This window comes from Triticum urartu, chromosome 7, assembly GCF_003073215.2.
Source record: "Triticum urartu cultivar G1812 chromosome 7, Tu2.1, whole genome shotgun sequence".
Lineage (NCBI taxonomy): Eukaryota > Viridiplantae > Streptophyta > Magnoliopsida > Poales > Poaceae > Triticum > Triticum urartu.
The window spans coordinates 545894604-546038782 of NC_053028.1; the positions used below are offsets into that span (position 1 = coordinate 545894604).

At 47.7% G+C, this 144179-nt stretch overlaps 1 protein-coding gene and 1 pseudogene across 1 annotated transcript; one reads left to right on the forward strand and one right to left on the reverse strand.

Annotated features, from left to right (window-relative positions):
• Positions 1 to 430: 430 nt before the first annotated feature.
• Positions 431 to 67491, forward strand: LOC125519045 (annotated as a pseudogene).
• Positions 67492 to 69391: 1900 nt separating this feature from the next.
• Positions 69392 to 76486, reverse strand: LOC125520203 (CBL-interacting protein kinase 24). Its single transcript, XM_048685043.1, has 14 exons — positions 76107 to 76486; positions 75672 to 75734; positions 75472 to 75543; positions 73521 to 73628; positions 73351 to 73425; positions 73219 to 73266; positions 72517 to 72642; positions 72299 to 72388; positions 71876 to 71998; positions 71655 to 71774; positions 70742 to 70858; positions 70585 to 70641; positions 70423 to 70497; positions 69392 to 69981 (listed from the first exon to the last, which is right to left on the reverse strand). Exons 1-14 carry the CDS (start codon positions 76275 to 76277, stop codon positions 69886 to 69888), a joined length of 1341 nt encoding a protein of 446 aa, XP_048541000.1. The 5' UTR covers positions 76278 to 76486; the 3' UTR covers positions 69392 to 69885.
• Between the last annotated feature and the right edge of the window lie 67693 nt (positions 76487 to 144179).

Sequence of the window (144179 nt, forward strand, 5' to 3'; positions counted from 1 at the left end):
GCTGAAGAGGTTATCAGACAACAATGATTGCATGCAACCAAATAGTGTGCTTATGTGTGAGTTCAGACAATGCGGGGCAACCAAACGTGTGCGCCTATCTATCCCCTAATATAATACTCCCTCTGTCTCATAATGTAGGACATTTTTTGACAATATTGTAGTGTCAAAAAACGTCTTACATTATGAGATGGAGGGAGTACATGAGAAGTAATTTTTTTGAGACAAATACATGAGAAGTAAATGTGGGCAACCGATTGCAGATGATGCCTCATGTGAGCCAGGCTTAGCTAGCCGGGCCGGCTGCCACGGCCCGCCAAACACGCCCTATTTCAGTGGTTGAAATGGGAGTGGGTGAAACAACACTGTTGTGACGAGGGCGCCTCGCCCATTCCAGGCGGCCTCCAACGACAACCTCCCCCACTTCAAGGGTATGCTGCCCACTCCCCCGTCCCGCATTCCGACCCTGACCCAGTTTGGTTGCTCGATTGCTAACATTTTGGAGGCCCAATCCACTGCAGCTCTGGTCATGATGCTGGATATGGGCAGGGGCCGTCCCAAGGAGGCGATTGAGGAGTTGAGGGTGGAAGATGATGTGAAGCTTGAAGCTAGGTTTCAGCGCGCTGCACATCGCGGCTAGTAGATGTAGTCTGCAGGTGTGCAAGTACCTCGTCGAGGAGCTGCTGATAGATGTGGATCTGGTCGACAAGGAAGGTCCATCTATCTTCCAAACCCTATTCTTTTGGTTTGGGACCCTGCACGCACATTCAATGTAGGTTTTGTCGAATTGTATGAAGTGTTATTTCACATGCTAGATTTGTTCTTCACAAGGGTTGCTTGATCTGTAGGTTAGGTGTCATGATATCTGATTGTTTTGTGCTTTCTCTGGGTTTGGCATAGAGGTGCATTATGATAATCCAGCTTTTAGAACCAGCTTTTGCCATGGCTCCAAGCTCAGCACAACACAGTCCAGCAACCATAAACAAAGCCTAAGATTATTTACGTCAGTATGAACCAATGTACCATAAGCACCAATATTTATCTTGCAAAATAAAATTATGATTTATCATATTCTGTTGTGCTAACTCATGATCATGCAGCATTATATGAAATAAGATGGTCTTTTCAAGGGAAGAAATTGTCGGCGTTCTGGGAAGGGGGGTCCCCATACTTGCCTGCCTGCGGCGTGGCTCAAGTGGGGGCCCAGCGCGGCCCATCTTCATCAGCTCAAGCTCAAGACCGTCGTGAGGGGCCAAGCCTCGCGGGGCGGACGACAGGAAACTTCCTTAGAGGCAGCCTCATCAGGCAGGCTCGCGAGGAGGCGGAGAGATCAAGGTAGGGGTACCTCACAAGGAACCTGTGACGCAAGCCATGACGATCGAGACCAGGTGGGCGCCAGGCGGGCGCCGGCCTGTGTAGTGTCCTTGTTTCCCCTTTGGTGCAAAGAGGGCAAGCACAGGCCAAGGCATCAGGCAAAGGTTGCCATTCCGGTGCAACGAGACCAAGACCAGCAGAGCGGCAGGACGGAGGTCACCGTGGAGCCCAAGACGGCGTCATCACCAGTACTTTTGGCAGCCGAAGACCACCTTTGGCCAGGATAACTTATACTACCTGTTCCCCTTCAAAATGGCCAATTGTTGGCGCCCTTCCCGCTCATTATTTGGGGAGAGGCCCAGGGCCTCTATAAATAGAGCTAGCCACCACAGAGTAGGGGGACAGCGGGAAATCTGGTAGAACCCTAGCAGAGAGAAAGTGAGGCAACTGAACCCACCCCAGCAGTTCATCGCCGCAGCTCAAGAACACCTCTCGCAAGGTTGTTCTTCCTTTGTACTGATCCTCATCATCCCCTAAGGCAATCCACCACACCACACACTGGAGTAGGGTATTACACCACAACGGTGGCCCGAACCAGTATAAACCTTGTGTCCCTTGTGTTGTTCGTTGTTTCCAGCTCAAATCACGCGAGGAGATTGGACGCAGATCGGTAGGGAAGATATCTCCGCGCGCACCCCACTGTTTGAACCTCAAGGGTCTGCCGGAACCCGAAATCCGACATTTGGCGCGCTAGGTAGGGGTGCGCCGGAATCCTTCTTCATCCGCATCGTGTTCCGTCGCTTCTCCGTTCAGATGTCAACCGACCCGGCAGCCAACACCGACCGCTGGGCAGCGTGGCCCGCCCACGCCGTAGCACCAGCCCAGGGCGACCTCAACCTTGCGCCTCAGGCAGCTCGCGCTCTGCAAGGCACTGCGGGGCACGGGCGACGCGGCCAGACGCCGCCTGCCCTCACACCACGGCAGGTGCGGGCCGCAGCAAGGGCCTCAGACCACGCCGCGGCCATGGCGCCGTACACCCGGCGGGAGCAAGCGAATTCCAAGGCCGCGCTCACGGTGGCCCGAGAGCTGCTACGGTGCCGACTGCTGGAGGGCAGCCGCGACGTGTTGTTGGAGCGAGTAGCTGAGCTCCTGGACGCCGCCGTTTCAGGAACACCTCCTTTCTGCGTCCAGCTGCCACCCCAGACCCAAGGCGGGCCGCATGGCGGTACCGTGCGCATGCACGTGACTTCTAGTGGACTCCAGGACCCGTCCGGCGCCAACACCTCCGCCGGCACCAGGCGACAAGTCACCCCAGCCCCCTCTCAGGCTGGCGAGGGGGTGCACGCCGCGGCCTTCGGTCTCGGCGGACCGCCGCGCCATCACCCTCAAGACGACGCTCCAAGCCAGGCTGCATGGCATGCGGGGCGCTACGGCGGGCACACGGGGCGGTGACCCCGGAAGTTTATGTGCCCCGCATGGTGAATCAGGGGTGCGCACTGGAGGAAGATCATGGCTCGTTCCTCGGGCCAAGCTAGGACGAGGAGACGCCAGAAGTTGAGCTCTTTCGGGAACCTCAAGAGGGCCTCGACAACCGCACCGGCGGCGGCAATTATCGGGTACCACTCATCCCTCAGGAGCAAGCTTATGCTAACCATGGGTCGCAGGAGATACAGGTCACCGCAGTAGGTGGTTGCCCCAATCCTGCAGCCTCATACCCCTCAGGAGGAGGGCGCAGGGGGCTACAGGAGAGGGGCCAAGATTCGGGTTCGTCACCGCGGCAGTTGGAGCAAGGCGTTCTCAGGAGGTAGGCCCCTGTCGGGGAGGTGCCCCAAGGCCTGCCCCCGGCAGGGGACCCATGGTCGTCGGGGGAACCGCTGGCGACCGCTCTGCCTCATTGGCGTTGTCCTGGTTTCCGGTCGCCGTCGATGGCGGCAGAGTGTGGCGCAAGGTGGGGCCCTCGTCTGGCGATATGAAGCAAGGACAATACCTGTGAAGAAGGCCTAGTGCCTGTGAAGCTCGCTGCCCCGTGACACTCTCACGTAATAATGAGTGGGGTTGTACATGCCCCGGAGTCTCCGGAGAGCCGCCCTCGGGCCTCAGGGGCTCCCGCCCACGCCCAGTGGCAGCACTTAGCTCCGCGCTGGTGAGAAAACGTCGAAGAGTAGACTAGGTGCCGGACGCGGCCTTTTGCTTTTGCCTTTTCTTGTTGACGAAGTTCTTCGATTTGGATTTAAGCTGGATTTGAGCTCGGTGCTTGCGTGTGTTTGGGGGAAGGGGTGTTTAGTCTCGTTCATGCAATCTCTCGCGTTCTAGTTTTGGCTTTGCATCCAAGGTTAACATCAGCTGCCCCCCCCCCTCGCGAGCCTCTCGCGAGCCGGGCCGGGCCAGCGGCTAATTTCACACACAACATTATGCTTACCAGAGTACTAATTGCAAACCTTTACATGAGGGGCTTCCCCTCCCAAAATGCTCTTACATCCTTCAGGGCCAAGCCCGAACTTTCTTCGTGCAGGCTAAACGGCAGTAACACGCAGTCAGTCGGACATATCACTCACCGCGTCTTGGGCATCCTCGGAGGCATCACTAGCATCGTCAGCATTGTCACCACCGCCGCCAGCATCTCCATCAGCGCCAGGCTCGTCCATAACGTCGCCTTTATTGGCGCCCACGACCACGCCATCGTCATCAGACGCAAAGGCTCTGACGAGGGCGTCCACGTTGTCCTCCACCCACCGTGCCAGGTCGCCCCGGACGGAAATGGGCACGGGTGCGATGGCAGCGTCGAAGTCGAAGTGGGGGTCCCTGTCCTACAGATGGCTGAAGACGCGGGAGAAGGCATGCCCGAGCAAGGCTCGGCTCCTCTCTTCAACAAGCCAACGGGACCTCTCGGACCAGTTCTCCAGAAGCATCACCACATCGGTGAAAAATTGGAGGTTTCCGGCGTAGTTGACCTCGTACGGCTCCCTAGTGGCAGCCTCGCAGACATAGCCCAAAGCTGTGTTGCCCCTCTCTCGGAGAGTTTGAAGCATGGGGGCATGCACATGCTCCAGAACCCGCCGCCGACAGAGCTCGTCTTCACTCCGCTGCGTGACGGCCTCGGCGTCATCGACCCTCTGCTGAAGAAGAAGCTGCTCGGCCCGGGAAGAGGACAGCTCCGCCTGCGCCGCGCTAAGGGCGGCTGCGGAGGAGTCCGCACTCCGCGTCACTTTGGTCAGTTTGGCCCTGAGGGCTGCGGTCCTGCCCTCGGCCTCGACCTTGATCAGCCCCAACCTCGTCTCGTATTCGCGCTCGAAGGCCGAGCGAGCTTCCGCCACGCGGCGATCGACTTCTTCCTGGGCTCGGGCTTCATGCTCGGCAACGTCATCCTCCGCCCGGGCCACCAGGCGCTCCCTCGTCTCCAACCGCTCAAGGCTAAGGTTGCGCTCGGTGGCCTCCAGCGTCAGCACCTCCTCGCTCTTCAGAAGTTCCGCCCGGTCAACAGAGGCCACCCCCATCGACTCAAGGGCCGCCTAGCGCAATTCCACTTGCTGCTCCAGGGAGTTGCTCCAGGCTTGGAGCTCTCGTGCGCGCTCCTCCGCATCCTTGCGCCGTCGGTCTGCCTCCCGAGCCTCCTGAACAGCCAGGGAGCAGACCTCCCGCGAAGCTGCCAGCGACGCTTCAGCCTTCGCGTTGTCAAGATCACGTTGATGACACGCGAGGGCGACGGCTACCTTTAGTTTGCGCCTCTCCTCAGCAAGGCGCAAACCTTCGGCCTCGAGGCGCACGTCCTCGTCAGCAAGATCTACCCTGATCCGGCTCACCGCATCCGCCGCCCCCTGGAGGAACTCTTCGCGAAGGGCGCGCCGCTCCCGAGCGCGCCTGAGCACGTCTTCTACATCACCCTCTTCCACCGGAGCATGCGGAGGTCCCCAGGGCGGCTGGCCTCCTCTCGACGCGGGGCTGGGGGCTGGCGCCCTAGCCATCGCCGAACTGACCTCTTTGGGAATCCGGCCCGGCGTCGGCCCGCCCACGGAGGAGGAGCCGAAGACGGACTTCAACCATTCACCATCAATGATCAGAGGAGGAACACGGGGCAAGCCAGATGTGCCCCAGGAGGATTCATGAAGAAAGGACAGCGGGCGCGCAGGCTCGAGGTGCCCTATGGAACGGACCACTCCACCAACTGGTCCGGTGGTAGGGATGCCGCTCGAGCTCGGCGAGCCCAGGGCCAGTGGAGAAGGCGAAGCTTGGGGTGGCTCCCGGGCTGGCTCGGCAGGTTTCACAGGGCAGGACCTGAAATGGCCACAATCAGTCGCAGGGATAGCAAAGCGAACAGGCAAGGGAAGAAGAAGACTTACTCGTCCATGGCAAAGTACTTCCTGCGCTTCAACAAGCGGCAAGGGCGATCGTTGCTACCCAAGGCCTCCTTCCCCTTGCGGAGGGCCTCGAAGTCTACGCGGAACCGACCCAAGCGCTCGGCGCACGGGTCGGCCCCTGGTGCGGAAGAAGCGTCGAGGTGATCAGCGCTGGAGGAGTCAGCCTGGGGGGCGCCGTCAGGCGTCGCCTCACGAGGAACGGCTGGGGGCTCGGGAGCCCCGGCCTCAGGAACCACAGGCCGCAATTCCGCACCTGCCGCCGCTCCAGGGCGGGCCTCGGGAGACGCCGCCTTCAAGACTTCTTGCGGCGTCGGCGCCTCGACATCGGACGCCTCAACTCTCGCCAGTTCTCGTCTCCCCGCCCTGTCGCCCAAGGAAGGACCGCTGTGGGCGGCAGGAGAAGCAACCACGGCGGCTGGGTTCTCGCGGGGCCCCATGAAGCCAGCATGGCGCAGTCCCCACTCGTCGAAGCTGGGAATCTGCCTCACAAAATCGGCCCTGCCGGAGCAAAGATACAAGAGGATGCCATTACTCCAAAGGCTGCCTGGGGAAGGATCGCCAGTCAAGACCTTGAGCATCATCTGCAGCACTTCAGGCGCCAAGTGCTCCTCCTAAAGCCGCATGCGGTCTCTATGCCCCGCGAAGTCCCACATCCGGCAAGAGTGGCGCTGGAGAGGAGCAATGCGACATTGGAGGAACTCCTTCACTACCTTGGGCGTTGTCACATTGAGCGCCCTCAAACTCTGGAGGCGACGCCAGACGAAGGCGAGCCGGGGGCTCGCGAGCACCTCGTGGTCCCAACCCGCGTGAGGAACAGCAGGCGAGGTCGGGTGCGAGAGCAGAGGGTTGGGCACTCCAACGTCCACGTATAGCCACCGCTCTCTGAACCCGGCCTCATGAGGAGGAAGGGCGAGGTCGATCTCTGAAGCGGCCGTCTCTGGCACGGCGAAGAAGCTCACGCACCCTGAGCACAGAGTGGGGTCGCTCATGCGCAAGGAAAAGAAGTGGCGCAGCAGGGCAACGGAAGGAGGTATGCCTATCATCGCCTCGCAAACAAAAGCAAAGATAGCCAGAAGGGTAATGGACTCCTGCCCGAGGTGCATCATATGGATCTGATAATGGGAGAGCACCGCATTGTAGAAGGCGGAAAAGGGGGGAACCAGACCCGCCCATAGAGCATCGGCGAAGAATCGGACCTCCGTGACGATCCTATCAAGGGAGAGCATGGGACGCGGGCCAGGCCGTGGTCCTGCCGCACTCATTGAAGATAGTTGCAAGGGCGGAGCGGACCTTGTCCAAAGCTTCTGGATTGAGTATGATCGACCGGGCGACGGCGGGGGTCGAGGCTGGAGGTGTGAGGGGCGAAGGCGCGGGCTTCTTTCCCCTTCCCTTCTTCGTCGGCGCCATGGCGGTGAAGGGGAGGAAGAACTTAGGCCGGATTGGCGGCGGAGGCTGGAGCTCAAAGAAGAAGGAAATATAGGAGGCGGGCGAGCAGCGGAAAGGAGGAACGACTGTGGGCAACTGCGGGTCCGCTTAGCCGGGCGCGCAACAAGGCGTCGTGGGGAAGCGCAGACGCCCATGTCCAATCAATCGCCATGCGGCGCACAAGGCCGCAGGCTTTTGGGGCCCACGGCGCTTCGCGCTCGCCCCTTCGCTTTCCTACCAGGCCAAGCCGGGCGCGCCATGGGCCCGGGGGCTACTGTCGGCGTTCTGAGAACGGGGGTCCCCATACTTGCCTGCCTGTGGCCTGCGGCGTGGCTCAAGTGGGGGCCCAGCGCGGCCCATCTTCATCAGCTCAAGCTCAAGACCCTCATGAGGGGCCAAGCCTCGCGGGGTGGACGACAGGAAGCTTCCTCAGAGGCAGCCTCATCAGGCAGGCTCGCGAGGAGGCGGAGAGATCAAGGCAGGGGTACCTCGCGAGGAACCCGTGACGCAAGCCATGACGATCGAGACCATGCGGGTACCAGGCGGGCGCCGGCCTGCGCAGCGTCCTTGTGTCCCCTTTGGTGCAAAGGGGGCAAGCACATGCCAAGGTATCAGGCAAAGGTTGCCATTCTGGTGCAACGAGACCAAGACCAGCAGAGCGGCAGGACGGAGGTCACCGTGGAGCCCAAGACGGCGTCATCACCAGTACTTTTGGTAGCCGAAGACCACCTTTGGTCAAGATAACTTGTACTACCTGTTCCCCTTTAAAATGGCCAATTGTTGGCGCCCTTCCCGCTCATTATTTGGGGAGAGGCCCAGGGCCTCTATAAATAGAGCTAGCCACCACAGAGTAGGGGGGCGGCGGGAAATCTAGTACAACCCTAGCAGAGAGAAAGAGAGGCGACTGAACCCACCCTAGCATTTCATCACCCCAGCTCAAGAACACCTCTCGCGAGGCTATTCTTCCTTTGTACTGATCCTCATCAGCCCCTGAGGCAATCCACCACACCACACACTGGAGTAGGGTATTACACCACAACGGTGGCCCGAACCAGTATAAACCTTGTGTCCCTTGTGTTGTTCGTTGTTTCCAGCTCAAATCACGCGAGGAGATTGGACGCAGATCGGTAGGGGAGAGATCTCCGCACGCACCCCAGTGTTCGAACCTCAAGGGTCTGCCGGAACCCGAAATCCGACAGAAATAAGTCGGGCATAATTATGATACCGAATGTGAATACCCTACATAAGCACTGTTCATATACATAATTAAATAGGCTACTCTTTGAGTGCAAATTAACCTTTATTTTAGGATAGTTTGGTTGTTTAGTTATTGCACATATGTGTGCACTCCAACTCTGAGGATGCATTTGATTCTTCTATTCAGGTAGTCTAATGTCTAATGTTTATGTGTCAGTTCCATTTAACCAATACTCTCTCGAGCATTATGAAAATCCTGCTTCGTATCATACCTAATTTGATGGGTCTACTATGTGTGTCTTGGGGATCCATATCTAAATTCTATACTCCCAGAGAAGACAGAGCGGTGTTAGGAAACTTCTGTGGTGGTATGCTTTTGGAGACAAGACATGCTTTGATACAAAAAAGATCTCATTTCTTGCTATGCCGAGAAGTGCTTTGATATAATTTCATTTTTGCGTGTTTGTCTGCTTTGTAGGTAGAACACCTCCGTTGTTTGCCAAATACCACAATGGGGGTACTGCCGAGTATCTTCTTGATCATGGTGCTAATCCAGACAAAGCAAATAACGACGGGGCTTTCCTGTTACATTATGCCGCTGAATTAGGTCCACCTCTATATCTCTGTTTTGCATCTCTAAGTTGCAAATTGTTTTGTGTTATCTTATTCAGAGCTATTTGCCTTTGTTTCATACAGTAATTTACCAATATTGTTCTTTGCTAATAAATTATCTTAAAACACGATGGTTAAGTTCTTCTAATGGGTCTCTCTGTTTGGAAGTACTGTTAGGATGATCTCCATCGTGTGGGCCCAACGGCCCACCGGGCCCTTAGATCCGCTCCCTGATCGGGGGCGCTCAACCCACTATGGTTGATGGGCCCCTGTCACCTGCACTATATAAAGAGGTGGGGGCCGGCGGCTCGGATAACGAGGTTCGTCGTGATGCCGTACAGCCCACCTACATCCCCTACCGATCTAGGGTTAGTGCAGTACTGACGGGAAGCACCGCCACCACCCCGCTACTCTCTGCCATCACCGGCACCATGCCCGGCACCGGGAGCTCCTCGAGCCACAAGGAAAAGGTAATACCTATCACCACTACCGGAATCCCATGCCCACTGGATCAATAGATTCTATCAATGGTATCAGCCCAGGTTGGCGTTTGGATTTTCGGTAGCAAAAAAAATTCCCCCCTCCCCAAAGAACCCTAGAACAGGGCAGAGTAAAGAAAACAAAAGTACATCGGAGAAGGCCTTGGGCCGCCGGCAAAGAGCGCCGCCGTCATGGTTGCGCCTGTTCCTCTTGATCCCGTCGCGCATCGACAAGCCGAGGCGACAGGGACGAAGAACCACCCCACACGGGGCAAAGAGCACCGCAGCCAAACCGCTCGACGGCGGCGCGCTCACCACAAAGGGAACGCGCAACCGGCGAGGGGGATGGCAACGGCGCCGCTGCAGGACAGCACCACAACTCTGCCGCAGGCGCAGCTGGGATCTAGGGGCGCGGCGAGCTCGTGTTCTCTCCCTCTAGCTCGGGCGGTTGTTGGAGGAAAGGCAGGGGAAAGAGTGGCGCGGCGCGGTCGCGTCTCGACGCCGTCGCCGGCGACCGGCGTGGCCGGACTCGCTGTTGCGCCATCTGTGGAGAGCACAGAGGAGGGCTCGACCTCGCGTCTCTGCCACTGGAAACGGAGAAAGAGGGAGGAAACGAGGTGAAAGGGAAGGAGAAGGAGGGGGGAGGGGAACAGCCACGCGCGCCGCGGCGGTTCATCGCCGTCGCCTGCGACCGCCGAGCCCCGACACCCCATGAGGGACAGAGGCGAGCGGCGCGTGCGGGAGGGGGGGAATGAGCGCTAGGGTTTTTTCCCCGATGCCTGGAGCCTTGTTTGGTTCGGCCGATCCGCGCGCCGGACCGTCGGATGAAATCCGACGGCCAGGCCACAAACCCTAACCCGGCTGGGCCTTTGGGCCGTAAGGGGGCGCCGCCTGGGCCCAAGCCACCAGCAGCCGCGCGCGTTGGACGAGGCCGTAGCCGCATGCTGAGCCGAGGCCGCAGCAACGCGCGCTGGGCTCTGCTGCAGCTATTTTCTCCTCTCTTTTTTTCAGAAAATAGAGAAGTTACTGTTGTTAACAAAAAATTTATACAGTTTTAGTTCTTTTTTCTATTCCGATTTGTCTAACGAAAAATCTGTTTAGAGAATAGAAAAGTAAAAGAAATGAATCTGAAAAGTAAAAAAATCATGAATTTTTATTTGTTCAAAGAAAAGTTTCTGTAAAGAATAAAAAGTTCATGAATTTTTTATTCATGTTTTTTCGTTACAAATAAAAATAAAAGTGCTCTTTTAAAAGTGAATAGAACTAAAGTAAAAAAAATTGTTGCTTCTCAAATGCATTTTTGAACCAACCGATTAAAATTGCTTAGAGAGTAAAAGAGTACAGGATTGTTTCTGAATTGAATATTGTAAAAATTTCGCTGCAAAGTAAAAGTTTTATCCTCCAATTAAATTGGAACCAACGGGAAAATTTAATTGGAAGAACTATTCTTAGCAATGTTTTTCCCCTGTGGGCGAAATAAGATGCAGATAGTTTTCACTATGACAAAAGAAAGATATTTGTTTTAAAGTTAACATATGGTACTGTTATTTTCTGACCAACGTTGATGATAACAGTACTATAATTCTATGAGCCTTATGTTCAAAGATTAAATCTCTGATAAATTTTGTATCAAAGTGATCAATTTTCAGAGAACAGATAAAGTTCAAAAAATGCTCTTGAGCTAGAGAAATGTATATTTCTTGTTTCCGCTGCAATAAAGTTGATGATGATGATTATTTCTTAGAAAAGTTGTTTAATAGACATACACATTGTTTATGAGCTATATGCATTATTTCCATTTCCGCCAACCGGTGATATGGAATTAATGTAGAAGGATGATGTTTTATTCTAATTCTGCCCAACGGTGATTTAGAATATAAAAGAAATTTTTTAAAAGTTTAATGTGCATATTTTTTAACCAGACCGACATGGGGTTATTTTTTATGCTCGTTATTGTTGATTATTGGCTAAGTTTTCTCAGATTAAAAGTTTTCCATGCTTTCATTCGTGAAAGTGAATGTCTTGGTACTTGTGACCCGAAAGATGACCAAGAAAGGTCATAACGTGAGAGAGTATGTTCTCTCTAAAGAATGGCTTCAAAAGAAAAGAGATAGATCATTGAGAGTCTTGGTTGATGAATGTCTTTCATGTACTCTCTATGAAGAAGGTTTTTCAGTCAACATGATTTGAAATGAAACAAGCAACATGCGTGTTTAATTTGACCAACGTCGGATCAAGCATGTGTGTCAAAGAGCATTTGGGTTTATTTCTGAATTTGATGATTGAATATGCAGTCAAAAGAGCCAATTCTGGCATTTATGTCCCTTACAGGGAATTACCCGCATAGCGGGAAAAGATGATTATGATAAAACCCGCATGGCTGGAAAAGTCTGGGAAAATACCTGTGTAACTGGGTAAAGTTGACATAGTAATATGTCAAAAATCCTGTATGGCGGGAGAAATGTAGGCAAAGGACTTATCATGTATGGCAGAAGAAAGATATGATGACTCATGTGTGTTTAATGTATCCCACTCTCAGAGAAAAGTATGAAGTAGCTATTATGCTTTCCTAGTATCGACCGTACACCTTATGTGTAACGGTCATTAAGCACTCAATAAATCCAAAAAGAATAAAAGTTACAGACGAACCTAAAGATAAGAATGATATGCAAGTGTGACTTGCAAAAGTACTAATGATAAAGAACTATTTTGAGTTTCCAAAATGGAATGAGGAATAAGGAAAAAGTACTCCCATACCAGTTAACAGATAACTTCATTACATATGAAGTAATCAGATAAATGAGGTAGATACTCAAAGTTTCCTCAATTCACAAGAGTTGTGAATGGTTTTTCGAAATTGTGGCAGAAAAGTTCTTACCACATTTCAAGGGGGAGAAAGAAATATGAGATATCCATTAATGAAGAATGTGATCGTCTGGGGGAGTACGACGATCATAATAATACCCCTAAAGAAAAGAAATAGCTGTATTCCTGAATCTTTTACAGTTCCAAAAACAGACTAAGGAATACTAAGACGGTGCTTAAAGTGCCATAAAGAAGAAAGTTTTACCAGAATAAACACAAACAATAAAGTTTAAAGATACGCCATTTTTAGTGAAGATGGAGTAATCTGGGGGAGCATGTTGTATGATCTATACAACACCTAATGTTAACTCTATAAAGGATGAATGAGTACACATGGATCTTGTGACACAGGTCCCTGTAAAACCTATTGCCTCTTGGAAATAAAAGACTAGAATTAACTTGCCTCTTGGCAATGACAGAGCAACAACAGCCCCATATGAAAGATGTGCCAGTACCTGAGACACAGATGGTCTCAAGGAATGAGAAAATCAGATACTTCTGATTACTATAAAGTCTATGTTAGTGAAATTCAAATCGAGGTTGATCCCACCTCATTTAAAGCGCTCAATCGAGCTTAGAGAAGTGTCTGTTTGTCTAAATGATAAGAGACTATGTGAGATGAAATAAAATTGGTGAATCCCGACAATGTTTGGGACTCATAAGTAATTTCCAATGGATCATAAACAGTAGGCTGTAAAAGGTCTACAAGGTTAATGTGACTCCAAAGGAAATATGTAAAGGTGTAAAGCGTGACTTGAATTGAAAATTTTTTTTGCAAAGAGAATGAACAAATTACAATGAGTGTTAGTGGCACATCATGTCCGACATCATGATCTGAGTTACATAGATGAATGTAAAGAACACAAGGGATACTTCTTCAAGAAGTTTTTTATGGACTAGAGCAAGTCTGTAGACAGTTGCATTTAAAGTTTAAAGAATCAGATGATATTTTGGGTTAAAGAAAATGGAAGGACAATTGTATTCATGGAAAGTTATAGAATGGGAAATTCATTTCCCAATCTTGTGCATGTGGATGACGTCCTACTTGCTAGTGGTGATGTCAATCTACTTCAGGAGGAGAAAAGAAGTTCTTGTCCTCAAAGTTCAAAATTGCATTTCTCGAAGCGTCTCTCGTTATAAATATCGAGATTCACCAAGAAAAGAATAAAATGGGGTATTAGGAATGTCGCATGGACATGCTAACACAGATCTCTAAAGTATGCATGCGAGAAAACCTACGCATGTTCTTATAGTTAAGGGTAATGGAACTGGAAACTATGGTGTTCCAAAAGTTGATGAGAAAAGATTGAAAACGGATATGGTACCATATGCTTCAGCTGTTGGAAGCTCAATATATTACCCTGACACAATTCATGGAACCGGGTTGTTTTGGCAATATCCAGTTCATATATAGATCACTGGAATGGAGTCAAAGATATCGGCCTCATGCTGAAAGAAATAAGTTCTCTCAAAAGATTGTGAGTACAAAGACAGGACTTGTGAAATGTATAGCGAAATCCACAATTGTCGCTAACTTTTATACTTGGAGGTTTTATGTGGAAAAGCTCCAAAGAATGAAACAATTATCATCAATGTGATGCAAAGATATTTTATAGCTTGATATGAGGCTGAGGGACAGGCAAAATGGTTAAGGAGACCTGTACCCGGAGTTACTAATGATTGACAACAGCGATAACCATTTTAAGTTGTTCGCTCATATGACAACGAGTCAAGTGTTGATGCCAAACACACTGACACAGAGTTATGCGTTGTAAAGGAGAAAGTCCGGAATTATGTAGAAATGCTTGAAGCATAAGAGCAACAGACAAGTGTTTGCAGATCTGCTTATTAAAGGCTTACCGCTCAGTGTGTTCGGAGAACACACGGTCGACATGGGTTTTATGGTATAGTCTAAGATTTCCGGACAATAAAGGGCCCAAGGTTAAAGAATTTGTTTCAAAACAGAGAGGTACGTTGTGCCTGTCTGATTCTATCGGCAATTGAGCTGTGACGATGAAACATGTTCTATGTATTGATCTGTTATGAAACGAGTAAAGTAAAAGTATAAGGTCAAAAGTAAAAGGTGAGATCAAGGGGGAGAATGTTAGGATGATCTCCACCGTGTGGGCCCAACGGCCCACCGGGCCCTTAGATCCGCGCCATGATCGGGGGCGCTCAACCTACTATGGTTGACGGGCCCCTGTCACCTGCACTACATAAAGAGGTGGGGGCCGGCGGCTCGGATAACGAGGTTCATCGCGATGCCGTACACCCCACCTACATCCCCTACCGATCTAGGGTTAGTGCAGTGCTGACGGGAAGCACCACCACCACCCCGCTACTCTCTGCCATCACCGGCACGATGCCCGGCACCGGGAGCTCCTCGAGCCACAAGGAAAAGGTAATACCTATCACCACTACCGGAATCCCATGCCCACTGGATCAACAGATTCTATCAAGTACATGTTGTTTTAGACTCATTAGGCTGTTTGAGAATGCGCGGCATATTAGGTTTCTAAGTAGAGGTTTGGTGGTATTTCCTGATATACTCTTAGCTGTACTAAATAATAATCTTGCACAGGCTTCTAGTCAAAGTCATCTATATATTTATGTTTAGCCATTAGCCGAAGTTCTACCGTGTGCATGCATGTATTGCATCAAATCAGGGCTCTTTGTGTAGCATAATTACTAATATTTTAAATACTTCAACATGGATATAGTGGCTTAGCTGTTGTGCATGTGCAATATCCTAAAATGTCACCTCATTGGGAAGTCAAATAACCTAATACATGTCACTATCATTCCAGTCTTACATGGTTGTGGAGTGGCAATAATCTGGTAGCTGACTTAATAACCTGGTTACCAAGTGGCTCTAACCTGGCAATTACTAACGAAAAGAAGTTATCGAAACATATGTACGTGAGATCTAGTTTCGACGGTATCATCACAGCAAAGCCAACAATGAGCAGAGAACGTCAATCAGACACACGATTTGGGAGATAGAAGTTCTTGAAAATTCAAAAAAAATGTGTCTTTCTGGTTTCATCTTTGCATGCATTGGTCTTTTGGTATTGTGCATGTGGCAGCGAGTAACCATGCTGTACATCATGGTCTTATCTTATTGAATATCCCCTTTGATGGGAATTAGGCCCCATCCCTAAATACTCTTATTAAAAGTTTGGGTTTTTATCATTTATGCCACCGGTTGTGTTTCGCTACTCAGTTTAACTATGAAAATTTTGGCTTTGATTCCTTCCAATCCGAACAAATCCTCATTGGGCTTTTTTGTAGCACCTGATCAAGGCAAACACAGGTACAGGATACATCAGAAAAAAAAAATTGTCACGAAAAAATACCTATCATCTTACTTGGTTTCTCATCTTACATTCTTACATAGAGATAAAAATACGTTGCATACTAACTAGATCCATAAAACCAGAATTGTTGTGTTTGTGAACCCATCTCCTGTTACTAAATTGGAGAGGTCCATGCTGCACTTTGGGAAGTAGGACGTAGCGAACTGTGAACCTGATGAATCATGAATCGAGTAGCCATGCTGTAGATCATGGTTTATCTTACTGAATACCCCCCTTGATGGGAATTAGGCCCCATCCCTTAATACTCTTATTAAAGGTTAACTTAACTATGAAAATTTTGGCTTTGATTCCTTCCAATTCAAACAAGTCCTCATTGGGCTTTTTTGTAGCACATGATCAAGGCAAACACAGGCCCAGGATACTTTTTTTTTCTTTCGAGAAAACGCAAAAGCTTTGCGTTTCTTTGCATTGAAAAGTGAGAAGTTCAGTTACAGACGTCTGTGGACGCGTGAGTTACAGCGTGATTAGTGTACATCCCATGTTTGTGGCAGTACAAGCCGGAGGCCGGGTGCCCCAGCAGCCGCCCAAGGGGAGGCCTCGTCCTTGATCCTATCGAGTAGCGTGTTCATGGATGGTGTTGCGTTGTCGAAGACGCAGCTGTTCCTGTGTTTCCAAACCATCCAAGGCACGAGCAGCGCAACGGACTACACCAGAAACGAAAGAAATTGTCACAAAAAAATACCTACCATCATACCTTATAAGCTCATGGATTCTTTTTAGAAGAGATTGCCGGAAAACCAAAAAGATCTGTAAAGACTAGAATATCACCAAAGAACTAGCCATGGACAGGGGTGCGTGGAAGCTAGCTATCCATGTGCCAGAACCATGAGTTGGTTGCGAGATCTTATGGGTTTCAGCTCTAGCCTACCCCAACTTGTTTGGGACTAAAGGCTTTGTTGTTGTTGTTGTTGTTGTTGTTGTTGTTGTTGTATTGCCAGAAAACACCTCTCCTGTTTGTAATAAGTTCCGTGTTTCTCCCAGGCATTTGTGAAATGATAGAGCTTTTGCTTGCAAAAGGAGCTTATGTTGACCCAGTATCTGCTCGTGGAACACCACTTCATGTTGCTGCTGCTGAAGGGCATTATGATGCTATGAAGATTTTATTGGACCACAATGCAGATGTAAGTTTAAGTACATACCATTTCTGCCTCAAGTTAACCTACATGTTTTGAACTTTAATTACTTGTGTTTTGCAATTTTTCCCTCGGCTGTCTTGTCATGTTCTGTTTAATTGATTGTGTATGGTTGCTTGATGCTGCTATGGTGTTTGTGCTGCATAGTTAACACCTTGAAATCCTCAGTACATCTTTCTTCTCTTCTGCATGCCCCTCGTTGTGTAGTAGTTGTAATGCTACATCTCATCATAGTGTCTTGGTAATAAGTATGCTTCATCCACTTCCCTTTCAAATTTATAGCACTATACTATCAAATGTACAGTGCATTTCGAATATAATTCTATTTTTGGAATGCGAGCACATAATACTGAACATCTTCTCATTTTTGGTCCCTCCAATGCCAATTTCCATGCATAAAACTACTTAATATGATTGCTTTCTTTGTACATATTGGCCACAATAGATTAGTCTCTAACTCTCTATCATGTATTGCCATTTGTTTTTGAGTGCTACCTGGAATTTTATGAAGTTTACTTGACCAATATGATAGTAAGCTACAAGGTTCCACAACATATTCACACCGTTGTTGACTTCTTGTGTATTTTGTTAATTCCATGGGAGCTGTTTAATTTCCACTGAAGAGGCTTGCTTCGGTTCACGCACCCAATTCTACCTGCATCTGCAAATTCTTCTGCGTGGCTATCCCTCACATAATCTTTCCCTGTCGGCTCATCCATCTTCCCATATAAGCTATGGGTGTGACCGTGTGAGGGTGATGTTGCCTCCCAAATCGTTCTCACTGCTGGCCTGATGCATCATCTTCTTCGTTTTCTAGTTGTGGTTCCATATTCAGGTTTTAGTACCTTCTCTTCTTGATGGCTGCATTGCTTTTGTTGGGGTTTGAGATCCTAATGACTGGCCGGTGATGATTAAAAGATCGAATCTTTCTTTAAACAAAACAGTCTGGATCTGTAAACTAGATTGGCTTATGCTCCATTAATACCGTGTGGCTGTGAAATTCACATCAGATTGATATGAGCGGAAAGGCAGTATACCATGCAATTCTGCTTGCAGATTCCATGTAAACAATCATAAATAAATGATATGCGGTGGTAATCATGGCATTATCTTTGTACTATATATAGGAGCACGTACGTCGGTTCAATGGCATTAGGGCCTGATTACCAATATAATCTTGACAAAATAACCTTCTCACTGATTTTACTGTGGGCGTACGAATCAATTTTCTTTGCTGAAAGCTTGCCTCATCAATTTAGTTCTATTTATTGACCATTGGAGCTGATATCTTAATATTTCTCCAGTACAACAAGATGGTAAATGGTGTGACACCTCTTATGGCTGCTACAGATGCCAACTCAACGGAATGTATCAAGCTCCTAGTTAAGGTGTTGTACATTCATCTGAGCTTTGTCAAGTCCATGAATTTAATTTTGTTGGGTACCCATTTTCTATGTTTATTTTCCATACTGAATTTGTTCTTTTTTACTTCCTTTTCTGGCATTTGTTTTTCGTACTGGCTGCAGTTGTGCATGCTGCAATTTGTGACCCCTTGTACCGGACACTTCCGTAACCATTTTTTTGCTGAAAAAACTAGTGGCGCGTTGAGGCTGGGGAGGACATCTGCATATGTGCCATGTTGATATTAATAGTTACCTAAACATGGTACCAGTTTATGACAATTTTGGTGGTAATTTTTATACTCCCTCCATTTTTATATACAAGGTCACTATGGGATATATATTTTGCATCTATACAAGGCCATCAACAGTAATCGAGGCAAAGTGAATGATATTTTCTGGTACTAACAACCTGTTTAATACTTGCATGCATGAAGTCATAATGACAATCAGCTACTTCCTCCACTCAGTTTCTTTGCATGCATGCGGAGTATTAATGATCCCAGTAAACAAGAAGAAAAGTTAACTTGTAAAGTAGGCATTAAATTTTACATTGGTACCTGTAATCCGAATTTGTGGCCTTGTATACAAAAATGGAGGGAGTACTTACAATACTGAGCATGGACGTTAGGAGATTATCATGAGTAGTCGAAATATTATGCTTGTGCAGTCATAGAAATTTGAGAAAAGATACGCTTATGTAATCAAATCCTTTTTCCTCCTTATATTTGCAGCAAAAATTCAGGTAGTTCGTTAAGATATCATGTATCACATGCATCCTGCATAGAATTGATTTAATTGATGTCCTGTAGGTTCAGGAGGAGCCTATGCTTAAACGGGAAATCACGGCATCAGAGCTTATATCACTAGGGAGTATCTCTTTAAAGAAAAAAGATTATGTTGTCGCAGCAAAATTGTACAGTCAGGTATATTAAAGCACCATATATTTCTTGCTTTTTTTAGCTTTCCAGCATTTCAGTTTACATTGCATGCATTATAATTTATAGTTTCTTGCATAGCTCTCAGTCTGAAAATATTTAAGGTTCCTGGTTTCGCATTAATTGTTGAATGCATAGTCTGAAGTAATATTTTTGGGCAAAAATATACCAGAATACCTGGAGCTCCACATGGACCTGGGTGTCGTTTATCAAAAACTTTAGTCATGGAAAGGTTCCTACTAAAAGGGTCCGGGGCGTAGACTCCAACTGGCTTTGTTATTTCTAATAACTTGGGATTTGTTCAGAAAAGGGTTCAGCTGACAGGTGACACTATGCTGTGTCTTTCTTTTCGTTGCTTTGGTCATGTATCCTCTAAATTTCGTGGTGCAAAGTACTCATTTTGTGATAATGGATATGGACCATGAGATATTGTTGGTACTTCTGCTCAGGTATAAACAGGAAAAAAATAGTGTTACCTTGAGACTAATGCAATATGTTTGAGGATGTGATTAGGATTTCTGTGTCTTGACCACTTTTTTGACAGGGATGACTAGAATGACCGAGTGGGCTAATGAAAAAGCAAGCTGTTTAGAGCCTGTTTGGATCCCCTCCACTCCCTTAAATTCTTTACTCCGCTCCCTGCTCCTATACTGTTGGCTCCACGTGCAAAAGCAGGAGTAGATTTCATGTTTGGCTGTTGACTGTAGAAATTATGAGATGATTGAATATTTGTGTTGTATTGATCTGACCCTCGTAGGGGTATATATAGAGTATAATATAGGATGAGACTTGGAGTACAAGACAAGTTGTAGTTTGCTTGAACTATCATATCTCTCTATGTATCTCTACACAATTATACTTCTAACATTCTTCCTCAGTCGTAGCAAGAGTGGAGCGGATAATTACGACTGAATTTGAAGTCTTGTGCTTCCGTCGTCTTCTCCGCTGCGCCATCATCACCGCATCTTTGATGGGTCGACACCTAGGCGGTGACTGCGTCCCCTTCTGGTGCCTCCCTTGTCTCTCCTCTATTCCCTCCCGCAGTCACTGCGGGAGTGGCGTGCACGCTGGTGACAACACGGACACTATTGACTAGAGTTGTTGCCGATGAGTTGTTGTAGACGTAGCCATTAATGTCAATGTCGAGGTAGCCGATCATGGACAGGTAGCCATGGTCGATGGTGTAGTCGTCGTGGATGATGAAGCCGCACAAAGCCGGAGGCGCAAAAAAATGCGCTATGTTGTAGATGACGAAGCTGCAGTCATGGACGATCCATCTTGCCAATGTCAAAGGGTGTCGTCGGTGATGAGTCCATCGGTTTTGCCGGAACCGGAGGAAACCCATCGAGCACACATCGGTTTTGCCAGAACCGTGTAGCCATGTAGGGGTAGTCACTGGAGTGACGCCGTGTCGATGCAGTCGTGTTGTCATGGATGACGCGGTCGATGCCGTCGTCGTGACATGGTCACTGCCATCGTCGAGGTCGCGTTTTGCAGAAAAGTCTGTCAAACAACGCTAGATGTCCATTTTGTGGACGAGGTGCCGGCGATGTGTTGACGATGATGGTGATGAAGACCTTGACGATGAAATGTCGGCGATACGTTGCAGCGGCGTGTTGATGATGATGAGTTGCTTGAAGACGTCCCTCCGGGCAACGAAGTATCGATGCCGTGTCTTGCTGGAGAAGTCAAGAAGGACACCGGCCTGGCGTGTCGATGGTGCAAATCGTGGTCGCTTCTTGTAGATGTGCTCGACGAAGAATTTTTTTTGTTGGACGCGATGTACCCGTAGATGTATAGCTAGCTTGGTGTCGCGGCATGAGGTTTAGTGTAGATCGCTTGACGGAGATAGCTTGGTGCAGCGGTTCATGGACGTGGCTCGAAGATTGCGTGGGCGACAGTACGGTCGGTGCAGGTCAGCCGGCTCGATGCAGAAGTAGCAGGTCAATGTCGATGTAGACGAGTTCGGCCGGTGCGTCCTAGTCACGTACGCGTACACCGTAGTCGCGTAGACGGAAAACTGACTGGAGCTGCACCATCAATCGTGGAGTCCGTGACGAGGCTGGTGAACCTGCATGGAGACTTGAACATGGATGATCGTTAATTGTATTTGCACTTGGCTCGTCTTTGCTCACGTACTGCCAACACGCATGGACGGCAGGTTCCTCTTGCTTGGGTGGATCGGGAAGCGGCCGCCCTCCCGGTGTCGGTGCATGGTCCCTCCTGATGCCCGGAGACAGCCCCTGAAGTAGCTCGGGCGTCGTCGGCGTGCAGATCGCCTGCATGCGCAAGACGCTGATCGGATCGTACGTGTGGCTGGGCAGTTTAACGATGTAGAGCCCTGAGCCTGCCCCGCCGCATGAGTGTGCCACCTCCTGGTTTATTGGCGACGGCTTCAGATCGGATAAAGAAGTCGATGAAGATGCAGCTGCCGGGAGATCCGGTATGCGAACAGGGATGGATCGCCTACGCCGGACGTACGCACACGGATTTCCTTTTCACCAAATTGCATCTAAGGATCGTCGGATTCTTTTGGTGGCTAATGAAAAAACTAATCTAATGAGAATTTCTAAAACTGAAATTGATCTAATGATGGGGAATTCGAAAATTGAATCTAAACTACGACACCGATCTAATCTTTGATTGATCGGGTGCCGCGTCCCTGGGAGAGGAGATTGATCTCCCTGGGGGCGGCGTGCTGCGGAAGTGGTGGAAGGTATCTAGGATCGGCGTCGTGAGACTAACCGCTCTAATACCATGTAGAAATTATGAGATGATTGAATATTTGTGGGGAGTGCTACACGTCCGCCGACGGATCTTTTTAAAAAATCCGCCGCCTCGCAAGCCGTCCGATATAAGTTACTCAACATACCATCCCACTTCGCAAAAAAAAAATATCCCACTTTACAACAAGAGTGTTGTTTTAGAAACAACGGTGACTATTCCAACAAAGAGCTTTGTTTCATAAACATTAGTGGCTATTGAAAAAAAAGGGCTTTGTTTCAGAAACATTGATGACGTTGCTAAAAGTATCTCTGCGTATGGTATCTCTTTGCAACAAGAGTATTGTTTCAGAAACACAACTTACTATCGCAACAAGAGCTTCCTTCAGAAAACATGCTCCGTTGAAGGAGCACCGTGCGCCGCAGGAGCACCGTGAGCCGCTGCCGTCGCAGGTCCTTGCTATGATGCTCGCCGAGACGAGCCCCCGCCGCTCCCGGATGTCTCCACCTCCTGCCCCCGCGGGTATTCCTCGTCGAATCTGGCGAGATCCGGCTGGAATCCTCACCGTTGTCGCCCTCCTAATTGCACGAGTAGCCGTCCCTCATGGCTCCTGGACGTCCCCGCCTCCTGCCCGTGCCCCATCCTCGTCGGATCTGGTGAGATTCCTCGCCTCCATGGCTCCATTGCCCTCCAGCTGTAAGAGTCACTGCCGCTGCAAAAAAGGGCCAGGAAGTTGCAAATTTTCCCTTCCGAAACAATTGCTCGGTTGCAGAACGGTGTGTACACAGAGGTGGGGGTGGGGTTGCTCTCGTCCATCTGATCAGCTGACGATCTGACGGACATGGAGCCGACGGATGGACTGTGCGATCGGCCGGTTGAAGATAAGCTTTCCCCATATTTGTGTTGTATGTTGTGTTGTATTGGTCTGACCCTCGTAGGGGTATATATAGAGTACAATATAGGATGAGACTTGGAGTACAAGACAAGTGGTAGTTTGCTTGAACTATCCTATCACTCTCTCTTTATCTCTACACAATTATACTTCTAACACCACTCCATATGGTCGCGGGAGGGGTTTGCTATTCACGGGAGAAGAATTATTTTATCAGCCAACCTATCAATTGCGGGAGTCGCACACGGAGCTCAGCTTTTGGCACTTCGCCAGATTGCACTACGACCGGCTCCGCTCCACTCCTCTGACTCCACGGAGCTGTGGCGTTCGGCGCTGCTCCGGCAGCTCCGGGAGCGGAGTTGCGGAGTGGAGCAGGTCCGAACAGGCCATTAGTATAAGTTATTTAGTTCAAAAGTTACTCTGCAGCTATGTGCAGATTTCTTGTTAGGACTAGAATAGGATGAACGAGTGTACTTTAACATTGTGCTATATATATTTAGTAAATGTATGTTAGGCTGGCTTTTGTAGACTTGCTAATTTGTATTTTATGTAGGCTAGTATGAATTTCTCTGCAGCTATGTGTAGATTTCTCTGCAGCCTAACGATCCGAGTTCAATTCTTAGAATTGACAAGTGATGCATATGGGTTTTCCCCCATTTATTGAGGATCAAGTTTGATGCGTGGTGAAACCACTCATCAAAAAATATCTTGATACTCAATTAAAAAATTCTGAAGACCATGTTTATCTTGGTACTCATACTAAAATGGTCATATGCATCCCATTTTTCATCTAGATTTCAGGGGAGAATTCCAACTGACATTGCATAAACTCTTCCAAAGCGATGGCGCGTGAGGGGGAAGGAGAGGGGGTGCCGGCCGAGCCACCGCCGCTGGAACCACCTCCGCTAATCAAGCAGGCGCGTGGGGGTGAGGTTGTGGCTGCCTTGCCATCGTCACCGGCGCCGCTGCGGCCGTCGGATTGTGCTGATTCCGAGTCAGACTCAGATCTGGATCAGAATCCGTCCGCCAGACCATTGGATTCAGTGCGTTGGAGTATCCGTTTCAAAGATGACCGGATGGTTGAGATCTGGCGGGATGGTTTCGTGTACGAGCACCCGTTGTCAAGATGGACGACGGTGAGGGATGAGGAGCACAACATTCTGGCTGGACGGTACCTGCGAGATGGCGAAAGGATTCAAACAGGTGCGCGTTTGCATATTGATTTCTTCGAAATTCTTGTGTTGGATCGCTTGCAGGTTTCTTCTAGCGGGAAGGAGCAGATCAAGATCGTTGATCTAACCACTTCAAAGCATCAAATCACGAGACCGGATCCAGGGGTTGGAGGAAGGTTCTGGGTGCTTGTTGATGACGAAGAAGAGGAGTCTGACGATCGTCACTCGGCTGCAGCCAAAGAGCCAATGAAGAATGGGTTTTTGTCGTCGTTGGCGGCAGATGCTGTTGCGCCTTCACTCAAGATCCTGTCGGGAGAGAGGTTCAAGGACAAGAGGAGCTCCGCGCCAAGACCGGCGGCGGGCTGCAAACCTGCGGCGCTAGCAATCAAGCCGTGGATAGGACCCCTCCCCAAGGTAAGTTTGCCACATGCCACCTTATAGGAATTCTTTCCGGCAGATGGGTGGACGAAGGTCACCCGAAAAAAGAAAAAGAAAGTGATTCCGGCGAAGGTTCACACGCCGCCGCCGGCCATCGGTCCAGGCGAGATCCGGGCGGCGCGCTGCGTGTTGGGGAACGTAGTAATTTCAAAATTTTCCTACGCACACGCAAGATCATGGTGATGCATAGCAACAAGAGGGGAGAGTGTTGTCTACGTACCCTCGTAGACTATAAGCGGAAGCGTTATGACAACGCGGTTGATGTAGTCGTACGTCTTCATGATCGACCGATCCTAGTACCGAAAGTACGGCACCTCCGCGATCTGCACATGTTTAGCTCAGTGACGTCCCATGAACTCTCGATCCAGCTGAGTGTCGAGGGAGAGCTTCGTCAACACGACGGCGTGATGATGGTGATGCTGATGCTACCATCGCAGGGCTTCGCCTAAGCACTACGATGATATGACCGAGGTGGATTATGGTGGAGGGGGGCACCGCACATGGCTAAGGGATCAATGATCAACTTGTGTGTCTATGGGTGCCCCTGGCCACGTATATAAAGGATGGAGGAAGGAGGAGGCCGGTCCTCATAGGGCGCGCCCAAAGTGTGGAGTCCTACTAGGACTCCCTAGTCCTAGTAGGATTCCACCTCACATATCGAATAGGAAAAAAGGAAGGGGGAAGGAGAAGGGAGGAAGGGGGCGCCCCCTTTCCCTAGTCCAATTCGGACCAGTCCATGGGGAAGGGGCGCGGCCACCCTTGAGGCCTTTCTCTCCTTTCCCGTATGGCTCATTAAGGCCCAATACGAATTCATGTAACTCTCGGTACTCCGAAAAATACCTGAATCACTCAGAACCTTTCCGATGTCCGAATATAGCCTTCCAATATATCGATCTTTATGCCTCGACCATTTCAAGACTCCTCGTCATGTCCCCGATCTCATCCGGGACTCCGAACTACCTTCGGTACATCAAAACACATAAACTCATAATACCGATCATCACTGAACGTTAAGCGTGCAGACCCTACGGGTTCGAGAACTATGTATACAAAACCGAGACACGTCTCCGATCAATAACCAATAGCAGAACCTGGATGACCATATTGGCTCCCACATATTCTATGAAGATCTTTATCGGTCAAACCGCATAACGATATACGTTGTTCCCTTTGTCATCGATATGTTACTTGCCCGAGATTCGATCGTCGGTATCTCAATACCTAGTTCAATCTCGTTACCGGCAAGTCTCTTTACTCATTCCGTAATGCATCATCCTGCAACTAATTCATTAGTCACATTGCTTGCAAGGCTTATATTGATGTGCATTACCGAGAGGGCCCAGAGATACCTCTCCGACAATCGGAGTGACAAATCCTAATCTCGATCTATGCCAATTCAACAAACACCATCGGAGACACCTGTAGAGCACCTTTATAATCACTCAATTACGTTGTGATGTTTGGTAGCACACAAAGTGTTCCTCTGGTATTCGGGAGTTGCATAATCTCATAGTCTGAGGAACATGTATAAGTCATGAAGAAAGCAGTAGCAATGAAACTGTAACGATCATAATGCTAAGCTAATGAATGGGTCTTGTCCATCACATCATTCTTCTAATGTTGTGATCCCGTTCCTCAAATGACAACACATGTCTATGGTTATGAAACATAACCATCTTTGATAAACGAACTAGTCAAGTAGAGGCATACTAGGGACACTTTATTTGTCTATGTATTCACACATGTACTGAGTTTCTGGTTAATACAATTCTAGCATGAATAATAAATATTTATCATGATATAAGGAAATACAAATAACAACTTTATTATTGCCTCTAGGGCATATTTCCTTCAGTCTCCCACTTGCACTAGAGTCAATAATCTAGTTCACATATTCATGTGATTTAACACCAAGAGTTCACATCTTTATTTGATTAGTTCACATCTCCATGTGACTAACACCCAAAGGGTTTACTAGAGTCAATAATCTAGTTCACATCACTATGTGATTAACACCCAAAGAGTGATCATGTTTTGCTTGTGAGAGAAAATTTAGTCAACAGCTCTGCCACATTCAGAGCCATATGTATTTTGCAAATTTTCTATGCCTACAATGCTTTGCACGGAGCTACTCTAGATAATTGCTCGCACTTTCAATATGTATTTAGATCGAGACTTAGAGTCATCCAGATTGGTGTCAAAGCTTGCATCGACGTAACTCTTTACGACGAACTCTTTGTCACCTCCATAACCGAGAAACGTTTCCTTATTCCACTAAGGATATTTTTGACTATTGTCCAGTGATCCACTCCTGGATCACTATTGTATCCTATTGCCAAACTTATGGTGAGGTACACAATAGGTCTGGTACACAGCATAGCATACTTTATAAAACCTATGACTGAGGCATAGGGAATGACTTTTCATTCTTTCTATTTTCTGTCGTGACCGGGTTTTGAGTCTTTACTCAACTTCACACCTTGCAACACAGGCAAGAACTCCTTATTTGACTGTTCCATTTTGAACTACTTCAAAATCTTGTCAAGGTATGTACTCATTGAAAATATATCAAGCGTCTTGATCTATCTCTATAGATCTTGATGCTCAATATGTAAGTAGCTTCACCGAGGTCTTTCTTTGAAAAACTCCTTTCAAACACTCCTTTATACTTTTCAGAAAATTCTATATTATTTTCGATCAACAATATGTCATTCACATATACTCATTAGAAATTTTGTAGTGATCCCACTCACTTTCTTGTAAATATAGGCTTCACCGCAAGTCTGTATAAAACCATGTGCTTTGATCACTTTATCAAAGCATATATTCTAACTCTGAGATGCTTGCACCAGTCCATAGATGGTTCGATGGAGCTTGCTCACTTTGTTAGCATCTTTAGGATCGACAAAACCTTCTCGTTGCATCATATACAACTCTTCTTTAAGAAATCTATTAAGGAATGCAGTTTTGACATCCATTTACCATATTTCATAAAATGCGGCAACTGCTAACATGATTCGGACAGACTTTTAAGCATATATGAGTGAGAAAATCTCATCGTAGTCAACACCTTAAACTTGTCGAAAACATTTTGCGACAATTCAAGCTTTGTAGATAGTAACACTACTATCAGTGTCCGTCTTCCTCTTGAAGATCCATTTATTCTCAATGACTCACCAATCATCGGGCAAGTCAATCAAAGTCCATACTTTGTTCTCATACATGGATCCTATCTCAGATTTCATGGCCTCAAGCCATTTTGCGGAATCTGGGCTCATCATCGCTTCCTCATAGTTTGTAGGTTCGTCATGGTCTAGTAACATGACTTCCAGAACAGGATTATGTTGGGTTTCGTAGTAATTTCAAAAAAAATTCCTATGCACACGCAAGATCATGGTGATGCATAGCAACGAGAGGGGGGAGAGTGTGATCTACGTACCCTTGTAGATCGACAACGGAAGCGTTTGGTTGATGTAGTCGTACGTCTCCACGGCTCGACCGATCAAGCACCGAAACTACGGCACCTCCGAGTTCTAGCACACGTTCAGCTCGATGACGATTCCCGGACTCCGATCCAGCAAAGTGTCGGGGAAGAGTTCCGTCAGCGCGACGGCGTGGTGACAATCTTGATGTACTACCGTCGCAGGGCTTCGCCTAAGCACCGCTACAATATTATCGAGGACTATGGTGGAAGGGGGCACCGCACACGGCTAAGAATATGATCACGTGGATCAACTTGTGTCTCTAGGGTGCCCCCCTGCCCCCGTATATAAAGGAGCAAGGGAGGAGGAGGCCGGCCATAGGAGGAGGGCGCGCCAAGGGGAGTCCTACTCCCACCGGGAGTAGGACTCCTTCTTTCCTAGTCCAACTAGGAGAAGGGGGAAAGGAGGGAAGTGGAGAAGGAAGGGAGAGGGGGCCGTGCCTCAAACCCCTTGTCTAATTCGGACTGGGCTTGGGAGGGGCGCGCGCCACCTCCTGGCTCCTTCCCACTAAAGCCCAATAAGGCCCAATACTCTTCCCCGTATTCCCGTAACTCCCCGGTACTCCGAAAAATACCCGAATCACTCGGAACCTTTCCGATGTCCGAATATAGTTGTCCAATATATCGATCTTTACGTCTCGACCATTTCGAGACTCCTCATCATGTCCCCGATCTCATCCGGGACTCCGAACTCCTTCGGTACATCAAAAATCATAAACTCATAATATAACTGTCATCAAAACCTTAAGCGTGCGGACCCTACGGGTTCGAGAACAATGTAGACATGACCGAGACACGTCTCTGGTCAATAACCAATAGCGGGACCTGGATGCCCATATTGGCTCCTACATATTCTACGAAGATCTTTATCGGTCAGACCGCATAACAACATACGTTGTTCCCTTTGTCATCGGTATGTTACTTGCCCGAGATTCGATTGTCGGTATCTCAATACTTAGTTCAATCTCGTTACCGGCAAGTCTCTTTACTCGTTCCGTAATACATCATCTCACAACTAACTCATTAGTTGCAATGCTTGCAAGGCTTATGTGATGTGTATTACCGAGAGGGCCCAGAGATACCTCTCCGACAATCGGAGTGACAAACCCTAATCTCGAAATACGCCAACCCAACATGTACCTTTGGAGACACCTGCAGAGCTCCTTTATAATCACCCATTTACATTGTGACGTTTGGTAGCACACAAAGTGTTCCTCCGGCAAATGGGAGTTGCATAATCTCATAGTCATAGGAACATGTATAAGTCATGAAGAAAGCAATAGCAACATACTAAACGATCGGGTGCTAAGCTAATGGAATGGGTCATGTCAATCACATCATTCTCCTAATGATGTGATCCCATTAATCAAATAACAACTCTTTTGTTTATGGTTAGGAAACATAACCATCTTCGATTAACGAGCTAGTCAAGTAGAGGCATACTAGTGACACTTTGTTTGTCTATGTATTCACACAAGTATTATGTTTCCGGTTAATACAATTCTAGCATGAATAATAAACATTTATCATGATGTAAGGAAATAAATAATAACTTTATTATTGCCTCTAGGGCATATTTCCTTCAGTCTCCCACTTGCACTAGAGTCAATAATCTCGTTCACATCGTCATGTGATTTAACAGCAATAGTTCACATCACCATGTGATTAACACCCATAGTTCACATCGATATGTGATCAACACCCAAAGGGTTTACTAGAGTCAGTAATCTAGTTCACATCGCTATGTGATTAACACCCAAAGAGTACTAAGGTGTGATCATGTTTTGCTTGTGAGATAATTTTAGTCAACGGGTCTGTCATATTCAGATCCGTAAGTATTTTGTGAATTTCTATGTCAACAATGCTCTCCACGGAGCTACTCCAGCTTATTGCTCCCACTTTCAATATGTATGTAGATCGAGACTTAGAGTCATCCAGATCTGTGTCAAAACTTGCATCGACGTAACTTTTTACAACGAACCTTTTTGTCACCTCCATAATTGAGAAATATTTCCTTATTCCACTAAGGATAATTTTGACCGTTGACTAGTGATCTACTCGTAGATCACTATTGTACTCCCTTGCTGAACACAGTGTAGGGTATACAATAGATCTGGTACACAGCATGGCATACTTTATAGAACATATGGCTGAGGCATAGGGAATGACTTTCATTCTATTTCTATCTTCTGCCGTGGTCGGGCTTTGAGTCTTACTCAATTTCACACCTTGCAACACAGGCAAGAACTCTTTCTTTGACTGTTCCATTTTGAACTACTTCAAAATCTTGTCAAGATATGTACTCATTGAAAAAACTTATCAAGCGTCTTAATCTATCTCTATAGATCTTGATGCTCAATATGTAAGCAGCTTTACCGAGGTCTTTCTTTGAAAAACTCCTTTCAATTATTCCTTTATGCTTTCCAGAAAATTATACATTATTTCCGATCAACAATATGTTGTTCACATATACTTATCAGAAATGTTGTAGTGCTCCCACTCACTTTCTTGTAAATACAGACTTCACCGTAAGTCTGTATAAAACTATATGCTTTGATCAACTTATCAAAGCGTATATTCCAACTCCGAGATGCTTGCACCAGTCCATAGATGGATCGTTGGAGCTTGCATATTTTGTTAACACCTTTAGGATTGACAAAACCTTCTGGTTGCATCATATACAACTCTTCTTTAAGAAATCCATTAAGGAATGCAGTTTTGTTATCCATTTGCCTGATTTCATAAAATGTGGCAATTGCTAACATGATTCGGACAGACTTAAGCATATATACGAGTGAGAAAATCTCATCGTAGTCAACACCTTGAACTTGTCGAAAACCTTTTTCACAATTCTAGCTTTGTAGATAGTAACACTACTATCAGCGTCCGTCTTCCTCTTGAAGATCCATTTATTTTCTATGGCTTGCCGATCATCGGGCAAATCCATCAAAGTCCATACTTTGTTCTCATACATAGATCATATCTCAGATTTTATGGCCTCAAACCATTTCGCGGAATCTGGGCTCATCATTGCTTCCTCATAGTTCGCAAGTTCGTCATGGTCTAGTAACATGACTTCCAGAACAGGATTTCCGTACCACTCTGGTGCGGATCTCACTCTGGTTTACCTACGAGATTCGGTAGTAACTTGATCTGAAGTTACATGATCATCATCATTAGCTTCCTCACTAATTGGTGTAGTAGTCACAGGAACAGATTTCTGTAATGAACTACTTTCCAATAAGGGAGCAGGTACAGTTACCTCATCAAGTTCTACTTTCCTCCCACTCACTTCTTTCGAGAGAAACTCCTTCTGTAGAAAAACCCCGAATTTAGCAACAAAAGTCTTGCCTTCGGATTTGTGATAGAAGGTGTACCCAACAGTCTCCTTTGGGTATCCTATGAAGACATACTTCTCCGATTTGGGTTTGAGCTTATCAGGATGAAACTTTTTCATATAAGCATCACAATCCCAAACTTTAAGAAACGACAACTTTGGTTTCTTGCCAAACCATAGTTCAGATTGTGTCGTCTCAACGGACTTAGATGGTGCCCTTTTAAACGTGAATGCAGCTATCTTTAATGCATAACCCCAAAACGATAGTGGTAGATCGGTAAGAGACATCATAGGTCGCACCATATCTAATAAAGTACGGTTATGACGTTCGGACACACCATTATGCTGTGGTGTTCCAGGTGGCGTGAGTAGTGAAACTATTTCACATTGTTTTAACTGAAGACCAAACTCATAACTCAAATACTCTTCTCCACGATCAGATCGTAGAAACTTTATTTTCTTGTTATGATGATTTTCCACTTCACTCTGAAATTCTTTGGACTTTTCAAATGTTTCAGACTTATGTTTCATCAAGTAGATATACTCATATCTGCTCAAATCATCTGTGAAGATCAGAAAATAATGATACCTGTCGCGAGTCTCAATATTCATCGGACCACATACATCAGTATGTATGATTTCCAACAAATTTGTTGCTCGCTCCATTGTTCCGATGAACGGAGTCTTAGTCATCTTGCTCATGAGGCATGGTTCGCAAGCATCAACTGATTCATAATCAAGTGATTCCAAAAGCCCATCAGCATGGAGTTTCTTCATGCGCTTTACACCAATATAACCTAAACAGCAGTGCCACAAATAAGTTGCACTATCATTATTAACTTTGCATCTTTTGGTTTCAATATTATGATTATGTGTATTACTACGATCGAGATCCAACGAACTATTTTCATTGGGTGTGTAACCATATAATGTTTTATTCATGTAAACAGAACAACAATTTATTCTCTTACTTAAATGAATAATCGTATTACAATAAACATGATCAAATCATATTCATGCTTAACGCAAACACCAAATAACACTTATTTAGGTTCAACACTAATCCCAAAAGTATAGGGAGTGTGCGATGATGATCATATCAATCTTGGAACCACTTCCAACACACATCGTCACTTCACCCTTAACTAGTCGTTGTTTATTCTGCAACTCCCGTTTCGAGTTACTAATCTTAGCAACTGAACTAGTATCTATTACTGAGGGGTTGCTATAAACACTAGTAAAGTACACATCAATAACATGTATATGAAATATACTTATGTTCACTTTGCCATCCTTCTTATCCGCCAATCACTTGGGGTAGTTCTGCTTCCAGTGACCAGTCCTTTTGCAGTAGAAGCACTTAGTCTCAGGCTTAGGATCAGACTTGGGCTTCTTCACTTGAGCAGCAACTTGCTTGCCGTTCTTCTTGAAGTTCCCCTTCTACCCTTTGCCCTTTTCTTGAAACTAGTGGTCTTGTCAACCATCAACACTTGATGTTTTTCTTGATTTCTAACTTCGTTGATTTCAGCATCACGAAGAGGTTGGGAGTTGTTTCTGTTATCCCTTGCATATTATAGTTCATCACGAAGTTCTACTAACTTGGTGATGGTGACTAGAGAATTCTGTCAATCACTATCTTATCTGGAAGATTAACTCCCACTTGATTCAAGCGATTATAGTACCCAGACAATCTGAGCACATGCTCACTAGTTGAGCGATTCTCCTCCATCTTTTAGCTATAGAACTTGTTGGAGACTTCATATCTCTCAACTCGGGTATTTGCTTGAAATATTAACTTCAACTCCTGGAACATCTCATATGCTCCATGACGTTCAAAACGTCTTTGAAGTCCCGATTCTAAGCCATTAAGCATGGTGCACTAAACTATCAAGTAGTCATCATATTGAGCTAGCCAAACGTTCATAACGTCTGCATCTGCTCCTGCAATAGGTCCGTCACCTAGCGGTGCATCAAGGACATAATTCTTCTGTGCAGCAATGAGGATAAACCTCAGATCATGGATCCAATCCGCATCATTGCTACTAACATCTTTCAACACAATTTTCTCTAGGAACATATCAAAATAAACACAGGGAAGCAACAACGCGAGCTATTGATCTACAACATAATTTGCAAAATACTACCAGGACTAAGTTCATGATAAATTTAAGTTCAATTAATCATATTACTTAAGAACTCCCACTTAGATAGACATCCCTCTAATCCTCTAAGTGATTACGTGATCCAAATCAACTAAACCATGTCCGATCATCACGTGAGATGGAGTAGTTTCATTGGTGAACATCGCTATGCTGATCATATCTGCTATTTGATTCACGCTCGACCTTTCGGTCTCCGTGTTCCGAGGCCATATCTGTATATGCTTGGCTCGTCAAGTATAACCTGAGTATTCTACATGTGCAACTATTTTGCACCCGTTGTATTTGAACGTAGAGCCTATCACACCCGATCATCACGTGGTGTCTCAGCACAAAGAACTTTCGCAATGGTGCATACTCAGGGAGAACACTTCTTGATAATTAGTGAGAGATCATCTTATAATGCTACCGTCAATCAAAGCAAGATAAGATGCATAATAGATAAACATCACATGCAATCAATATAAGTGATATGATATGGCCACCATCATCTTGTGCTTTGTGATCTCCATCTCCGAAGCACCGTCGTGATCACCATCGTCACCGGCGTGACACCTTGATCTCCATCGTAGCATCGTTGTCGTCTCGCCAAGCTTATGCTTCTACGACTATCACTACCGCTTAGTAATAAAGTAAAGCATTACATCGCGATTGCATTGCATACAATAAAACGACAACCATAAGGCTCCTGCCAGTTGCCGATAACTCGGTTACAAAACATGATCATCTCATACAACTAAAATTTAGCATCATGTCTTGACCATATCACATCACAACTTGTCCTGCAAAAACAAGTTATACGTCCTCTACTTTGTTGTTGCAAGTTTTACGTGGCTGCTACGCTTAAGCAAGAACAAATCTTACCTACACATCAAAACCACAACGATAGTTTGTCAAGTTGGTGCAGTTTTAACCTTCGCAAGGACCGCGCGTAGCCACACTCGGTTCAACTAAAGTTGGAGAAACTGTCACCCGCTAGCCACCTTTGTGCAAAGCACGTCGGGAGAACCGGTCTCGCGTAAGCATACGCGTAATGTCGGTCTGGGCCGCTTCGTCCAACAATACCGCCGAACCAAAGTATGACATGCTGGTAAGCAGTATGACTTATATCGCCCACAACTCACTTGTGTTCTACTCGTGCATATAACATCAACACATAAAACCTAGGCTCGGACGCCACTGTTGGGTTTCGTAGTAATTTCAAAAAAATTCCTACGCACACGCAAGATCATGGTGATGCATAGCAACGAGAGGGGGGAGAGTGTGATCTACGTACCCTTGTAGATCGACAACGGAAGCGTTTGGTTGATGTAGTCGTACGTCTCCATGGCTCGACCGATCAAGCACTGAAACTACGACACCTCTGAGTTCTAGAACACGTTCAGCTCGATGACGATCCCCGGACTCCGATCCAGCAAAGTGTCGGGGAAGAGTTCCGTCAGCACGACGGTGTGGTGACGGTCTTGATGTACTACCATCGCAGGGCTTCGCCTAAGCACCGCTACAATATTATCGAGGACTATGGTGGAAGGGGGCACCGCACACGGCTAAGAATATGATCACGTGGATCAACTTGTGTCTGTAGGGTGCCCCCCTGCCCCCGTATATAAAGGAACAAGGGAGGAGGAGGGCGCGCCAAGGGGAGTCCTACTCCCACCGGGAGTAGGACTCCTTCTTTCCTAGTCCAACTAGGAGAAGGGGGGAAAGGAGGGAAGTGGAGAAGGAAGGGAGAGGGGGGTCGCGCCCCAAACCCCTTGTCCAATTCGGACTGGGCTTGGGAGGGGTGCGCGCCATCTCCTGGCTCCTTCCCACTAAAGCCCATTAAGGCCCAATACTCTTCCCCGTATTCCCGTAACTCCCCGGTACTCCAAAAAATACCTGAATCACTCGGAACCTTTCCGATGTCTGAATATAGTCGTCCAATATATCAATCTTTATGTCTCGACCATTTCAAGACTCGATCTCATCCGGGACTCCGAACTCGTTCGGTACATCAAAACTCATGAACTCATAATATAACTGTCATCGAAACCTTAAGCGTGCGGACCCTACAGGTTTGAGAACAATGTAGACATGACCGAGACACGTCTCCGGTCAATAACCAATAGCGGGACCTGGATGCCCATATTGGCTCCTACATATTCTACGAAGATCTTTATCGGTCAGACCGCATAACAACATATGTTGTTCCCTTTGTCATCGGTATATTACTTGCCCGAGATTCGATCGTCGGTATCTCAATACCTAGTTCAATATCGTTACCGGCAAGTCTCTTTACTCGTTCCGTAATACATCATCTCACAACTAACTCATTAGTTGCAATGCTTGCAAGGCTTATGTGATGTGTATTACCGAGAGGGCCCAGAGATACCTCTCTGACAATCGGAGTGACAAATCCTAATCTCGAAATACGCCAACCCAACATGTACCTTTGGAGACACCTGTAGAGCTCCTTTATAATCACCCAGTTACGTTGTGACGTTTGGTAGTACACAAAGTGTTCCTCCGGCAAACGGGAGTTGCATAATCTCATAGTCATAGGAACATGTATAAGTCATGAAGAAAGCAATAGCAACATACTAAACGATTGGGTGCTAAGCTAATGGAATGGGTCATGTCAATCACATCATTCTCCTAATGATGTGATCCCGTTAATCAAATAACAACTCTTTTGTTTATGGTTAGGAAACATAACCATCTTTGATTAACGAGCTAGTCAAGTAGAGGCATACTAGTGACACTTTGTTTGTCTATGTATTCACACAAGTATTATGTTTCCGGTTAATACAATTCTAGCATGAATAATAAACATTTATCATGATATAAGGAAATAAATAATAACTTTATTATTGCCTCTAGGGCATATTTCCTTCAGATTACCGTACCACTCTGGTGCGAACCGTACTCTGGTTGACCTATGAGGTTCGGTAAGAACAGGATTACTGTATCATCATTAGCTTCCTCACTAATTGGTGTAGGAATCACTGGAACTGATTTCTGTGATGAACTACTTTTCAATTCGGGAGAAGGTACAATTACCTCATCAAGTGCTACTTCCCTCCCACTCACTTCTTTTGAGAGAAACTCCTTCTCTAGAAAGGATCCATTCTTAGTAACAAAATAACTTTCCTTCAGATCTGTGATAGAAGGTGTACCCAACAGTTTCTTTTTTGGGTATCCTATGAAGACGCACTACTCCGATTAGGGTTCGAGCTTATCAGTTTGAAACTTTTTCACATAAGCATCGCAACCCCAAACTTTAAGAAACGACAGTTTTGGTTTCTTGCCAAACCATAGTTCATACGGTGTTATCTCAACGGATTTAGATGGTGCCCTATTTAACGTGAATGCAACTATCTCTAATGCATAACCCCAAAACGATAGTGGTAAATCGATAAGAGACATCATAGATCGCACCATATCCACTAAAGTACGATTACAACGTTCAGACACACCATTACATTGTGGTGTTCCAGGTGGCGTGAGTTGCGAAACTATTCCACATTGTTTCAAATGAAGACCAAACTCGTAACTCAAATATTTGCCTTCGTGATCAGATCGTAGAAACTTTATTTTTTTGTTATGATGATTTTCCACTTCACTCTGAAATTCTTTGAACTTTTCAAATGTTTCAGACTTATGTTTCATTAAGTAGATATACCCATATCTGCTCAAATCATCTGTGAAGGTTAGAAAATAATGATACCTGCCGCGAGCCTCAACACTTATCGGATCGCATACATCAGTATGTATTATTTCCAATAAGTCAGTTGCTCGCTCCATTGTTCCGGAGAACGGAGTCTTAGTCATCTTGCCCATGAGGCATGGTTTGCAAGCATCAAGTGATTCCAAAAGTCCATCAACATGGAGTTTCTTCATGCGCTTTACACCAATATGACCTAAATGGCAGTGCCACAAATAGGTTGCGCTATCATTATTAACTTTGCATCTTTTGGCTTTAATATTATGAATATGTGTATCACTACGATCGAGATTCAATAAACCATTCACTTTGGGTGTATGACCACAAAAGGTTTTATTCATGTAAACAGAATAATAATTATTCTTTGACTTAAATGAATAATCGTATTGCAATAAACATGATCCAATCATATTATGCTCAACGCAAACACCAAATAACAATTATTTTAGGTTCAACACTAATCCCGAAGGTAAAGGGAGTGTGCAATGGTGATCTTATCAACCTTGGAATCATTTCCAACACACATCGTCAATGTAGCAATAATTCAAAAAAATTCCTACGTGTCACCAAGATCAATCTAGGAGATACTAGCAACGAGAGAGAGGGAGTGCGTCTTCATACCCTTGAAGATCTCTAAGCGGAAGCGTTACAAGAATGCGGTTGGTGGAGTCGTACACGCAGCGATTCAGACCGCGGTCGATTCCGATCTAAGCGCCGAACAACGGTGCCTCCGTGTTCAACACACGTACAGCCCGGGGATGTATCCTCCTTCTTGATCCAGCAAGGGGAAAGGAGAATTTGAGGGAGAACTCCGGCAGCACGACGGCGTGGTGGTGATGGAGCTCGTGGTTCTCAAGCAGGGCTTCACCAAGCGCTACGGAGGAGGAGGAGGTGTAGGAGAAGGGAAGGGGCTGCGCCAGGGGAAGGGTGCGGCTGTCCTCTCTCTCCCTCACTATATATAGGGGGAAGGGGTGGAGGAGGCGCCCTAGGGTTCCCTAGGGGAGGGGCGGCGGCCACAGGGGAAACCCTAGATGGGTTTGGGCGCCCCCACCCCTAGGAAACTTGCCCCCCAAGCCGGGAGGGGTGGCTGCCCTAGGGGAGGCGCCCCCACCTCTCCAAGTTACATGAGATGGGGTGGGAGGGGCGCTCGGCCCCTTAGTGGGCTGATGTGCCCCCTCCCCTTGGCCCATAAGGCCCCCCAACACTTGTCGGGGCCTCCGAAACCCCTTTCGGACACGCTGGTCGTCACCCGGTACTCCCGGAACAATTCCGGACTCCAATACCATTCATCCAATATATCGATCTTCACCTCCGGACCATTCCGGAACTCCTCGTCATGTCCGGGACTCCAAAAAACCTTCAGTAACCACATACTATTTCCCATAACAACTCTAGCGTCATCGAACCTTAAGTGTGTAGACCCTACGGGTTCGGGAACCATGCAGACATGACCGAGACATCTCTCTGGCCAATAACCAATAGCGGGATTTGGATACCCATATTGGCTCCCACATGTTCCACGATGATCTCATCGGATGAACCACGATGTCGGGGATTCAATCAATCCCGTATACAATTCCCTTTGTCTATCGGTATGTTACTTGCCCGAGATTCGATCATCGGTATCCCCATACCTCGTTCAATCTCGTTACTGGCAAGTCTCTTTACTCGTTCCATAACACATGATCCCGTGGCTAACTCCTTGGTCACATTGAGCTCATTATGATGATGCATTACCGAGTGGACCCAGAGATACCTCTCCGTCATACGGAGTGACAAATCCCAGTCTCGATTCGTGCCAACCCAACAGACACTTTCGGAGATACCTGTAGTGCACCTTCATAGCCACCCAGTTACGTTGTGATGTTTGGTACACCCAAAGCATTCCTATGGTATCCGGGAGTTGGACAATCTCATGGTCTAAGGAAATGATAACTGACATTAGGAAAGCTTTACCAAACGAACTACATGATCTTGTGATACGCTTAAGATTGGGTCTTGTCCATCACATCATTCTCCTAATGATGTGATCCCGTTATCAATGACATCCAATGTCCATGGTCAGGAAACCATGACCATCTATTGATCAACGAGCTAGTCAACTAGAGGCTTACTAGGGACATATTACGATCTATGTATTCACACATGTATTATGGTTTCCGGTTAATACAATTATAGCATGAACAATAGACAATTATCATGAATGAGGAAATATAATAATAACCATTTTATTATTGCCTCTAGGGCATATTTCCAACAGTCTCCCACTTGCACTAGAGTCAATAATCTAGTTCACATCATTATGTGATTAACACTCATAGTTCACATCGCCATGTGACTAACACCCGAAGAGTTTACTAGAGTCAATACTCTAGTTCACATCGCCATGTGATTAACACCCAAGAGTTTACTAGAGTCAATAATATAGTTCACATCACCATGTGATTAACACTCAATGAGTTCTAGGGTTTGATCATGTTATGCTTACAGAGAAGTGTCAGTCAACGGGTCTGCAACATTCAGATCCGTGTGTTCTTCGCAAATCTCGATTTCATATTGTAGATGTTGCTACTATGCTCCACTTGGAGCTATTCCAAATGATTGCTCCACTATATGTATCCGATTTGCTACTCAGAGTCATCTGGATAGGTGTTAAAGCTTGCATCGACGTAACCCTTTACGCCGAACTCTTTATCACCTCCATAACCGAGAAACATTTCCTTATTCCTAAGGACAATTTTGACCGATGTCCAATGATCGACTCCTGGATCACTCTTGTACCCCCTTGCTAGACACGTGGCAAGGCACATCGCGGTACACAACATGGCATATCGTATAGAGCCTATGGCTAAGGCATAGGGGATGACTTTCGTCCTTTTTCTTTCTTCTGCCGTGGTCGAGCTTCAAGTCTTAACTTCACACCAACTCAGGCAAGAACTCCTTCTTTGACTGATCCATCTTGAACTCCTTCAAGATCATGTCAAGGTATATGCTCTCTGAAAGTCTTATCAGGCGTCTTGATCTATCTCTATAGATCTTGATACCCAACATGTAAGCAGTTTTACACAGGTCTTCCTTTGAAAAACTCCATTCAAACAACCCTTTATGCTTTCTAGAAATTCTACATCATTTCCGATCAACAATATGTCATCCATATATACCTATCAGAAATGTTGTAGTGCTCCCACTCACTTTCTTGCAAATACAAGTTTCTTGCAAACTTTGTATAAACCCAAATGCTTTGATCGCCTCATCAAAGCGTATGTTCCAACTCCGAGATGCTTGCTCCTGTCCATAGAAGGATCGCTGGAGTTTGCATACCTTTCAGCATCCTTAGGATTGACAAAAACCTTTTGGTTGCATCACATACAACCTTTCCTCATGGAAACCGTCAAGGAAACTTTGTTTTGACATACATCTGCCTAATTTCGTAAATGAAAATGCAGCAACTGCTAACATAGTTATAACAGACTTTAGCATCGCTATGATTGAGAGAGTCTCACCATAGTCAACTCCTTGAACTTGTCAGAAACTTCTTTGAGACAAGTCGAGCTTCACAAATAGTGACATTACCATCAGTGTCTGTCTTCTTCTTAAAGATCCATTTATTCTCAATGGCTTGCCATTCATCGGGCAAGTCCACCAAAGTCCATACTTTGTTCTCATACATGGATCCTATCTCGGATTTCATGGCTTCTAGACATTTGTTGGAATTCGGGCCCACCATCGCTTCTTCATAGCTCATAGGTTCATCATTGTCCAACAACATGACCTTTAAGATAGGGTTACCACTGAGAAGTTGTACACACCCTTGTCGACCTACAATGTTTGATAATAATTTGATCTGAAGCTTCATGATCATCATCATTAGCTTTAACCTCAACTGACGTAAGTGCCACAGAAACATCTTTCTGTGTTGCGCTACTCTCTAGTTGAAGTGAAGGTTCAACAACCTCATCAAGTTCTATCTTCCTCCCACTCAATTCTTTCGAGAGAAACTCTTTCTCGAGAAATAACCTGTTCTCAGCGACAAACACTTTGCCCTCAGATCTGAGATAGAAGGTATACCCAATCGTCTTGTTTGGGTATTCTATGAAGATACAATTTTCCGCTTTGGGTTCGAGCTTTTCCGACCGAAGCCTATCGACATAAGCATCGTAGCCCCAAACCTTAAGAAACAACAACTTTGGTTTCTTGCCAAACCATAGCTCATACGGTGTCGTCTCCACGGACTTAGATGTTGCCCTATTTAAAGTGAATGTAATTGTATTTAATGCATAACCCCCCAAAATAGCGGTAGATTGGTAAGAGACATCATACAATATCCAATAAGGTTCAATTACGACATTCGGACACACCATCATGCTATGGTGTTCCAGGCGGTGTCAACTGTGAAACGATTCCACCTTGTCTTTAGTGATTGCCAAACTCATAACTCAGATACTTTCCCTTTGATCAGATCGAAGGAACTTGATCTTCTTGTTACGATGATTCTCAACTTAGCTCTGAAATTGCTTGAACTTTTCAAACATTTCATACTTATGCTTCATTAAGTAAATATACCCATATCTACTCAATTCATCGGTGAAGGTGAGAAAATAACGATATCCACCACGCGCGTCAACACTCATCGGACCGCACACATTAGCATGTATGATTTCCAACAAGTCACTTGCCCGTTCCATTGTTCCAAAGAATGGGGTTTTAGTCATCTTGCCAAAGAGGCATGGATCGCATGTGTCAAGTGATTCAAAATCAAGTGACTTCAAAAGTCCATTAGCATGGAGGTTCTTTCATGCGCTTTACACCAATATGACCTAAGCGGCAGTGCCACATGAAAGTGGTACTATCATTATCAACTCTACATCTTTTGGCATCAATGTTATGAACATGTGTATAACTACGACTAGGATTCAATAAACCATTCACATTGGATGCATGACCATAGAAGGTATTATTCATGTAAACAGAATAACCATTATTCTCTGACTTAAATGAATAACCGTATTGCAATAAACATGATCTAATCATGTTCATGCTCAACGTAGACACCAATGCAAACAACATTTATCTAGGTTCAACACTAATCCCTAAGGTAGAGGGAGCGTGAGATGGTGATCACATCAACCTTGGAAACACTTCCAACACACATCGTCACCTCGCCCTTAGCTAGTCTCCGTTAATTCCGTAGCTTTTGTTTTGAGTTACCAATATTAGCAACTGAACCGGTATCTAATACCCAGGTGCTACTAGGAGTACTAGTAAGGTACACATCAATGACACACATATATCAAATATACTTTTGTTGAGGTTGACAGCCTTCTTATCTACCAAGTATTTGAGGCAGTTCCGCTACCAGTGACCGTTCCCCTAATTGAAGCACTTTGTCTCGGGTTTGGGTTCTTGGGTTTCTTCACTGGAGCGGCAACTGGCTTGCCATTCAAGAAGTTTCCCTTCTTGCCCTTGCCCTTCTTTGAAACCAGTGCTCTTGTTAACCATCAACACTTGATGCTCCTTCTTGATTTCTACCTTTACGGCCTTAAGCATGATGAACAACTCCAAAATTATCTTCCCTTGCATGTTATAGTTCATCACGAAACTCTAGTAGCTTGGTGATAGCGACTGGAGAACTTTTGTCAATCACTCTCTTATCTGGAAGATTAACAACCACTTGATTCAAGTGATTGAAGTACCCAGACATTCTGAGCACATGCTCACTGGCTGAGCTATTCTCCTCCATCTTGTAGGCAAAGGTCTTGTCAGAGGTCTCAAACCTCTCAACACGGGCATGAGCCTGAAACACCAATTTCAGCTCTTGGAACATCTTATATGTTCCATGGCGTTCAAAACACTTTTGGAGCCCTGACTCTAAGCCGTAAAGCATGGCGCACTAAACTATCAGGTAGTCATCAGAACGTGTCTGCCAGATGTTCACAACATCCACAGACGACGCCAGAGGGGTTGGCACATCGAGCGGTGCATCAAGGACAGAAGCCTTCTGTGTAGCAGTGAGGACAATCCTCAGACTACGACCCTAGTCCGCACAATTGCTTACAATATCTTTCAACTTAGTATTTCTCTAGGAACGTGTTAAAACAGGGAGCTAACACGCGAGCTATTAATCCACAACATAATTTACAAAGACAATTTAGACTATGTTCATGATAATTAAGTTCATCTAATCAAATTATTCAATGAACTCCCACTCAGATAGACATCCCCATATAAGTGATACATGATCCGAATCGACTAGTCCGTGTCCGATCATCACGTGAGACGGACTAGTCATCAACAGTGAACATCTCCATGTTGATCGCATCTACTATACGACTCATGTTCGACCTTTCGGTCTCTTGTGTTCCGAGGCCATGTCTGTACATGCTAGGCTCGTCAAGTCAACCTAAGTGTTTCGCATGTGTAAATCTGGCTTACACCCATTGTATGCGAACGTTAGAATCTATCACACCCGATCATCATGTGGTGCTTCGAAACAACGAACCTTCGCAATGGTGCATAGTTAGGGGGAACACTTTCTTGAAATTTTGTGAGGGATCATCTTATTTATGCTACCGTCGTTCTAAGCAAATAAGATGCAAACATGATAAACATCACATGCAAATTATAAAGTGACATGATATGGCCAATATCATCTTGCGCCTTTGATCTCCATCTTCAAGGCGCGGCATGAACACCATCGTCACCGGCATGACACCATGATCTCCATCATCGTGTCTTCATGAAGTTGCCTCGTCAACTATTACTTCTACTACTATGGCTAACGGTACGGTGAGCAATAAAGTAAAGTTATTACATGGCGTTTTCATTGACACGCAGGTCATAAATAAATTAAGACAACTCCTATGGCTCCTGCCGGTTGTCATACTCATCGACATGCAAGTCGTGATTCCTATTACAAGAACATGATCAATCTCATACATCACATATATCATTCATCGCATCCTTTTGGCCATATCACATCACATAGCATACCCTGCAAAAACAAGTTAGACGTCCTCTAATTGTTGTTGCATGTTTTACGTGGCTGCTATGGGTTAGCAAGAACGTTTCTTACCTACGCAAAACCACAACGGTGATATGCCAATTGCTATTTACCCTTCATAAGGACCCTCCTCATCGAATCTAATCCGACTAAAGTGGGAGAGACAGACACCCGCTAGCCACCTTATGCATCAAGTGCATGTCAGCCGGTGGAACCAGTCTCACATAAGAGTACGTGTAAGGTCGGTCCGGGCCGCTTCATCCCACAATGCCGCCGAATCAAGATAAGACTAGTAACGGTAAGCAAATTGAACAAATCATCACCCACAACTACTTGTGTTCTACTCGTGCATAGAATCTATGCATAAACCTGGCTCTGATGCCACTGTTGGGGAACGTAGGAATAATTCAAAAAAAATTCCTACATGTCACCAAGATCTATCTAGTAGATACTAGCAACGAGAGAGAGGGAGTGCATCTTCATACCCTTGAAGATCTCTAAGCGGAAGCGTTACAAGAACGCGGTTGGTGGAGTCGTACACGCAGCGATTCGGATCGCGGTTGATTCCAATCTAAGCGTCGAACAACGGTGCCTCCGTGTTCAACACACGTAGAGCCCGGGGATGTATCCTACTTCTTGATCCAGCAAGGGGAGAGGAGAAGTTGAGGGAGAACTCCGACAGCACGACGGCGTGGTGGTGATGGAGCTCGTGGTTCTCCGGCAGGGCTTCGCCAAGCGCTACGGAGGAGGAGGAGGTGTAGGAGAGGGGAAGGGGCTGCGCCAGGGGAAGGGTGCAGCTGCCCTCTCTCTCCCTCACTATATATAGGGGGAAGGGGGTGGAGGAGGCGCCCTAGGGTTCCCTAGGGGAGGGGCGGCGGCCACAGGGGAAAACCTAGATGGGTTTGGGCGCCCCCACCCCTAGGAAACTTGCCCCCCAAGCCAGGAGGGGTGGCTGCCCTAGGGGAGGCGCCCCCACCTCTCCAAGTTACATGATATGGGGTGGGAGGGGCGCTCGGCCCCTTAGTGGGCTGATGTGCCCCCTCCACTTGGCCCATAAGGCCCCCCAACACTTGTGGGGGCCTCCGAAACCCCTTTCAGACACGCTGGTCGTCACCCGGTACTCCCGGAACAATTCCGGACTCCAATACCCTTCGTCCAATATATCGATCTTCACCTCCGGACCATTCCGGAACTCCTCGTCACGTCCGGGATCTCATCCGGGACTCCGAACAACCTTCGGTAACCACATACTATTTCCCATAACAACTCTAGTGTCATCGAACCTTAAGTGTGTAGACCCTACGAGTTCGGGAACCATGCAGACATGACCGAGACATCTCTCCGGCCAATAACCAATAGCGGGATCTGGATACCCATATTGGCTCCCACATGTTCCATGATGATCTCATCGGATGAACCACGATGTCGGGGATTCAATCAATCCCGTATACAATTCCCTTTGTCTATCGGTATGTTACTTGCCTGAGATTCGATCGTCGGTATCCCCATACCTCCAATCTCGTTACTGGCAAGTCTCTTTACTCGTTCCATAACGCATGATCCCGTGGCTAACTCCTTGGTCACATTGAGCTCATTATGATGATGCATTACCGAGTGGGCCCAGAGATACCTCTCCGTCATACGGAGTGACAAATCCCAGTCTCGATTCATGCCACCCAACAGACACTTTCGGAGATACCTGTAGTGCACCTTTATAGACACCCAGTTACGTTGTGACGTTTGGTACACCCAAAGCATTCCTATGGTATCTGGGAGTTGCACAATCTCATGGTCTAAGGAAATGATAATTGACATCAGGAAAGCTTTAGCAAACGAAGTGCACGATCTTGTGCTACACTTAAGATTGGGTCTTGTCCGTCACATCATTCTCCTAATGATGTGATCCCGTTATCAATGACATCCAATGTCCATGGTCAGGAAACCACGACCATCTATTGATCAACGAGCTAGTCAACTAGAGGCTTACTAGGGACATATTACGATCTATGTATTCACACATGTATTATGGTTTCCGGTTAATACAATTATAGCATGAACAATAGACAATTATCATGAATGAGGAAATATAATAATAACCATTTTATTATTGCCTCTAGGGCATATTTCCAACAGTCCTCAACTAGTCTTTGTTTATTTTGCAACTCCCGTTTCGAGTTACCACTCTTAGCAACTAAACTAGTATCAAATACCGAGGGGTTTGCTATAAACACTAGTAAAGTACACATCAATAACATGTGTATCAAATATACCTTTGTTCACTTTGCCATCCTTCTTATCCGCCAAGTATCTAGGGCAGTTCCACTTTCAGTGACCATTTCCTTTGCAGTAGAAGCACTCAGTTTCAGGCTTGGGTCTAGCTTTGGGCTTCTTCATGGGAGTGGCAACTTGCTTGCCATTCTTCTTGAAGTTCCCTTTCTTTCCCTTGCCCTTTTACTTGAAACTAGTGGTCTTGTCAACCATCAACACTTGATGCTTTTTCTTGATTTCTACCTTTGCCGATTTCAGCATCGCGAAGAGCTTGGGAATTGTTTCCGTTATCCCTTGCATATTATAGTTCATCACAAGTTCTAGTAACTTGGTGATAGTGACTAGAGAGCTTTGTCAATTACTATCTCATCTGCAAGATTAACTCCCACTTGATTCAAGCAATTGTAGTATCCAGACAATCTGAGCACATGCTGACTGGTTGAGCTAGTCTCCTCCATCTTGTAGGCAAAGTACTGTCAGAGGTCTCATACCTCTTGACACGGGCATGAGTATGAAATACCAATTTCAACTCATGGAACATCTTAATGGGGAACATAGTAATTTCAAAAGAATTCCTACGCACGAGCAGGATCATGGTGATGCATAGCAACGACAGGGGAGAGTGTTGTCTACGTACCCTCGTAGACCGTTTGCGGAAGCGTTATATCAACGCGGTTGATGTAGTCGTACGTCTTCACGATCCGACCGATCCAAGTACCGAAAGCACGGCACCACCGAGTTCTGCACATGTTTGGCTCGGTGACGTCCTTGCCTTCTCGATCCAGCAAGAGGGGCGAAGTAGTAAATGATTTTCAGCAGCACGACGGCGTGGTGACGGTGTTGGTGAAGAACAATCTTCACAGGGATTCACCTAAGCACTACGAAAACTATGACGGAGGATAAACTAGAGGGGACGGGGTTGCCGGCACACGGCTTGGTGTTTCTTGATGTGTCTTTGGTGCTAGCCCTGCCCCTCTATTTATATGTTGAGCCCTGGGGTCGAAACTTGGAGCAAAAGCCTCCTCAAAGTCGGTTTTGCCCGAAAGGCAAGAGTCCCACTCGGACTCCAGGACCAAACGCCACAATCCTTGGCGTCTGGCACAGATGCCATGGGCCTCGGCGTCTGGCCCAGGGCCAGACGCCAGGGTCTCCGGCGTTTGGCCCCTGGCCTCCGTGAAACTCCTTTTGCACCGATTTATAGCCCCATGGGCCTGACCCCTTGGCCAAACCATATCATCCAATATATGAATCTTTACCTCCGGACCATTCCGGAGCTCCTCGTCATGTCCGTGATCTCATCCTGTACTCCGAACAACATTTGGTCACCAACATACATAACTCATATAATACTATATCGTCAACGAACGTTAAGCGTGCGGACCCTACAGGTTCGAGAACTATGTAGATATGACCGAGACACCTCTCTGGTTAATAACCAATAGCGGGACCTGGATGCCCATATTGGCTCCTACATATTCTACGAAGATCTTTATCGGTCAGACCGCATAACAACATACGGTGTTCCCTTTGTCATCGGTATGTTACTTGCCCGAGATTCGATCGTCGGTATCTCAATACCTAGTTCAATCTCGTTACCGGCAAATCTCTTTACTCGTTCCATAATACATCATATGCAACTAACTCATTAGTTGCAATGCTTGCAAGGCTTATAGTGATGTGCATTACCGAGTGGGCCCAGAGATACCTCTCCGACAACCGGAGTGACAAATCCTAATCTCGAAATACGCCAACCCAACAAGTACCTTCGGAGACACCTGTAGAGCACCTTTATAATCACCCAGTTACGTTGTGACGTTTGGTGGCACACAAAGTGTTCCTCCGGTAAACGGGAGTTGCATAATCTCATAGTCATAGGAACATGTATAAGTAAGGAAGAAAGCAATAGCAACAAACTAAACGATCAAGTGCTAAGCTAACGGAATGGGTCGAGTCAATCACATCATTCTCCTAATGATGTGATCCCGTTAATCAAATGACAACTCATGTCTATGGTTAGGAAACACAACCATCTTTGATCAACGAGCTAGTCAAGTAGAGGCATACTAGTGACACTCTGTTTGTCTATGTATTCACACATGTATTATGTTTCTGGTTAATACAATTCTAGCATGAATAATAAAAATTTATCATGATATAAGGAAATAAATAATGACTTTATTATTGCCTCTAGGGCATATTTCCTTTAGTCTCCCACTTGCACTACAGTCAATAATCTAGATTACATTGCCATGTGATTTAACACTAATAGTTCACATTACCATGTGATTAACACCCATAGTTCACATCGCCATGTGACCAACACTCAAAGGGTTTACTAGAGTCAGTAATCTAGTTCACATCGCCATGTGATTAACACCCAAAGAGTACTAAGGTGTGATCATGTTTTGCTTGTGAGAGAAGTTTAGTCAACGGGCCTGCCACATTCAGATCCGTATGTATTTTGCAAATGTCTATGTCAACAATGCTCTGCACGGAGCTACTCTAGCTAATTGCTCCCACTATGAATATGTATCTAGATCGAGACTTAGAGTCATCCAGATCGGTGTCAAAGCTTGAATCGACGTAACTCTTTACGACGAACCTTTTGTCACCTCCATAATCGAGAAACATATCTTTATTCCACTAAGGATAATTTTGACCGATGTCCAGTGATCTACTCCTAGATCACTATTGTACTCCCTTGCCAAAAACAGTGTAGGGTATACAATAGATCTGGTACACAGCATGGCATACTTTATAGAACCTATGGCTGAGGCATAGGGAATGACTTTCATTCTCTTTCTATCTTCTGCCGTGGTCGGGCTTTGATTCTTACTCAATTTCACACCTTGTAACACAGGCAAGAACTCTTTGTTTGACTGTTCCATTTTGAACTACTTCAAAATCTTGTCAAGGTATGTACTCATTGGAAAAACTTATCAAACGTCTTGATCTATCTCTATAGATCTTGATGCTTAATATGTAAGCAGCTTCACCGAGGTCTTTCTTTGAAAAACTCCTTTCAAACACTCCTTTATGCTTTGCAGAATAATTCTACATTATTTCCGATCAACAATATGTCATTCACATATACTTATCAGAAATGTTGTAGTGCTCCCACTCACTTTCTTGTAAATGCAGGCTTCACCGCAAGTCTGTATAAAACTATATTCTTTGACCAACTTATCAAAGTGTATATTCCAACTCCGAGATGCTTGCACCAGTCCATAGATGGATCGCTGGAGCTTGCATATTTTGTTAGCACTTTTAGGATTGACAAAACCTTCTGGTTGCATCATATACAACTCTTCTTTAATAAATCCATTAAAGAATGCAGTTTTGTTTATCCATTTGCCAGATTTCATAAAATGCGGCAATTGCTAACATGATTCGGACAGACTTAAGCATAGATACGAGTGAGAAACTCTCATCGTAGTCAACACCTTGAACTTGTCGAAAACCTTTTACGACAATTCTAGCTTTGTAGATAGTAACACTACTATCAGCGTCCGTATTTCTCTTGAAGATCCATTTAATCTCAATGGCTCGCCGATCACTGGGCAAGTCAATCAAAGTCCATACTTTGTTCTCATACATGGATCTCATCTCAGATTTCATGGCCTCAAGCCATTTTGTTACGATGATTCTCCACTTCACTCTCAAATTCTTTGAACTTTTCAAATGTTTCAGACTTGTGTTTCATCAAGTAGATATACTCATATCTGCTCAAATCATCTGTGAAGATCAGAAAATAATGATACCTGCCGCGAGCCTCAATATTCATCGGACCACATACATCAGTATGTATGATTTCCAACAAATCTTTTGCTCGCTCCATTGTTCCGGAGAACGGAGTCTTAGTCATCTTGCCCATGAGGCATGGTTCGCAAGCATTAACTGATTCATAATCAAGTGATTCCAAAAGCCCATCAGCATGGATTTTCTTCATGTGCTTTACACCAATATGACCTAAATGGCAGTGCCACAAATAAGTTGCACTATCATTATTAACTTTGCATCTTTTGGCTTCAATATTATAAAAATGTGTATCACCATGATCGAGATCCAACAAACCATTTTTATTGGGTGTATGACCATAGAAGGTTTTATTCATGTAAACAGAACAACAGTTATTCTCTAACTTACATGAATAACCGTATTGCAATAAACATGATCCAATCATATTCATGCTCAATGTAAACACTAAATAACATTTATTTTAGGTTTAACACTAATCCCGAAAGTATAGGGAGTGTGCGATGATGATCATATCAATCTTGGAACCATTTCCAATACACATCGTCACTTCACCCTTAACTAGTCTCTGTTCATTCTGCAACTCCTGTTTCGAGTTACTATTCTTAGCAACTGAACTAGTATCAAATACTGAGGGGTTGCTATAAACACTAGTAAAGTACACATTAATAACATGTATATCAAATATACCTATGTTCACTTTGCCATCCTTCTTATCCGCCAATTACTTGGGGTAGTTCCGCTTCCAGTGACCAGTCCCTTTGCAGTAGAAGCACTCAATTTCAGGCTTAGGTCCAGACTTGGGTTTTTCACTTGAGCAGCAACTTGCTTGTCGTTCTTCTTGAAGTTCTCCTTTCTTCCCTTTGTCCCTTTACTTGAAACTAGTGGTTTTTTTTACCATCAACACTTGATGCTTTTCTTGATTTCTACCTTCGTCGATTTCAGCATCACAAAGAGCTTGGGAATCGTTTCTGTTATCCCTTGCATATTATAGTTCATCACGAAGTTCTACTAACTTGGTGATGGTGACTAGAGAATTCTGTCAATCACTATTTTATCTGGAAGATTAACTCCCACTTGATTCAAGCGATTGTAGTACCCAGACAATCTGAGCACATGCTCACTGCTTGAGCTATTCTCCTCCATATTTTATCTATAGAACTTGTTGGAGACTTCATATCTCTCAACTCGGGTATTTGCTTGAAATATAAACTTCAACTTCTGGAACATCTCATATGGTCCATGATGTTCAAAACGTCTTTGAAGTCCCGATTCTAAGCCGTTTAAGCATGGTGCACTAAACTATCAAGTAGTCATCATATTGAGCTAGCCAAGCGTTCATAACATCTGCATCTGCTCCTGCAATAGGTTTGTCACCTAGCGGTGCATCAAGGACATAATTCTTCTATGCAGCAATGAGGATAAACCTCAGATCACGGATCCAATCCGCATCATTGCTACTAACATCTTTCAACTTAGTTTTCTCTAGGAACATATCAAAAATAAAACATGGGAGCTAAACGCGAGCTATTGATCTACAACATAGATATGCTAATACTACCAGGACTAAGTTCATGATAAATTTAAGTTCAATTAATCATATTACTTAAGAACTCCCACTTAGATAGACATCCCTCTAATCCTCTAAGTGATCACGTGATCCATATCAACTAAACCATGTCCGATCATCACGTGAGATGGAGTAGTTTCAATGGTGAACATCACTATGTTGATCATATCTACTATATGATTCATGCTCGACCTTTCAGTCTCAGTGTTCCGAGGCCATATCTGTTATATGCTAGGCTCATCAAGTTTAACCTGAGTATTCCGCGTGTGTAACTGTTTTGCACCCGTTGTATTTGAACGTAGAGCCTATCACACCCGATCATCACGTGGTGTCTCAGCACGAAGAACTTTCGCAACAGTGCATACTCAGGGAGAACACTTGTACCTTGATAATTAGTGAGAGATCATCTTATAAAGCTACCGTCTAACTAAGCAAAATAAGATGTATAAAAGATAAACATCACATGCAATCAAAATATGTGACATGATACGGCCATCATCATCTTGTGCCTTTGATCTCCATCTCCAAAGCATCGTCATGATTTCCATCGTCACCGGCATGACACCATGATCTCCATCATCTTGATCTATATCAATGTGTTGTCACATGGTCGTCTCACCAACAATTGCTCTTGCAACTATTGCTATCGCATAGCGATAAAGTAAAGCAATTATTTGGCACTTGCATCTTATGCAATAGAGAGACAATCATAATGCTTTTGCCAGTTGCCGATAACTTCACAAAACATGATCATCTTATACAACAACTTATATCTCATCACGTCTTGACCATATCACATCACAACATGCCCTACAAAAACAAGTTAGACGTCCTCTACTTTGTTGTTGCAAGTTTTACGTGGCTGCTACGGGCTGAGCAAGAACCGTTCTTACCTACGCATCAAAACCACAACGATAGTTTGTCAAGTTGGTGTTGTTTTAACCTTCGCAAGGACCAGGCGTAGACACACTCGGTTCAACTAAAGTTGGAGAAACTGACACCCGCTAGTCACCTGTGTGCATAGCACGGCGGTAAAACCAGTCTCGCGTAAGCGTACGCGTAATGTCGGTCCGGGCCACTTCATCCAACAATACCGCGGAACCAAAGTATGACATGCTGGTAAGCAGTATGACTTATATCGCCCACAACTCACTTGTATTCTACTCGTGCATATGACATCTACACATAAAACCAGGCACGGATGCCACTAATGGGGAACGTAGTAATTTCAAAAAAATTCCTACGCACAAGCAGGATCATGGTGATGCATAGCAACGAGAGGGGAGAGTGTTGTCTACGTACCCCCGTAGACTGTTCGCGGAAGCGTTATATCAACACGGTTGATGTAGTCGTACGTCTTCACGATCCGACCGATCCAAGTACCGAAAGCACGGCACCTCCGAGTTCTGCACACGTTCGGCTCGGTGACGTCCTCGCCTTCTCGATCTAGCAAGAGGGGCGAAGTAGTAAATGAGTTCCGGAAGCACGACGGCGTGGTGACGGTGTTGGTGAAGAACAATTTTCACAGGGCTTCGCCTAAGCACTACGAAAATTATGACGGAGGATAAACTAGAGGGGACGGGGTTTCTGGCACATGGCTTGGTGTTTCTTGATGTGTCTTTGGTGCTAGCCCTGCCCCTCTATTTATATGTTGAGCCCTGGGGTCGAAACTTGGAGCAAAAGCCTCCTCAAAGTCGATTTTGCCCGAAAGGCAAGAGTCCCACTCGGACTCCAGGACCAAACACCACAATCCTAGGCGTCTGGCACAGATGCCATGGGCCTCGGCGTCTGGCCCAGGGCCAGACGCCAGGGTCTCCGGCGTTTGGCCCCCCGGCCTCCGTGAAACTCCTTTTGCACCGACTTATAGCCCCATGGGCCTGACCCCTTGGCCAAACCATATCATCCAATATATGAATCTTTACCTCCGGACCATTCTGGAGGTCCTCGTCATGTCCGTGATCTCATCCGGTACTCCGAACAACATTCAGTCACCAACATACATAACTCATATAATACTATATCGTCAACGAACGTTAAGCGTGCGAACCCTACAGGTTCGAGAACTATGTAGACATGACCGAGACACCTCTCTGGTTAATAACCAATAGCAGGACCTGGATGCCCATATTGGATCCTACATATTCTACGAAGATCTTTATCGGTCAGACCGCATAACAACATACGTTGTTCCCTTTGTCATCGGTATGTTACTTGCCCGAGATTCGATCGTCGGTATCTCAATACCTAGTTCAATCTTGTTACCGGCAAATCTCTTTACTCGTTCCGTAATACATCATCTGCAACTAACTCATTAGTTGCAATGCTTGCAAGGCTTATAGTGATGTGCATTACCGAGTGGGCCCAGAGATACCTCTCCGACAACCGGAGTGACAAATCCTAATCTCGAAATATGCCAACCCAACAAGTACCTTCGGAGACACCTGTAGAGCACCTTTATAATCACCCAGTTACGTTGTGACGTTTGGTGGCACACAAAGTGTTCCTCCGGTAAACGGGAGTTGCATAATCTCATAGTCATAGGAACATGTATAAGTCATGAAGAAAGCAATAGCAACAAACTAAACGATCAAGTGATAAGCTAACGGAATGGGTCAAGTCAATCACATCATTCTCCTAATGATGTGATACCGTTAATCAAATGACAACTCATGTCTATGGTTAGGAAACATAACCATCTTTGATCAACGAGCTAGTCAAGTAGAGGCATACTAGTGACACTCTGTTTGTCTATGTATTCACACATGTATTATGTTTCCGGTTAATACAATTCTAGCATGAATAATAAACATTTATCATGATATAAGGAAATAAATAATAACTTTATTATTGCCTCTAGGGAATATTTCCTTCACATCTTATATGCTCCATGGCGTTCAAAACGTTTTTGAAGTCCCGGTTCTAAGCGGTAAAGCATGGTGCACTAAACTATCAAGTAGTCATCATACCGAGCTTGTCAAACGTTCATAACGTCTACATCTTCTCCTGCAATAGGTCTGTCACCTAGCGATGCATCAAGGACATAATTCTTCTATGCAAGAATGAGGATAATCCTCAGATCACGGACCTAGTCTGCATCATTGCTACTATCATCTTTCAACATAGTTTTTCTCTAGGAACATATCAAAAATAGACGGGGAGCTACATCGCGAGCTGTTGATCTACAACATAGTTATGCAAATACTACCAGGACTAAGTTCATGATAAATTAAAGTTCAATTGATCATATTACTTAAGAACTCCCACTTAGATAGACATCCCTCTAGTCATCTAAATGATCGTGTGATCCAAATCAACTAAACCATGTCCGATCATCACGTGAGATGGAGTAGTTTTCAATGGTGAACATCACTATGTTGATCATATCTACTATATGATTCACGCTCGACCTCTCGGTCTCCAGTGTTCCAAGGCCATATCTGCATATGCTAGGCTCGTCAAGTTTAACCCGAGTATTCTGCGTGTGCAAAACTAGCTTGCACCTGTTGTATGTGAACGTAGAGTTTATCACACCCGATCATCACATGGTGTCTCGGCATGAAGAACTGTCGCAATGGTGCATCTCAGGGAGAACACTTATACCTTGAAATTTAGTGAGGGATCATCTTATAATGCTACCGACGTACTAAGCAAAATAAGATGAATAAAAGATAAACATCACATGCAATCAAAATATGTGACATGATATGGCCATCATCATCTTGTGCATTTGATCTTCATCTCCAAAGTACTGTCATGATCTCCATCATCACCGGCATGACACCATGATCTCCATCATCTTGATCTCTATCAACGTGTCGTCACATGGTCGTCTCGCCAACTATTTCTTTTGCAACTATTGCTATGTATAGTGATAAAGTAAAGCAATTATATGGCGCTTGCATCTTATGCAATAAAGAGACAACCATAAGGCTCCTGCCAGTTGCCGGTAACTTCAACAAAACATGATCATCTCATACAACAAATTATATCTCATCACGTCTTGACCATATCATATCACAACATGCCCTGCAAAAGCAAGTTAGACGTCCTCTACTTTGTTGTTGCAAGTTTTACGTGGCTGCTACGAGCTGAGCAAGAACCGTTCTTACCTACGCATCAGAAAACCACAACGCAGTATGGTGATTGCTTTTTGATCTTCAGAAAGAACCCTGTTCATTGAATCCGATTCAACTAAAGTTGGAGAAACTGTCACCCACCAGCCACCTGTGTGCGAAGCACGTCGGTAGAACCAGTCTCGCGTAAGCGTACGCGTAATGTCGATCTGAGCCGCTTCATCCAACAATACTGTTGAATCAAGAATCAACTAGTGATAGCAAGCAATATTTATATACCCACGCTCACAACTCCTTTGTGTTCTACTTGTGCATATAACATCTATGCATAGAACTGGCTCAGATGCCACTGTTGGGGAACGTAGTAATTTCAAAAATTTCCTACGCACACGCAAGATCATGGTGATGCATAGGTACAAGAGGGGAGAGTGTTGTCTACGAACCCTCGTAGACCGTAAGCAGAAGCATTATGACAACGCGGTTGATGTAGTCGTACGTCTTCACGATCGACCGATCCTAGTACCGTAAGTATGGCACCTCCGCGATCTGCACACGTTCGGCTCGATGACATCCCATGAACTCTCGATCCAGCTGAGTGTCGAGGGAGAGCTTTGTCAGCACGATAGTGTGATGACGGTGATGATGGTGCTACCATCACAGGGCCGTCGCCTAAGCACTACGATGATATGACTGAGGTGGATTATGGTGGAGGGGGCACCGCACACGGCTAAGGGATCAATGATCAACTTGTGTGTCTATGGGTGCCCCCTGGCCACGTATATAAATGATGGAGGGAGGAGGAGGCCGGCCCTCATAGTGCACGCCCAAAGTGTGGAGTCCTACTAGGACTCCCTAGTCCTAGTAGGATTCCACCTCCCATATGGAATAGGAAAAAGGGAAGGGAGAAGGAGAGGGAAGGAAGGGGACGCCCCCTTTCCCTAGTCCAATTCGGACCAGTCCGTGGGGAAGGGGCGCGGCCACCCTTGAGGCCTTTCTCTCCTTTCCTATATGGCCCATTAAGGCCCAATACGAATTCCCGTAACCCTCTGGTACTCCGAAAAATAACCGAATCACTCAGAACCTTTCCGATGTCCGAATATAGCCTTCCAATATATCGATCCTTATGTCTCGACCATTTCGAGACTCCTCGTTATGTCCCCGATCTCATCCGGGACTCCAAACTACCTTCGGTACATCAAAACACATAAACTCATAATACCGATCGTCATCAAACGTTAAGCGTGCGGACCCTACGGGTTCGAGAACTATGTAGACATGACCGAGACACGTCTCCGGTCAATTGCCAATAGCGGAACCTGGCTGTTTATATTGGCTCCCACATATTCTACGAAGATCTTTATCGATCAAACGGCATAACGATATACGTTGTTCCCTTTGTCATCGGTATGTTACTTGCCCAAGATTCGATCGTCTGTATCTCAATACCTAGTTCAATCTCGTTACCGGCAAGTCTCTTTACTCGTTCCGTAATGCATCATCCTGCAACTAACTCATTAATCACATTGCTTGCAAGGCTTATATTGATGTGCATTACCGAGAGGGCCCAGAGATACCTCTCCGACAATCGGAGTGACAAATCCTAATCTCGATCTATGCCAACTCAACAAACACCATCGGAGACACCTGTAGAGCACCTTTATAATCACCCAGTTACATTGTGACGTTTGGTAGCACACAAAGTGTTCCTCCGGTATTCGGGAGTTGCATAATCTCATAGTCTGAGGAACATGTATAAGTCATGAAGAAAGCAGTAGCATTGAAACTGTAACGATCATAATGCTAAGCTAATGAATGGGTCTTGTCCATCACATCATTCTCCTAATGATGTGATCCCGCTCGTCAAATGACAACACATGTCTATGGTTAGGAAACATAACCATCTTTGATAAACGAACTAGTCAAGTAGAGGCATACTAGGGACACTTTGTTTGTCTATGTATTCACACATGTACTAAGTTTCCGGTTAATACAATTCTAGCATGAATAATAAACATTTATCATGATATAAGAAAATATAAATAACAACTTTATTATTGCCTCTAGGGCATATTTCCTTCACTGCGTGCGTTTGAACCAGATGTGTGCCGACGCTGGGCTGGAGCTCGTTGCGCCGAGTTTGAGGCCGGGGCGGACTGGGTATGAGGCCCAATTCGTTACCCAGAGGCCATACGCGAGCACCATGGCCCATGGACCTTTGCATGTGCCGGTGTTGGACTCTGTGTCCTCCCATGCACGTACTACAATCGCGATCAACAAGATCGCTAGGCCGGGGTTTCCTAAACTGCTTCAGGGTCGCGCTAAGAGGATCCCTCTGCTTTGATCGATCGCATCGGTGATCATGGCGAGTCGTGGGAGGGGATTGCCGCCGCCGCACAAACCTGCGCCCCCATCGCAAAAGCCGCCGCCTCCAACGTCGAAGCCTGCCCCGCCACCGCCGGCCAGGGCCGCGCCTCCGCCCAAGGCTGCACCGCCCCTGGCCAAGGCCGCGCCGGTCAAGGCCACGCCACCGCCCGCTAGGACTGGCCCGTCTCCGTCCGGGCTTCCTTAGCACCGGTCGCCTCAGCCTCCGCAGCATGTCCAGCAACAGCAGCATCAAGTGCAACAGCAGCAGGTGGTGCGGGACGGCCGACCAAGGGCACCGGACGCGGCTTGTCCTATGAGAGGTCGAGGGGCCGACCCTGCCATAGTTGCTGGTGGCGGGTATGCTGGCCGGGATCCTCAGCGTGGGCGTTGGGGCGATGATGGGTACGATGTCTACGGGGAAGGCCAACATCGTGGTTCCTCGTCGACGGGAGGCGGACGTGGGTATGCTTGGCAGAGTGATGGGACCGCAGAAAAACCTTTTTACGGTCCCTCTGGAGGCTTTGTTGAGGGAGTATCTGGCCCAGATTACCGGTAGAAAGGCGGCTATAGAGGTCATCGTGGTGGTCGCGGTGGTCGGAACCATTATCGCCAACCTCCACCGCCTGTCGTTGTGGAGCCGACGGTGTCCTCGGAGGTGGTTGTTTCTGGACAGACGCCAGATTTGTCTGGACAGGTTATGGAGGCGGTGACGGCACTGGCTAACGCTGACGTACTTGTGACTGAGCCTGTGCCTATAGGAGCAGCCGGTGCCGCCGACAAGTCTGATGCGGATAAAGCTTCCAAGTGGGCACAAAAAAAGGAAAAGATGTTGTGCTACCGTTGTGGAGAGGGGGCACTTTATTGCTGAGTGCGTGACTGAGTTATGTGATACATGTCTCAAGCCAGCGCATGACACGGGGGAGTGCCCAATTCTACGTGATCAGTTGCCGAGTATTACCATCTATGGAGTCTATTGTGCTGAGCTAATGTTCTTTGAGTCTTCTAGCGCGAGGGAGATACCAGAGGATCCCCTGAGCACAACCACGGGGATTGTAAAGGTCACGAAGGGTGATGTGTCTGAGGCGCAGATTATTCACAGGCTCAGTGAGTTAGCTCCAGGTGATTTTCAGTGGGAGCTCTCTCCTCTCGAGGCCAACTCGTATAAGGTTGATTTCCCTACAACAGAGGACTTGGAGCGTCTTCTGAGCGTTGGGTTGTGTAGAGTTCCTGGCACACAGTGCATCCTCGGGTTCCATGAGTGGAAGAGAGTTGAGCTGCAGGGCAAGCCCCTCACTCAGGTTTGGTTGCAATTCTCAGGTGCTCCATCCAAGCCGCTTCAGGATGCTCGGGTTGCTGCTAGCTTGGGGATTCTGGTCGAGAAAACTGAGAAGGTGGACATGGCCTTCACCCGAGCTAATGGGGTGGCCTGACTGTTGGTGAGTGTTCTCGATATCGAGTTCATGCCTAACGTGGTTAAGTGGACTTATAGGGGTCAGGTATTTAACCTTGAGATCGAGTTTGAGGATACAGATCTTTTTGCTGAGGCTTTGGCTGGGAGGATGTGAATATGCATGATAGGAATGATGGATCAGGTCACACGGAAGCGCAAGGGGATGATGTTGGGCATGAGTCATCCAACGTCCCGAGTGCTACATCGCAGACGCCTGGGACTGGGGCTGCTTCTTCGGCTACGGTGCCGATGAACACTCTGAGATTCGGTTCATTCAAGCCAGCTTCTACTCCTCCTAGGTTATGGAGCGGTCGAGTGGAGTCTGATAGCATGCTAGAGTGCACGCTTCCTCCCTTGGATTTTCTTGTGGCTGATGGTCCTGTTGATGGGAGCATGGAGACGTCTGCTCCTCTGATGACGTCGGTCGAGGGGGGGAGGACCGTGGGCAGGTGGCCCCTCGCTCCCCTTCTCCATTGACATCGATCGAGGGGGGAGGATCATGGGTAGGTGGCCCCTCGTCCCCCTTTTCATTCCGATGATTTGCCACAGATGAGGACTACGGCGAAGGTGTCTATGGTGTCGATCGGCGACATGAACGCTTTGGGTGGGGGCCTGGGCAGGAGGCCTCGACCCCCTCCTCTCCTGCAGTGGTAGGGCGAGGGACGCGGCAGGAGGCCTCGGTTCCTTTCTCTCCTGCAGTTATCAGGGCGGCCGCGCCTGCGGTGTCTGCTGGGGGGCGTGGGCAGGTGGCCCAGAGCTCTCCTCCCCCGCAGTTGCCGGTGCCGGTTCCTGCGTCTCTTAGCGCCTCTCTGGGTGATATAGCCTGGCCACGCATTGGGGGTGGGGCTGGAGGCCTCGTCCCTAACAGGGCCACTCGGGAGGAGGTCATCGTGTTGGGGAACGTTGCAGAAAACAAAAAATTTCCTATGGTTTCACCAAGATCCATCTATGAGTTCATCTATCAATGAGTGATCGGATGCATCTACATACCTTTGTAGATCACGAGCGGAAGCGTTCAAAGAACGGGGATGAGGTAGTCGAACACGACGTGATCCAAATCACCGGAGATCCTAGCATCGAACGGACGGCACCTCCGCGTTCAACACACGTACGGTCAGCGTAACGTCTCCTTCTTCTTGATCCAGCAAGAGGGAAGGAGAGGTTGAGGAAGATGGCTCCAGCAGCAGCACGACGGCGTGGTGGTGATGGAGCTGCAGTACTCCGTCAGGGCTTCGCCAAGCACTATGGAGGAGGAGGAGGTGTTGGAGAGGGAGAGGGAGGCACCAAAGGCGTGGATGAAAAGCCCTCCTTCCCCCACTATATATAGGAGGGCCAAGGGGGGCGCCGGCCCTAGGAGATCCAATCTCCTAGGGGGCGGCGGCCAAGGGAGGTTTCCCTCCCCCCCCCCCCCCCAAGGCACCTAGGAGGTGCCTTCCACTAGTGGGACTCTTCCCTTTTGTGAACCCTAGGTGCATGGGCCTCTTGGGGCTGGTGCCCTTGGCCCATGTAGGCCAAGGCGCACCCCCTACAGCCATGTGGCCCCCCGGGGCAGGTGGCCCCACCCGGTGGACCCCCGGGACCCTTCCGGTGGTCCCGGTACAATATCGATGACCCCAAAACTTGTCCCGATGGCCGAAACAGGACTTCCCATATATAAATCTTTACCTCCGGACCATTCCGGAACTCCTCGTGACGTCCGGGATCTCATCCGGGACTCCGAACAACATTCGGGTTACTGCATATACATATCCCTACAACCCTAGCGTCACCGAACCTTAAGTGTGTAGACCCTACGGGTTCGGGACACATGTAGACATGACCGAGATCGCTCTCCGGTCAATAACCAACAGCGGGATCTGGATACCCATGTTGGCTCCCACATGCTCCTCGATGATCTCATCGGATGAACCACGATGTCGAGGATTCAAGCAACCCCGTATACAATTCCCTTTGTCAATCGGTATGTTACTTGCCCGAGATTCGATCGTCGGTATCCCAATACCTCGTTCAATCTCGTTACCGGCAAGTCACTTTACTCGTACCGTAATGCATGATCCCGTGACCAGACACTTGGTCACTTTGAGCTCATTGTGATGATGCATTACCGAGTGGGCCCAGTGATACCTCTCTGTCATACGGAGTGACAAATCCCAGTCTTGATCCGTGTCAAACCAACAGACACTTTCGGAGATACCCGTAGTATACCTTTATAGTCACCCAGTTACATTGTGACGTTTGGTATACCCAAAGCACTCCTACGGTATCCGGGAGTTACACGATCTCATGGTCTAAGGAAAAGATACTTGACATTGGAAAACTCTAGCAAACGAACTATACGATCTTATGCTATGTTTAGGATTGGGTCTTGTCCATCACATCATTCTCCTAATGATGTGATCCCGTTATCAATGACATCCAATGTCCATAGTCAGGAAACCATGACTATCTGTTGATCAACGAGCTAGTCAACTAGAGGCTTACTAGGGACATGTTGGTGTCTATTATTCACACATGTATTACGATTTCCGGATAACACAATTATAGCATGAATAAAGACAATTATCATGAACAAGGAAATATAATAATAATGCTTTTATTATTGCCTCTAGGGCATATTTCCAACACATCGCGTTTGGAGGCATCCCGGATCCTGTTTCTGAGGGGCGGCGGATGAGCTCCCGTCTCCAGGACCAGCCGGATGTTGATGACATGCAGTTGAGGTGCACCAAGAGGGCGGCCAAGCTTCGTGATATTGAGGTCACTATTGGTATGTCGGTCAACACTTCCAACTCCATTCTGCATTTTTCTAATGATGAAATTATCTATAATGCAAATCAGTTAGGAGTTTCACTAGGTAGTAATGATAGTGAAATATCTAATTCTGTTAATGATCTCCTGGATCTTGAAGCGGATCGCGCTTTAGATATGATTTGCAACTTAGCAGCTGTTAAACCTATGAATGATTCCGATATTGATGCGTTGGGAGTCAGGGTGTTAGATACTCTCTGTGCAGATATTGACCCATCCCTTCCTGAGACTGAAGAGGATGAGGACTCTATACCTCTTGGAGATGGTGAACCCATCGAGGATCAGAGTGTTAGGTCCATGGAACCTGGTTATGAGGATCGGGTGGAGGATCATGACAGACCTAAGCGTAAGTGGAAGCGCAAGATTTATCCAGCTTTGGCTGTGCGTAGAAGTGCTAGGATCCGTACGACCAAAAAATTCATGATGAGTTATGAGAGGATTTTTTTGGAATAGTAGAGGTCGGAGAGACTTGGCTAAAAGAAGATTTCTAGCAGATGCTTCTATTGACCATAGGTTGGATTGTATCGCCCTGTCTGAAACAGGCAGGGGTAATTTTTCCGCACAATTCCTAAATACGTTATCGGGAGGTGTCGAGTTTGATTGGCACTGCCTACCCTCGAGAGGAAGATCGGGCGGCATTTTACTTGGGGTTAGATGCGAGACTTTGGAAGTCCGTAGTGTGGTTATGGGAGATTTCGCCATCAAGTTTCGGGTCAGATCGAAGACCGATGGGTCCAATTGGGCATTGGTGGCGGTATATGGGGCCGCACAGCCAGAACTCAAACCAGATTTTTTTGGCAGATCTGGTTCGTATTTGCGGGTCTGAGCAGCTTCCAATCTTAGTTGGGGTGACTTCAATATTATTAGACGGAGAGACGAAAAGAACAATGATAATTTTGACGGCAGGTGGTCGTTCATGTTTAATACCATTATTGAAAGCTTGGATCTGAGAGAGATAGAGCTTTCTGGTAGAAAATTCACATGGGCTAATACCTTGCCAACCTCTACGTTTGAGAAGCTAGATCGTGTCCTCGCGAGTGTTGACTGGGAACCGAAGTTTCCTCTGGTAACAGTCCAGGCGTTACCACGCGGAATCTCGGACCACACCCCTTTACTGATTGACTCTGGTGAGGCAACGCATGTGGGGAATAAAAATACTTTCTCTTTCGAATTAGCGTGGTTTGAGAGAGAAGGTTTCTTCGACCTAATAGACCGGGAATGGGCTAAAGAGATAGGAGGGAGGACCTCTATTGAGAGATGGCAGAATAAGATAAGACATTTGAGAAGTTTCTTGCATGGATGGGCTAAGCATCTTAGTGGGATTTATAAGGTTGAAAAGGAAAGACTCCTTACTCTTATTCAGGCCTTAGATGTAAAAGCCGAGTCCACAATCCTAGAATCCACAGAACTTCATGCTAAAGTAGATGCGAAGATGAGATTGAAAGAACTCCTGCGAGAAGAGGAATTGAAGTGGGCATTGCGGGCTAAGGTTCGCAAAGTTGTCCAAGGGGACACCAATACTTAATTCTTTCATATGATAGCTAACGGCAAGCATAGAAAGAAAAAGAATATTTCAGCTTGAGCAAGATGAGGGGATGATCTTAGGGCAGGAAAACCTAAAATTATACATTACCAACTACTATAAGCAGTTTTTTGGGCCGCCGGAGGATAATTTTGTGTCCCTGTATGAGTCAAGGATTGAGGATGTCCCTCAACTAGCTGCGGATGAGAATGAAATTTTGACTGCACCGTTCTCGGAGAAAGAGGTGTTTGAAGCTATTTCTCAGATAAAGAACAATGAAGCTCCGGGGCCAGATGGATTCCGAGCGGAGTTTTATAAAAAATATGCTGGCATATTATTAAGGGGGATTTGCTACTGATGTTCCATGATTTATTCTCTGGACAGCTTCAGTTGTTTCATCTAAATTTTAGAACTATTACTTTGCTTCCTAAGAAAACAGAGGCCGTGCGAATTGAGCAGTTCAGGCCGATATGCCTTCTTAATGTAAGTTTCAAAATCTTCACCAAGGTTGGGACAAATAGACTCACGCAGATTGCGCACTTTGTGGTGCAGCCGTCCCAAATTGCTTTCATGCCGGACAGAAACATCCTAGAAGGGGTTGTGGTCCTTCATGAAACACTCCATAAAATTCATATGAAAAAACTAGACGGGGTTGTTTTCAAAGTGGATTTCGAAAAGGCGTATGACAAAGTCAAATGGCCATTTCTTCAATAGGCCTTGCGTATGAAAGGTTTTGATCAAGCCTGGAGACAATAGGTAGAGTCTTTCACGCAAAAAGGGAGTGTTGGAATTAGAGTAAATGATGACATTGGTCACTATTTTCGAACACATAAAGGCATGAGACAAGGAGATTCGATGTCACCTATTATGTTCAACATTGTGGTTGACATGTTGACGATTCTAATAGGAAGGGCCAAGGATGTTGGTCAAGTAGGGAGGCTAGTACCTCATCTAGTTGATGGAGGTGTATCTGTCCTACAGTATGCCGATGATACTATCATCTTTATGGAGCATGACTTGGCTAAAGCGAGAAACATGAAGCTGGTGTTATGCTTATTTGAACAATTGATCGGATTAAAGATTAATTTCCACAAGAGCGAATTGTTCTGTTTTGGAAGAGCCAATGAGGAACAAGAGGCATATAAGCAATTGTTCGGATGTGAATTGAGGGCTTTACCTTTCACTTATTTGGGTATACCAATTCACCATCGTAAGCTAACAAACAGAGAATGGAAGAGCATTGAGGATCGTTTTGAGAAGAAACTGGGATGCTGGCAGGGCAAACTGATGTCATATGGAGGCCGTTTAATTCTCATTAATTTGGTTCTCACAAGCATGCCCATGTTTCTTCCGTCTTTTTTCGAGGTTCCAGTTGGAGTTCGGAAAAGACTTGATTTCTATCACTCCCGCTTCTTCTGGCAAAGTGATGACCTCAAGAGGAAGTATAGACTCACTAAATGGGAAATTATTTGTCGACCGAAGGACCAAGGGGGTCTCGGTATCGAAAATCTTGAGGTGAAGAACAAATGTCTTCTCAGCAAGTGGGTGTATAAGCTATCTAGTGAGACCGGAGCTACATGGGCACAGATTCTGCGTAATAAGTACCTTCATTCCAAAACTTTATTCCAGGTGACAGTGAGGCCGATGGATTCGCCTTTCTAGAAAGGACTGATGAGAGTTAAATCAGTCTTTTTTAATCGGGCGAAGTTTGTTATTGGGAACGATACTTCTACGAGATTCTGGGAGGATACATGGCTAGGGGATACGCCCCTCGCGCTTCAATATCCTTCTCTCTATAGCATTGTTCAACGGAGAGATGCAACCATTGAGACAGTATGTCAGTCCACGCCTCTTAATATTCACTTCAGGAGAGCGCTAGCCGGAAACCGTTGGAAAGCTTGGCTCCATCTTGTGAGAAGATTGATGGATGTTTAACTAACTCAACGACCCGATCAGTTGTGTTGGAAGCTAACTAGGAATGGAGAGTTTACGGTTAAATCCATGTCTTTGGATGTTATTAATTCTAGCTCTATTCCTAATTCGAAACATGTTTGGCATGTCAAAGTTCCCTTGAAAATTAAAGTGTTTATGTGGTTTGTACACAAACAAGTCATTTTAACTAAGGATAACTTGATAAAACGCAACTGGAATGGATCCACTAGATGTAGCTTTTGTGATCGGGATGAATTCATCAAACACCTCTTTCTTGATTGCCCCTTGCAAAAATTCTTTGGCAGTCTGTGCACATAGCCTTTAATATTACTCCTCCGAATAATATCAACATGTTATTTGGGACGTGGCTTGATGGGATTGAGCTCCAAACAGCGAGACACATTCGCGTAGGAGTATGTGCTTTACTATGGGCTATCTGGAATTGCAGAAATGATTTGGTCTTTAACAGAACAACAAATACTCATTTTTTGCAGGTTATCTTCCGAGCCACTGCGTTGATCCGTATGTGGTCGCTACTCACTCCGACGGAGGCCAGGGAGCGTTTGGTTACTGGATCTATCCAATGGGAGATGATAGCACGGGATTTTTTCAACCAGTTTGGATGGCAGTCATGTAATAGGATAGGCAATTAGTTTTCCTATCTTTATCTTGCTAGCCGGTTGTGGTTTTATTTTTGTTCTTTTGCTCTTTGTGAGCATTTTTTGTACTTTATTGAGACTTTAAGACTATCGTCGAACTATTTTGCTTGGTAATAAAGGTGGCCGTATGCATCGTTCTGATGCAGAGGCCGGGGATACCCCCTTTTTGAAAAATGTATAGATTTCTTGTTCGAGTGTTCACTTTTTTTATTCAGTTAACTAATTCAATGTGAGTTAAAAGAAACTTAGTAGCTCAATTGTCGATTTGTCTTGTGTGATGTAGGCAATGCAGCTTGATCCTGATGATGCAGTCTTGTTCTCAGACAGGAGCCTTTGTTGGCTTAACATGGGGAATGGAAGAAAGGCTTTGCTAGATGCTAATAAATGCAGAAAAATGCGGCCTCACTGGCCAAAAGCTTGTCAACGGCAGGGTGAAGCTCTGATGCTACTGAAGGTTACATAGAGGATGTGGCTGGCTGCTTTCTCTTGGTATTGCAAATTGTTTATGATTGCTCCCTTGGTCTTTTATCATCAGGACTATGAGGGTGCAAGTGAACGGCTCTTGGATGGACTCAAATTGGACCCAGTGGACAGTGATATCGAGGATGCATTACGGTAAAACCCATCTGCCTCTTTGGTTACACTAATGCCTTTTAACGACTGGCTGCCCGTGTTTCAGCACATCTCAAGCACAGTATTAGTTAAATGTTGAACACTTACGTATGCTGTAAGTACATGCATGTGACCTTGTCATGAGACTGTTGGGAACTTGTGAAGATATCGACTATAGCTACGTTCTATTTTGTGCTTGTTAGGATTTCGGAATGCCACTTTATACTGTTATCAATGCCAATGCCATCTCTTGCCATACACCAACCTACCCTGACGTATAGTAACTCCGTAATCTGCCCTTGAGTAGTATTTGACTGATATTTAGAAAGAGGCATGCATGTCATATTCACTATCAATATATACTGTCGTGCAATGGCCAGACGTAACTATGCAATTTCAAATATCTGATACTTCTCCTTGGAATATCCAGGGAAGCTATGAAGTCGTTGAGGACGTCTCGGAGCACGAAAGCCAAGTGACTATTTGGGTGTTGCAGGGAAATCAGTTGAAGACTTGAAACGGCTCAGGAGTTTCTTCATTTGCGCAGAGACTGAATTCCTTTATTAGAAAGTAAAAGTAAAGCGACGTGTCTGATGGGAGTATTGTCTACCCCTTTGCAACAGCCGTGAGTCCAGATTGAAAGAAAGAAACGCAGGTGCGACAAGCACCTGTTGCCATCAACTCTCGAGTCTTCGTATCGTCTCATGTAGGTGTGTTTCGTGGCTCTGGCCGGTACTAGTATGCTTCCTCTGACGGACTTCGTCCCTTCATTGTAGTGACGAAATTATCAGCCGTTTCTGAACTTCCAAGGATTTCCGCCTCCAGATTTTACTGAATGCTGATCAGCTGAAACTGTACAGTCCAGGCCGGCAACCGGAACCGAACAACTACAAAGTTTCGCTCTCGATTTTTTTCACTATCACGTTTCTTCTCTTTCAGTTACCGCTTGTACTTGTAGTACGCCATTTGAGTGGATGAAGAAATTAACGTACCAGCTCACTCTATTGATGTAGTGATCTAAAAGGTCTTGTATTTGTTTACAGAGGGAGTTACATAAAGAGTAGGCCGCAAGGTGTGTGCACACGCCATGACCAATAGATAATTGGAGATGTTGCAAAACACGTTGCCCATTTTGATTATAGGAAAGTCGTCGTCACATGGATGCCTCACTCCTTTTGTTGCTGTACCCGTTAAAATAATGACACTCGTTAAGAAAAACTTAGACGTAAAACAGGATATAAACATGTGTTTTTTTTAGAAAATGAGGAATACCCCCGGCATCTGCATCTGGACGATGCATACGGCCAATTTATTAATTATTAACACAAGACCTTACAAAATCGTACAACAGTAAGACCAAAGCCATCATCTTCGCAACCTCTGTCGCTACTCCTATCTAACTGATGAAGGGACACTGATGGTCTGGGCCTAATACCAAACAGACCTCGTAACCAAACCTAACATCTAAGACTTGAGGTCCCACCCATGACGTCTGCCGGGTATGGGCACCCACCAGTCCGGCGTGCTCCTCAACCAGGACGCCTGCCGGGTATGAGGCCGCCACAGCCACCTGCCACATATCCAACTTCAGAGCTGTACTGTTGCATCGGCCTTGCCCGGTCTCGCTGCCGCCGACGCCAGACAGCGTCGACCTCCTGCGTGTGTCTGTCACCACATATCTGACGCCAAGCCTCCGCTGCTCCATGCCGCCAAGAGCCGCCACCAAGAATATGTAGAACGAAACACCGCTCCATCGAAAGGGAGGCAGCACACCCCCACCCCTCACCGGCAGACCCTTTCATCCGATCCCAATGTCCTTGGCGTCGCCTCCAGGAAGGTTACGGTGCACGAGGCGCCGCCGACGCCCAATCTGCATCGGATCTTGGGCTTTCACCCGAACATGGGTTGGAGTGGAGAGATGATGCCCTCAGCAGCGCCCCCAAGGAGGAAAGCGGCGCCAAAAAACGGCGTCGCCGCTGCCGGCCAGCCAAGGCGGCCAAGGTTTCTCCCGAACACCGATTTGCTCCACCAGAACACACCGAAGTTGGATCCAGCAAGATCCAAACCGAACCGGGGACTGGGAAGGGATGCATGGAAGGGAAGGGGGGCAATACCTCCAGATCTGGCACGCCTGCGGCTCGCCGTCCTCACGGCCGAACCCTCATGCATGTGTTTGTAAGAGGTATGGAAAACACCGGCTAGTTAGGCTGCTACCAAATCAAATCAAATCGAGGTACTGGCCTTTTTACAGCCATAATGAAATATGCCTCTTTGACAAAAAAAATAAAAAAATAAAAACATTTGAGATATGCCTCTTCAGCCATAGATGTTTTCTTTTTCGCCTAACCCTTGTAAAAGAATGAACTGAGCCCGGGTAAATGGTATGCAATTTCCAGCATCAGGTAGATTCTTTTTCTTTACAGATCGTTCGCACGTCACCGGTTTTTCGGCGGCAGAATGATCAAACCTTCAGAAAACTCGGATCATGCTGCAGCCTTACAAGCATTTACAGGGTTTGGCATAAACACTCACAACCAGCTTTATTGGCTATATACTACACAATAATCTAATGGAAGTTCTATGTACCTGCTGCATACGGAGTGTACCCGCAGTTTGGCACGATGCAAACTATCTACACTAGTGATACTGTCAAACAAGTACGATGCAGCAGACTGCATTCTCTGATCTACTAGGGTTGACTCAAGTCACTCAGCTATGGTACATACAGTTACACTCACCGCAAAAGCAACTGGGATAAATGAAGAGCGTGTGGATCAGCAAGCGGTTCGCAAGAGATGCCGGATGCAGCAGTGAAGCTCCAGCCTGACACTTGGAAATCCTACTGGTGAAGGTGTACCCGCGGTAGCGCCGGGCTAGCAAGTAGTTGTCCTCAGAAATGCAGATTTTGCAGAAACCTCTATCGGTCTCCAGATTATGCTCTCAAGCTTGCTGCATAAGTTCTTGTAGAACTGCCATGAGTATAGCATAAAGTTAGCACGCACTGAGGACAGATAAGATGGCAGAGTGAAAAAATAACTCCCTTAAATTATTAGTAATTTGATTAAAAAAATAGCTCAAATTTTCCGAACTTTTCTACGATATCAAGAAGCTCTAACTCATAGCGATGGTTTTGATTTTGGACAAACTTAAAGCCTATGTTCCAACCACTAATGAGCATCCAACTTCGCATAGCATGAAATTTACAAGTGACTTATATTTTTCGTGGCAAATTTATGTTTGGTGAGTAATTAAAAACATCAAGTTTAGTGTATTTTACAACTAAAGACATTTTCCCTAACTATGACAGCTATCTGCTGATACTCATCAAGTTTCAAAATCTTATGTTCCAACCACAACAGTGCCCCAAAAAATTCCAACAGGATACATGATGTGATGTGAAAATAACAAACCCTGTGGTATTCCAGAGAGTCACCAGCAACCTTTCGAACATCCACCATAAATAGAGAAGGAGCGACTTCAAATATCTGAAAATAATGCACTCGAAATCATGAGAATACATGTGAGATGTTGTTGCTGAACAAATTACAAAACTGAAGCGCTTGATAAATCACCTCTAGAACAACAGCAAATGGGCTCATTTTGTTTGATGATACTCCTTCAAGACGCAACTACGGTCCAGTTAACAATATGTGTCAATACATTATCAAGATTAACAAAAGATAAATATTTTCCTAGAGTTGTTCACTGAAGCAGTTTTCCCACAATTACCTTGTAATTCTGGGAATGCACCTTGAGACCCATGGAATCAGCAACAACTTCAATTGTAGCAGCTATAGTCTTTGCTGGTTTCCTTGAGACGAAGCGAGTTTGGCGTTTGACATACTCCTGTAAACAGAAAATCCATCATTGCGGCTTCTACAGCTACATGAATTGATGAATAGTTTACGCCACAAAAGATAGAAAAAGAGATGATATAAAATAATATGTCACTTATCCATGAGCATTGCAGTTATGCATAATTGTACATAGCAAACATTAAAGGAAGATAATAGAGAAATCCAAACAAAGGGTTCTCAAAAAAAATTCCAAACAAAGAGCAGTTTTAACATGGAGGTAAGAAGGCAAGAGTTACTTAGACACGCTACTTAATGAAATCAATGGCTCAGATCTATTATATACTCTTAACTCTCATGTGAAAAGAGGAGGTAAGAGGGACAATGTTAAAATTTGCCATTCTGAATATATGGTTGAAGTGTTCAAATACTTTGGCAGTAAACAGCCGCGACATAAATACTATGGAAATTAGTATGAAATGTGGGACCAACAAGTGCTTAAATCTACATATACCATGCAGGTCCCAAATAACTGATAATACCAAGACCAATTGAAAACACAGAGCGGGTTCTTCCTTAAAGTATGTATAAAACAGCAATGCTAAATACTGACAATGCTCATCCTGTCAACTCTCAAGCCTAACATCACAGGAGTTGGGGGAACATTACAAGTTACCACCTGAGACCAAATGGCATAAGAAAGTGCTGCTAAAAACATTAATGAGGAAAAAAACTGAACAGATCAAATCTCTACATAATCTTTACCCAGCAAAGCATTGAACTTATTGTGCTAATCATACTGCAAATAAACATTCAACCATGCTGACTCAAGAAACTAACGAAATTACCTGTTGTCTATCAAATAATGATGAAAGATTTAAACCTTGAGATAGGGTAATCATCTCAAAGGCATTCATCATAAGAGGACCACCGTCATTACGAGTAACTTGCTCAGATACATACTTGTCCTGAAGCAAGAAATATTAAAAGTTAACTTAGACCCTGAACAAGGAGAAAAATAAATATATAAAACATCACTATGCACCAAAACAATACTTTATCCACAAACCTCAATATTATCAAAAGCAGCCTGTACATCATCCAGACTGACGTTTTCATCTTCACCATGTCTAACGCCTACATAATTCTTGCTAAACCATGTGTCTGCCTTCATTTCTTTAATAGTCATACGCTGCAAAATAGTGTGAAAGCCTAAGAAACCATAGGCAGCAATTTAAAAATCTAGATAGATGAAATACTCCATGCTGCTGAACTAGATTTACAGGTTAGGTTCTAGTTAACAAATTTCTCACATATATGTATATGACATTTACTTAACATATGATAACACTGATATGAAAAATGGAGATAGTGACACTAACATAACTAATTGATGACCACAACTCTGGCAGCTTCAACTCAAATGATACTTCGTCGTAACTGCTAAATGTTGCTAGATGATGCAATGCCACAACCTCATGCCTGCACTTACAGTTTTTGGATTTGGATCAAGTATTCTCTGGATCAATGACTTGGCTCCTTGAGAGAACCAATCTGGGCATGAAAAGTGAGCTGCAGTTATCTTCGAATTTGACAAACAAACATGTTAGCTTGAAAATATGAGCAAAATCATCTTGTATCTATTAAATGTCAACAATTTGGGGAGAATAAGATCCATGAGGACCATCACACTGTTAAAGAAGCCAGTACCTTATCATACAAGGTTGGAAGATCATTTTCTTCAAAGGGAAGGTACCCAGCCATTAAAACGTAAAGAATGACACCACATGACCAAATATCTGCTGCAGATCCATCATAGCCACCATCGCTAAGCACCTAAACAGTGATCCAAGTTTAAGTCCAGAACATATATGTACTTAAAGCTCTAATTTCATATGCACAAATGGTCCAAGATGCCGACGCTGACATCTCCATAGACTACTTTAAAGTTTAGATAATTACAATAATTAATTATAGTATGAACATGGTAAACACGATGGATAATGGCCATAAGTTAACTTCTGAAATACAGCTAAAAGTGAGGATTTGATCACCGAAAAGAACTAATAGACAAACTGACTGCAAGATAGGCAGAAGTGCAAATGATAGATACAAAAAATAACAGATGATGTTTCTTACAGTCTTATAGGCATCTTGTAATCTTAAATGATTTATATTAAAAACATAAAAAGGGAGAAGGACAGGATACAAAAATAACAGATGATGTTTCTTACAGTCTTATAGGCATCTTGTAATCTTAAATGATTTATATTAAAAACATAAAAAGGGAGAAGGACAGGAGTCATATTTCTGTACAAAATTTACAGGAAAAGGGAGGACATTCAGTAGAACGGAATTCAAAAGTCAATTTGTGTATAGGTTGTTTAGTTTTTGAAAAAAAACATTGCATACCTCAGGAGCAACATAATTCGGCGTGCCACATGTTGTGTGAAGAAAGCCCTAGAACCCCTCCAAAAATAGTAATCTTAATCAGCACACTGAAGTATAAGTATGGATTGTTAGAAAAGAAATCACTGAACTCACGTTTTTGGACAGTGAGCTAAGTCCGAAATCAGAAACTTTTAAGTTCCCGCGTGAATCAAGAAGCAGGTTTTCAGGCTACAGAACGAGATTCAAATTGTCAAACATGAGAAAATGCAATTAGTCAATAACAGAACAGCAAGTGACACATGCACCTCTTATTTAGAACAGACCTTCAGATCTCTATGATAGACACCTTTACTATGGCAATAGTTAATGGCATCAATAAGCTGCTGGAAATACTTCCTAGCCTCATTTTCACGAAGCTTCCCTTGGCGGGCCTACAGATATTTGATATTGACAAAGGTTAATATTTGGATAAAAGACACAATAGTAATCAAGAAATACGTCTACACTCAGCACATAAACCGCAGAGATCCTGAAACATTTATATTATATTGATCCTATAACATTACTGTTTGGCAATGAATTTGTCACAACTCTCCAATAAATTGCATATAACCTCTGCATTTTTACTTGCTGTATTGTACAAGCATCTTCCACATACACAAATACATATGCAGGAAAGTTTCCTTCTATTGGCTGTTGGGAGCATATAAAGGCTTTATCCAGCATTTAAGTTAACGCTTACTAAGCAGCAAGTTTCTGATATATGTGGCACCATCAGGATCAACATATGGTTTGCCTCGGTTTAAGCAGGGCCGGGGATCTTCATAACTCTAAGAGCATCTCCAACAGGTGCGGCAAAAGGCGCGCCCGCGCGGTAAAATTTGGATTTAGCGCGCGCCGGCTGGTTCCGCGCGCTCCAGTGGTGGCGGGAACTTACCGCGCGCGGGAGAAAGCGGCACGCGGCGCGGTAGATTTGGCGCGCCGCTTCGCGCGCGCCTATAAAATGCCGCGCTCGCCACGCGCACAGACACAGCCACGCGCCCTCCCCTCGCAACCTCGCCGCTTCGCCCCCTCGCCGCTTCGCCGCTTTCCGCGTCACCATCGCGCCACCATGCCGCCGCGCCGCCGGGGTTCTTCGGGCTACCGTGGCGTCCGCGAGCGCCCCAACGGCTGGTACTCCGCCGAGATCCGGTCCGGCGACGTCCGGCTCGGCCTCAGGTTGTTCCGGAGCGCGTACGAGGCGGCCCGCGCGTACGACGCCGCGGCGTGGCGCTTGGATAGGCCCCGGTCGCAGATGAACTTCCGGGGCGTCTTCACGCGCGAGCAGGCGCAGCGCGTCGCCCCTCCGCCGCGTCTCATCACTGACATGGACCGTGCCGACCACGCTCGGCGCTGCCGCCGCCTCCTCATCGCCGAGGAGGACGAGCGAGCCATGGCGGAGTGGCGCCGTCGCCACCCGGAGGACGTCGCCGACGAGCGTGCCTACTGGGGGGAGAGGACGGCAAGGCGCCACGCGGAGCGGGCGGACCGGCGTCGGTGGAAGGCATTGGCGAATGCGCAGTGCGATATCGTTGAAGCAGGTGGGAGGTCGATCTTCACGTCAGACGATGAACGTTGGGACGACATATGGCTCGATACCTCGGACAACACCGACGAGGATGGTGATGATGGTAGCGACTTGGAGTAGTTTCTATCTATGTATGCCGTAGTAGTTTCTATCTAGTTGCACCGTAGTTCTATCTATCTATGCTTTCGAACTATCTATCTAGTTGCACTGATGTAAAATACCTTTGTATCGTTTTTTATCTATGCAATTTATCGTTTTTTATTATCTTAATATTTATCTATGCTTCCGAAAATGTTGTAAAAATGAGCGCTCGTGCTGCATTTTTGCGCGCTGCTAGAGCGGCGCGCGCGCTGCATCTTAGCGCGGCTGCTGGAGTCAGCGCTGCTCGCCGCGCCAAATCAGGCGATGGGCGCGCAGCAAAGCTGTTTTTGCGCGCGGCGCGTTCGGCGCCTGTTGGAGATGCTCTAAGAACATAAACGTAAATGAATTGTGTGTACATGGTTTGCAATAAAGCTGAAGTTGGTCAACTAGTAATCACAAAATATGATCACCATATAGATCTGTTAAAAGTGCACTATGAGTAATTAAGTACGATGTAATTTTTATTATTTCTGGTATTCATTGTACTGCCATGATTGAAAATGAATAGATAGTCAGTTTTCTCGCAAAAAGAAAAGTACTCAACATGTAGACCACAGGTTTCGTACTATTTTATCGAACAGCTCGCCTCCGGTGATAAGCTCCATGATTATGTATATCTTTGTCTGTCCAGCTAGAACCTACAACATGGTCAAAATGCTAGTAATGAAAATCTAAACTGGTAAGACAGAAGGATAAAATAAGTAACAGAACAATTTTAGCAAGGCAAATTTGTATAGAGAAAATAGAAAGCAGACGCCCGTATTACCTCGTTTAGCCTGATGATGTTGGGGTGTCTTACAATCTTCATTATTGATATCTCCTTTTTTATCTGTCAAGAAGCATGAGACGTAAGCTCACATTGAAATGAAGGTGTAAACTTTCCTGAAGCAGATCCTTGATGCAAATCTAGTAAAGAAGACTGTTTCTTCGGAGAGAAATTTGAAGTGGTCGCTGTTAGCTACTCCTATTTATTAACTCTGATGACAGCTACTGCGCACAACTTGTTCGTGCTACTCTGTGATACGTGCTGTTCTGCTTCTGCGGGCATATTCCACCCGCACCGGAACTCCCGACCTTTTTCCTCGCCCAAAAGCGCACGGAATATACAACGAATCATCCAAATTGGTACTAAATTGCTTGCTTGGATCAAAGCTGAGACGGGGAGGGGAAGGGGGGAGCAGGAGGAGTTTGATCTGGATACCTGTTGCAGCATCCGGTTGTTGAGGATGGTGGCCTTGTCGAGCACCTTCATGGCGACGGGGGCGCCCGTGTCGGCGTCGACCGCGAACTTCACCTTGGCGAACGACCCCTGCCCGATGGTCCGCCCCACCTCGTACCGCCCAACAAGCTTCTTCCTGGCCGCGCCCGCCATTTCCCTGGAGCCCCTCAAAGCTCCCGGCCTCGCGCCACGCTGCCGGGCTCGGCCCCCCTCGGCCGTCGGTCGGGTTTGGAGAGAGCGCGCGCTCCGCTACGCTGCGCCGGCCGTGCGTGCGAGGGAGTGAGTGTGATTCGGGTTCGGTGGTGCGCGCGCGCCGCAACCGCGATGCGATGGTTTTTATGGGAGGACGCGAGCGCGGGGATGGATAAAACGTCGGAGTGCCGCCGTCCGTGGTTCAGCTTTTTAACCTTTTCTTTTGCCAGATCTCAGTGGACTGAGTCACTGAGATTTAATCAAATCTCAGCAAGTGACATAACATGAAAGAGAGAAAAAGAAAAGACTGAAAAGAAATTTTTTGCATGGATCTAAAATGTAAGATTTCATGAATATAGTATTGACTGAGACTTAAGAAGTTTCAGTTGACTGAGACTTCACAAGACTTTTTTTTAAAAAAAAGAGGATAACCTGGCCTCTGCATCAGAGTGATGCATGCAGCCATGTTCATCTTTTTAACTGTGAGGAGAACTCCTTTTTAAAGCATTTTATTTATTACTACTTCCCATAATTAAAGAAAAATACAGTTTTTTTTGAAACGTCAAGAAAAATACCACAATTTAGTTCACCTTTCCTCTCTGTCTTGGAATTTAGCGACGTGTAGAGTTGTATATTTACCTATTTTTTTGCCTTTAGCGGTTGCGTAAGGCTAGAATGGAAAGCACAAAAGTTGATATTTGTGATTCTATTTATGTTTATCAATAAGATACATGGTGAAGAAGAACCTTCACCTCATCCTGGCCTCCGCGTTGTTCTCTAGGGGACCAAATGAGAACCGAAAACCCTAGTTTTTATTGTCTTTCCTCATCTCCTATTCGTCCTTTTTTTGTTGTCGTCAAGGCAAAGCACATGTTAGATGGCGGTAATCGGGCTGATTTGGCCAACTTGAGAGCCAATGGCGGGTTGTGGTCAGTGGCGGTGCCAGGAATCATATCATGTGTAGTCAATTGGGTGTTGTGTAGTCAAATGTATGAATTTATAAAATTTTGTTACCTGATTTCTACTTACTGTATGATGTATTTACAAAAATATGTGTAGTCAATTGACCTCACAGATCAAGTGTGGCTTCGCCACTGGTTGTGGTGGCTAGTTGAGAGCAAACAGTAAGATCTGTGGCAACTCAAAAGCCTATGGCGGTAGTGGCGACCCTGCTTTCCTGACCTAGCATCTTTGGGGGTGGATCAGGGGTGCATGGGTCTTCCACAACCGGATGTGACACATGGGACCTTGTTGCTTCTCATCCTTCGGGTGGTTGAGTATGGTTGTTGAGTCCTTTAAGCGAGCTGGTCATTTGCCTTCGTCTTTGGAGTCAACGGGTTCCCCATATGGTGCCTGGGCAATGAGTTTCCATCTCTCATTATGGCTTATATCATCGCCTCCATGTTGACTATTTTTTTAAATAATACATTTTTTATATTAAATTTCAGAAATATTACGTCGTAATTATATATTTTTTTAAAATATTACCCAATCGGCCTACTGCTGACCGATTGGATCCAGTCGGCCTGCTGCTGGCCGATTGGCCCCCAGTCGGCCCACTGCCGGCTGATTGGATCCAGTCGGTCCACTGCTGGCCGATTGGCCTCAGTCGGCCCACTGCTGACCGATTGACACCCAGTCTGCTTTCTCTAGGCCGACACCCATTTATCTGTTAAATAGGTATTTGAAAAATGTTGAAGAAGTATTTGAAAAAATGTTGATCATGCATATAAAAATGTTAATCAAGTATTTAAAAAAATATTGAACAAGTATTTTAAAGATGTTGAACAAATATTTGAAAAATGTTGAATAGGTATTTGAAAAATATTAAAGAAGCATTTAAAAAAATGTTGATCATGTATATAAAAATGTTAATCAAGCATTTGCAAAAAATGTTGAACAAGTATTTCAAAAAATGTTGAAAAAGTATTTGAAAAAATATTAATCATGTATATAAAAATGTTGAATAAGTATTTGAAAAAATATTAATCATGTATATAAAAATGTTCAACAAGTATTTCTAAAAATGTTGATCATGTATATAAAAATGTTGAACAAGTATTTAAAAAACGTTAAACAAGTATTTTAAAAAAAGTTTAACATCTGGAAGTTGGTGGGGTAGTTATTAGCTGCGTTGGGGATCGATGCATGGTCTCCATGGCAATCACCAGAGCAGCTAACCACCCCATTAGTTTCCAATTGCTGGTTAGAAAAGGGATCGCGACCAACTAGAGGTGACTGAGCCGGTCTTCTCCATTATTTCATTCTTTTTTTCTATATTATTTTTTCAAATACTTGTTCAAAAAAAATTAAATACTTGTTCAACATTTTTATATACATGATCAATATTTTTTAAAATACTTTTTCAATATTTTTTTTCAAATACTTGTTCAACATTTTTTTAAATACTTCTTCAACATTTGTTGCAAATGCTTGATTAACATTTTTATATATACATGATCAACATTTTTTAAAATACTTCTTCAACATTATTCAGATACCTATTCAACGGTTTTCAAATATTTGTTCAACATTTTCAAATACCTATTCAACAGTTTTCAAATATTTGTTCAACATTTTCAAATACCTATTCAACAGTTTTAAAATACTTCTTCAACATTATTCAAATACCTATTGTATTATTTTAAAAAAATAGCTCCATGTTGTAGGTCGTTGACCCCCCCCCCCCCCCCCCCCCCCCCCCCCCCCCCCCCCACCCCCCCCCCCCCTAGATCTCCCATTCCCTACCCTCCTTTCGGGGTAGGAGTGGTTGTTGGCCTGACATTGCATGATGGTGCCTCTCCCTCTCTCGGATGGCAGTATTTCTTACCATGCTCCCTTGCTCCTCTATAACAAACATAATCTTGTGCAAGTAGTGATGCTTTAGGATGGTCGTGTTGGTAGTTGATGTCCCTCTTGGTGTTGGTATTGTTGTGTCATGTCATGGTAAGGGTGAGGTGTCATTGCAACCTCAAACTATGGAGAATACTCTCATGACTTTGTGGGCTATTCGTTGGGTGCGTTGGGTCTTAGCTTGTTACTCATTCAATTGTAGATAGTGTGGATGGGTACTGTTCTCAGGTCCTGAGGTGTTGCTGGTACTCTTATGTCTTTGTGATCGCGATGTTTAAATCATTTAGTATTGTTTAGAATGTGTTTGTTTCTTATGGGTCATGTCATCTTTTGGTTTCATAAGATTCTTCTTTCTTAATGCATGTACATACATGCGGCTCTTCTGCATGGCCTCGAAAAAGCATGAAATCTACACAAATGAAAATTCAACACAAATAAAGTGTTAAACATAGATAGTTTGAATGAGTAGTTATTCAGTGGGACAAAGAATAAAGGTGAAGAAATTTTGGTCAACATTTTGGACAAATGAGTAGGTAGAAAAGGAGGTTCTAGTGATTCTAAATCTAAGAGTGGTGGAATATGGAGATGGCCGAAATAGCCCTTTAACCCGATGTAATAACGAGCAATTTTTGAATTGATTTAATCGAGAATCATGCCAGGAATACTAGCAATATCAACCATATGCGTGAATTGGACCTGGAAAAAAGTTTGCACGAAGTATTGGACCGACACATCTACCAAATATGCATAACAAGCAAGGGCAAGAAGCAACAACAAGATCAATCAAAATATCGTTAATCGTGTTCTTAGTTCCCAAATGTTTTCTGGCATGTGGGCCCAGTCAACAGGTAAAAGAAGCACGCGATTCGGACCAGGCAAGGGCGATTTTGATGACTTTGAACCCGAATGACAAGTTTAAGCGCTAGTCTATTTCATTTCACAAATTCACGGGCTAGAATGTTCTTCCTACTAACGCAGCAGTAGCTTGCATCGCCCGCGTTCGTCATATTTTAAAAGGTTGCGTAGCTGTCCATCTAAAGAAAGTGAGGTTAATTAGCTGTAAGCATCAGGCCTTAAAATAACACGAGCAGCGCACAAGGAAGCCGACGACGGGAGAATACTCTAATAGCTAGCTCTACTCTTCTGGAAAGCAATCTATCCACAGATTGGTTTAGTATAAGCAAGTGTGGTAATCGTGCGTGCCCACTGCCGTTGGAATCAAGCCATAGCACGCACTATTTTTTGTCCGCCGTGGCCCTGAGTGGCGACGTACTCCATCCAGCTCGCTCACGACGCTTTCGATCCTGGCCCACGCACGATCACGTCCGGATCAAACGTGTGACGACGCTACATTTGTGCAGTCTGAGCACTACTATATTCTCGTATTGTCGCGCGTGGTTTTGTCAACGAGGCGTGCCAACCATTAGATCGGGTCAGCCAGGACCTCCGTGCACACACAGTGCCGGTCTTCTTGCTGCGAGCTATCCTATCCATACACGTGGAAGGAAGCGTCACGCTGGTAACGATGGTACTTATAAATTAGTTGGGTTGGGTTACCTTAGCTTAATTTAGATTTTGGGCAGATTGTGTGAGCTCAGAGAGCACGTTGCTTTCTTTCTTTCTTGAAAGAAATGGTATTGCCTCCTAAGGCCCTGTTTGTTTCTGCTTTAGTTAGTTTCATTCAAATCATTCGTGGATTGCTTCACTGGTAAAACCTGATTTGTAGAATCAGATTTGCCATCGAAATACATCTGGTGTGCTTCAGACAATTACACTGAAAATGACTAGAATCCATGCTCAACTTCATTGGTAAAGCTGATTCCAAATAGTTGTTTATTAAAGTTTTTGTTTTCTTTCCTACGAGAATTTGTTGCCTAAAGTTGAAACAAACAAGGTCTCAGTACAACCAGTAGTTCAGTTACGACAAATAATTCACCGGTAATATTTCACTAAATAATTCATGAAGCCATTTCAACAAGATGAGAAGCCGTCCGACAGATTTTATGGATATCATGTTAAAAAAAAGACAGATTTTATGGATATGTTAAAAAAAATTGGTAATAAGAAATGTTCCTTGTTAGGTGCAGGGCAGAAAACCTAATAACACATTTTTTTTGTGAATACCTAATAACCCACTTTGTTAATAAGCCTAGGTTATATTGACAATCCTAGACGTTTTATTTTTGAGCTATCAAATCAAATGTTGTAGCCAGCACATGTTCCATAAAACAAGTTGGCCTGCATCCTCCGAGCTAAATACTTGCTTCATCTGAGTTAACGATCGAGTACTCGAAAAAAAATCATCAAGGCCTCTTGACTTCCTATTCCCCCTAATCCTAGGCGGCTCGAGCAAACTCTCCTCTCCAGACTACATTGGCGAGCCCGTGGATTCTCCTCCCCTCTGCCTATCGTTCAGGTGGCCGGTGGTGGGGAGGGAAATCCTGGTGCCTTCGCTTTGGTTAGTAGTTCATGTTAGGGTTTTTTAGTCCTTGCAGATGCAGCGGTCGGGCGGATGGTGGTGCTTCTTTAGTTTGTCTTTCAGGCTCCGATCCTCCTCGAGTTCGTCCGTTTGAACATAGTCGACGGAGCTCCAAGCAGGTTCTTGCCTTCTCCTTGAGGCGGTGTGGTTAGTGTTCCTCGTCATGTGACGAAATTTGGTGTCAGGTGCTTCAAATCTATGCAAGGGTTCAACGGCGACGATTACATCTCCAGGGCACTGGTCCTTAGGGGCACGTGCACAAAGACTTCCCAGCTGTCATCGACAAGGTCAAGCCGGCTCCGGTAGGGGAGCGACGACAACGGTGCGTCGACGGCTCGTTCTGGCGGCTGTAGCAGTTGTCCAGTGGTCTCAGAATCTCGATGTAGCTTTTATTATGTTTGAGATGTTTTGTACTTCCGTTGAACTTTTATAATAGACTGATCCTTCTCGCGAAGAAGACTTGGCTAAATTCAGTAGGCTTGACTCATGACAGGATTAAAAAGACATATATACTCGGAAGGAGTAATTAAGACAATAAATAATGCACCCACTATTTACCCATTACAAGATTCTTTTATATGGAAAGTGTTCTTCTTCAAATATGTTCATATATATAGACCTAGTTTCACAAATACTCAAAAGGCAACAAATAAAAAAATGACAACCTAATCAGACTATGGACGAAACTCTTACAACGGGAATGTTGAGCCAGTTGAGGAAGATATCGCGGTAAACATGAATAAATGTGAGTGAGCATGTGGCATACACATAGCATAACTTTCTCTTGTCCCCTTATATCTAAGTAGACATTAGAGATCTCTTCATATATTGGTCTACATCGTTATCCATGAAATTACAAATTTGTGACTAAACTCCCATGTGCCTTCCATCTCTAAACTTCTCTTTGCATTTTCTGGAATTAACTACACCGAGGCCCTTTATTTCAACAAAAGCTACTATGCATGAATGTTACCAAGTGATGTCTACATTAGGGTGTCGTGAGAGAACTGAATGTAGCTCAAATGGTTAGGTTCCTTATGGAACCAACCCACCAGGATTTAAGTCGTAGACTTGACATTTGACACTGGTGCTCGTAATTTTTAGATTAATTTCTGTCTTTCTGACGATGTTTGTTTTGTGGAGGAGATATTTCTGTTGACTTGAGACGCCTATGGTGACTATGTCAATCTCAAGATGTTGTGACGTCTTAATACCTCGAATGTGCTCATAGAGATAGGGCGTGCGGACGTGTATTTATATGGGTGGGTGTACGTGCATGTATGCGAGCATCTGTGACTTTACTGTGTTCAAAGAAAAAAGATCTGTGTTTTAATCATGCCAACACCTATGCATCTTTCTTCTCAGGAGGGCGACAGTACAGGGTGACATTGGTTTGATGGTGCTCTTAAGGATAGGGATTTGAGTTCCGGAGTGAATACTCTTCGGTTTGACTTGGACTAGCTGTACCTAGCAATGGTGGTGTTTTTACATCATTTCCTTGTTGAAGGCATTGTTTGAAGCTTGCTCGGATTTCCTCTTCAGGGTGAAAACCCAAGATTTAACCCTTCGTGGATGGATCTAGCGATGACGGCGCTCATGTGTTGCTCCCTTTTTGGAGACGTCGTTGTTGAAGCACTTTTCCAATGTCTGGTGCTGCCATCGATCGTGGTTGATGATGTTGGTTATTGCTGCATGGTATAGCTCACTACAGGATTTTGGAGTTCGCATTTTCTTCTTCTTTTGTGTGTGTGGGTGTGTTTATGTGTGTTAGTGTTGACTGTGTGTATCCTAATTATGCAGAGTTCGGATGTGAGTTTCATGATTTATATTCTCTTAATGCAACATTGCGAGTTAATAAAATACATCCTATATCGAAGAATGCATCTTTCTTCTCAGTTTGGTGTTTTAATCATGCCAATGCCTATACATCTTTCTTCTCAAACAGGTAGTAGTACACGGCGGCGCCGGATCAACTGTGTGCACAGCGCACCACTATGCTCGACGAGAAGATGTAGCGCGCACATACGAGAAAATGATAGGTTTGCATTGCACGAATGCACCTCGATCGTCCCGCGGCCGCAGAAAGTCCTCGCGCTCCGCATCATGCGCAGTGATCCTCCACACCATCTGATGCACGGGCATCCAATCAAGTTTAGGACATTATTTTGTACGCCACTTCACTGATGCATGTCACCTCGGTTTCTATCGACAGATCAGCCGCACCACCACGTACGGAACAACCCCACCCGCAATTTCTCGTGAACAGGTGCATCTCATTCTCTTTGTCGAGGATATCATTTGTGCATGTATATTGTCTTTTTATACATTAGGCACATCTTTTTAGTTCATTGTATAGATTGAGATAGAGATCCCACATTATACTTATATATCATGTATGCACCGAATCAATACTTCGTGCAATTCATACATCTTCATGGTATCCGTTTTTAGGTTTAGGTTTTTACCCTAGCTTCCGCTACCGCCACCGCGTCTTCTCCCCCGCCGCCGCCGCCGCGCCTTCTCGCGCGATCGCTACCCCGCCCGCTCGCGCCTCCTCCCAGACACAGCGCCCGCGCGACCCCGCCTGCTCGCGCCTCCTCCCAGTCAAGGCGCTCGCTGGCCCGCGCGATTCCTTCTACCGCTCGCGCCTCTCCCAGCCAACTCGCTCGCCTGCCCGTGCGATCGCACGCGCCTCTTCCTAGTCGCTCGCTCGCCTGCAAGCGATCCGCCGCTGCACCGCATCTGTACCGCCACCAAGTCGCTAGTCTCGTCTAAAGCCGCTGTTGTCGCCGAGCATCACTGCATCGCCACCGCCAAGTCGCTAGCCTCGTCTGAAGCCGCTGCTGCTGCCGAGCATCATGTCGTCCGTCACCTCCTCCGCGTCCACCAACTCCAACCCGTTCACCGACGCTAATCCTCCCGACATCAACGACATCCACAAGCTCAACATCTTCAAGCGGGTGCCGATTCGTCTCTCCCAGGCGGACTCCTCCTACGATTCGTGGAAGACGTATTTCTCCCTCATGTTCCGGGAGTGCCATCTCATGGACCACGTGGACGGCATCGTCGACTCCAGCCTCGTTGTCGAAGTAATGGGCCACGGGTAGGCTAACCCGAGGCCCAGAACCTTTCAAGACATCAGGGCTGGATGCGCCCCTCAAGGCGCCCAGATGAAGTGCAGCCTTCTGGAGGCCGGCTGGAGGAATAGCCGGCTGCCTGTAGACGGCCGAGTCCCGGAGGCGACGTCAAGACAAGCCGACTCCTAGCTGGCGGCTTCCAGAGAAACCAGCCCCTAACAGTCGGCCCGTGGCGTCAACGAAGCCTGTGCCCTCGTCAAGAAGGACAAGACAGAGAATGGCTACAGTGTAGCCCACCCCCCCCCATCTAGGGACAGGCGTGGCCACAGTGCATCGTATCGGCGGAGATCTTCGCCCGGTGCGGCACTGTTGCCACGTCATCCCTGACATCACCACAAGCAGGCGGAGTCCTGCTCCCACGACGGCCTGTCGGTATGGCCCAAGGACGACGGGCCCCACCAATCAGCGAGAACCTGGAAGACGGCAAGAGCCCCACCAGTCAGACCCGATGGAGGTCGGCCCGCCCTTTCCCCGGAACCCACGCACCATTAACCATACGAGACACGGAGTGGCTACAGTAATCGCCCACCAAGCGGCTGAGTTGTAGCCACGATCCCCTGACCAAGCCTGCCTCATTAGGGTCACGGCTACAGCGATTAGCAGCCGACAAGACCCGAGAGTGGCGGGGGCGGCCTGTCAGCCCCGTACCCAACCAGTCGGCAGGGCTCACCAGGCGGCGGGCCCCAGCAGTCGACGGAGAAGCCGGCGGCCGAAGAGACTGACGGCCGGGCCCTACGCCCGGCCAAATTACCATTGTACCCCTGGGGAGTAGGCCTATATAAACCCCCCAGGGCACCCATGCAAAGGGTTCCGAACCTGTTACAACTAGACCAGCCTGTAGAGGAAGGAGAGAGCTAGCCTTGCCTTCTCCTACCTCTAGCATACAGCTCGAGGAGCACCATTGTACTCACTTGCGCCTTAGTGATCATGCAGAGACCCCGCAGAGCAGGACTAGGGGTGTTATCTCCTAGGAGAGCCCCGAACCTGGGTAAAGTACGCCGGCGTTCATGTCTACGCCTCATCCCGCTTCCGGGCACCGGCGACGTTCTACTCGCTCCCACCATGATAAGCCATCCATTGGCATATGTTGCACCCAACCCCCGACATTTGGCGCCCACCATGGGGCGAGGTGCACCGTCGTCCGGAGACCTGTTCTGGACAGGAACCCTTTTCCTCCCTGGCGAGCGTAGCCAGCCCGGCACACCAGACGGAGTCTGTGCCGACGCGCTGCGTGGTGCGAAGATCGCCTGCGCGGCGAGCTGCCTCGCCGACCTTGTTGGCGAGGTTCGCCTCTCCGACGAGCCGACGTTCGATGCGGGCAATGATGGCCCTGAGAGCCGCCTCGTCAGCCTCCTCGATCAACTCCACGTAGCCAGCGAGCCCGCTGCGGACTTGGAATCCGTTGGCTCCACCGACCCGATGCTTGTCGATTCCGACACTGCGTCCCTTGACGCGTTCCCCACCAACGTGGTGGTCTACGACGAGCCGCCTCCTTGCGCGGAGACCGGCAAAAGCGCTGTCACGGAAGTGCTTGTCATCGGCCACAGCGAGCACTCCGGCGGAGGTGCTCACGATCAGCTCAACGCGGCAGTACAAGACCTGACGGCGCCAATCCCAGAAGACGCCGACGTCGAGATGCTGGAAGCACGCCGCATCCAGCTCGTCGAGGGCGCCAAGAAGCTGGCTAGCATGAGACGCCTGTCGGAAGCCTACCAGCGCGAGATGGACCGTGCTGTGGGCAGCACGCCGGCTCCCGCTGGGCCCAGCCGCCTTGGCACAGTCCAGCAGCGCGGCGTGGCCATCACCAACCTGTTCGGGGCAGATCGCCCCATCTACGCCACGCCCGCGGAAAATATCCGAGCTGCCCAGGCGGCAGCAGAAGAGCTAGACAAGTTCGAGGGCGAAGAACGTCGCCAAATGGCGGAGCGCGTCCAGCGGCTCCTCGACGCGGCTGCTGAGTAGCACGAGGCCGGTTGCCGCACTGAGGCGCCCCACCGGCAAAATGACGATCTGCCTCCCCGCCGAGATCAAGGCGCGACATCTCGGACGCCGACTGGTGGCGTCCGCGGAAGAAGAGACAAGGAGCCGGCTGCCAGCCGCAGCCGGACTCGCAGCACCATCGAGCGCGACCAAGACGGCCGCCCGAGAGCAGTGGAACGACGGGATGACTGTCCGCCTCCTCCCCCTCGCAGGGAAAGGCGCGTCTCCCGCCACCTGTTGATCACCCGACACTCGGCAACCGCCTTGGCCGCCGAGAGGGAGTCGGAGAGAACGATGCCCGCCATCGAATTGACCGTCTCCACCGGTCCCTGGCGCTAGAAGAGGAAGATGAGTTGGGTTCGCCTGTTTCGGCCCCCGCATTCGAGACGAGCCCTTCCTCAAAGGGTTCACACTCCCAAGAGACACGCCCAAATACACCGGCTCCGTGAAGCCGGAGGACTGGCTAGTCGACTACTCCACAACCGTCAGCATAGCAAATGGCAACAAGCGCGTTGCTGTGAAGTACGTTCCGCTCATGCTCCAGGGCACATCCCGGACATGGCTGAACAGTCTGAAGCCCCGCAGCATCAACAACTGGGTCGACTTCACCGAAGCCTTCATCCGCAACTTCACCAGCATGTACAAGCGGCCGCCCAAATCTTGCCAGCTCTCCTTGTGCGTACAAGGCCCCAACGAGTCGACTCATGACTACCTCACGCGCTGGGCCGAGCTCCGCAACTCTTGCGAAGGCGTGCACGAGGTGCAGACTATCGATTACTTCACCACTGGGTGCCGAGAGGGCACCCTCAAGCACCGACTCCTCTGCAACGAGCCGGCGACCCTCGACGAGCTGCTGATCATAGCAGATAAATATGCCATGGCCGACTCCTCCGTGAAGGTAGAAATCCAAGTTGATGCGTCCGGCAAAGTAGCCCCTCAAGCTCCTCGAACCCCGGCTGGTGACACCAGTCGGCGCCAGCAACCAAGTGAAAACAAGCGCAAGGCCATGCAGCCGGCTTCCACAAGCCGGCAGGTGGCGACAGTCGAAGACCAGCAGCCGGAGGGGCAGCCTCCGTCCAAGCACCAGAAGGGCGGCAAGCCCAATTGGCTGCCGGCTTTCTCATATGAGCAGACTCTTGACGCACCCTGTAAATTCCACAGTGGTGTGAAGCCGTCCAACCACACCACTCAGAAATGCCGTTGGCTCATCAGGATCGCCAAGGGAGACGGCCTTCTGCCTCCTCCGCCTGCTGGGCAGCCGCCTCCTCCTCCCCCCAGCAGCCGGCGGTTCAACCAGTCGGAGCCATACAAGACGAGTACCCTGAAGAGCACAGAGCTTATGTCGTGTTCACCAGCATGGCCGACGTTAAGCACAGCAGACGAAAACGACAGCAAGAAGTGAATGCAGTGGCATCGGAGACCCCCGAGTTCATGCATTGGTCCGAGAAGCCCATCAGCTGGAGCAGAGCTGACCACCCAGAAGTAATGCCCAACCCCGGCTCCTACGCCCTGGTCCTGGATGCCACCTTTGCCACTAATAGGCGAGCTGCTCAGTTTTCCCGAGTTCTGATAGATGGCGGCAGCAACATCAACATTCTGTACAAAGATACCATGGAGAAGTTAGGAATCAAACAAAGACAGCTTCAGCTCAGTCGGACTGTATTCCATGGCATAGTTCCTAGCCTTTCCTGCTCACCAATCGGCAAGATCCAAATAGACGTCCTCTTTGGAGACAAGGATCACTTTCGACAAGAGCCAGTCTGGTTTGAGGTGGTGGACCTCGAGAGCCCATACCATGCACTACTTGGCCGGCCTGCACTGGCCAAGTTCATGGAGGTCCCCCACTACGCTTACCTCAAGATGAAGATGCCGAGTTCTAAGGGAATTCTGACCATAGCCGGGGACTACAAGAAGTCGTCCGCTTGTGCGGAAGATAGCAGTCGGCTAGCCGAGTCCCTCGTGATCGCGGCCGAGAAGCGGCTCCTTGACCGAGTTGTGGCGATGGCAGGCAAGCAGCCGGAGATGTCACCCAACCCCAAGGAGTCGGAAGCCGAGGGTTCGTTCAAGCCGGCCAAAGAGACAAAGAAGATACCCTTGGACCCGGAGCACCCGGAGAGGTACGCTGTCATAGGTGCAAACCTTGACAGCAAATAGGAAGGCGAGCTCGTCGATTTCCTCTGTGAGAATCGTGACATCTTTGCATGGTCACCTAAAGACATGCCGGGTGTTCCGACGGATTTCGCCGAGCACAAGTTACATGTCCGGTCTGATGCCAAGCCAGTCAGGCAGCCCTTCCGCCGCCTGTCAGAAGAGAAGAGTCGTTGGAGAAGAGATAGCCCGGCTGCTGGCAACCGGCTTCATCATGGAAGTGTTCTTTCCAGAGTGGCTTGCCAACCCAGTCCTTGTGTTGAAGAAAAACAAGCAGTGGCGCATGTGTATTGATTACACCAGCCTCAACAAAGCCTGCCCCAAGGACCCGTTTGCTTTGCCGAGAATCGATCAAGTGATAGACTCCACAGCCGGATGCGAGCTGTTGAGTTTCTTGGATGCATATTCAGGGTATCACCAGATCAAGCTGAACCCGGCCTACAGACTGAAGACCGCCTTCATCACACCATTTAGAGCCTTCTACTACTTGACCATGACGTTCGGCTTGAGGAATGCCGGCGCCACATTTCAACGTTGCATGCAGAAGTGCCTCCTCAAACAACTCGACAGAAACACCCACATTTATGTGGACGATGTCGTGGTGAAGACGGAGAAGCGTGGAACGCTGCTAGAGGACCTCAAAGAGACCTTTGAGAACCTACGTCGGTTTCAAATCAAGCTCAACCCAGAGAAATGCGTCTTCAGAGTACCAGCCGGCCAGCTTCTTGGATTCCTGGTCTCAGAGCGCGGCATAGAGTGCAACCCTGTGAAGATCCAAGGCCATCGAGAGGATGGAAGTACCCACCCGACTGCTGGATGTGCAGAACTTCACCGGCTGTTTGGCGTCCATCAGCCGTTTCATCAGTCGGCTGGGAGAGAAGGCTCTTCCCCTGTACCAGCTCATGAAGAAGACCACTTTTTTCGAGTGGAACGACAAGGCGGATGAAGCTTTTCTCCAGCTCAAGAAGATACTGACTACTTCGCCTGTCCTGGCAGCTCCGACTCCTGAGGAGCCCATGCTCCTCTACATCGCCGCCACCAGCTGAGTGGTCAGCATAGTCATAGTGATAGAATGCAAGGAGGAAGGAAAGGCGCTACCAGTCTAGAGACTGGTGTATTACCTAAGTGAAGTGTTGTCAGCCTCCAAGCAAAACTACCCCCACTATCAGAAGATGTGCTACGGCGTGCACTTTGCCGCCAAGAAATTGAAGCCGTACTTTCAAGAGCACCCAATCACTGTCGTTTGCACTGCTCCTCTTGCCGAGATCATTGGAAGCCGAGATGCCTCCGGCCGAGTGGCCAAATGGGCCATAGATCTGGCCCCTTACACCATCTACTACTAGCCTCGCACCGCCATCAAGTCACAGGCGCTGGCCGACTTCCTCGTCAACTGGGCCGAAACCCAGTACCTGCCACCGGCGCCAAACTCCACCCATTGGCGGATGCACTCTGATGGTTCCAAGATGCGCACCGGTTTGGGAGCCAGCATCGTCCTCACCTCTCCCAAAGGCGACAGGCTCAGATATGTGCTGCAAATTCATTTTGCCGCCTCCAACAATGTCGCTGAATACGAGGCACTTATTCATGGGCTCCAGCTTGCCAAAGAGCTCGGCATTCGCCGGATCCTGTGCTATGGTGACTCTGACTTGGTGGCCCAGCAGTCGTGAGGCGACTGGGACGCCAAGGATGCAAACATGGCGAGTTATCGCTTCCTCGTACAGCAACTCAGTGGATATTTTGAAGGGTGCGAGTTTCTCCATGTGCCAAGAAACGACAATGAGCAAGCAGACGCCTTGTCACGAATCGGCTCCACCCGTCAAGCAATACCGACCGGCGTCGCCCTACAACGCCTCCTCAAGCCGTCTGTCAAGCCATCGCCAGAGTCGGATTCTATCTTCGTCCCGGCTCCTCTTGAAGCAGTCGAATCTGACTTGAGAGTTCCAGCAGCCGCCACAGGAATTCCGGCAGACGGCCTGGGGGCCGCGGCAGTCGCACTCGGCCCGGGGACTTCAGAACCCGGCCCCGGGACTGAAGCGGCCAGCCCGGAGACTTCAGAGCCCGGCCCGGGGACTGCGGCAGTCGGCCCGGGGACTTCATCGACCCAGCAAGCGGCAGCCGACTCCAACCCGCCGCCTCCCGGCCCAACCGCCCTCATCCAAGTTGTAGTCCTGGCAGTCGAAGAAATCGCAACACCTTCATGGGCCCAGCCCATCCTCAACTTCCTGGTAAACAAAGAGCTGCCGACTAATGAGATCTCAGCCCGGCAAGTGCAACGCTGGGCAGCAGCATACACCATAGTCAACAGAGAGCTTGTGAGGCGCAGTGTCACCGGTGTCTACCAGTGCTGCATCAAGCCGGAGCAAGGCCAAGCAATCCTCAAAGACATCCATCAAGGCGAATGTGGCCACCATGCGGCTTCAAGAGCACTTGTCGCCAAAGCTTTCCGCCATGGTTTTTTCTGGCCGACTGCTCTAGAAGACGCCAAAGACTTGGTCCAGAAATGCAAAGGGTGCCAGAAGTTCCGTTCCAAGCCACATCAGCCGGCTTCTGCACTCAAGACTATTCCCATTGCCTGGCCCTTTGCTGTCCGGGGCCTGGACATGGTGGGACCATTCAAAACAGCGCGAGGTGGCATGACTCATCTGCTTGTCACGGTGGACAAGTTCACCAAGTGGATAGAAGCAAAACCAATCAAGAAGCTGAATGGTCCGACAGCTGTGACTTTCATCTCCGACATCATCGTCCGGTATGGCATACTGCACAACATCATCACCGACAATGGCACAAACTTCGCCAAAGGCGCCTTGGCCTGTTTCTGCGCGACGCAGGGCATCCGGCTGGACTTAGCGTCCGTTGCCCATCCGCAGTGAAACGACCATGTGGAGCGAGCAAACGGCCTCATTTTGTCCGGCATCAAGCCCAGACTGGTCGAGCCTCTGGAGCGTTCGGCCGGCTGCTGGCTCGACGAGCTGCCAGCCATCCTCTGGAGCCTGCGCACAACACCGAACAAGTCAACCGGCTTCACGCCTTTCTTCCTCGTCTACGGTCCGAAGCCGTCATCCCAACGGACATAGAATTCGACTCCCCTCGAGTCACCATGTACACCGAAGAGGAGGCAGAAGAAGCACGTCAAGACGGGGTCGATCTGCTGGAAGAGGGCCGGTTGTTGACACTCAGCCGGTCCAGCATCTACCAGCAGAGCCTGCACCGATACTACAACCGGAAGGTCAAGCCTAGATCTTTCCAAGAAGGAGACCTTGTGCTCTGGCTGATCCAGCGAACAGCCGGCCAGCACAAGCTCTCAGCGCCTTGGGAAGACCCCTTCATCATCAGCAAAGTGTTGGGCAACGACTCCTACTACCTGATCGACGCTCAGAAGCCACGAGCACGCAAGAGGGACGACTCCGGCAAGAAGACAGAGCGGCCATGGAATGCAAATCTCCTCTGAAGATTTTACAGTTGATACAGTATGTACCACGCTACCTTTTGTATTAAAGTACGAAGACTCCGGGTCCCCTGAGAAGAGCTCGGGGATTGCCCTCTTTTATCTATATGATAAGAATTATGCCTATGAGTATGTCATTTTCTTTATGCCGCTTGGCACCGGGTCCGACTAGTTGGCCCGGGGACTTGCCGCCTTGTACTATGAAATGCTTCCTGCAGCCAGACAAGTAATGTGTTGGCACTTAAGCCGTCTCCTGCCAAAAGCCGCAGCTCGCAGAGCGACTGTCCGGTGGGCAGGAGCAAGGCAGAAAGGGTGTCCACATGAAAAATGGCTAAGGACACAAAGCACGTGCATAATTTAAGCCGACTTCCCGCCTTCTACGACCGACTGTTGAGCAGCCGGCCTGCCAGTTTCTACTTAACTCGCTAGAATGTTCTAAAAACACCTAAGTACTTGCCTTCCCAGAAGTAGCTAAGTACTTGACCCAGCCACAATCGGCAGAGCGGCTGTTCGGCTGGCAAGATGGCAACCAAGGGAAGGCGGCAAAGGAAAAAGGCAAAGAGCAGCAAGCAAGAAAAGATAGAACTCGGAAAAATATTTACATAACAAAGGCCCTTGGCCGATTTTCAAAACACAAGTTTAAGATACACCCCGCGGGTGGAATTGTGCAAAATTAACAAGTTCGTCGAGACTGATAGACAGGTAAAGCAAAAGATAAACTGGCGGCCTAGGAAGCTGCAGACGGGTTTGGTGGATCGGAGGAATCGACGGTGCCAGTTGGTGGAGCGGTCGTCTGGTCAGTCTCCGCTTGGTCGCCTCCAGCGGTAGCTGGCTCGGTTGGGCGTGGCTCGTTGCTGGAGGCGCGGTCGAGCTGGGGCTGGCCGTCCGCTCCGACCTCTGGCGCCTCCTCTTCGCCTTCCTCCTCCGCCTCGCCTTCTTCCTTGCCGCTGGAGTCGATCACCTCCGCCGAGTCCTCGCCGTCTTCCGGTTTTAGCCTGAACCATTCCAGCGGCGCCTCGGCGCCATTCTCAACCCGCTCCGGGACGAAGATGCTGGTGTCGGTGTATTCGGCGATTGACGCTGCGCACTTGACGAGGTCATCTTCCATGACCGCCAATTCCTCCTGAGCCTCCAGCCGGAATGTGGCTAGCTAGGCTAGACTCGGCCCAGTGTACCACGCCTTGACGAACTCCAAGGCCCGGCACGCTCCAGCCCGGGCCAAGGAGCCCTTCCAGGCCTCAAGACGGCCGGCCGCCACCTCCGGCCAGTCGGCAGTCCGACTAGGAGTGCGCCGTGCCGGCATGTCAGGCCACAGGGCGGCGATCGCCTGGGTGCTGACACGCTGAAGCCGACGCAGCATCGGGTGAGCCAGCCGAAGACGAGCCTCGATGCTCATGATCTACTTGTTAAGGGTTCGGGGGGCGTCGGCGGCGATCTGCGCACCATCCTCCCTCCGTCCTTCGCGATCAGCTTCAATGGCCTGGTTGGCGGCGTCCGAGTGACCAGGGAAGAAGTCTGCCAAGACAGAAAGCAAAGAGCCGAAGGTAAAGACGAGAAGCCGGCTCGACCAACAGCTGGCAGCTCAAAGAAGGAAAAAGAGGGAAGCCCACCATCGACTATGTCCTCGATCTCGTGAAAGCCAGAAGTCAGCATCGCCTCCTTGTCGGTCCAGGTGGATCATTCGATCGCAAACTCAGCAAGGAGGCTGGTCTCCTTGTCCTTCGTCTCCTTCTAGGCCTTCCTGAGGAGCTCCTTCTGTTCCGCCAGTTGCGACAAGCCGGTCGCACTCTTCAGCCAGCTTGCTGTGCTCCTCCTCCTTAGCGTGCATCGCAGTGTTGGCTTCGCCCAGCTGCTGCTGCAAGGTGGCGTTGGCCTCTGTGGAAGAAAAGAAGAAAGGAAGGCGTCAGTTGCCAACAAAGAAGAGCAGTCGCCAGGGAGATCCGGCCCGACTGCTCGGCAGTCGGCCCGAATCTCAGGGACTACAGCCCGCGGGTGCGCCAGCACGCCCCCGCGGAGAAAGGAGACATCAACAGGAAGAATAGTCCCCGAATCTCGAGGACTACAGCCCGCGGGTGCGCCAGTGCGCCCCCGCGGAAAGGGAAGAAGACTTACCCCGACTCTCCAACAAGTCGGCGGCATGTTGGTCCAACTCCAGGACCTTGGAGTTGAAGGCGGTAGCATGAAGGTTATGATAATCCTGCAGCAAGGATATCAGCACTTAGAGCCTGCTAATTAAAGTTCCGAGCTGCCTGCTCAGCAGCCGGCTCGAAACTCAGGGACTACACCGAGTGGGTGCGCTGGCAAGCCCCCACGAAGCAATACAAGAGTTAAAAATGAAAAAGTAAGAAGCATACCCGGATGGCCTCTCACGATGCTAGATACACCTTGTTGCAGTTCTTGATGGCGTCGGCTTCGGCGCGGAGTTTGGTTTGAACATCCAACATCGCCTTGTTCAGAGGGCATGTCCCGCCGACCCGCACCCACCCAGTGGGTGCGGCGCTGGTCGCCTCGGTGTCCAGGATCGAGGAGCTCGCGGCGCCAGTCTCCAACGGGCGTGGCGCCGAGGCCGCCTTCACAAGTCGGCGACGCGTCGGTGTGCCGACCTCAAGAGTCAGGCCCGTCGCCACCTTGTTTGCAGTTGGTGGCACCGGCGGGTCCACCGGCTACTCGCCTTGCGCGCTCCCGGACGGCGGCGGTGGAGGCACAATCACGTCCGCCATAGCGACGTCGCCGCTGTCCCTCTCCATGACCGGATGCTCGTCGCCGGCCTCCCCAGTCTGCGCCACGAACTCCGGAGGTGGCGGCATGGAGTTCAGGGGAGTGATGAAAATCACCGAGTGGCGGTGCGCGGCTTCTTTAGCCTGCTTCTTCGCCGCGTCGGCGGCCTCGGCCTCCGCTAGTTTCTTCAGGGTGGCGGCCTCTGCCTTCTCTGCCTCCGCCTTCTCCAGGCGGGCGGTTTCTGCCTCCTCGCGTGCTTCCCGCGCGTTCCGCTCCCTCGCCTCCCGGAGGTCGGCGGCCGGATCGATCCGCCGAGTGGTGGCGGAGGTCTCTACCGACCCCACGATGGAAGCGGCGGCCGATTTCTCGAGAGAGAGAGCGGGGCCCTAGATCAAGAGAAACAAAGTGAAGAAACTCAAACAAGATTAATAAGAAAAAATGAAGGTACGAGATAAAGGCAGTACTTACGTGGAAACCAGCTGCGGCTTCTTCACCTCCTTGTGGAAACGGATGGTCTTCGCGGCCGCTTCGTCCCGCTTGGTCGCCGCGGCCGAGCCCTTGGGTTTTTTCGGCCGACTGCCGAACAAGCTCGGCACGGCCCGACGTTTCTTCGCGCTGCCTTGGGCATCCGGCGCGGTGGACGAGCTCTCGCCCGGCTGGCCGGCTCCTGGCTGGTGGCGCGGGGCGACTTCCCCCACGTCATCATCAGGCCAGTCCTCGAGGCTGGCTCCGAGCCTCAGGCCACCTGCTTCGCCGCCTCCTCCCTCGACGTCGTCCTCCAAGGCCGCAACCCCCAGATCGGGGTCATCGACGTCGCTCTCCGCTCGGTCGGGGAGGAATTGGCGCTCTGGCCCCGCGGCGCCGGCTGCCGGCTGGAGGAGGGGACTCTGTTCAAAGGCCGATTGGTCACGCTGGATAGCAGGAACTCGGCAACAAAGAGATAGAGAAAAAAGACATACGACTTACAATAGGCAGGGGGTTGGCGCGTGAATACGACTCCTTGCCAAACCGCCACTCATCCGTGAGCTCGCAGTACGCAAGGTAGTTCACCATGTGAGCTACCTCTATGTGAGGCATCTCCTTGGTGCACAGCCGACTCGGGTCCCGATGTCTGCTCATCTGGCAGATCATGTGAGGGCGGCTCTGGAGAGGGAGCACTCGGCGTGCCACGAAGGTTGATAGCAAGTCGGGCCCGGTCAGGCCCTCCGACTATGTCAGCACTCGGAGCCGCGCGATAGCGGCGGCTCCGGAGGGCGACAACGTCTTGGCCCGGTACGACTAGTTGGGCCGCCTCCCAGCCAGCGGGCCGGCTTCGTAAGCCGGCAAGTTGACCCAGTCGCCCTCCGCGAAGATGCTCTTCACGTAGAAATACGACCGCTGCCACATCTTCACTGACTTTATCAGCGGGATGGCAGGAAACGAGTTTTCGGCCGCTGGCCTCCGCACCGCGATGAACACGCCGCATTGAGCCGGCACGCCCGCAACAAGGGTGCCGAGCTTGATGTAGAAGAACTCCCCCCAGAGCTCGATGGTGGGGAGGACGCCGAGGAAGCCTTCGCACAAGGTGACGAAGGCGGACAACAGCACCACCGTGTTCGAGGTAAGGTGGTGCGGCTAGAGACCGTGGAACTCGAGGAAGGATCGAAAGAAGCTGCTCACCAGCAGGCCGAGGCCGCGCAGGCAGTGCGAGCGGAAGACGACCCGCTCGCCCTCCTCCGGAGCCGGCGAAGTTTCCCTCCTCGGCGCGAGGCGGACCCTCACATGGTCCTCACTGGGGAGCCGCCGTGTCTGGCGGAGGAAGTCGATGTGGTCATCATGAACCTCAGAGCCATCCCATGCACCGGAGCGCGCCATCGGGGGCGTGGGGTTGGAGGATGAGCTCATCGGAGACGAACCACCGCGGCGTTCAACGTGGCATGGGGGCGCTTCGGCGAGACGAAGAAGGAGGAAAGAATAGGGAGGAGGGACGCACGTGCTCCGTTGCTCCCCCTCCGCCCCCTACTTATAGGCCTACGGGCTGCGAAGCCGAGGGGGCGATCGTAGGATTTACTGCGCCCATGACCCCACGCCCCCATGTTTATCGCGCAAGATACTACGTGCAGTAACTCCGCGGGAACCCCAACTGCCCACCTCGGCCGCAGTGGATCCGCTCGCGCGCCGAGGCGTGGTAGTGGCGGGCCTCGCCTGCAGGCCTGTCCCATCGCGGACGCGGGTTGGCAGACTGGCCCGGCCGCTCGGCGCCACGTGACATGACCACAACGGGCAGCGGCCTAGAGGCTTAGCTAGCACGCCACTTGGTTCCCGCCGACGCGTTCGAAGTTTGGATAAGTCAGACTGGGCGCGGCCGACTCCCGCCAGTCGGCCCGGCAGAAGTCAGACGAACCTCCACCTCAGGCACTCGGAGAAGAAAACTGCTGAGGCTCCTCGGCTGCTCAGCCGCGGCACCTCACCAGCTTCGGGGACTACTGTCGGAGTAATGGGCCACGGGTAGGCTAACCCGAGGCCCAGAACCTTTCAAGACATCAGGGCTGGCTGCGCCCCTCAAGGCGCCAAGATGAAGTGCCGCCTTCTGGAGGCCGGCTGGAGGAATAGCCGGCTGCCCGTAGACGGCCGAGTCCCGGAGGCGACGTCAAGACAAGCCGACTCCTAGCTGGCGGCTTCCAGAGAAACCAGCCCCTAACAGTCGGCCCGTGGCGTCAACGAAGCCTGTGCCCTCGTCAAGAAGGACAAGACAGAGAATGGCTACAGTGTAGCCCACCCCCCCCCCCCATCTAGGGACAGGCGTGGCCACAGTGCATCGTATCGGCGGAGATCTCCGCCCGGTGCGGCACTGTTGCCACGTCATCCCTGACATCACCACAAGCAGGCGGAGTCCTGCTCCCACGACGGCCTGTCGGTATGGCCCAAGGACGACGGGCCCCACCAATCAGCGAGAACCTGGAAGACGGCAAGACCACCTTGACCTTTTTCGGGTTAGCCTCGATGCCTCAGTGGGACACGAGGAAACCCAAGAGCTTGCCCGAGGGGACTCCGAACACACACTTCTCTGGGTTGAGCCGCAGGTTCACTGCGTTGAGGCTCGCGAAGGTTTCCTCTAGGTCTTGTATCAGGGTCCTGGCCTCCCGAGACTTCAGCACAATGTCATCGACGTAAGCCTCAACATTCTTCCCGAGCTGCGGGCCCAAGGTGATGTGCATCAGCCGCTGAAAGGTCGCCCTGTGTTACGCAGCCCGAATGGCATGCATGTGTAGTAGTACACCCCACACAGGGTTAGGAAGGCTTTCTTTTCGACGTCTTCTACCGCCATCTTGATCTGGTGATACCCAGAGAAGGCATCCAAGAAGCATAGCAGGTCGCATTCTGCGGTGGAATCGACGATCTGGTCGATGCGGGGAAGCGGGAACAGATCTTGCGGGCATGCCTTGTTGAGGTTGGTGAAGTCGACACACATGCACTCCTTCCCTCCCTTCTTTGGCACAACGACAGGGTTGGCCAACCAATCCGGGTATCGGACCTTGCGAATGACCCCAGCGGCTTCTAGTTTGCGGGTCTCTTGGACAATGAAGGCCTGCTTTTCTGTGGGCTGCCGCCTTGCCTTCTGCTTCTTGTTTGCACGCAGGAACCTGACCAGGGCCTCCTCCTGCTCGGGCTCGAGGTTGGCGCCTATGGTGAAAGTGGCGTTGGTGGACCCGTCCTCATCGACGCGTATCTACTTGGTTTCTGCCTTGTCTTGGGTGAACAACTGTTTCTTCTTGGCGGGTGCAGCTCCCTTGGGCTCGGGGGTCTCCGAGTCGGCGGGCTGTGCCGACGCTGCCGTCTTGAAGGCGAGCTTGAGCACTCGCAGCGCGTCTCCGGTGTCCCCGTGCACAGTGAGGACACCGCTGCTCCCGGGCATCTTCATGAGGTTGTACGTCGGGTGCGTCGCGACCATGAACTGGGCCAGCGCTGGGTAGCCGAGGATGGCGTTGTAGGGGAGGCCGATGGGGGCGATGTCAAAGTCGACCAGCTCCGTGCGGAAGTTGTTGTAGGTGCCGAAGGTTACTAGGAGCCGGATCTGTCCCAAGGAGCTGGATGATCCGCCCCCAACGCCTGAGAAGGGCCGGCTGGGTTGCAGCCGTTCCAGGGGTATGCAGAGGAGGTTGAAGGCCTCAACTGAGAGCACGCTGAGGCCCGCACCGCCATTGATGAGAGTTCTGGTGACGGCCACCTAGCAGATGGTGGGGGTGCATAGCATGGGGAGCGCACCCGAGCAGGCCGAGTTGGAGGGGTGGTCCTCCAAGCTGAAGGTCAGGCCGGCCTTGGGCGCCGCCCGGTCCGGGAGAGCCCCTTGCCGCGTGGAAGCGGCGCTGACCCGGTGGATGAACGGCTTGACGTGGTGACTTGTAGGCAGCGCCTGCGAGCCGCCCAGGAGGGCCGCGACGACCGGGGGTGTTGGTGTAGCATGGTGGGCGGGGAAGAGGCTGCGGAGCTCTTCCCAAGAGGCCACGGAGGCTGCCGGCAGGTGGAGCAGCCATGCGCGCGGAGCACCGGTGAGGGCCATGGGGAGCCAGTTGGCCATGACCCTATCGTCACCTCTAGCTTCGAGGATGGCCTCCTCGTACGCCAGCAAGAAGGCCAGCGGATCAGTCGCGCCGCCGTAGCACGGCGGCGTCGTTGGCTTGAACTTGTCCGGCCACCGTACCCGTTGCAGGGCTGGGGCAGGGCTCGGAGCCCCCTGGCCCCGTGCTGGCGCCGGCGGCCGAAGCAGGCGACGCGCTACTCATCGCGAGGCAGGTCGTGGCGGTGGCGGAAGGGAAAACTCCGGTGCACCCCTACTTGGCGCGCCAAATGTCGGATTTCGGGTTCCGGCAGACTCTTGAGGTTCGAACACTGGGGTGCGCGGAGATTTCGCCTTCTACCTATCTGCACCCGTCCGCCTCGCTAAGATCTAAGCTATGGAAAGAACAGCACAAGAGACACAGGGTTTATACTGGTTCGGGCCACCGTTGTGGTGTAATACCCTACTCCAGTGTGTGGTGTGGTGGATTGCCTCTTGGGCTGATGATGATGAGCAATACAAGAAAGAACAGCCTCGCGAGGGTCTGTTCTTGGCTGGGGGGATGAACTGCTAGGAGGAGTTCAGTCACCCTTCTCTCTCTCTCTTCTCGATTCTCTCTCTGATTTCGATCCGATCTCCGATCTCTCCTACCCTGTGGGTGGCTAGTCCTATTTATAGGCAAAGGCCCTGGGCCTCTTCCCAAATATTGAGCGGGAAGGGCGCCAACAATTGGCCATTTTGAAGGGGAACATCTGGTACACTTATCCTGACTAAAGTTGGTCCTCGCCTACCAAAGGCTCTGGCGGTGACGCTGGCTTGGGCTCCACAATGACTTCCTTCCTGCCGTTGGGCCGGTCTTTGGTGTCGTTGCACCGAAACGGGTGCCTTTGCTTGATGCTCTCACCTGCGCTTGCTCCCTTTGCACCAAAGAGGAAAGGAGGACACTGCGCGGGCTGGCACCCACCTGGCACCCTTGGTCGTCATGGCTTGCGTCACGGGCACCTCGTGAGGTACCCCGCCTTGATCTCTCCGCCTCCTCGCGAGCCAGCCTGATGAGGCCGTGCCTGAGGAAGCTCCGTGTCGTCCACCCCGCGAGGCTTGACCCCTCGCGAGGGTCTTGGGTCTGTGTTGATGAAGATGGGCCGTGCTGGGCCCCTCCTCGAGCCACGTCGCAGGCCGCAGGCAGGCAAGTCTGGGGACCCCCGTTCCCAGAACGTCGACAACCGCCGTCGCCGAGCCTCGCTTCCGCCTCTCCAATGGCCGCTGCATCAACCTGGTTGCACCAGAGAGCTGTGGCGTTCCTCCGTTGCTTCAATCAATCGCTGTAAGTCCTTTCCTTCCCCCTTTGTAGATCTGTCTAGGGTTTCCTCGTTCTTCGAAGTTCATCGAAGTTCATCAGGGCTCCGGTGCTGCTCTTCCCTGTTCCTCCTTAGTCTATGGATAGAAAACCTCAAGCTTGATATATTTTGCATAATGGTTTATCTTCCGCTACCAAAACAAACCCTTTGTGCGCATAAAACTGATCTGAACCTTTACGAACTGCTTTGGGTCCAACCCTTTTAGGTCAAAATATTTTTGCTTTCCTATCTTTCGGTAGATCCAAAATTTCCATGTCCCCTTGTGGAACCTGTTTTACCTTACTTAGTCATTTTTACCTTAGATCTGTATCATCTTTACCACATAGGCGGTTTACCTTTATAAAAGCAATATATCACATACCATTAGTCCCCTGGTGAACCGGCAAGCCTTTTTACCTCCGTTGTTATACTCCTGTTTAACAGCATGTGTATACCTTTGTTCTGATATTGCCTTGTCATTTATTATTGTATCAGCCTCCGGTTTACGCAATTTTTTCATACCTGTATATCTTTATTCCGTCGCATCTTATGTATCACCATGAATGATTGGTAAATTGGTATTTCCTTTCATCTTTTCACTTGCAATGGCCAAACAGTTTTACGCTTGTAACTGGGCTCCTTCCCGGGCTACCGAAGAGAAGCTTAATGGAATGGTCAGAATTGGTACTTTGCCAAAAAAGAATGAGATCCGGTGCCGAGTTCCTGGACCGGAGAACCCTCCTACCCCTAAGCAGGGTGAGGTAGTGGTATTTGTTGACCACATAGGCCGTGGTTTCAAACCGCCCAGTCAAAGTTTTTCCGGGATGTGCTTGCCAGTTTCCAACTCCACCCTCAAGATATTGGACCTAACTCAGTCTCCAATATATGCAACTTCCAAGTCTTCTGTGAAGTGTACTTACAAGAAGAACCAACTGCTGAGCTGTTCTGAGATTTCTTCCATCTAAACCGGCGCACTGAATTTGTAGAGGACCCAACACTGAACTTGGTGGCGTCTCTATTCAAAAAAGAAAAGAAGTTGAATTCCCTCATGCCAAGCTGCACAGTCACCCCAAAGAGTGGAACCAAACCTGGTTCTACTATAAAGATACCTCCCCTGAAGACGAGAACCCTCTGCCGGGTTACCGTGCCCACCATCTTTCCAACACTCATCCACTGCCGCAACGTCTAAGTGCCCAGGAACGGGCCTCTTATGCCCCTCAACTCGCTAAGCTCCGAGACTTTATGGCCAATGGTTTATCAGGTGTCGACTTTGTACGTTGTTGGATATCCTGGAGCATCTTGCCATTAAGTCGCCACTCCGGTTTAATGTGTGAGTACACTGGTGAAGTAGAAGACTCCCAACGTCGCATCAACATTCAGTTAACTGATGAAGAAGTCACTGAGGGTGTCAAGAAGATTTTGAATGAATCAGAATCTGTCTGCCGCCAAACCGGCTTAAACCCCTTTTACGCAAAAAAACAAACCGCCAGCTGTAAGTACTGTCCTTCCTTTCTACCCTTGATATCTTTTTAGACTGTTCAACCTGTGAATATCCTTCTGCTCATTTATAAACAGGGTGATGATCCATTCTGGAAGAGGAAACCTGCAGAAAAAATGGCAAAGCCTCCCCACCCCAAAACCAAAACCGTCAAGAAAACCTCAAAGCGGAAGGCAGCTGAACGTATCAGCATGGAACTGGATGATGACACGGATGAACCAGAAGTTGAGGTAGAACTTGATTCACTTGGTTCCCCTTTTATGCATCTCATTAACAATGATATTTATCAGGAGGGTGCGGAAGACAGCCAAGCCGACGATGTAGAGGTAATTGTCCTTTCCTCCGGTTCAGACTCTCTGCCAACACAAAAAATCCGTCAAGCGATCCAAAAAGTAAGCTTTTCACATCCTCTTGCTCACTTGGATCCAACATTTATTTTGAAGAAGCAGCAGCACGAGGCTCGCCGCACAACCCGGCACAGCGGCCAAAAGGTCACCTCGGCCGGTTTACCTGACACCCCGGTCCGAGGTCTCACCTCCTTCTGACAATTCTTATCCCAAGGCAGGCTATTTCCGACAACCTCTTAATCCGTTCGATTCAAATTATCAGGTCACACCTCCCTCATCTTCTGGCGAGTCAACAGCAACCCAACTTCCACCCCTCAAAACTGTAGCTGGGTAAGTACTTAAACCCCTTCTTTGATTGTTTCCATACTTTGTATACTATGCTTAACTTTCACATATTTTTCTGTTTTAAGAGCCAAGGCCAGACCCAGCAAAAAGGCTCGGGTGAATAATCCATCTGAAGACTAGGCGGCTCATGAACCGGAGCAAGCAGTTGAACCGGAACAAGCTATGGAACCGGAGGGTCCCAATCCTGAAGCTACCTTTGATGAGCCACCCCCTTAGGATCACAATATCGATGAAGCACCAGAAGTTGATACTGCTGTGCCTGATGCTGAACCGGCAGATCCAATCTGGGCTAGTCCGGCGAGAGCTACTGAAACTCCATCAACTCCAGAAAAAGCTGCTGGAGATAAAGAAGGCGAGGTTACCATTACTGGTATTGGTCACACTTCGCCTGGCCGTCCTGTAATCTTGGCCCAACATAGTGCCAAGGAAGAGCGTGCTGCCATGGAAAAAGGCAAATGGAGCACTGACTTGTCAAGCTATGTCCATCTCAGCGCTCAAGAACTCCACTCTGGTTTTCTAAACCGTTTGCACTCAAACCGAGATTATGAAGCCGGTTTGGTGAACTTGACGAAAGAGCGCTACGAGGTACTTTCATCACTTTCCTTTCTTAAATACAAAGTACAAGCATCAACCCAAGTAGCCCCCAAGGGCCGGTTTATGATGACAATCATAAACCGGGACTTTATAAGACGTGAACTGTTACAAAGTTGTCCTACATATACCAACTGATCATTTGAAGCAAATCAGACGTGATCATTATATTCCTGTAGTTTTTCGCCTGTGTAGCCCCCAAGGGCCGGTTTAGCTTTGCGAGGTAAATCGGGTCTTCCATCAATGTGTCAACTTTGAACAGATGTACATTAGCCCCCAAGTGTTAAGCATAATGCTTGCATTGTACTTGAGACTTGTGAGAAATATGTTGGTGAAAGAACAAATAGGCATTAGCCCCCAAGTACGAAGTGCATAACTTGTTATATGCTTGGTACTGCATAACCTGTTTTAATGATATATCTCATCTTTGTAGGCTGATCTGAATAAGAAGGATGCTCAAACCGCAGACCTTCAAGAGAATGTAAAGTATCAACAAGCAGAGGCTTCCAAAGTCAAAGAAGAGTTGACCAATGCCTTGGCAGCTATGGAGAAGTTGAAAGAGACCTTCAACAAGGAGCGTGCTGATTGGGAAACAGAAAAGGCCGGTTTGATAAAAAAGGCTGAGGACGCAGAGGCAGCCCTGAAACCGATGGTGGAAGAACTGACCGGATTAAAGCGGCAGATTGACGCCATGACTTCTGCTGTGTTTGGTAAGTGCTCTCACATGCCGTTCGTCTAATTCCTAAAATCTTTATCAATAGCCGGTTTACTGATGTTGAACCATGACAGGGACTTGCATTGCTCATCTGGGCTCTGATATGCGGATGAAACTTAAAGCGACTTACACCTTAATAGAACAACTGTTCTCTGGATCCCAGCGTGCCATTTGCACTGCAGCCTATAACAAGTCGGCGCCATCGTTGATAAAGGAAACACTTGAGAAGCTGGCCATGCTACCTGCCCGGATCACCGAACTGAAGAGATCAGCCGCAAGATCAGGAGCGCTGACCGCACTAATCCGGGCCAAGGCATGGATTCCGGATCTTGAACCGGTAGATATCATCAAAGGATATCCTGGCGTGAAATAAGACGGCTCAGACTTCAATAATGACGATCTGCGAAGGCTGACAAAGGAGATGCGGCCAATAGCAAGCAAACTGGCGGAGGACATAGATTTATCTCACTTCCAACCGGTGTACGATGCTGAGGGAAAGAGACAGCCCGCTGTGATCCATGATGTTGAAGAGCTTGTGCCTCCAATCCGTAAGCATACTTACGCTCCTGACATTGACCCCTCCAGCCTTATCCATGAAGAAGCCGTGTTTCAAGCTTTAACCGGAATCGATTGGTCAACGGTTGATTTCCAGCGTCTGGGGAGGGATGAAGAGGATGTGACTGCACAAGATGACCCTCAATCGTCAAGTCGTCCCGATGAAGAATCCTAAACCAGCGTCCGGTTTATCAGCTACAGTCTGCCACTGCTTGAGAACAATTATTCAATTTGGGCCGTTTTGAAGGTCCTTGTAATAGGATAGCAAAAACACCTTTATCTTCCATGCCATCGAGCATGCTTGTGATGCTTGATACTTTGAAAATTTGTTCCACTTTTGGGACCTATTTATGCATAGTCCATTATACTTTGTGTTCCTGCATATAAGAACTTGAAAGCGTCCTAGTGGTTTACCACTGGACGGGTCATGATGCCCAAAAATATATACATAACTTGGATGGATAACCAAGATTTATATTAATCAGATAAAATAAATAATATCTATGACATACCTCGTTGGCTGACCAACTGCTTGTATGGTAAAGGTGAAGAAACACCAATCCAGAGTGTTGATAACTCCTTGCCCTCTTGCCGGTTCATATAAAAACCATATTGGGCTATAATAGCCGCATAATGCTGATAACATATAGTCAAAACTAGACCGGAAGAATATACTACCGGTTTAAAACTGATCATGTACTGACAACTAAGCATTGAAAGTCATGCCGGGTGATACGTCTCCGTCGTATCTATAATTTTTGATTGTTCCATGCCAATATTCTACAACTTTCATATACTTTTGGCAACTTTTTATACTATTTTTGGGACTAACATATTGATCCAGTGCCTAGTGCTAGTTCCTGTTTGTTGCATGTTTTTTGTTTCGCAGAATATCCATATCAAATGGAGTCCAAACGGGATAAAAACTGAAGGAGATTTTTTTGGAATATATATGATTTTTGGGAAGAAAAATCCACGCGAGACGATGCCCGAGGGGGCCATGAGGCAGGAGGGCACACCCCTGACCCTCATGGCCACCCCTTAAGGTGGTTGATGCCCTTCTTTCGCCGCAAGAAAGCTAATATCTGGATAGAGATCATTTAAAATTTCAGCCCAATCGGAGTTACAGATCTCCAGGAATATAAGAAACGGTGAAAGGGAAGAATCTGAGAACGCAGAAACAGAGAGAGATAGAGAGACATATCCAATCTCGGAGGGGCTCTCGCCCCTCCCACGCCATGGAGGCCATGGACCAGAGGGGAAACCCTTCTCCCATCTAGGGAGGAGGTCAAGGAAGAAGAAGAAGGAGGGGGGCTCTCTCCCCCTCGCTTCTGGTGGCACCGGAGTCACTACAAAAAAATACACTTCCGTGATGATACGTGTTTGTCACAGTAGGTCGCGTTTTTTGTCATGCATGTACATCCATGAAGATTTTATGATAGAATAAAGATAGTCATACCTGTGCTGTCGTAGAAGTGTTCCATGACATTACCAAAATTATCATCATGGAAGTGTCCACTTCCATGACGATAAACCGCGCGTCACAGAAGTGCTTTCGTCAAGGGTGACCGACACGTGACATCCACCGTAACGGAACACCGTTAAGCTATCGGGTCGGGTTTTGGATCCGATAACCCGTTAACAGCCCCGACCAATGGGAAATTTCCACGTGTAAAATTCTTATTGGCCGGACGAAACACGTGTCAGCTCGTCAGTGGGTCAGATAGGCGCCTATGATATGTCGGCACATGCCACGGCCCACCACTGGCCCATTTAGTTTACAAAGCCGGCCCGTTTGACTTGGTCAAAAGTTAACGGGCTTGCCCATGAAAATCCTATTAATGGTCTCTTCGCAAATAGCCCATTTTACGGCCCGTTAGGCCCTAAAGGAAATCGGCCCAACAACATCATGTGGGCTGTCGAATATAACACCAGCCCATTTCACTTTCGGCCCATGTGGGCCTTCGTATCTTTTGGCCCTTTACAGGCCCACGGTCACTCTAGCCCATAATGAACAGTAATTTTCTTTATACCCGTTAACGGCCCGTGATTTACATGGGCCGTTTCTAGCCCGTGTTAGCTTTCGGCCTATTGACGACCCATACGTTCTTGGGCTCCTTTTCGGCCCTCGATTACTTCCGGCCCGTTACTGGCCTGTTCCCCTAATGGGCCAAATTCCGACCATGGCAAGAGTCGGCCCGTTACTGGCCTGTTACCCTAATGGGCCAAATTCGGCCCATGGCAAGAGTCGGCCCGTTTCTGGCATGTTAACCCGTTGCGCCGTTTCCAGCCCGTCCTATATTCTGGCCCATTAACGACCCGTTATGCCTGTGACAGAATTAAGCCTTTGCTGTCCTACGGCTTGCTAACAACCTGTTACCGTGCTGGGCCGGTACCAATTACGCCCGATTACGGCCCATGTACACCCATTTATCCGACGGCCTGAGGCCCACCGATTACAGGCCCATTTATCGACGGCCCGTAGGAGACCCATGGACCCTACGGCCCGTATGTGGCCCATGGTAGTTGCGGCCACTAGCAAACCAGGGAAAAAGAAGACTAGTAAATAAATAAGGCCGAAACTAACGCTAGGCTATTAAGGTGATTGCACAGATTACATCCACTCGGCATCAAAGATCGCCACCAGTGCAAATATAGGGAACACCCTACACTATACAAAAATGGCTTGCTGTTTTCTTCAGCCGGTGGCTGCACGTTAAGAATAAATTTTGTATCGCACCAAAACAAATTACAACTATATAACAAAAGGAAGGTTGGCATAAAACCTAACAGTCTAGCAGATAAATGCACCACCAGAAGTTCAGAAGCTCAGTTCATTTGACCTGACTATTACGTTTTCATGTTGTATTGTCCGATGGAGCACCATAACCCTCGCCTTCATTTCCCTGAGGCTCCTGAACAACATAGCAAATGTCTGATTGTCTGGTTTCAAAACCATGCATATCTTGACGACATTGAGCAATATTTCTCCTTGTTTCACAAAGGGTCTCTGTTAGGGAATGGACTTGTGTCTCGAGCGCAGATACAACATTGCTTTGAGCTTGCATATCTTGATCATGAGGCAGTTTGGATGATATTGCCTTAACAACCAACCCAGTATTACACAGGAACGTGCTTTTGGCACTGTTAGTGGACAGGTACTGACCCACTGGAGCAAGAGCTGACATTGCGGTTATAGTTGCCTCGCCACCTTCAGAAGGTGGCGGTTCCACCATTTTTTCCATAGCTCATTGAAAAGTTGAGGTTTTGCATTAGTAGTACCAGAACAGAAGATATTAAGGAGGCAGCAAAACCAAACAAAATAGCTTTGGTCTATATACAGAACTTATTCTGGTGAACCCATGTAAAATACTAGTTGTATTTTATTGCAAAGTACATAATAAAACCAGGTTCCAAACATATGACCATGTACCATCGCTAATGTATTGTCTATTTCTTCACATTGTATTGAGGGCTAAGGATAAAGAGATGAAGTTTATAATACGGTATGCATAGTATGATGTCATTCATATCACAAAACAACTGAGAACAGACAAACAGGCAATTGTAACGTTGTGTGGGCAAGTCCAACACAGAACTAGATTACGGGTCAAGATCAAAGGAACATCACTCCTCTCTTTTAAACCTTGTAAGGTGCAATGATACGCTAAGACAATTGTGTATAAAATTGAAAAGAGTAATAGACATTGGCTGCAAACCATGCAGTTCAAGGCACAAGTCAGAGTAAGTAGTAGTTAAAATGCATGAGGATTAAGGACTTACAACAGCGGCTTTGACTGGTGTAGTCATGCCCTTCTTCTTGCTGGTGTGACAGTCCTTGAAGATTTCCATAGCATTTGGTTCAGGTACTTTTTGGTCCTTGCGGGCTTTCCTCTGCATTTGGAACAAGTCAATATAGATATGATAATATGGTACAGCGAAAAGAGTGAAACATCAGCTAATTACAAGAGCCTCGTAGTGTGCAATATAGCTACGAGATCCTGTCGTCTGTTAGAATTTCACTTTCGTACGGCTGGCCTTGTTCTTTGAATAGTTCACCTACAAGAAGATAGATTTGTGTGGCACATGCGTAAATAGGACTTCAACATGTGATCTGATGACATATATAATGTACCTGATACTTCGGATCGGACCAGTGTTTAACGAGGCCTCTCCAGTCTTCATCAGATATATTTTCCACTGGAGATGTTTGGGCAAGTTCGTAGTTAGCCTTGCCTTCAAAGTGAGTTTTCCTCAAGTTATATCGATACTATTGCAGAGCAAACTTGAAAACATGGGTGCAAGCTTGTCTGGATGCATCATCTTGGCTATCCAACTTGAACCTCATCTGTTAAAAATTATGGGAGTCTCATTATCAGCAACCTAGAAAGTATTGGACAGAGCAAGACGATATTACTAGTTTCCATACATAACCATACTTACAGATAAATGGTCGAGGAAGATGTTGAACTGGGTTTTGTCTTTGTCATTCCTGTACTGAATCCATGTTGGGAGGATACGTACATGACACCTAACAGCAACCGCTGCCTCTGATACTAACTTGGCTGACTCTGTAGCATCACGTAGCCTTTTTAAACCTGCCTCAAAACGTTTCTCCATTCTTCCTCCTCTAGATTTAGTTAACCTATCGAGCATTATCCCTGATGTTTGTTTCCTCTTGCGCCTAGGTGCTAGTCCAACAACAAACATAGGAAGTGTTAGTGTACATCAAACTGTGAGACTACATATAAAGAAGTATGCAACTGTAACTTGACTCCAACAACTACCTTCTTACTATTGAAGCTCACAAGGTTCATCTGATATTGCCAACTCGTCTTGTGTCTAGAGTGCTTGGGAAGTAGTGTCAGGTGGCAAGGGAGCTTAGGAACGTGCTGCTAGCTCAATTGACGCACGAGTAAGTCGTGCAGCTGGTAGTATTGTGGTAGGTGTTGCAAGAACTAGGGTTGTCTCTGCTTGTTTGATGGCAGCTATTTGTTTCTGTTTGGATTTTTTTGCAACTCGTGTAGCATGGGATGCCGTGTTTGTAGAATTTTTCGCTAGACTTTGACCTTCTATTGCACCATCAGTACCAGCAGAATCTGCAGGATTCATCCGCTTCTCATTCCCTGCCATTCTGTGTTTCTTCCTCTTTCTTTGTGCCATGTTAAGTCAAGTCGACAAGAAAAACGAATAACAATTTAGTTCTTCAGAACAAATTGATGCGTGATGCAGACGAACTGAACTTTGATGTTAGACAACCACATGATAGGAGGATGTAATATGTATGAAAAACAGGACGGAAGAGATAACCAGAACTATGATGTGTAAACTAAGAAGAAGACATTTCACCAAATTAGAAGCAATGCAATGGAAGGTAGACACCATATGAAAGATGCTACAAATATTGCTCTACCAAGTTAACAGTGTCTCATCATAAATGGCGTTTAAACAAATGTGAAGTAGTACAAGAAATAAATCATATGCAAGATCCAAACAACATCACACTACCATGTTAGAGGTCTCTCGTCATTAGTGCCATTGCATATTCACAGCATTGCATATTCACAGCTTATGATGTGTAAACTAAGGAGAAGGCATTTCAACAAATTAGAAGCAATGAAAGATAGACACCATATGAAAGATGCAACGAATATCACTCTACCAAGTTAAAACTGTCTCGTCATAAGTGCCATTTCAACAAATTAGTAGTACAAGCTAGAAAAGAATGTGAGATGTAACCTATATCACACTCTGAAGTCAAACGCGTCTTATGATAAGTGATTGTTGCAGGTTACACAATAGTAGTAATTTGATGTAAGAACATGGTGCGATAGACAGATATTGTATGTTCTAGAAACAGGAACACGTGTCTTATTCAAGTATAATGTGTAAAGTAAGAAGATGGAATTCAACAAAATTAGAAGCAATACAAGCTAGACATCACACATAACATGCAACCACATATAACAGTTCCAAGTTAGAGGGAGCACCGGTGATGCTGCACTAGGGGAGGCGTGCTCATCATAAACACAACTTTGTTGAGTGTCTATGTATGTGTTGTCTTGGAAATCATCTTGGGGGTGTGGAGGAGTAGAAACTGTAGAGGCCCTCCGTTCGGAAGGAGCACCTTTATCCGCTACCTTGCTAACTTCCTTCCGCTTTATTGATTTTGAATTGTCAAGTAAAACCGACAAGAAAAAAGCAATACAATTCTCTCTTCAGAACTCATTCATGCATGATATTGACAATCACTACTTTGATGTAAGGCAAACACATGATACCAGGATGGAATATGTACGAAAAATAGGACGACATGGCATGTTCACAACTATTTGTGTAAACTAAGCACAAACCATTCCAGCAAATAAGAAGCAATGCAAGCTAGACACCACATGAAAGATGCAACCAATATGACTCTGCCAAGTTAAAAGCGTCCCATCATAAATGGAATTTCAACAAATTAGAAGCAGCGCATGCTATAAATCATATGAAAGATGCAACTAATATTGCACTGCATATACTAAAGGTGTCTCGTCATGTTGATTGATGCGGGATACAAAAAAAATAGTTTTATGTAAGGACATGCTTAATAGACAGGTGTACTATGTACTAAATACAGGAAGGCATGTCACATTAACAGGTATAATGTATAAGCTAAGCAAACTAGCACATGCAGTTTAACCAGATTGGAAGAATTACAATCTAGACACCATATGCAACATGCAACCACATATCACGTTGCCAAGTTAGAGCAAGCACCTGCGATGCTAGTGTAGGGGAAATGATGTAACCAACTACAGAGCTACATTCACTATCTTCATCTAGCATTTCTGTTTCTTGAGAATCATGTCGGGAGGCTGACACTGCATTCTTTAAATGAGGAGTAGTCCCCTTGCATGCCTGCCTCGTCATAAGTGATTGATGAGGGATTCATAAGAACATTAGTTTGATGTAAGAACATGGTTAATACACAGATGTACTAGTATGTACCAGAAACAGAAAGGCGTGTCATATTCAAAGGTATAATGTGTAAGCTAAGAAGATGCAATTTAACCAAATTGGAAGCAATACAAGCTAGACATCTGGCTGGAGTGGTGAGCATGATCATCTAGGACCTGAGAGCCTGGTGGGAGGCGGGCTGCTTCGCCACCACCGCAGGTTTTTAGTTGGCTTCTAGGTGGTGCCTATCTTTGCTGGGCTTTTCACTGGCTCGGCCAGTGCCCTGACTAGCTATTTGTCTTCTGGTGCTCATGGGATGGTGGTTCATGTAAAAAAAATATTTCCTTATTTTACCGACTTCGGCCTTTCGAATACAAGCTAGACACCATATGGAACATGCAACCACATATGACACCGCGAAGTTAAAGCAAGCACCTGGGATGGCGGTTCATTGTGAGCGAGGTCATCAACTCCAGAGCTACGTTTACCGTCTCCATCTGCTGACACTGCACCCTTTATAGCGCTGTAATGTGTCTTGCCTACCCGCATACGAAGCTGGAGCGACTTCTCTCTTTTCTTTTTGGCTTCTCTCATGGCAACAGAGTCTGAAATACCCTTCATAAAAACACAATAGTGAGAGTAAGGGTGAAGTGTGTGCAGAACTAGTGCACTGTAAAAGTAGCAGATAGCGGGTGGCTGAAAAATAAATGACACGAGACATATGATAGCTCTACAACATTGCATGGCAAACAAAATTAGATTCTACTCCGTATGATTTTGTAATATATGAGGACAGGAAATGCAGGTACTCCTCCAGCACACCACCACTTGTGGTCATATCTAAGATAACAGTCGACTAAAAATAAATAGGTCAGTCGATTTTTTTTAATGAACCGTCCGATCTATAAGGAACGGGCAGATGGACTTCGTCTACCTCCCGCCAGTCACTGTTGACGATCTTTCTCGAACCGCCAGCGACCACCGGCCCAGACCCCTGCCTCCGCCGCCCCGCCCTCCCATCGACCTCACACCACCGCCGTGCTTGGCAGCGCCCCCAGGCCGTCCCTTTAATCCCGGCGCCAGTAGCTCTAGGCCGCACACGCCCCTAAGATAAACAGCGCTGCTTCCCTGATGTAATAGGCGTACTAGCGCCTGTTACGCTGGGGAATGCTTCCGTTAATTTGGAATCAACTGGGCAGAAATTGAAATTCAGGGGGGTGACGGGCCTCTAGCTAAGGTGAAATAATATATGAGGAGAAACCTTGTGAATCGTGAGTTACTAGGAACATCTAGTATCAAGAAGAAGCAGTCAACTAGTGTCTTCTGTGGGATGAATACCATGCAAGCAGAGACGTAAGATTTGCACGAATAAGGGAAGAGGAGTACCTTTTTCGGTTTCCGGTGTGGTCACCTCCACATGTCGCGCCGATCTTCTTCTTTTTACTGGGGAAACCGATGTTCTGGAGGGTGCAGGCTTGGACGAACCCATGGCCAAATTTTTGACTGTGCTGCCATGGCCGTATGTCGGCTGAGGGGAAGCAGATCCGAGGCGGCGAAGGACGGGGTAGCAGGAATAGCTCCGGTGTGGTGGAGGGTGGCGAAGTTGGAGTGGCAGCGGTGAGGCGCAGGACGGCATGGTTGAACTGGCTTGGGTACGGACGGCTTGGCCTCGGCTTCAACTACTAGCCGTGGAGGGCGTTGCCGTTGAGGTTGCGGTGGACGACGGCATCGGGGTATCGGCTCCAGCGTGATGGAGGAGGGCGGCGGTTGATGGGTGGGATAGGGTGGCGGACGGAAGACGCCTGGGTTTCGCGGCTGGTGGAGAGGTAGTTTTGGCGCCCACGGAGTACGAATGGGGAATCAGACAGGTGGGGGGGGGAACCATGTTTCGGTCTGCTATGCGCTTGTTTTTGACTTTTTTGAACAGAAGATGGGACGCGCTTGTTTGAAATTTGGGGAAAGTACAAACTTTGCCCCCCTCTTAAATTTCGGATCTACTACGGGTCGGGGGTAGGATGGTAATCCCAGGTGTCCTAAATAGTGGGCGGGAGCGATTTTGGCCGCGTGCATGTGTGCTTAGGCGGCCATTGTGTATGAATGTTTTTCGGATGCGGTTGCGTGGTGTCTAGATGAAGCTACTAACCTACCCCGGTTTAGACCTTTGGATGTCGGGCCGGTAGGTTTCACGGGTCAGAGTTATTAGAAAAGTAATTTCCTTGTACTACCAAACATTGGTCTCACGCGGTTTCGGGCGAGTAGAGGCTCTTTTGGCGCTTCGTTCGAAATTTTGAAACACAAGCATTCACGTTTAGAGTACTCTTGAACTATGAGGATTGACCTAAATAGACAACGTTATATTTGACCTTGTATGTTTGAAAATCTCATTAAATTATCCGCTTCTTTTTGAAATTTTGACACTTGAAAATCCTATAACTACGATTATTTTGGAATGGAGGAGCTAAATTTGAATTTATTTTGTACACGACTACATATGCTATTATGTACAAAATCAGAGCAAAGATTGGTGCCCCCATAATTTAGGTATGGTTTACAAATGCCATGATATCAAATTCAAATAATTGAATGGACTTCATGTTGAATTCGATTTTTTTAAACCACCTTAAGTTGAATTCAAATGTATGCTAGTTCATAGGTAGCTATTTATAATGTCCATTGTGTAACTATCGTATGTATAATGTGCTTTACACACACAACATGAACTATACTCACATTTATATTCGATTGCTAAAGCGATGCATTGTCTGGAGTTCAAAATACTAACTATGTGGATCAATTGTGTCGAATAATAACATAGACATGCTCAAATTCGATAGAATCTAGATGTCTGATGGATCAATGACCGCTCCTTATGCGAATTGCAAATATCATGATCCCATCCTAATATTTGGATACAATTTATATCTTTAATCAATGTGTAGAGCAGTCTTTTACGTGTAGTTTCACTCTCCATCGGTGGTCTCTCACACATGCTCACACACTCTCTCTCGAGGTGTCTTTCTCGCACACATGCTCTAGATATAACCCTCCCTCCCTCTCATAACCATTTACAACTATTTTCACTAACCTTTATCACAAGCACTCTTCCTCCCGCAAACATACACACGCACAATCCTCATCGACCATTTCTATATACATGGACCTGCCTACGTGTCTCATGTACGCACATTATCTTTACGCCTGTCTCTCACGCATTATCTCACACCTCTCTTCCTAATCGACGAGTATGATTCTAGCAGAGCACTCTGTAGGATGCCACTTAAAGTTAGGTTGGATGAATAGTAATATCAGAGATAAAGGGGTTACCTTAGTCCGAGAACCTAGGGCTACAAATCCTAGCCGGCTTTGTCAGTGGACACAGAGTCCTTCACAATTCTGCTATCTTTGTCTAGTACGACTAGTCATCCATGGGTCTTCCTAAATGCGTCACGGGCCGACCAATGTGGCGCAGGACGGAACCGAACGAAGGGCCTCACCTCGACCCACCGGACCTCACTCGGTGACACACCCTTTGCCCCCATGTCTCATTATCTTCTCACACCCACACATACCAACACAAACACCACACACAGAAAATTTCTCTTGGTGCCTCTATTCCCCCCCTTGCATATACACACTCAAGGGAATGGAATCTCTTGTCGTGACGTCATATTCGTCTCTCTCTCTAGACCACTCTCATTTCTCGTGCTATCTCTCCCACGCCCCCCCGTTGGCCCCTCTATCCATGCCTCTCTCGAATACGTAATACACACACATACCTCTCTAGGCCCCGCCAAATGCATCAACTACACATTCACACATGTTACATCACGTACCCCATTGATCTAAAAAGCCCTCTCTTCATGTTTATTTCACATACAACATTCCTTTTGAATAAAGTGTGGCCAAAAAATTATTTTAGAGTTTCTACATATATACAACATTACAAAGTTATATGGAGGAGTACGAACGCTAATTTGCATTGCATGGTGCCCACAATGATATTTATTCTGCACTATGAATTTGTATATTTTTATACTATATACAAAGTTAGTCATAATAAAGAGAAACGAAGAGCATCTCTCTCTCCATCGCATACCCCCCTGTACGCCCCTTTCACATATGCACACAAAACTATCTCCAGGTCCTCTAAAAGTAAGCCCCCAGAAAATTCAAGCATGTTTCATCTTTCTCTCGTGATATATGCAATGACGATCATTGTATTTGAAGCGAAAGCACGATACGTACATTGGACTTCAGAATCCACTCATTACGGTCACCATTTACGTTTAGTGGTTATTATATAGTCACGGGCTCACCGTACAACTCTGTATTTGCTCATGACATGACTAGTTGACCAGTTAAACACTCCACGTGGCACCTCTAGTGTTGCATCACATTATCTCACTACCATCATGCCCACTTGTCGACTTGTATCTACTCTACATCTACACTCTTATAAAATACATAAAATACACTCTTATAAAAAACAGAGTTGGTAATGATGGTGTGCCAGCCATCCTGCAATATAGGTGTGACGCCCCCGATTTAATCGTACACTAATCATGCACGCAAATGTGTACGATCAAGATCAAGGACTCACGGGAAGATATCACAACACAACTCTACAAATAAAATAAGTCATACAAGCATCATATTACAAGCCAGGGGCCTCGAGGGCTCGAATACAAGAGCTCGATCATAGACGAGTCAGCGGAAGCAACAATATCTGAGTACAGACATAAGTTAAACAAGTTTGCCTTAAGAAGGCTAGCACAAACTGGGATACAGATCGAAAGAGGTGCAGGCCTCCTGCCTGGGATCCTCCTAACTACTCCTGGTCGTCGTCAGCGGGCAGCACGTAGTAGTAGGCACCTCCGGTGTAGTAGGAGTCGTCGTCGACGGTGGCGTCTGGCTCCTGGACTCCAGCATCTGGTTGCGACAACCAGAAGGAAAGGAAAGGGGGAAAAAGGGGGAGAAAGCAACCGTGAGTACTCATCCAAAGTACTCGCAAGCAAGGAGCTACACTACATATGTATGCATTGGTATCAACTGGAATAAGGCTATCATAGGTGGACTGAACTGCAGAATGCCGGAATAAGAGGGGGATAGCTAGTCCTTTTGAAGACTACGCTTCTGGCGGCCTCCGTCTTGCAGCATGTAGAAGAGAGTAGACTGAAGTCCTCCAAGTAACATCGCATAGCATAACCCTAACCGATGATCCTCCCCTCGTCGCCCTGTGAGAGAGCGACCACCGGTTGTATCTGGCACTTGGAAGGGTGTGTTTTATTAAGTATCCGGTTCTAGTTGTCATAAGGTCAAAGTACAACTCCAAGTCGTCCTGTTACCGAAGATCACGGCTATTCGAATAGATTAACTTCCCTGCAGGGGTGCACCACATACCCCAACACGCTCGATCCCATTTGGCCGGACACACTTTCCTGGGTCATGCCCGGCCTCGGAAGATCAACACGTCGCAGCCCCACCTAGGCACAACAGAGAGGTCAGCACGCCGGTCTAAACCTAAGCGCACAGGGGTCTGGGCCCATCGCCCTTAGCACACCTGCACGTTGCGTGGGCGGCTGGAAGCAGACCTAGCCTAGTGGCGTTCCAGTCCAATCCAGCGCGCGCCGCTCCGTCGCTGACGTCAAGAAGGCTTCGGCTGATACCACGACGCCGGGATACCCATAACTACTCCCACGTAGATGGTTAGTGCGTATAGACCAAATGGCCAGACTCAGATCAAATACCCAGATCTCGTTAAGCGTGTTAAGTATCCACGAACGCCGAACAGGGCCAGGCCCACCTCTCTCCTAGGTGGTCTGAACCTGCCCTGTCGCTCCGCCACAAAGTAACAGTCGGGGGCCGTCGGGAACCCAGGCCCACCTCTACCGGGATGGAGCCACCTGCCCCTTCAGCCCCCATGTCCGAACGGTATCACAGGTAATGTATCAAAGTAGAGTATAAAGTATATGCCCGTGATCACCTCCCGAAGTGATCACGGCCCAGTAGTATAGCATGGCAGACGGACAAGAGTGTAGGGCCACTGATGGAACACTAGCATCCTATACTAAGCAGTAGGATAGCAGGTAAAGGCAGCAACAGTAGTAGCAAGGACAGGCTATGCAGCAGTATAGGATTAACTGTAAGCAGTAACATGCTACACTACGCTAATGCAAGCAGTATAGAGAAGAGTAGGCGATATCTGGTGATCAAAGGGGGGGGCTTGCCTGGTTGCTCTGGCAAGAGAGAGGGGTCGTCAACTCCGTAGTCGTACGGGGTAGCAGCGGCGTCGGTCTCGGTGTCTAGAGAGAGAAGAGGGGGAAGAAACAATAAATATAATGCAAGCATATGCATAGTGATGCATGACAAGACAAGTTACGGCGTTAGAGGTGCCCTAACGCGGTAGTAGGTGATACCGGTGAAGGGGGATAACATCCGGGAAAGTATCCCCGGTGTTTCGCGTTTTCGGACAGAGGAGCCGGAGGGGGAAAGTTGCGAGTTCGATAGGTTAGAGGGGTGTGGCGGACGAACGGGTTGCGTATCCGGATTCGTCTCGTCGTTCTGAGCAACTTTCATGTTAAAAATATTTTAATTCGAGTTACGGATTAAAAGATATGATTTTCTAAAGATTTAAATCATTTTTAGGATTTATTTAATTAATTAAATCAACATTATCCAGAATAGTGTTTGCTGACATCATCATGACGTCAGCATGACGTCAGCGGTTGACCTGGTCAACCTGACTTGTGGGTCCCATTCGTCATTGACTGATTAGTCTAACTAGGGTTTAATTAAACTATCTACTTAATTAGATTAGTTAAAACAAGATTAATTAACTTAATTAGTTCACTAATTAATTAACTAATTAATCATTAATTTTATTAATTCATTTTTATTTTATTTTGTTTATTGAAGTGGGGCCTATAGGTCAGTAAGATAGGGGCGGCCCAGTCAGCAGTTGACCCAGTCAACAGGTCAACAGGGGGGCCCTTGGCCCACCAGTCAGTGGCCCAGGTGGTGGGACCCGCGGTGCCAGGTCAGCAGGGCCGGCTCTCGCCGCCGGCGACCAAAAGCACGGCGCCGACCCGCCGGAGTTCGCCAGAATTTGTGCTCAGGGCACGGATCCGCGCGTGCCTGGGCCCGTTCGAACAAGCGCGAAGATGCGCATCTAGTGGTGGTGGTGGTTCGTCCCGAGGTCGCCGGAGCTGTCGCCGGCGAGGAGAGAGGCGGACGTCGGGGCTCGGGTGAGTGGCGGGTTTCGTCTGCAGGCCACCAAAATGGGCGGGACCGGTCGCATTCGAACGGCAAGACGACGGCGGAGCGAATGGGGGTGACTGCGGAGGCTGTGGTGGCCGGAGTCGAGCGCCACGGGCTCGACGGCGGCGAGGTGGTTCGGGCGTGAGGCGAGGCCGCCATGGGCGCGAGCCAGCAGGGCTCACTGACGGCGCGTGTAGAGGGCAGAGAGGAGGAGAGGCGGCGCCAGCGGCCACGGCGTAGGCGAGGTCGCGCGGCAGCGGCAGAGTAGCAGGGGGGCGGCAGAGACTAGCGCGGCGGCGGGGCTCACCGAGGGGTGTAGGGATCGGGGCAATGGGGCTCGGGGTGGAGAGATGGGGACGGTCCGGCGAGGAGGATGCAGGCCGGCGAGGGGGGGGGGTCCGGGGACGGGGTTCCGGGCGGCGTCAGGCGGTTCCAGGCGGCGGCGGGCGTGCGGGGAAGTGGGGCGAGGGGATCGGGATCCCCCAATCCAGATCCAGACGAGGGGAGGGGGAGTGGTAGGTGTCGGTGGGGGGGTTACGGGTTAGGTTTCGGCCTCCAGGGGGTTATGGAGAGAGTGGGGGTGGCCGGGTGGGCCTGGCGGGCTGGCCGACCAGTTGGGCCAGTGGGCCGTGGGAGGGGGGGTTCCCTCTTTTTTTTTCCTGTTAGCTTAGGTTTTAGTTTTTCTCTTTTGTATTTTCTCTTTTGTCTTATTTCATTTTAAAATATTCAGACACTTTATAAAAATGTGTGCACCCCACCATAACTAACCTTGTAATATTTGACAACCCCCGAACATTTTAGTTTGATTAATTTTTTTTTGAAAACTTTTATTACCATCATAATTTTGAATTGAATTTCGAAACCGTTTTGATTTAACCCGAGATTAAGTACAGTGACAGAGGTGACGTGGCATCATTAGTGAGGATTACTGTAGCTTAATTACCCGGGCGTCAATAGGCCGTCCGATTTATATCTGACGGATAGGAAAGAAACTATGGCAATTTTGCAAAAAGGTACCCACACACCTCTCCACATTTGCAAATAAGGCCTTCCCTCGTTCATCCTTTTCTCTCACAAGATAAACAAGTCATACAAATGCATCTTGATGTTACGTGCAATGCACGGGCATCTTGCTAGTAAGAATGAAAACAAACGACAAAAAAATATATTTGGACAGTGGTTCGAAGTCATGACCGCAGGCACAGCGGACAAGGTGGCCTTGTATTGGTATGTTGAGCCGTTTGTTTTAACACACAGGAGCTGGTGTGGTGATTATACACACACGCACGCATGCACATGAACTGCATCCACACAACACTCACACAAACACATGCACCCACGCACACACGCAACACTCGCACGTACACACGCAGCCATGCACGCATGCAACACTCACACGCACGCACGCAACACTCACACGCACACACGCACGCATGCATGCACACACCAGTACACCACACGACCAACACACACTCTCACGCTCAAGTGCTCAACCTACACATGCATGCGCACACATCAGGCCCTGACAGACACATACACAACCAGGTGATTCCCGCGCACGGATTGGAGCCTTGTCACGTCTGCGTAAATTTGTGTTTATCTGACCTTTTGCCTATACGAACTGACAGGTGGGACCCACAAGGAACGTGGTCAATTTAACTAGTCAACATGGCGCCACGCAGACTATTCGGCCGGTCAACAAAGTGCAATCCGATGCTGAACTGTGAGCAAGTGACCGTATAATCACCGCAAAACGTATATAGTGACTGTAATCAGCTTATTCTGAAGTTCGGTGACTGTATTATGCTTTTCTCTCTATAGGCCCTCCAAAACTACATCTCTACACGTTCTCGCATGTTACATCTAACAACTATGCAATACAACACTACTACTACACTCTAACACAATAAATCATATGTGTTTTTAGTTTTACTAGATATCATATTGTTACTTATAATTATTCAGTTTGCATACATTAAAATTGCCTTTGAAATGTATGGCCAGTATCATCTACCGCGCGGGAAAAATCCCGCCCTTTCCTGTTTAATCGGGTTTGTATCAATGGATCGTGCGAAATAGCAAAACCATAGTACTATACAGTACAAGTGACAGTTCACTGGGCCGTCGTGTCGTCTACTCCTCCGTTGTAAGAGTGGAGCGCTCGCTTTCATAAATCTTCTAGTCCCTTTCGCCGACATGTGGGACATCAAGCTACCGGGTCCACGTGTCATACCGGAATACAGTGCAGAGCAGCCGGGGTGAAGCACCCCAGTCATGGCGCCGGCATAGTAATGAGCAATGAGGCGTCAAATCACAAAGTTGCACCTTTCCCGCAGTTAAGTTGGAGGGATGAAGCAACCATCATTTCACTCTTTGCTGAATCCGCTTCTCCCTCATCTTCTTCAACTTAACCACGTTTTGCTTCTGCCATTGTTCTGCCTCATGTGGGACGTGGATCGGCTTGGTAAAGCACTGACACGTGGGACCACATGTTAGCAAACCGCCAGGACAACGTCCTCCGAAAATAAGAAGCCTAATCCTAGACTTACAAAGGGCTACGTAGCTGCTACGTATACTTTCCATCTAATCTATATATGCCCCCCTGATTTTCAGGTGGGGTGGGCCTAATCCTCTCCTTTAATCCAATCAAAGTCTCACATCACATCAGTTCGTAACTTTACGTAAACCATTATGTGGATGTAGCATTGCTCAAATAAGAAACCTCCCCCGCCATCCGCGCAGAAAAATCACCTCCTTTTTACTAATCTTGATTCTATAATTTTTTAGATCAATATAATTGAGATTTGTATAGATAGCACACAGGAGCAAAACCAAGTGGTACGATTAAGGGCATCCACAATGTGTAGCCAAATGTGAAAATAGCTTTTGGCATCGTGGGAACCATTGTGGACGGTGTTGCCAAAGCCAAAAAGATGGAACCGAAGCTCCCTGATTGATTGATTGAAGGAATAGAAAAATGCAATGTCTCTCCTCTTTCTCCCATGCTTGGACGCATGTAGTACAGTACAGAGCACAGAGTCTACTCCCCTGTCCCTTCTATCACAAATCACAAAGCAGTGAGGTGTCAAATCGCAAAAGCACGGACGAAGCAACCATCATTTCACTCTTCGCCGACTCAGCTTCTCTATCGTCTTCTTCGAGAAACCATCTCACCGCACTAGTACTCGGCTTGCAGGCGGCACTTGCGAATGTCTTACCGTCGTCTCCCTCAATGGTGTTCTCCGTCGAACGCACTTCGCCAAACCACCAAAAAAAGATATCATCGGCGTCACCGCAATGGGGAAGGAAGTCAAATATAGTTACTACCTCCATCTTTTGTACACAAGGCCAGTATATCAAAATTACAATTTGCAAAGGGCCACTAACACTAATCGAGGCAAAATTGATGGGGTTAGCAACCAAGGACATTAATATCCCCTGCATGCATGCGAAAGTGAGAAGGTTGGTTTGCATGGCGCTGCATTAATCAAGCGATGAGGAGTGAGATGGTTAGCTCTTTGGTCTTTGGAGAAAAAAAATACGCATTAATTGACACGTGAAACGAGGATTTGTATCGATTAAATCCCGCGAAGGAAAACCCCGCCTTTCTTATTTAACACTAGTACTCCTAGTACGTACGTACTTATCCTGTTTGGATCTAGGCCTTGCATTGCCAAAGTTCGCCACACATTTTTGCCAAGCTTGCCTAAAGTTTTCAAAATGAGAAGGAGGTACACTTGCGCACGGCTGTCGCAGTCGCACCGCACCCTCACACGGTCGCTGCTGCGCGCCGCGGTCGCACCGCACCCTCACACAGTCGCTCCTGCATGCCGCAAACCCAACCAAGGGAACGCACCCTCACTGACACGTGTTGTCGCATGTGAACAAACCAAACTCAGCCATCCTATCGCTGACACATAATTTTCGTTCATAGAGTATGTTTATCCAACCGCATGTTGGGGAGTATCCGTACGGCCCGTGCGGTGGTCTGTTGGGGAAGAAGAAGAGGTGAGGAAGAAGGAAAGAAGGGTTAGGAGACATAGGATATTCATCCAACCACCTGAAATGGTAGACTAACCCAAGTCAGGCGACTTTCATAACAAATATATGTTTTTACACAGCAAAAGATCCATAAAAACAACAACATAAAGAAAAAATATCACTGCTCGCGGAAAGAGACGGCCTCGGCGTCTTTGGCTGCCGGCGCAAACCAGCCGTCGCTGCCCACGTGTGTCTCCGCACCGTGGTTGTCCTCGGCCTCTAGCTACTCATTCAAGCGGAGCATGCGGGCACTCTGCACGGACGAGAGCACAGCCCGGTTCAAGTCGAGGACGTCTGGTTCCGCCTGCAGGAGGGCCTCGATGGCAGCAGCATCCGCGCGCTCCGCGTCGAGTCGAGCCTCAGCCGCCCGGTTCAAGTCCAGGACGTCTGGTTCTGCCTGTAGGAGGGCATCGATGAGAGCGGCATCCGCGCGCTCTGCGTCGAGTCGAGCTTCTACCACCCGGTTCAAGTCCAGGACGTCCGGTTCCGCCTGCAGGAGGGCCTCGATGGCAGCGGCATCCGCGCGCTCCGCCTCAAGTTGAGCCTCTGCCGCCCGGTTCACATCCACGACATCCGGTTCCGCCTGCAGGAGAGCCTCGATGGCAGCGGCATGCGCGCGCTCCGTGTCGAGTTCAGCCTCTGCCTCCCAGTCCTCCTTTAGTATCGCCATGTTGAACCGCTGGTCCGTCTGCACCATGGGGGACTCGGACGCCGGCACGAAGTCGACGTCCATCGTCTCATACCCATCGGGGGCCTTCTGCGCCGGGACCTCCGCCATGAACATTGGATCGGCTTCCTCCTCCTCGTAGCTTGGCTCCATAGAACTCGGTGATTTGCCCACCGCAAAGCGAACTTGGGAACGGAGGTCTGTGGTGCTGACCGCCGCCGTGATTTCTGCGCGGCGCTCCGGCGTCATCATCTTGTAGTAAGTGATCTTGCGGCGCACCATGGCTTTTCGGCGAACTAGGGGACGCTTGATGCGGGCTAGGGGATCGAAAGGTGGGGGAATGGGCTGGAGATTTGGTGTGGTTTTAGGGCAGTGGCTGGCGTAGGCCGAGCAGCGAAGGTTCTGGTGTGAATAGTGGTTCCGGTGACGACCGGTCAATCGGTTTTGACTGTACATCGCCCTTGTCGCGTTCGCGTTGCAGCCCGGCACGCTGGACCCTCCACGTCGCTCACCGAAATGAACGCGCTTCGTCTTGCATTTTCACTCGCTTGTGGGACTGCAGTTGACAGCAAACCGACGCCCCTCCCCTCCCCCGCCCGCGTCATTTATTATACCACCACTCCCTCCGTTTTATGCGGAGTAAATAAAAACAGAGGGAGTATACTACGGATGAGGATCCCCTGACGTGGCCGAACCCATTGAGTAACTGACATGCGGGGCCTAGCAAGCATGGGGTCCACCAGTAAGTGACCGAAAGGGAGGGTAAGGCAGGGATACCTACGTCAGAGGATCCACTTCCACTATACTACTTTGACCAAATGTTAGAGTAATAATATATGACATGCAAATTACACAAAGCATACAGGGTCTAATGCGTTTTTCGAGGCTAACTTTGACCAAATGTTAGAGTAATAATATATGACATGCAACTTACACAAAGCATACAGTCAAATTCGTATGTGAAAGGAGTTTCCAATGATATAATTTTCACATTATACATCTCATGTACTATTAAGCTTGTCAATAGTCAAATTGGAAACCATCTCGAGAACAAATCTAGGAGTACATACGAATCTAACAATATTGATTGGGCATTGTTGAATGTTGATACCTTTTTGATCAAAGTAGAGATACTTTGACTACACATAAAACTTATATGTAAACTAGAAAGGATAGGAGGGAGTATATTGTACGTTCAAAGACGAAACGAACATTGAAAACCCTTTATATATGATTTGTGGATGCTATGATCACCGGTTCAAAATTTTGAATCCGCCTTAGGTATCACGTGCCCCCACTCATTCCCTCTCGATTTCATCTCGGGGTCCGGAGATCTATTGAAAGAGAACTAGGGTGGGTACATGCGAATGATACTCAGCGGAATGTTTAAATAAGGCATGCGGGAGGATGGACTCGACTGGAGGGCGACATGATCGATGGAGAAGGGGGTTGGAGAGGAATGAGAAATAAGCAAACGCCACATGATTATACTTGAACGGCTCAAATAAACAATAAGTTGTCTCGCTTGGCCTACATAGTGAAAGGCCTAATGCGCAACGCGGAGCACTGATGCTCGAATATGGCCGGGAAAACAGGGAAACCGACATGTGGGGCACACCCATCGGGATGACGTAGCGCAGACTAGTCCAACGGAGGAGCTAGCCCACGACCTCCTCGCCACCGACAACCGTTCATGTGGGTCGTTGGGGCCAACAACGGGGCGCAGCTCCAGCACCGCCTCTGGACATGGCGACCGCGGTGAGCGACACGCTCATATCGTCGCTAGACACGGTCGGTTTCAGTGTGCCGAGGGTGGCGTTAGTGCTATGGCACAACCAACGGTATGTTTGGTTTGTGCCCAAGGTTGCCCCATCAAAGCATTGGGTAGCCAAAATTTTGGTTGAGGTATTGGTTGCCCATGATTTGGCCGACATTGGCAAGAAAAATGAACTAGAGTTGGCTAGAGTTCATTGGCATGCCAAAGAAATGGCAACCATCCAAACAAAGACCAATCTCTGGGTCATGACAAAAATTTTGGTTGAGGTATTGGTTGCCCATGATTTGGCTGACATTGGCAAGAAAAATGAACTAGAGTTGGCTAGAGTTCATTGGCATGCCAAAAAAATGGCAACGATCCAAACAAAGACCAATCTTTGGGCCATGACCAAAATTTTGGTAAGGTGCACTTTGGCCACAATCCAAACACACCCCAACACCCGACTCGTCGAGGATGCATGGGGCGCCACGACGCGTCCGCGGAGTGGTGTAGTGCGGCCAATTGCATCCTCTGGACCTGAGATCATGCCGGGTCGTCTTACTTTTTTAATGACATGCGGGGATCGCATGTGAGCAAAGGGCATCTCCAACGTTGCCACGACCGCAGCTGACTACCCTGGCACACCAAAACCCTCGTCCCTCGCGCCGTCGTGCGGTGCATTCCCAGCGGGTGCCAGCTGCCCGCATTCATGTCGTCCGTTTGTATGTCGTCGTTAAGAGGCTCGGTGCCCGAGGAACCAACTCCGACGACTTAATGACGCACCCGGACGCTTGGCCTCACCGGAATGCGCTACTTAAAGCGGCAACGCTCAGCTAACCTCCACACCATAGTGCATCGTCCTCCTACCTGGCACCACATCCGCCATGACCGCAAGTGCGAACGCTCTGCGGGAGAGCTTGTCTTCGGGGATGAAGCTCGAGGTCGCCGCCCTCGCTCAAGTCACCTCTCGCGACGCAATAGCGGTGTAGCCGGACGCGGACGCGACCGCACAAGCGGTGGCCACGCTGGTGGCCGACGACGGGAGCACCGCCAGCCACGCGTCCTACTTGCCGCCGTCCAACGTCTAGCACCGCCGAGGTCGGGGACTCCTCCGAGGATGAGTAGGGCATGGGAGGCGGCAGGGCATGGTGTGCCAACTGGCCGGTCTGTATCCCGTGTTCTACTCTTCCTCGCCGGAGACCGCACCTTCACTTCACGGGTCTTGAACCCCGCCCCCGTACATAGAGATCGCAGATGGACGATGTCGGTCGCTGCTGTAGAATAGGTTTAGGGTCGGGTTTCTTTTATTTTTCTATCCTATAAAAGTTTGAAATGTAATGAAAATCTGCCATGTTTGCATTAATCTCGGCCGGTGTATATGAACTTTCACAATAATATACATATTGTAGGAGTACTAGCAAGATGCCAGTGCGTTGCACGGAAGATAAAGATCTTGTGGGAGAAAAGGATGAACGAGGGAAAGCCTTATCTGCAAATGTGGAGATGAGTGCGGGTAAATTGTCATAGTTTCCTTCCTACTCGTTAGATATAGATCGGACGGCCTATATTGCAGGATGACAGGCACACCATCATCACCAACTCTGCTTTTTATTGAACCGAGACAAATCTAACATGCGAAGTAAAATAAACACATAGGGTCCATACATACACAAATTATCTTAGGCACTCCAATAGTACGTCCACTACACATTCACGCATTTCACATCTTTCTACATCTACGGGAACCTACGAAAGGGTTAACGTAAATTGCCTCTCTATCTCCTCCCCTGATTTTCATGGTGGTGGGCCCCTCCCTCCCCCCAATCTACAATCAATAGCTCACACGTTTCACATTACGTTAATTACGTAACTGGGATTACGTAGGTGTAGCATTACTCGTCCTAAAAAACCCAACTAAGCCAACCTCCCAGCATATCGCGCGGGAAAAGACCCGGCCGCGCCGTTTTAGCCGGGATTACCGGATTACTAGTAGTAGTATCGATGGATCGCGCAAAGCAACAAAATTTTTTTTGAGGGGGTGAAGCACCTAGTTTAAAAGGGAAAAAGGCGGTACACTCACAACACTCCTGTCGCGGTCGCATTGCACCCCACACACGTTCGGTCCTGCACACGGCTCACGCAAAAGGAACGTGCTTCGGCTTGCCTCTTCACTGACACGTGTGACTGCACTTGGAGAAACCAACCATGCGCCAAACTCCCCCCGCCCACCGCGCGAAAATCCTCCCCCCCCACACCCAACAATTCCCCCCAAATCCGATTCAACCGCCCTTCGGCCAACTAGCCAATAATATTCCCCAAACCCCCCTCCCCCCATGTCCCCCTCCACTCCATTCGCTCCGCCAAAGCTGCCCTCCCCGCCGCGCCGATACGTCGGCGCCGCGGTTCGGCGATCCTCTCGCTCCCACAGTATGCTCTTGTAGACTACTGTCCTCTAGCTGCGCTGCCACCTCTGGCTATGTTCTTGTGGAGGTGCACGGCGGTTAGCGCCGCCACCGCTGGCGACGTTCGTGTGGAGACGCACGGTGGTCAGCTTCTCCCATGGTACGCGCATTCTAGACTGAGGCCCCGTTCATGTCGGTGTAGCGCTGAATGTTAGCTGATAGACGTTTTTAATCTCACTATTTGTCGAAGTAGTTTACTGTCAATATGCTCTGCTTAAGAAGCTTCCTTGCCCTGTTCTGCACTCAATCTGCTTAGCTGAGATGGCATGCCAAGGCCGATTAGTTGCTAAAATATCCTGCCATATATTTATTGTGACGTAGATTGCCATGGTCTAGTAGCCAATCTGTTAGGTGAAATAGCTCTACACCATTTTATACTCGATCTTTGTTGCTGCGATGGCCTTCGATAGTTTGATGGTTGTGTGCTCGGCCTCATTGACTGCTGAAACAGCCTGCCATAATTTGGCACTCAAATATGTTTGCTGAATTAGCTTTACATATATTTCGTTACCTAGATATGCTCGTCCAAATATCTAGCCATAGCTTTAGACATCGACCTAGGTATTTTTTTTCTGGACTTCATAAAAAAGCATATATGTTTTTCCTGTAATATCTAGTAGAAGAACTAATTTGTATGTCTAACAGATGGACAGGACTTGGATAACTTCTGGTCGAAGATTCTCTGCTGCATATGTCGAGGGGGTTGAAAACTTCATGAACTTTATCAGAGCTGAGTACGTTGGTCCGAAATCAGATGGGCTCTGCCCGTGTAGCAGTTGTATGAATTCAGTTACAAGACCCCAGTCAACTGTGCAAAATCATCTACACTTGTATGGGATGTCGGTCACATATACTAGGTGGGTTCATCATGGTGAAGCTGTGAACGTCAATGTTATTGACTACGTGGAAGCAGCAGATCACCATCTTGATCTGCCTGATGCTCAGGTGGAAGAGGAGGAGGAGGTGGTGGTGGCGGAGCCAGTGAGTTTTGTTGGGGAACGTAGCAATTTCAAAAAAATTCCTACGCACACGCAAGATCATGGTGATGCATAGCAACGAGAGGGGAGAGTGTTGTCCACGTACCCTCATAGACCGAAAGCGGAAGCGTTAGCGCAACGTGGTTGATGTAGTCGTACGTCTTCACGATCCAACCGATCAAGTACCGAACACACGGCACCTCCGAGTTCAGCACACGTTTAGCCAGATGACGTCCCTCTAACTCCGATCCAGCCGAGTGTTGAGGGAGAGTTTTGTCAGCACGACGGTGTGGTGACGATGTTGATGTTCTGCCGACGCAGCGCTTCGCCTAAGCACCGCTACAGTATTATCGAGGTGGACTATGGTGGAGGGGGGGGGGCACCGCACACGGCTAAGAGACGATCAACTTGTGTGTCTTAGAGGTGCCCCCCTGCCCCTGTATATAAAGGAGCAAGGGGGGAGGCGGCCGGCCTAGGAGGAGGGCGCGCTAAGGGGGGAGTCCTACTCCTACCGGGAGTAGGACTCCTCCTTTCCTTGTTGGAGTAGGAGAGAAGGAAAGAGGAGGAGAGGGGGAAGGAAAAGGGGGCTGCACCCCTTGTCCAATTTGGACCAGAGGGGGAGCGCAGGCCTCCTTCCTTTTGGCCTCTCTCCTCTATTCCCGTATGGCCCAATAAGGCCCATATACTCCCTGGCGAATTCCCGTAACTCTCCGGTACTCCGAAAAATATCCGAATCACTCGAAACCTTTCCGAAGTCCGAATATAGTCGTCCAATATATCGATATTTACGTCTCGACCATTTCGAGACTCCTTGTCATGTCCCTGATCTCATCCGGGACTCCGAACTCCTTCGGTACACTACTAGGAAAAGGGCTATAGATAGGATTGATACTAATGGCGCACCATGGAAGCAGTGCGCCACTACTATATACTAATGGCGCACCGGTTGGTGATGCGCCATTAGTGTGGAAGACACAAATGGCGCACCAGAAACAGGGTGCGCCACTAGTATTATTATTTTTTTCCATTTTTCCATACAAACTAATGGCGCATCAGGTCGAAGTGTGCCATTACTAGTTCTAACTAGTAATGGCGCACCAGGCAGATAGTGCGCCATTACTGTAATTTTTTTTATTCTTTTTTTTGCATAACTACTAATGGCGCACCGTTTCACAGTGCGCCATTACTAGTTTAAACTAGTAATGGCGCACTATTACCCGGTGCGCCATTAGTATATATATATATATATTACTTTTTTGCAAAACTACTAATGGCGCACCACCTGCAGGTGCGCCATTAGTAACCAGGGTTAGTAATGGCGCATTTGCTGGTGGTGCGCCATTAGTAACCTGGGACCCCAACAAGATATTTTGGACAACCCCACACCTACCCACTCACTTTCCCCACTTCATTCCCTCCACCTCCTTCTCCAAGCTTTCGGCTGCCTCCTCCTCCTCACCTCATTTCCACCATAGATTCATCAAAATTAAGTGGTGAAATTACCTTTTTTGATAGGTAAGTAAGGGGAAAGTTATCTTCATGATGTAGATCTACTTTTTTTCTCCCTAGCTCGCTCGAACAACGTGCACATGCACTTTTTGTGGCCTAGCTAGATCTATGTATGTTTGTGGTGTTGCATGTGTTTGTGGTGTTGCATATATGTTTGTGTTTGAAGGTACCGGTATTTGAAATGCGATAGTTGCCAATATTTTGCCGGAATGTTTTGATTCATTTCCATTTCGGCGAGAATTTTGGCACTATGCATTCTTTTTGGTCCTATTTTTAGGGAAGGTCATGCCAAATTTTTTCTTGGTTCTAAAATATCGTTTTGCTCTACCCCGCAGGTGACCATGGTCCGCACGATGACTGAAGGCATCGTGAATAGGTTTTTGAGCTCCGCGAAGGCCGAGATGCTTCAAAAGAACAAGACGGAGATAAGATGTCCGTGTCGAAGATGCAAGCTGAAGAGCCTTATTGCGGACTCGGATTCCGGACAGGTGCGGGACCACCTGCTCTTGTGTGGTTTCATGGATGGCTATCGGTGGCAAGGTGATGAAGATGACTATGAAGTCGTCCATGGGGGCCGGGCAAGAAATGAGGAAGGGCAACAAGACAAGTACCACCGCGGCGAGTGCGGGCAAGAAGACGAAGAATCTCCAGGACATGATCACGACGGTGATGCTGTACACAGTCATCATGTAGAAGATGTCGTACATGATGATGAGGAAGATCAAGACGAAGGGCATGATCATGAAGATGAAGATGCCGGAGCAGACGACGATGGAGGCTGGGTGTAGGACCCTCATATTAAAGAGCTGCTTCTCAAGCAGACGGATAACGCAAGAGCTGCCGCCCGAGAGAAAGCCAAGCTGGATCAACTGGAGATAGACGCGGTTACTCCATTGTATGAAGGATGCAGGCCCGAGGATACCCGCCTGAAAGTAACGCTCATGGCTCTGGAGATGAAGGTAAAACACAAAATGACCGACACATGCTTCGACGAGAACATGTCATTCTGGCACGAACGTCTTCCCAAGGGGAACAATTGCCTGACCAGTTTCGAGGAGGCGAAGAAAATCGTGTGTCCTCTAGATTTACCGCACGTGAAATACCATGTGTGCATGAACAATTGCATCATTTATCGGGACGAGCACGCGGAGTCTACCATATGTCCGGTGTGCGGCGTCACTCGATACAAGAAGAGGAAGAAAGATCCTTGAAAATCGGTGTGGTACTTTTCGATCACTCCTCGTCTACAGCGATATTTCGCGGACCCTAAGGTAGCAAAGCTCCTGCGTTGGCACGTGGATAGGGAGGAGAAGAAGTGGGAAGATGACGGAAATGATCCGGAGATAAATAAAAAAGACAAGATGCTGAGTCACCCTAAGGATGCGAGCCAGTGGCAAGCGTTGAACTTTGAATACCCAGAATTTGGGAAGGATCCAAGGAACATCGTGCTGGGCGCGAGCACCGATGGAGTCAATCCGTTTGGCAGCCAGAGAAGCACACATAGCACCTGGCCCGTGTTTGTGTGGATGTACAACCTTCCCCCCTAGTTGTGCATGAAGAGGAAGTACATTCACATGAGTATGCTAATTGAAGGGCCGAAACAACCAGGGAACGACATCAATCTGTATCTGGGGCTGCTGAAAGAGGAGCTAGACACGCTGTGGAAAACGCCAGCCAATACGTGGGACGCCGCAGAGAGAGAATATTTCCCTATGAGAGCCGCACTGCTCACGACGGTGCACGACTATCTCGGTTACGGATATCTCGCGGGGCAGGTAGTCCACGGATTTTCTGGATGCGTAAGGTGCATGGATGACACAACGTATCGCCAGCTAGATAGAGATCCCGAGTCTTCGAAAACCGTGTTCATGGGACATCGAAGGTGGCTTCGCGACGATGACCCGTGGAGGAAACGCAAGGATCTGTTCAATGGTGAAACCGAACCCCGAATACGCCCGCGTACGAGGAGCGGCGAGGAAATAGACGAGCTGTTGAAAAACTGGAAAGATTGCCCACTGCCGGGAAAGAAGCAAAAGGCGGCAGAGCCGCTGCTGAAGGTATGGAAAACGAGGTCTATTTTCTGGGACTTGCCATACTGGAAGATCCACCGTGTGCCTCACAGCCTTGATGCCATGCATATCACCAAGAACGTGTGCGAGAGTCTGCTTGGTACCCTGCTCAACATGCCAGAGAGGACCAAAGATGGGCCAAAAGCAAGGGCAGACTTGAAATCAATGGGCATCAGGCAGGAGCTTCACGCTAATGATGATGATGATGAGGCGAAGCAGGACACCGAAACTCGTCACAAAGGCAAAAAGGCCAAGAAGACTGGAATTTGACTACCCTCCCGCGTGCTTCACTCTAAGTCAGGAGGAGATCGAGCAGTTTTTCACCTGCCTCGTAGGAGTAAAACTCCCTTACGGTTGCGCGGGGAAGATAAGCAGATACCTAGACCCAGCGAAGCAGAAGTTCAGTGGGATGAAGTCTCACGACTGTCACATGCTGATGACGCAGATACTTCCAGTTGCAATCCGTGGGATCATGGACGCGCACGTCCGTGAAATGCTATTTGGCCTATGCAACTTTTTCGACGTCATCTCTTGGAAGTCGATTGGCGTGAGGCAACTCAGAAGGCTACAGGAAGAGATCGTGGTGATACTATGAGAGCTTGAGATGTACTTCCCGCCCGCATTCTTCGATGTTATGGTGCATCTGCTGGTCCATATCATGGAGGATATCATCCAACTCGGGCCGACGTTCCTGCACAGCATGATGCCGTTCGAAAGGATGAATGGTGTCATCAAAGGATACGTTCGCAACATGTCACGTCCAGAGGGAAGTATAGCCAGGGGCTTTCTGACCGAAGAGTGCATCTCCTCATGCACGAATTATCTAGGCATCGAGAACCCCGTTGGTCTACCCATCAACAGTCACCTCGGCAGGCTCGCTGGATGGGGTCACCGTGGGGGTCGCCGCGAAATGCATGTCGACTTCGAGGGTCGACTCGCCGACTTTGAAAGAGCAAACCTAGTCGCGCTACAACACATAGACGTGGTCGATCCTTGGGTGGTAGAGCACAAAACCTTTATTGAGAAGACGCACAATGACCGAGGCCAACAGAGGACGGACGGAGATATACTCAAAGAGCACAACTCATGTTTCACGCGTTGGTTCAAGCAGAAGCTTCTGTCGTACCCTTTACATGAGGATTCTTCCGCGGAAGAACAACTCATATTCGCCTTGTCACAGGGCGCCGAGCACAACCTGATGACCTATGAGGCGTACGATATCAACGGCTACACATTCTACACCGAGAACAAGGACATGAAGAGCGATGGTTATCAGAACTCCGGGGTAACGATGGAATCCTACACCGGTAACGACAAGGACATATACTACGGAAGGATCGAGGAGATCTGGGAGCTGAGCTACGCTGGAGAGAAGGTCCCGATGTTCCGTGTCAGATGGGCCAAGAGCGTCCTAAAAGAAGACCGGTATTTCACCACCATGGTTATACTCGAAGCCAAATCCAAGACCGCGGGCGCAAACGTCACCGTGAAAAATGAGCCATGGGTACTGGCTTCCCAAGTGGACCAATGCTTCTTCATTACCGACCCGTCGAAGCCCAGTCGTGTTGACGAGAGGCAAAAGGAAGATCATCGGAATGGATGGAGTAGCCAATGAGCAAGACTTCGACAAGTACGGCGACCCGAAGATCGAACATGACGACGACGATGAAGTAGCAGCACACACCACAAGAAGAAGCAGGACCACCCTACCTAAAGGACGTCCGTTCCACAGAAGAACTCCATTTGCGAAAAAGAAGGGCAAGAAGATTGTGAACAGATAGCTAGCTAAGATCGATTGTATTTAAATCGTAGTCTTCATTTCTCGATTGTATTTCATGGGCACTTTTTGATTTCATGAATATTTTTAAATTTCATGGGCACTTTTTGAATTCATGACACTTGATCTCGATCTCCATCTCGATCTCGATTCCCCCCTCCATCTCGATCTCGATCCCCCTCCATCTCGATCCCACCCGCACCCTCCCCCGCTAGCTCCACCGCCGCCGACGACCCACCGCAACCCTCCCCCGCTCCACCGCCGCCGACGAGCACCCGGCCCCCCGCACCCTCCCCCGCTCCACCGCCGCCAACGGGCACCCCTCGCACCCTCCCCCGTTCCACCGCCGCCGATGATGATATTTTCAAGTAACAAATTTGAAAATATTTTTTTAAAAATTATTACTATTTTTATAAAAAAATATTATTGTTATGATTTAAACAAGTTTGAACATATTTAAACACAAATAAATATCAAACAGCATTTAAAATGCATAAAAAAATATTGGGGAGCCTGGGAATCAAACCCAGGACCTTCTGGTGTGTGTGTTGTGTGCTGACCAGTTGGGCTAGTGGGGGGCTTCTGTTGTAGATAGGGTTAGGTTGTAGATAGGGCTAGTGGGCTAGATTAAAACAAAATTCTAATGGCGCACCGAGGGGTGGTGCTCCATTAGAATAGTCGTACTTATGGCGCACGAGGGGGTGGTGCGCCATTAGAACCCTTCCCCCACTCCACCTACTGCCCTCGCACTGTGTCCTCCCTCCCTCCCTCGCCAGATTCCCCTCGATCGACCACCGCCATCCGCCGCCGCTGCAGTCGCCCACACGCCCCCGCCATCCGCCGCCTCCGTCCGTCGCAGCTGCCCACGCGCCCCCGCCGCCTCCCTCTCCCCTTCCTCCCCCTCGAGCCCCGCCTCCCCTCGAGCCCCGCCTCCCCCGCGAGCGCCGCCCCCTCCGTCCCCTCCGTCCACCGCGCCTGCACGCCCTAGGGTTCCGGCTCCAAGGTGGGTGGCAAGGTCGACACGCCGCCTCCTCGACGCGCCGCCTCCTCCTCGACGCGCCTCCTCCTCGACGCGCCGCCTCCTCCTCGACGCACCGCCGCCCGCCACCTCCTCGACACCGGCGCCCTCCTACGGCAGCCTGCCGTTATCCCACAGGTGATTCCTCACCTCTCCCCCCTTCCCCTCCTCCCCCTAGGCTACCTCCCGCGAGCACCACAGCCCTCTTCCCCCGTGTTCTAGGGTTGGTGAATTACGCATCTCTATTAGTCTGTCTGTCGACTAGCTAGTGTACTGATTTTGGTATAATCTATCTAGCTCTGGTGGTGTTCTGGTTCTTGCTTGTTTATTCTCCTAGGCCTTGTTTGTTAGTGATCAGTAATGTAGACATTCTATGACTATTTTGCTTGTCTGTTTACAGTAATGATTGTAGCTTATTCATGCTGGCCATTTCACTGCACTACAACTGGCACTGTTTTACATTCTAGTTTGTGCTTTAGGATGCTATTCATTGCCTATGGAGAGTCTTGTATTTAGTTCCCTGTGTACTTGTACTTCCTATATAACTTTGTTGGCTTACAAATTACAATGCTAATACATCAGTGGTATCTTCTGGTTTTGCTTTGATACAATGCTTATAATGTACTTGTTTCTTACATAGTGAATGAAGCAGGGTATCACTTACAAGTGTTGTGCTCTTTCCAACTTTATTAGAATGTAGTGTAGCATCACATCCTCGCTACTTTATCAGTATCTAGTTTAGCACCACATCAGCTGTGCTTTGTTTATGTCACTGGTCTTAGTACAACATTAGTCATGTGTTGTCTTCGATGGGTCTCTTGTATGCCTCTTTTTTATATTTTGGCATATTGGCACCCAGTGAACATGTGTTGTTATATGGCAATATTATATAGTGGTGAAAGGCTCAGCTCTGTCTAACTAATGCTATGCAATGTTATAAAATGGCATCCATTTTGGGCTGAAAAAAATGTTATTTCATGAGTTGACAAACTATCTGCTAATACTTCTTCATTGTGAGTAGTTCCACTTTCAGTTTATAAGAAGTATACTATGCTTATAACTAAGCCAAATGTTTACATTATTCTTATTACTGTGCATGCTGTGATGTTCTAGACAGTTAAGTATTTGCAACCTGCTGCTAAACTAGATCATGAATATGTCTACATTACTGATCACATTGAGAAAGAGATGCAAAGATGATGATCAAAGATGGGCTGTTGTAGAACTGTTCTTCATCTTTACAGTGCTGTTGTATAGAAATATGCTGAATTTTCTGCTCTGATTGTTGCTCAAAGAAATTTAGCAAAAAAATGGGGTCCTGGGAGACGCCGCTGCTGCTTGAGGCCCTTGAGAGGCCCTTCGTGTCATGATGATTTTGCAGGTACCCCGAGAGGCTCTTGAGTTTGCCGGAATGTCGATTAACTTCCGTTCTGGCAAATTCGGGTAATCCATATGTCCTATTTTCAGCAAAGGCCATGCTGAAATTTTCCGTGAATTTTAGCATATCTTTGCTAAAAATCGGACATATGAGGTACTTGCTACTAATGCATGGGCCGGGGTATCTTAGTACTTAATTAAGTAGGATCAACTGCCCCTTTATTCTTGCTGCATTAAACCATAGGTGGCAATAGAGCCAAGTGATTAGGCCCAACTTAGAAATTCTCCCCAGCATCGATAAACCCTAGATGATAAACCCAACATAGGTGGCAATAGAGCCAAGTGATTAGTGCCAAGTGATTAGGCCCAACCTAGGGTGCCTCGGCATCGATAAACCCTAAATGATGAAAACTTAGCATTTAGGGTGCCTCGGTGTCGACAAACCCTAAATGATGAAACCTTGGCTTTTAGGGTGCCTCGGTGTCGATGAGAACCTAAATGATGTATGCTTAGGCTTTTAGGGTGCCTCGGCGTCGACAAACCCTAAATGATAAAAGCTTAGCTTTTAGGATGCCTCGGTGTCGACAAACCCTAAATGATGAGACCATGATCTTGTTCCTTGACAATAACCAATTTTTTGACCAAACTTTTTTCCTATTTAGAGCGAAACATGGCCCACAACGATGAGGCCGGCGGTTCGGGCGGCAAGCAATTCTGGGAGCTGTCCCAGGAGTTGGAGGAGCAACCTCACCGCTATGAGGACGCCGCGGAAGACACCGATCCTGACTACACAACCCCTAGTGGCATCGGGGATGACACCACTGATGATGGTGCCGCCGAGGATGCCACCACTGATGATGGCGGCGCCATTGGTGTCTCCGGCGGCGCCATTGGTGTCTCCGGCGGAGGCGGTATTCGTGTCTCCGGCGCCGGCACGGGCATTGGAGCTTAATGCACCCGGGTGTTCGTCGGCCGGCACCTCGCCAACAAGTGGCCCCTCCGTCAATTGCATGCCCGCCGTTGGCGGTGCCTCGACATTAGCTGAGCTCGACAGCATCACGGTAACTAAGCCTCTAGGCTGATGACTTCATCTCCTTGCCTTTGACTGGGCATCCTTGACGCCCTACATGTTTTCGCAGGGCACCGCCGACATTCCTTGCACTCTTCTGCACTTCGTGGGCGTCGAGTTGGTCGATGTCGCCAAGGGCAGAATCGTTCAACCGGGCAACCCCGTGTTCCACGGTAATCCGATGCCACCCACAATGTATAGGGTTGAAGTGGTTCGGATGCTGCCAGGCTGCGACGAGTTGTTACCTCCGATTCGACCCGCTGGGGCCGACGAAGAAGATGAGATGACCCTCAGCGCCTGCGTAAACTGGCCCCTGCTTTGGCCGAAGAGCCAGATTCGTTTGGGGGCGGGGCACACCACCCCACAGACAAGACCGCCAGTCGTGCCGGCGCCAAGCCATGGCAAGAACGCCGCAACGCTACCGGACCTGCCGGACATCCCTATGGCACAGGATCCGGACAGCTCTATGGCACAGGATCCGGACGGCGATGACAACGATGACGGTACATTTACTAAAGTTGATAAGTACTTTGCCGAACATGGGTACGCTGACGAGTTCTGCGGGCCTCTTTCTTAAGAACCCAACCAAGACGACCGCGATCTAGCTGGTACGGCGGAGAAATCCAATTGCAACAGGCGTCGTCTAGCATTCAGTTCTCAGGACACGCCTCCAGCTCCCGCCTTCACCGAGCCTCAGATAGCTGAGGTGCGAAATATTATCAGCCCCAACACGCTCAAGAAGGTGGTCTGTGAGTAGAACTCGGTCCCATTACAGGAGATCAAGAAGAAGGGACGGAAACGAAAGACTAACAAGGGCGTCGGTGCGAGCCAGCCGGCACCGAGTTCGATCCGTGCTCAGGACGGGCCACCTTCACCTAAGGATATCTCGAGGAGGGTGCATGTGGCGGGTAGGGCGATGCTACCACCAAATATGCTCAATGCTGCAACCGGTGCTATGCGGAGTCTGCACGACAGTGTTCTTTCTTTGGAGAAGCGGCGTCTCAAAGAGAAGGATGTGGCATACCCGGTTTTCATGGCCAAGGTGCCAGAGGGCAAGGGCTTTGTGGATGGCGACGTCGGGGGTACGATCGTCCTGCGGTTTGATGACATCTTTGCTATGTTTAACCTTCATCCGCTGCACTACACCTTCGTTTGGCTGTTTTCGCTGAGTATGGAGATGCGGATCATTAGAGACAAGACCCCAGACATTGTGATAATCGACCCCTTATACATGTGTGCCAAGCACTTGAGCAGCGCTGGGGACCGCCAAGTTGCGAGTTCACACCTCGAAGGCGTCATTCTGGCAAACGCAGATAAGGATAACTTCCTTGTGCCTTACTTTCCCGAGTAAGTCATCCCTTAACCGCCCCGTAACATATGATTTCTTAGATTTCTATCGTTCTTTTTTTTCTAACATTGCGTGTTCTGTGCAGTGACACACATTGCACACTCATCCTCTTAAGCCAGAAATATTCCATGGCCACGTATTTCGACCCGAACCGTAACTCCAACATAGACTACACAAATGTCAAGAAAATTCTTGATGATGTTCTCCCCGGCTACACCAAATCTGGAGGCACCTTCACCAGGGCAGTTCGTAAATACGGCAAGCACATGTTCTCACACAATATGAAGTTCTGCTGCGTCAAGCAGCCACCTGGCGGTCAGAAGGATGCCTACTATGCCCTCCATCACATGCGGGCGATCGTAAGGGACCATCATCAACTTCTACTACCAGATAATCTCAAAGATTGGGCCGCGAGCTTGTCGGCAGTCCAGGACGCGGACCTCAGACAAGAATTCTTTCGCATCCAGTCGGAGTTTGCGGACATCATCCATCAAGATGTCCTTCATACCTCGGGGCAGTTCTTCCTCAGATATCAACCGTCCAACAGTGAGATAGATGAAACGCTACAAATGCAGGGTGACAACGACTGCGATTTCATGACCATCACGACAAACGGCGGCTTCATCCACGCTCCTGTCCGATGAGTCGAGTCGAAAGTAGTGATGTGTAGTTCTGAAACATTGATTGGCTCATGTTGTAATTATACTTTAATGAATTCGTATGTCTCTTTGGTTTGGACAGTCGTTCAACTTAGATGTAATCGATGCTATTTATTAGTAGGACCATGAATCATGCTATTAATGTCTTGCTTTTCTCTTTCGATCCTTTTGTTGCATACTTACATATTGCTTATGTATTGTCTGTTGTTTGGCTTGTGCATAGAGATGCCGTCGTATGTCGTGTACAAGGGTAAGGTTCCCGGAGTCTACGACGACTGGGAGGAGTGTCGGAGACAGGTTCACCGTTTCAGTGGTAACTGTTACAAAGGGTACACCACTAGGGCGGAGGCCAAATGTAGATACGCCCGCTATCTAGCGGGAGAGAGGAGGGAGCGTTGGAGGAACCGGATGAAGACCAGTTTGATCGCGATGATGCTCATCGTGATGACCACAACTCTCTTCTATGTGATGGTAGTTTAGATGATCGATATCGAGTTGTAATGTGAAGGCAAACTCGATACTCATGGTCTTGAGACTTGTAATGTTTTATCTTTGTTTGGTCTTTTGAATTCGGAGACTAATATGATGAATTGTATTTGGAGACTAATCTTCTATTGTATTCGATGAATCTGATGTTGCTGTGTGCTGCTGTCTATATTTTGTCCAATAATATATTTTGTAACCTGTGCAAAAATCAGAAAAGCAAAAAAAATAAAACCTAATATTCATACTAATGGCGCACCACACAAGACACTAATGGCGCACTGTGATCATCACACTAATGGCACATTAACTGCTGGTGCGCCATTAGAATGCCAAAGCACATGGGTACATATGGCCCCCTAGGAGGCATTCTAATGGCGCACTGCAGGCTATACTAATGGCGCACTACGTGGTGCGCCATTAGAACACCAGATACTAATGGCGCACCAGTGGTGCGCCATCAGAATTTAATTCTAATGGCGTGATGCCAGTGGCGCATCGGTAGTGCGCCATTAGAAGGCAAATTCGGTGCACCACTAGCATGCCTTTTCCTAGTAGTGGTAGATCAAAACATATAAACTCATAATATAATTGTCATCATAGCGTTAAGCGTGCGGACCCTACGGGTTCGACAACTATGTAGACATGACCGAGACACGTCTCCGGTCAATAACCAATAGCGGAACCTGGATGCTCATATTGGCTCCTACATATTCTACGAAGATCTTTATCGGTCAGACCGCATAACAACATACTTTGTCCCCTTTGTCATCGGTATGTTACTTGCCCGAGATTCGATCGTCGTTATCTCAATACCTAGTTCAATCTCGTTACCTGCAAGTATCTTTACTCGTTCCGAAATACATCATCCTGCAACTAACTCATTAGTTGCAATGCTTGCAAGGCTTAAGTGATGTGCATTACCGAGAGGGCCCGAAGATACCTCTCCAACAGTCGGAGTGACAAATCCTAATCTCGAAATACGCCAACCCAACAAGTACCTTCGGAGACACCTGTAGAGCACCTTTATAATCACCCAGTTACGTTGTGACGTTTGGTAGCACACAAAGTGTTCTTCCGGTAAACGGGAGTTGCATAATCTCATAGTCATAGGAACATGTATAAGTTATGAAGAAAGCAATAGCAACAAACTAAACGATCAAGTGCTAAGCTTATGGAATGGGTCAAGTCAATCACATCATTCTCCTAATGATGTGACCCCGTTAATCAAATGACAACTCATGTCTATGGTTAGGAAACATAACCATCTTTGATCAACGAGCTAGTCAAGTAGAGGCATACTAGTGACACTCTGTTTGTCTATGTATTCACACATGTATTATGTTTCCGGTTAATACAATTCTAGCATGAATAATAAACATTTATCATGATATAAGGAAATAAATAATAACTTTATTATTGCCTCTAGGGCATATTTCCTTCAGTCTCCCACTTGCACTAGAGTCAATAATCTAGTTCACATCGCCATGTGATTTAATACCAATAGTTCACATCACCATGTGATTAACACCCATAGTTCACATCGACATGTGACCAACACCCAAAGGGTTTACTAGAGTCAATAATCTAGTTCACATCGCTATGTGATTAACACCCAAAGAGTACTAAGGTGTGATCATGTTTTGCTTGTGAGAGAAGTTTAGTCAACAGGTCTGCCACATTCAGATTCGTAAGTATTTTGCAAATTTCTATGTCAACAATGCTCTGCACGGAGCTACTCTAGCTAATTGCTCCCACTTTCAATATGTATCCAGATTGAGATTTAGAGTCATCTGGATCAGTGTCAAAATTTGCATCGACGTAACCCTTTACGACGAACCTTTTTGTCACCTCCATAATCGGGAAACATATCCTTATTCCACTAAGGATAATTTTGACCGTTGTCCAGTGATCTACTCCTAGATCACTATCATACTCCCTTGCCAAAAACAGTGTAGGGTATACAATAGATCTGGTACACAACATGGCATATTTTATAGAACCTATGGCCAAGGCATAGGGAATGACTTTCATTCTCTTTCTATCTTCTGCCGTGGTCGGGCTTTGAGTCTTACTCAGTTTCACACCTTGTAACACAGGCAAGAACTCTTTCTTTGACTGTTCCATTTTGAACTACTTCAAAATCTTGTCAAGGTATGTACTCATTGAAAAACTTATCAAGCGTCTTGATCTATCTCTATAGATCTTGATGCTCAATATGTAAGCAGCCTCACCGAGGTCTTTCTTTGAAAAACTCCTTTTCAAACACTCCTTTATGCTTTGCAGAATAATTCTACATTATCTCCGATCAACAATATGTCATTCACATATACTTATCAGAAATGATGTAGTGCTCCCACTCACTTTCTTGTAAATACAGGCTTCACCGCAAGTCTGTATAAAACTATATGCTTTGATCAACTTATCAAAGCGTATATTCCAACTCTGAGATGCTTGCACCAGTCCATAGATGGATCGCTGGAGCTTGCATATTTTGTTAGCACCTTTAGGATTGACAAAACCTTCTGTTTGCATCATATACAACTCTTCTTTAATAAATCCATTAAGGAATGCAGTTTTGTTTATCCATTTGCCAGATTTCATAAAATGTGGCAATTTCTAACATGATTCGGACAGACTTAAGCATAGATACGAGTGAGAAACTCTCATCGTAGTCAACACCTTGAACTTGTCGAAAACCTTTTGCGACAATTCTAGCTTTGTAGATAATAACACTACTATCAACGTCCGTCTTCCTCTTGAAGATCCATTTAATCTCAATGGCTCGCCGATCTTTTGGAAAGTCAATCAAAGTCCATACTTTGTTCTTATACATGGATCTCATCTCAGATTTCATGGCCTCAAGCCATTTCTTGGAATCTGGGCTCATCATCGCTTCCTCATAATTCGTAGGTTCGTCATGGTCAAGTAACATGACCTCCAGAACATGATTATCGTACCACTCTAGTGCGGATCTCACTCTGGTTTACCTACGAGGTTCGGTAGTAACTTGATCTGAAGTTACATGATCATCATCATTAGCTTCCTCACTAATTGGTGTAGGAGTCATAGAAACATATTTTTGTGATGAACTACTTTCCAATAAGGGAGCAGGTACAGTTACCTCATCAAGTTCTACTTTCCTCCCACTCACTTCTTTCGAGAGAAACTCCTTCTCTAGAAAGGATCCATTCTCAGCAACGAATATCTTGCCTTCGGATCTGTGATAGAAGGTGTACCCAACATTTTCTTTTGGGTATCCTATGAAGACGCACTTCTCCGATTTGGGTTTGAGCTTATCAGGTTGAAACTTTTTCACATAAGCATTGCAACCTCAAACTTTAAGAAACGACAGCTTAGGTTTCTTGCCAAACCATAGTTCATACGGTGTCATCTCAACGGATTTAGATGGTGCCCTATTTTAACGTGAATGTAGTTGTCTCTAATGCATAACCTCAAAACTATAGTGGTTAATCGGTAAGAAACATCATAGATTGCACTATATCCAATAATAGTACGGTTATGACGTTCGGACACACCATTATGCTGTGGTGTTCCAGGTGGCATGATTTTGTGAAACGATTCCACATTGTTTTAATTGAAGACCAAACTCGTAACTCAAATATTTGTCTCTGCGATCAGATCGTAGAAACTTTATTTTCTTGTCACGATGATTTTCCACTTCACTCTGAAGTTTTTGAACTTTTCAAATGTTTCAGACTTATGTTTCATCAAGTAGATATACCCATATCTACTCAAATCATCTGTGA

Bases quoted from the DNA above. Each gene is read 5' to 3' on its own strand.
- LOC125520203 (XM_048685043.1), bottom strand. From the start codon at position 76,277: ATGGCGGGCGCGGCCAGGAAGAAGCTTGTTGGGCGGTACGAGGTGGGG. The intron at 73,426-73,520 runs GTCTGTTCTAAA...CTCGTTCTGTAG, and splicing joins TCTATCATAGAGATCTGAAG to CCTGAAAACCTGCTTCTTGA. The intron at 70,498-70,584 runs GTGATTTATCAA...CATTATTTTCAG, and splicing joins CATTTGCTGTTGTTCTAGAG to ATATTTGAAGTCGCTCCTTC.